Source organism: Genypterus blacodes, unplaced genomic scaffold (genome assembly GCF_046128005.1).
Source record: "Genypterus blacodes isolate CSIRO-AG114 ecotype Tasmania unplaced genomic scaffold, CSIRO-AGI_Gbla_v1 ptg000085l_1, whole genome shotgun sequence".
NCBI lineage: Eukaryota > Metazoa > Chordata > Actinopteri > Ophidiiformes > Ophidiidae > Genypterus > Genypterus blacodes.
Genome location: NW_027466890.1, coordinates 952446 through 1072500, shown reverse-complemented (window position 1 = coordinate 1072500; position 120055 = coordinate 952446). Strand labels below are relative to the sequence as shown.

At 42.9% G+C, this 120055-nt stretch overlaps 1 protein-coding gene across 3 annotated transcripts; it reads left to right on the top strand.

The window, feature by feature from the left end:
- Window positions 1-23570: 23570 nt before the first annotated feature.
- col5a1 (procollagen, type V, alpha 1) lies at window positions 23571-85824 on the top strand. Of its 3 annotated transcripts, none has more exons than XM_076158648.1 (66): window positions 23571-24001; window positions 36325-36489; window positions 42758-42971; window positions 43483-43645; window positions 52301-52432; window positions 53283-53369; window positions 53479-53880; window positions 54428-55012; window positions 55107-55163; window positions 56902-56943; window positions 57435-57497; window positions 57626-57700; window positions 59307-59399; window positions 59783-59839; window positions 59968-60021; window positions 60242-60295; window positions 60423-60476; window positions 60584-60637; window positions 60731-60784; window positions 61187-61231; window positions 61927-61980; window positions 62402-62446; window positions 63234-63287; window positions 63407-63451; window positions 64094-64147; window positions 65045-65089; window positions 65236-65289; window positions 65932-65976; window positions 66416-66469; window positions 67557-67664; window positions 68098-68151; window positions 68361-68414; window positions 69125-69169; window positions 69351-69404; window positions 69497-69541; window positions 69634-69687; window positions 69799-69852; window positions 69939-69992; window positions 70492-70599; window positions 70802-70891; window positions 71350-71403; window positions 71678-71785; window positions 71890-71997; window positions 73004-73057; window positions 73175-73228; window positions 73358-73465; window positions 73553-73606; window positions 73712-73819; window positions 76043-76096; window positions 76186-76293; window positions 76406-76459; window positions 76585-76638; window positions 76722-76775; window positions 76882-76935; window positions 77071-77178; window positions 77399-77452; window positions 77589-77642; window positions 77873-77980; window positions 78154-78207; window positions 78294-78329; window positions 78436-78489; window positions 78588-78858; window positions 79304-79416; window positions 80898-80966; window positions 82927-83160; window positions 83285-85824. In XM_076158648.1, the coding sequence occupies exons 1-66, from the start codon at window positions 23902-23904 to the stop codon at window positions 83429-83431; spliced, it is 6048 nt and encodes a 2015-aa protein (XP_076014763.1). In that variant the 5' UTR covers window positions 23571-23901; the 3' UTR covers window positions 83432-85824. The 3 variants fall into 3 exon arrangements, with proteins under 3 accessions (XP_076014763.1, XP_076014761.1, XP_076014760.1); XM_076158646.1 differs by lacking the exon at window positions 80898-80966 and adding an exon at window positions 81033-81101 and having other exon boundaries at window positions 36322-36489; XM_076158645.1 differs by having other exon boundaries at window positions 36322-36489.
- Window positions 85825-120055: the final 34231 nt, after the last annotated feature.

Sequence of the window (120055 nt, the reverse complement as noted above, 5' to 3'; positions counted from 1 at the left end):
TATGGAAACTGAATGAAATGTTTGATTCCTAATTATGTCAATTTTCATTTCATTCTATTTGTACAAATGTGGCTTTACTAATAAATGTTTTCCTTTTGTACACAAAAAGGAGTCAATAAAGTTATTTGAATTGGAGGCCTTCACATGGAAATGAGCTGCACTAACATGACCCACTTTTTTAACAACTTTGTGTACAATAAGTACATTCTGGCCCCATGCATTTCAGCAGAAAAGACACTAATGACATTGTTATATTGTTTGGCTTTGCAACTTGTTGTAAAAAGGCAGCTGAAGTCGGGGCTCATTAACTTGTGCTAAAGACCATGTCCTGCAGCACTGGGAGAGCGAGAGAGAGAGAGAGAGAGAGAGAGAGACAGAGAGAGAGAAGGAGAGAGAGAGAAAGAGGGGCAAACATGCCCACATCACACAAGCAGCACAACATGGAGGAACTTTACAACTTACATCAGTGGCTGTTAGTGCAGAAAATGGCCTACAAAATGGGTCTATATGGAATTTGTAATGTTTTAAAGGCATGAGGACATTTTTTCCTAGATGACGAAATGATAAGGGGCGGCGGTAGCTCAGTCCGCTGGGTGGACAGCTGGGAACTGGAGGGTCGCTGGTTCGAGTCCCGCATGTAAGTAGACTGGTAGCTGGTGAGTTGCCAGTTTGCCTCCAGAGCACTGCCGAGGTGCACGTGAGCAAGGCACCGAACCTAACCCTAACCCCAACTGGTCCATGGGCGAGAATGGCTCTCCTGCACCCCCTGTAATGCATGTGTTCGTCTGTGTGATAAACTTTCAATTGAATGCGATTCGCTGTGAATTGCATGCAACATGATGATAAATAAAGTATCTTATCTTATCTTAAAAAGCATCCGTCCACGATTTCCATATAATCTTATTAAAGAAGAAGAATGATGAAATGATGTATTTAAAGCTGGTAAGGACAAGCAAACATGAGCAGACACAGAACTCGTTTTCTTATAATTCCTATGAATTTCGAGAGGACTTTTTTTTGCTCTCATTTTCATTCATGGGACTATGATGAAACATGTTACATAGTGCAAGCAATACATTGACCCCAATACGTTGAAACAGACTGTTTGAGGCAGGTAAGTGTGCTGCCAAATTATTATTTTTGCGTTATTATGAGGTGGGAGATGAAGAAAGGTGAGGATGATGAGGAATCAGAAATAGTTAAGATCTGAATCAGCTTCAGGCATGTTTTTACTCCCATTTTCTCACAGATTTTCCATCCTGAAATTTTTCACACGGATTTTCGTCTGTGGTCACAAAACCGTCCGTGGCAGACCTAGGGGTTTCCATAAGTCAACTTTAATTTCACATCACCTGACACCTAAATTGAGCGTCGACTACCAATAAGGACTCAAAAATAAAACAGACGTCAGGCTGGCCACATCCACACACACTCTGGCCGCAGCATCACAACACTGTCAAAGATAAGCTGGTCTTGATTTATTGCTCTGTTTGATTCCAGAAGTTAAAAGTAGCTGGAGCGTTGAAGCCTCAACCACACGTGGTCGCCCTGTGCACCCGACGTCTGCTCAATCTAAAAGAAGTATACAACAGATTTCTGATCAAAGATGGAGGAGGGAGTTGATAATTCCACTCTCATTAGGTCCTCCAGATTTTCCCTCATAAAACAATTCAAAGCTTCCCAAAGGACGCCCAGTGAGTATCCGAGGGAGCAAACTGTTATTCTTTTATTTCAGGTGAATGATGTGACAATTTGTGCATGAGCTTTAGTATCTATTACATCACCTCATTTACTGTCAATTCATTAAGATAAGGCCCTGAGAAAATAATGGTAAGAGTTAGTTTTTGTAAAATGCGGCAGTTTAATCTCCACCCCCCCTTGGAACCAGCTGTCTGCTTCTCATCCCACAGACCAGAACCATCCTCCCTCCTCCCTCCTCCCTCCTCCCTCCTCCCCGACACAGCCTAAACACATAGGAAAGGAGCCACGTTGGACAAAACATTGACTCGAATATGTGATTTAAGATCATTCAGTTGCCTTTTTTTCCCTCCTTGTTAGCTTGTTGGCTCGTGCGAAAGCGTTGTTTTGGAATCGAACTGGAATCAAACATGCTTCATGGTTGATAGTCTTAGATTGTCTTGATTGTTCTAGATTGATTACACTCTCTAGAGCCTTTTTACCACCACATCATTACGTGTTTTGGCTACAGTTGTGGCATTTATGGCTCATTACCTTATTGCTTTCATTGTGACACTTTCCCAAACTGAGAATGAAGTTACCATCGTTTGTTAGCAATGGAATAAAGAGGGAGGATACATGGGGGCAGGGGAGCATTTGGGAATTTTGGCATGGAGTTCTGGGTGGACATTGAACTGGCCTGCACACTGTCGGATATCCTGATCCCCCCTGTGGCTCGTGAGAAAGAGAGAATAAGATGAAGAGGATGGAAAATGCTACGAAAAGGAGGTGAGGCGGAGGATACAGGTGGTAAGGTGGTAAGAGAGTGTCAGGTGGTCTCTCTTCCAAATTTGAGGCCAAAGTTACTGTTCTCCCAGCATGCTGCTATGCTGTGGGTTGTGCTCTGCTGTTTCCTGCAAGAGTACATCCGTTTTCTACCAAATTAAAAATCATGCACGCTTCATTTGATACCATCTTATGTACAGCATTTGTGATTCATCATGACGGAAGTATATTTAAAGCGCATGCATGCTGCACTGATATCACTACAGCTTGATAGGAGGAAAGAGGAAAGGATTACATTTAATACTGCCGCTGTAAATGGTATTTGTGGTGTCTACGAAAGAAACGGGTGTGAAACCAAGCAACCAGAGGTCCCAGGATGGGGGGTACAGTGTGATGGGAGGGAGTTTAAACAGAGGAGATTACAGAAAGGGGTGAAGGTAAAGAGGAATCAGGGAAAAAAACAAGCTCTTAAACTAGTTGACAGAAGCAAGAAAGTGGGAATAAACCAAGAGAGAGAGAGGGAGAAGAGGGAGGGAACAGAAGAGGGAGAAAATGTGAGAGAACGCGAGAACGTGGGAGCTGTGAGAACGTGAGCCAGGCAGAGCAGCGAGTGATGCAGAAGGGTGGGATGGAATTCGCTCAAAAGTAGGAGCCAAGGCAAATGTGCAGCTGTCAAGGACGTTTGTTCTCTTTGAAAACACCTCTCAGTCTTTGTACGACTTGTTTCAACACACAAAGCGACGGTCAGAAATGTTAGAATGACAGGGAAAGAGAGAGAGAGAGGAGAGAGAGAGACGAGCAGAAGACAGAAAGGGACAGCAGAGACAGAGGACATTGACCAAACAGAACAGCAGCCAAACGCAAACACAAAACAGAGAAGGGAATCCACGCTTTACACATTAGCTAACATGTTGCACAAGTTGGAATCGGTGAGCGGAATGTGGAGAGTTGTGTGCACAAAGTCAAGAGCGAGAAGAAAAACACAGCACTGAGGGAAGCGGAGGCAAAACAGGAAGAAAAGAGGAAAGGAGGAGAAGAATTAATAGTATTTTTTCAGCGCACCATGTATCCCCCACCCTCCCTGTGGACCCAGGGGCCTGCGCACATGTCGGAGCAACCAGTGCGCATATGTTTCTACTATTACATGATAGGCTGTGAGGGAAAATATAGGAAAACTGTATCTGTGTGTGCATTGGGAGGGAGCAGGGAGGGAAAGGGGGAGGAGAGATATCGACAACGCTGCTTTTCCAACAATGAGCTCCACCTTCGCCTCCCAGTGCATCTGTGCGGTTTCCAGCAAAAGGAGCCCCGCCTCCTCCCTCCCTCCCTCCCTCCCTCCGTCCCTCCCTCTCTCCTTTTCTCTCTTCTTCTCTCAAGATATAAGCTCAGATCATCTGAATACATCAGCAGCATTATCTCCTCTCTCTGCTTTGTGTCAATAACCGCTGTCAAAATCTCATTATGTGATTTTTTCCACTGGTTGGCATCTCTAGCTTCTCTGAGATTCCTATGAAATGCTCCTCTGTGTAATGCTTCAGTAAAGGCACAGAGGTGGTTGCTTTGAACATGTGGATGATGAGACGCAGTGGAACGCATTGTTACGCGTGTATGTGTGATGTCACGGCGTGAAATGCTGGTATGCCTCCGTCACACCGATGTTAAGCAGAGCCCCCCCCTCTGCTAGGGCCCCGTGTTTGCCAAGGTTTGTTGTGGTAACAGAAAGGAAAAGGGCCTCAACAAGGTGCTGCAATGATGTCACCCGATGTGGTCATTGCCAGAACCATGTTTAAAGGGTCATTTCACCCCCCCCACATCACAAAAAAACACATTTTTCCATTTACCCTTGAGTGGTATCTACACTGTTAGTGGTCTGCAGTCATCCTTGTCGTTTCTCTCCTCATCCACATATTTCACTTTGAACACTCATTTTTGAACACGCATTGTTGTAGGTTTTCAGCAAATGGAGCAGATCAGTCACCTGGATTTTATTTCCCACAGTTTACATTGAGGTCAACATCACTACACGCTCCAGGTAATGGAAACGAAGTGATTTGTACGCATTTTCAAGACAGGTACGTAGAATAGCACCAGGATTCATCCCGCAGCAATTCCTAAAGCTGCCAAATCCATGGAAATCAGTCACAAATCAGGCGTTTCGGAACGTTCCGTGTATGAGCTGCTTATGCCGGCTGTGAGGGGTGTTTCCCTGATGAGAGACAGACAGATGAAGAAAGGAACAGAGGTCAGCACAGATTTAGTTAGGATGGCCTCCCTACATAAACAAAGCACTGGCTAAATTTAAATGATATTGACACAGGATACACATCGCCCCGCTCTTCTTTTAATGTCACTACTGTCACGTCAACCAACCTCTCAAACACACACACACAGAGAGAGAGAGAGAGAGAGAGAGAGAGAGAAATGTCTGGTATGTTTACAGGCCATGAAGTTTTGGACGCACGGACGTGGAGACAAACGCTCATTGTGCTTATGCATTCATGTAAATATGTACATCTACACTCTGATACTTAAAGTTGAGACGCCATAAACTTGTGAGCGTCGGAATTTTCCCGTCTGGCTCTCCGCTCTGTCTGTCCTGTGTACATTCTGACCCACACACAGTTTGTTTGACAAGTCGATGGGCTACGATGGGATCCAGCTTAACATTGGCTCGTCTGTGCCTCTGGGGTGTTTCAACATCAAACAGCACACACGCGCAGGATTTTCCGTTAAATGAGTTGAGATAAGATAAGAAAGAGGGAACATTATGATATGATTAATGTTGGACTATTACACATTTAGTACCTCTATGGGGATCCATGTACTGTACTTGGATCCTACTGGAATCATCAAACATATCAGACATTTAACTGGTAGTTTTTTGAGGATTTTGGATTATTTAAACATAGCAGTCAAAATGCAAAAATACAATATCAGAAGTAGGATAACGTTTTACAACGTTTATGTCGTGATACATCCTCCCATTTACATTTCAGGGCGATCATGTCTGAGATTAACCAGGCAGAGGATGTTGCTTAGGATGTAAGTTAGAATAAATATGTCTCTATGGGAAAGAAGGTTCGCTCCAATCTGCAACAGTAAAGCATCTGATGACTATTGTGATTCTTCTCTAAAATATAGAGACAAAAGTTTATGTCAACAAGCTTTTTATTACATATAACCAGACCAGAACAGTGATTCATAAGCGGCTGGTACAGAAATCTGAGAGGCAAACATGTGGCCTTCCATCAAACATGATAATCCAGCAGAGAAGGCATCAGCCAGTTCTCTCTAATTCTGATCCTTTTATTGACACGTTTGTGAGTGTACATCTGCCTCAGCTAAAGCTGTTGGCCATGACTTGCTTTTTGCATGAGCAGATCCAGTGTGATGCCGAGCGTAGCATTTGTGCATCTCTATAAAACAGCCATGTTGAAGTGGCACTCCAGCTCCTCGCAGCTTGCGTTCCATCAAGAGAAAACACCAAATGTTGCCGCATCCTGTGAAGAAATTGGGTTGCATTCTTCTTCTGCAGATCCAGATGTTTGTAGAATGAATGCCAGAGCGAGCTGAAGGTTTCTGGCAGATGGTGATTCCACGGCCTTATGAACACACTTCACAGTATCAGAGTTCATGTTCGTTCTCAATCAATAGACTGTTTTCATCTACATAACACACACATTTATCAGTTGTTGCCATATTGTGTTCATTTTTACCCTTTGGTAAATGATTTGTACCACACATCTACAGCTCCTCTGCTATGCACTCAAACTGCCTCTTCCTCTAGATCACGTGAACTTCTTCTCTTATTTGCGATGCCATAACCATAAAAAAGGAGAAAGCAGGTTATTCAATTGATTGCGAGAAGGAGTATCGGTCCTATCCCCCGATCACACACTCCCTCTTCCTCATCTTACATTTTAGAGCCTCTGTTCTGAACTATTACAGTGATTTAGACTCTAGCATTAACCTACCACTGTAGCGATAGAACAAGATATCACAAGACCCATGATAGTTACATAGAAAAGGTCTAAAAACTGACAAAACATTCCTGAATAATGCCACTTAACATATTCGTTATTGGATTAGATTGAGCAATGAAGAACCGGCTTGTGGCTCTGCAAAGCCTAATGAATTCGGGATCGTTGCTGCCGAAGAAGGTTTGTCTTGTTGGAGATAGCAAAGCGCCGTAGGATCGGAGCGACTTCGAGCACTCATGCCAATGCCGCCGCCCTAGCGACACTCGCTCGCTTCCTTCCTTACCAGTTCATTCCACTGAATTGTGCCAGGCAGCACGTCAGGCAGGCCGACCTGGGCCAAACTCCCACTACCACCGACGCCACACGCCTCAATAAGCTGAGACGATGCCTGCCTGCCTGCCTGCCTGTCTGTCTGTCTGTCTGTCTGTCTGTCTGTCTGTCTGTCTGTCTGTCCGTCTGTCCGTCTGTCTGTCCATGTATGTATCTACCTAGCGACTGACTGACCGACTGATCCTCCTAATCAACCAAGGCATGGATGAAGATTTCATTTATGGCTACGTTGGACGCTTTGCTGTCATAATCATCTCACAAAGGTAGTTTTTGTCTATTAGTCAGACCTAAAAAGCCACATTTTCACATTTGTTTAAAAAATGTCTCATTAACTGGAAGATGTACTAAAGCAGAGTAAGATGCATGGTTTCAAGATCCAACAACTCCTGAAGCAGATTGTTTGAAGAAAATATGATTTTTAAGACACATAAAGGGATAAAAAGTGACCTCATCATAGGAGAGATGGAGTCGTCAACTGTGTGACTAAACGCAGAGCAGAGAGGCGCAGACATGGAATTGACCGCAGAAAATGTTGAGTCATTTTTGTTTAATTTGCGTCTTATTTCTTCCCTTCTGTTCTTTCTAGAGCTGCACGTGACGCACTCATCCTGCTCGCCACTGTTGGTTTTTTACAAGTTTCTGTGTGTACATGTACATTTCTCTCCCAGTGGGTTGTACAGTCTAATAATTGCAGGCAGAAGACAAACCTCTCGGCTCCCTTTTCTCCCTCCTCTCCTTCTTTCTTGGCCTCCCACCCCTTCTTGTAATTTTCTGGAAAGTGCTACCTCACCCTTTCTATAAATTCGGCCTTTAACACTGCAATACTTTTTGTGTGACTCGACGACCATTTCCGTCCCTGCAAAAGTCCGTTCGTCTGAGTGCCGTGCTGTGTCCTTGCAGTCACCTCGACACTGAAATGTATGACTTGTTTTACATTAACAATTTTAATTTTGCTCGTGTTTTACTTTTGGAAGACTCGTTACCGCCGTCATGTTTCACTTTTAGAGGAAGCTGCTGACTTGACGAGCATGACGAGTCTCAGGAGGGATCATAGAATAAGCCAAAGCATCCTGGTTCTACTTTTTGTCTAATGAAAAGTACAATCTCCCTTCCTCCTCTTCTAGTCTCTGTCTCACACACACACACTCACACACACACGTGCACGTTTTAACATCTGCTTGGAATGTGGTGGGGGCCAGCGCAGCACTGAAAGGGGACGGAAAAAAGAGAGTGGGAATAGAGGGGTGGGGGGGACACAAAAGGGGAAAGAGATCAGTAAGAGGAGTATGAATGGAATCGCAGGAAAAGAAGGCCTGACTGGATGGAGACTAGGGCGTTGGAGACTCAAAACCCTCGGGGACGCGCATATCTTGGACTAAGCCTCTGCAGAGCCGTTTGCACATGCGCCCGGAGAGCAGCACGCATCTCAAACACACACTTCAAAGAGCCGAGCACCAGGCAGGCCAGGAACAGTCTAGACACGCTCTCCCCATCACGCCATTCACTCCGGCCTACTTTCACTCCAGTCCCCACGTGTCCCCTGTTCTACATTTGGATTGTGTCCATACCTTCAGATAACCCTAATTAATCCTAAAGATAACTGCACGCTCACTAAGTCCTCACACACCTTTTTATTTCACAGAATTCCATCTGTTCTACCCATTGTGCAAGACAGAAAGCTATAAATAAATTTAAATAAAGGTCCTTGGATACACAAGTTTGTTTAATAAAGGGCCAAACCAATGAATTCAAGATATGTCTCCCGTCTGTCCCACACACGGTCACATTTGTCTCATGCACACAGAGAGAGCGGATGAGTAGCTTCAATCCCACTGAGCAAATGGGAAAGTCCCCTCCCCTCTGTCCAAGTCCCCCCCCGCCCCCCACCACCAGTGGTTCCAGTCCCCAGGCACCAGCTCTGAATGGGACCACTGGACTGAATCAGGGTTTGACACTGAGCAGACTACAGACACACACAGCTTTCTCCCTTTCAACATGTCCGCTTCGTTAGGACGTTAGGACATTAGCCGGCAACTATCCCGTCCGTCTGTGCAAAAATCCAGACAGACACAACTTATTTCTTTTATTCATTCAACATTTTGTCCATGTGGGCGTGTGAGTGTGTGTCACCGGCCACATGAAACACTGACATACTTCACCCCCATGGTACCATTCACGCACTCCGACGCTGCCATAACCTGTGGCCGTCTGCATATTTCAGACAGCTGTCGTCCTATCTGTGTTTTTGCAGTTTCGTCCCATATGGTTTCTCCCTGTGAACATCGTCTATCTTCCCAAATGTACCCCCTTTATAACGCCCCCTCTCTTTTACTCCCTCTCTCTCCTCCAGCCCCTCCCTCTTCTCTCTCTCCCTCTGTCGAGCACATTGCCCTTTCTCTTTTTCCAACTATGCATTCAGCCGTCGACATCTGGATTTCAACTGTAGGCCGTTACATGTTAACAAAGTCAGCTTTTATGATCTTATGGAGAGAAGCAGCAAGTAGCCTCAATAAAATAACTGAAATATCCAAGGAGTGGCATTAACAAGCATGTGCTCAATGGCAAACTGTGCCGTCACGCGTCTTTCATCGTCACGTTAAAAATATCGATCGAGTTTGTTAAAGTCACCGCTGTGCTATGAGTGTCCTCTGCATTGTGTTTCCAGACGTTGTGTTTATCGAGACCAATGAGCACTTTGGCACGGCTGACAGTGTTAAGATTTTCCACAGGAGCGCTGCCAAGCCTCAATGAGATGTTTGCGATGAATCGCGTTAGATGGAAAGTGTATTAAACAGGACGGAGGCGGGAGATTACAGCAAAACGATGAGGGATGGAATACTTGTGTGTGTGCATTGTCTGTGAGTGTGAGTGTGTGTACATGCACAGTAAGAGCAGTGATGATTGTCTCAAGTATAAACATGTGTTTTCCCCAGAAATCCAAAGGTGTATGTATAGCCTGGATGTGAAGGGAGGCAGTGGCTCAGTGGGTAGAGCTTCTGCTTGGGAACCGGAGGGTTGCTGGTTCGAGGCCCTCCCGAGGCGCCCCTGAGCAAGGCACCGAATCCTCAATTGCTCCCCTCTCTGCGAAGGGTGGTAATGTAATGTAAGTCGCTTTGGATAAAAGCGTCTGCCCAATGATCGTAATGTAATGTGATCAGGGAGGGGCTGATAGGGGATTTGAGCTTTAAATCAAGATGTTGTAGTTCAGGTACTGCCACCTGGATGTTAATGCTTTTCTTTTATGCGCTCATGCATGCGTACAATAAACATGGGAATTTGTTAGCCAGCAGAAAGGAAAGCTGAGGTGAAAAAGGGATTCAACCCCGGGGCCGTAAACACCACAGGGAAATAGTTTGAATGTTTGAGTGCTGCTGGAATCTAGAGGAGAAGGACCTATTAACTGCAGCAAGACATAACCTTATTATGTCGGGGGAACTGTGTGTGTGTGTGTGTGAGTGTGTGTGTGTGTGTATCACTGCTTGACCTTTGTACCTTTAGGACGCTTTGGATTCAACAGTTTGAACCTTTTGATAGGAAAACAGGAGAAAGCTGAGAGGGAGAGAATCTTCAGAGTGAGAATCCAAACTCTCCGTCTGGCTTTCTTAGTCAGAGATGTAATGGAGCCAATGGCATCATGACCAGTTAAGGGAAAAAGATGACCACAGGCTGCTTGAGTCAGCACACATCACTGGTTAAACGTTTCCTGATCTCGCAATACACCACACAAAGAAGGTCTGATGGCACTCAGACACTGGGGGAAGAGTTAGTCCAAGTAGAAGAAGAAGTTGCATGCAGGAAATTTTCACTTACAAGTAAAAATCCTGTATTCAAATATTTTCTGAGCTGAATGTTACAAGCATTAGCAGTAAAGGTGCTCAAGTATTAAAAGGAACTTCTAATTGTGAGGTTGAATCTGCTGGAGTAAGGAAGGATCAAGGAAAGGATAAAAACAAGCAAATGGAAATATGAGGAAGAATGAATGTATAATATGAATATTATCTAGTAATTGCAGAAAATACTAAAATAAAGTACCACCATCTCAGATGAGTAAAAGCTCTCACACAGGTTAACATTAACAGTTCTTTACTACTGCCAAGCTTCATCACTGTGCAATCTTTCATCAATATTTCACGCCAATTTTTCCGCGGACGTCTGTTTGTAACTAAACTGAGACAGGATGATTAAAATCCACTTTCTCCCCGATTTGATCCAGATTTGAGGACATGGCGTCCACCAACAGTGACATCACTGCTGCTAAGCCCACCGCTTCCAACATGTTAACGTATGTGGACCCTGAAGTGAACCTGAGCCACACCCACGCAAGCAGTGTGCTGCATTGAAACTGCCATAGAGTCTCCGATTAGCATAAGACACTAGCCCTTGATTAATACGGCTCGTAAGTGATGTTTAACTTATGATATCAGCCCTCCATGGATTAAATAATAACAGAAAATGGGACGGAGAACAACAGTAGTAAAGTAAGCCAAGAACAGGGGCTGCATGCCACATGTGAGACAAAAGTAATGTACTGTAGTTGACTTCAGAGGCTGCCAAGGGTACATGGAGCAATCCAAGGTGCTCCTCAGCTGTGGCAGTGAGCAGGTTCATGCGGTGACATGAAGAACTGGCCTCAGGTGCTGCTGGTGAAATACATGACATCATTCATGTTCCCTTGATTAAATTGATGTAATGGGAACGTTTCTTTGTTATACTGCTATTGCCCGAACCCTGCCGTTTATAGGATTCTTTCTTTCTTGTCTTTTTTCGATGAAATAGCAGAAAATTCAGTCCTTATTAGGACAAATGCTTGTTCACTCATGGAACTAATTTGTTGATCTAAGAACTTAAAGGGCCACAGCAGTGTTTTGTTTTGTATTTTTACATGTTATACCCAATTGACTACAAATTGATTCTTCACTGCCAAGCCTTTGATTCAGCTCGCCATAAGTTTGGAGTGATGCTATATCTTTAGCAACAACCATTGTATAACAATTGGGTAACAAAAGGTGTGGGGGTTTGCTGTTTTTTAAGCAGCTGAGATTTTGATCTTGAAGTTCACCCAAGTGTGTTAAAAACACACACAAGAAGCACCCAGGATAGAGGTCTTGACTGGTCCACTTGGGGTTCTAGGGCCCCACGTCTCTCTCTCTCTCTCTCTCTCTCTGTCTCTCTGTCATGTTCCTGTTTGGTGGAGGCCCAACACCACACAGAGCTTTCTCTTGGACTTTCTCTCTTTCAGTTGGCTCTTATATTGAAAATGTTTCAGTTCTTGCACATTTTATTACACATTTTATGTACACAGAGACAAAAACATAAAAAACATCATTACACTTGAGGCCAACATTCCTTATAAAAACAATCCCAAAGCCAAAGAAGAGAAATAAAATAAGAGAAATACGAATTTAGCTCCCAGTGTAAAATGGTTTCAGTCCATGTGTTCAGCAGAGGAGACATTAAAAAACTCACAAAACAATGACAATTCTAAACATGTTCACCCTTATCATTTGAGTGTTGCCATCAAAGCAATTCTTTAAAAAGTCTGACTAAAATCTCATCCACAGGCCCATATAAAGCCCAGATTACCAAACAAAAACAAGGCGATGTTGACAAAAAATAAACCAAAATGTTCACAGTGATGGATTGGCTACCTAAAGCAAGTTTCAAGCTTCTACAAGTTGGTTGTCAAAGTGTTCGAGAAATGAATTGAAACCAACAGCTGCCTGGAAGGTAGGAAAGGGATCTGAGCTCTGGAAGCTGGTCGGCAGAAAGCTAGCATGATTTATAGTTAATTGGTGTAAAATCACTTGTATGGCTTTTTTATGGCTGAAAACACAACCAAATGATGAGCTCACACAATGTTCTGGCTCAACAAAGGTCAGATTGAGGTAACGTCAGACAACTGATTCTGGCCTGTGTAGGTTCATAACCAGCTCGCTCCGTTTGGTTTACACAGAGGTGTCAAGCGTGAGGTATTCCTCCAGAGCGGAACCAGACAGGCCATAGGATCACTGCCAATTGGGGATTTGCACTCAATTGATAAGTGGCAGCTGGTGAGTTAATGACAACGTGTCAAGTGAGGATGTGTAGAAATGTGTGTGCGAGTGTTCGTTTCTGTGTGTGAAAAAGAGAGCCTTTGCACAGCAGTGCTTGCGAGCAGCTGTGGAACACTTTCACGTGTGCACAAGTATTGAGCACTCATGATAATATTTATATGAGCTCAGTTCCAGCGATTGGCCAGTGGAAAGAAAAACATCTATCCAAAATCTCTGTGTAACATGCGCCGCATCAACCCAGGTAAACAAACTGCTTATGACTTTAAAATGAGCATTTTTACCTTGGCAAACAACAAAAGGTTGTGTGTGTGTGTGTGTGTGTGTGTATAATCACACACACATAAAAAAGCTTTTGTAGATAAGCAATCAAACATGTGTATAATTGTGTTTTTCCTTGTATACAGTATTGGTCCAGTTTGACTGACAGTTTGGGATTTGGTTTGACAGGAGGCAGTACACAAAGACACGCACCATTGTTTTGATTTCAAATTCAATGCTTTGTAATAGACTGATGTTCTTCCAGAAATGGAAACTAGTTCCAAATTTGTATGTACACAGAATGACAAAGCATGGCAGAAGCTTGCTGCTTGGGTGTGTTTTGAAATCTCCACTGGTACTCTTTGGGATTCCATTAGTCAAAAATGACAAGGCACTTAAGTGGGATTTAAAAGTCATTTTGTGGGTCAAAAACGAGCTCGAAAGTGTGACCCATGGGGCCTTGAGCAACGTCCTCATCATCCCAATCCCAATTAAAAAAGGTATTCAAAAATGCTAAATATGAGAAAGAAACCTCAGTGTGTGACTGTAGCTCAGCTTGGATTGTGCTTCAATAAATAGCTCTTGTGTCTGTGGATGCTGAAACCCTGTGTGTGTGTGTGATCACTACACAATGGTTGGTTGCTCGATTGTGAGGGAGTGGGCCTCATAAAAGATGACCCTGACCTCAAACTGTTTCTTTTCTATGAAGAATTTCGGCATTCTGCAAGCAAAGACTGCGTAAGGCTCGTGAGGAGGAGTTAAACTAATGATGTACTGGGATGGTGTAATGGCTCACAGGTGACAGGCAACACTTTAATTAACACATGTGTTCATTCATAGGGAGTCAGTGGAAAGTGAACAAAGCAGAATTGGGGTGTTGTCTTTCATAATATGCATATAGGCTGAGAAACCTGACAAAAGCTTATGCAGCTTTAGTCTACGGTTGACATTTTGTTTATTTGCATGGCAGAGAAGAAAGGTTTGTTATATACTGTACATAATTTGATTTCTAAAATATAGGATTCACTCTCATTTGTCTGGCTTGTATTGGAAGGTTTCATAGCTATGTGAAGTTGTTTATCATCTGGGGAGGGAGGATGATGTATACACAAGAGGAACTGCTGTACGCTGGCCATAAAAATAGCATGGGAGAGCTGTCAGCAGCGTCTGATAGAAAGATTGTTTGAGCTTTATTGAACTTTCTTTGAGCTGTTTGAGTTCTGATTCAGGATTGGCGGTCTCACACCTCCAAATGGAGGTTTGTGTGAGTTGCCAGGTCATACATTTTTCAGAGGAAATTGTGAAGAAAGGCGTCTGAAAACTGAGAGGAATACCAACTTATTACAAACTCATATAAATGTTTTGTATTCGTCAAGTTGACATTGGCTTAATGTGATAATGTGCCTGTTTCCACTTTAAATGAGCCAAAACCAACCAACATAGAAAACCTAAAATTTCACAAGTTTCTTAGAGAATTCCTGTCATCTGATTGGAGTACATTTAAAAACCATTACATCTACTATGTTGTAATCATTGCATCATTACTTTTAGAGGTCACAATGCTCAAATTGAGAGATCTTGTGTTTGATGATGATAAACAGACTCAACTTATGATGTATAAGACAACAAACATGAGTCTACTGTCCAGTCTTGGTGACCTCAGCTTTTCATTGCTGCTTTTCTTTTACAGATGATGTAATGCTGTTGGCATATCTAGACATGACCTACAAAGTGAGCTGGGTTAACAGCCAGGTGTGCAGCAGCTGGGACGAGGGTAAAAAAAAAAAAAAAAGGTACATTGTCCGTCAAAATGGAGAGTGAGCTTCTGTCCCAGGTGAAGAAGCTCAGCCTGAGGGCACAACTACATAGTGATCTATCTTCCAACCCTAATAGTGTATTCCCCCCATCTGTTCATGACCCTCTGACTCTGTTCTGACCCTCTGACGCAGTTATTTAAAATCCTATTGACATAATTGGGATCCTTCTTAATTTACTACTAATGCACAGTAAAGTTACAATAACACATGATCAGGGAGCCGTCTAAATGTGGAGCCTGCACTGCGTAATTCTATACCAAATTAAGTAGTTTCTCTTGTATTCTAAAGTCCATTTAATTTGGTTTTGTATGGTTTTTGCTTTTACATGAATATGAAAATGTTGCACATATGGAATATTTCCCTTTTATGGTCTTTTCTGTCACTGGTCAGAGCTTTGTAATTGTGACCAGCTACCTTCAAGATTTAGGGACCTAACCAATGGGTCTCGTTAAAACACGTGGCTATGGGCTGCCTTCCGTAATTACAGTCACCACTACAAACAGCCGACAGGGCGGAGTTGCGCATGCAGGGGTGTGGAAGGAGACATGGTTAGTTAATGCTTTACACAACAATTTAGGCACTTATATTCACTTTGTTTAACTCCGTAGGCTGAAATAAGGGAGTGTTAGGGCTCATGACTCCCTCATAGAAGCGTTGAAACCAAACCTGAATAAATTAAAATGTGACGCAATAGTTAACAAAAAGAAATTGAGTGAATTATAGCGTGATACCTCATTTACAGTGGGAGGACCAGTGTGGTTGGCTGGTGGCTGAATTTTACTTTCAGCTTCGTCTGTTTTAGTTTTTTATGTTTACAATTAAAGGCCGTAAGGCTTCAATAACCTTTCGCATATTTATCAAAAGAGTCATTTGAGACTTTATATAAATACAAATGTATTAAATAAGTTTGTACTTACTTACTACAACTTATTTTGTAGTTGTGTCTACTATTACATTTTAGCCCATCTGCTCTATTTACCTTCTTATCATAAGTTATTATTTAATCTGACAGTGACTAAAGCAGTTGATAGCATTTCATTAATTTAGATGTTCCAAATGTAAGCATCCATCATACAGAATGAGTCATTTGTTCAAACTTTCCCCTCGCCCCTTTCAAAGGGTACATGTTGTAGCTCGCTTTCTTCCATAGCTTCTTTGAGTGTTTAGGCTAACTTCTCTTGTTCCTCACCCTTGGTGCACTCCTGTCTCCTGCTTCTTCTGGCTTCAGGCTTGATCCTTGCAGGAATCTACTTTTTACCTTAAGTGTCAGTTGAACATCAAGCAAACACTCTCGCTAGGATGACAACTGATATTCTAATATGTCCTTTGGGAAAACAGAAAAACACATTAAAACAGCCAGTGGGGCTTATTTGCTTGTAGAAATACTAATGTTACATATATATCTAAACATATACTAATGTTATATACAGGTACAGCTCAATCAATTAGAATATCTTGGGAAAAGTTCATTTATTTCAGTAATTCAATTCAAAAAGTGAAACCCTCATATTTTAGATTCATTACACACAAAGACAAACATTTCAAGCCTTTATTTGTTATAATTTTGATAAGTATGGCTTACAGCTCACGAAAAACCCAAATTCAATATCTCAGAAAATTAGAATATTACAAAAGACCAATACAAATTAATTATTTTTAATGCAGAAATGTCAGCATCCTGAAAAGTATGTTCACGTATGCACTCAATACTTTGTCGGGGCCCCTTTTGCACAAATTACTGCATCAATATTGGGTGGCATGGAGGTGATCTTCCTCTTGACAATACCCCATAAATTCTCTATAGGATTTATGTCAGGCTAGTTTGCTGGCCAATCAAGCGCAGTAAAACCATGGTCGTGAAACGTTTTTGGTACTTCTGGCCGTGTGGGCAGGTGCCAAGTCCTGCTGGAAAATGAAATCAGCATCTCCATAAAGCTTGTCAGCAGACGGAAGCATGAAGTGCCCTAAAATTTCCTGGTAGACGGCTGCGTTGACTTGACTTGAGGAAACACAGTGGACCAACACCATCAGATGACATGGCACCCCAAACCATCACTGACTGCGGAAACTTCACACTGAACTTAAAACAACTTGGAATATGAGCCTCTCCACTCTTTCTATAGACTCTGGGACCTTGATTTCCAAATGAAATGCAAAATTTACTCTCATCTGAAAAGAGGATTTTAGACCTCTGAGCAACCGTCCAGTTCTTTTTCTCCTTAGCCCAGGTAAGACGCTTCTGAAGTTGTCTCTGGTTCAGGAGTGGCTTGACACAAGAAATGCGACAGTTGTAGCCCATGTCCTAGATACGTCTGTGTGTGGCGGCTCCAACCTCAGTCCACTCCATGTGAGGCTCCCCCACATTCTTGAATGGGTTTTTCTTGACAATCCTTTCAAGGCTGCGGTTATCCCTGTTGCTTGTGCACCTTTTCCTACCACTCTTTTTCCTTTCTATGGATATGCTTGGATACAGCTCTCTGTGAACAGCCAGCTCCTTTAGCAATTGCCTTTTGTAGCTTACCCTCCTTGTGTGTCAATGACTTCTGTCATCGTCTTCTGGACAACTGTCAAGTCAGCAGTCTTCCCCATGATTGTGTGGCTGACTGAACCAGACTGAGAGACAATTTAAAGGCTCAGGAAAACCTCAGCAGGTGATTTGAGTTAATGAGCTGATTAGAGTGTGACACCGTCCACAATATTAAACTTTTTCACAATATTCTAATTTTCTGAGATACTGAATTTGGGGTTTTTGTGAGCTATAAGCCATACTTATCAGAATTAGAACAAATAAAGGCTTGAAATGTTTGTCTTTGTGTGTAATGAATCTAAAATATATGAGAGTTTCACTTTTTGAATTGAATTACTGAAATAAATGAACTTTTCCACGATATTCTACTTTATTGATCTGCACCTGTATATATAAACATATAAATGATCTTTCATTGTGTTACAAACTAATTACATCTGCACTAACTAAAATGGCCGTTTTGATGGGTGACATGTCACAATGTGGGAGCTCATATTGAACAACAGCACAGTCTGTGTTTGTGTGTTGTTCATCTATTGTCAAGCACCTTTTTATGAGTTTTAAGCAATCCAGTCCAGGCCTTCAACAAATCATCTTGAGACCTCTCAAACAGCAAGACAGGGACGCCAAAATTGCTCATGCGTCAGAAATCCATTTGATTCTCCAAACACTTATGGGCCTTTGCTCTGCTCAGGCTTCACTCTGAGAATTAGTGTTTTGTGGATTTTGTGGTTTTTGGTTCAGAGTAAATTGAATTACTGCCAATAAAGAATCTGCTACTTCTTATGCATTTGCTCTAGATGGCATTTCCTGTTTTAAATAACATTTTGTTAACCTTCATGGGTGAGGTGTTTAATCAGTGTTTACTCCTAACGGTATCATCCTGCCTCACTCACTCAGACATTACAGACAAAACTCAGTGAGCCAAATGCCGTCACAAATGGAATTTGAATGCTGCTTTCCAGCTCAGTTGACCGTAAAAAAAAATTCATCGTTGGAAAGGAATGATAGCTGTCTGTAAGATCTTTCCACTGAATAGATCTTGTGGAAATGATTGGCAGTGCACATCTCACAATACTCACATGTCAGATAAAAGCATAGAATGATAGAATATAGTCTAAACTTAGATAACATCATGAGATGTCAGTAAAATAAGCTAAACTGAATAAAAGAATAAAAAATGCAGTAGACGCTGCTGTAGCTTTGACATATGAATGATAATAACATCAGTGAATGAGACATTAATATAGTGGAAAAGTAAGCAGATGGTCTGCATTTTTTGATGCACACAAGCTGGATCAAGCAAATTAAAAAAAGATTATTTGCAGCACAGCCAAGCATCCTCAAGGCTGGCTTCAGTTTAGCAATTAACATATATATTAAAGTATTCCATGTCAAATTAGGATAAGGATGTTTACTGTCACATACTGTCACAAACAACAGGCAAGTTTGTAGTTTGTTTGTAGTGACCCGAGGCTACGTTACTATGGTGGGACCAAGGCCTCTGTCTTCATTCTCAACCAATTATAGCCTATGGAATTATAAATCATCAACAGTTTATATGTTTACCAGGAAAAAAGAACGATTTTGAAAGAACGACCATATCTTTGAAAATTATGTGACTTCACCAGGATTTCCATGACCGTGTGAACCCACAGGTTGCAAAAATTCAGTGTTTGTTAGACTTTGAGGTCGTCAATATTAATAAAGATGGAAACATGATGCAATCTGTGGAACTATTCGTGGATCAAAGCAGTTCACTGTAGAATATATGATACTACCCTCTGATCCCTGCGTTTATACTGAGGCAGATTTATGCGCTTTGTACAAGGCCACACATGCACGGTTGTCTTTTCTTGTTTAATTTACTTAAACCTCCTTGATTGATTCATACCTGGCTTTGCTTTTGTTTGGCGTGTCTTTTTGTTTGAGAGGAAATCTTTGCTTGCCCGTCTTTCTAATACAACATGTCCAGAGCTTGACAAGCTGCAGCTGGGAGCGTGAGCAGACAGGTGAGTCCTCAAACAGCAATGTGTTTCATTCTATGATGATGGACACTGTTTTCAGTTCATCCCAAGTGTATATGCACATAAACATGTTTCTGTCTCTCAAGACTCAACAGTTGTTCAATGCTCCTTCTTTCTCGCTGAAATCTGAAGGTGGTTTGCTGATCTGGTAAAGAATGGAGTCACACATAGTCGAACGTAAATATCCAGGATCTATAATGCCAAACAGGATCTATGATGCCAAACAGGCAGAGCGCATCTGACAGAAAAGGCACTGGGTTCATTCTCTCCCTCACAGGTTCAGCTACTTTCCTCAAAGTTAGAATCGGTATCCAGTGTACTAATGCGATTTGTTGTCATAAGCAACAGCACAATTTGGAAACGTATCCGCCTTCCGACTGCGAGTCAATGCACATTTGTCCCTCAGATGGCTGTCGGGATTCATTATTATCCACCGATGAGACTTTTCTGTGTTGAACCGAGATCTGAGTCATATTTTCTCTTTTTTGAAATGATTTCAGACTGTTCGGTTTCCCCCCTGCTATTCCACATGTGCCTCCTTTAAATCCAGCACACATCTGCCCCAAATGACATGCCAAAGAGAGGACACAACAAACGAAAACATGCGCCCACACACGCACACACACGAACACGCATACAACCATGGCAACACTGTGTTTCAAATTCACAAGCTTTGTGTGACTCCCACATTTTTGATCTGCAGTACAACATCCTACATTCCAGTAAACTCTCATGTGTATTTGGAACAGCCAGGAGTTCTTCAGTGTCAGCATCTACGATTTATCTGGTGTTTTGGTGCATCATATTGTCCCCAGATTCTGGATCCTAAGGAATCTTTAATTAAAGTGCAACTGCAGAATCAACTCCATTTTGTAATTCGTCTCCCATCACAAGGCGGGTGAGCAGTGTTTTGACATGGAGGCTGTGAAAATGATTGTGCGTCCTGTGACAACATGGTACAAAAACCTTTCCTATTTCCTTTATGTGTTTAGTAAGTTAAGACATATTTTTCAATCCATACTAAAACCTAAAGCACTACAAAGTCCGACTCTTCTGTTGTGTCTGTTCTGAGTTTACTGTCAAACAAAACAAGCACTTGGAATCTCTCTAATGGCTTATACAACAGTCCCATCATCACTAGGTGTTGCTTTAACAGTGCAGGAAGACTATTAAAATGATGGATTGAATTATATTCTCTTTGGCTTTCTTATCCGGTCTGACACCCAATGAAAGTTGATGTGGAAAAAAGGACAAGCAGAGTAGAGCTCTGACTAGAAACACTCAAGCACTAAATCAGAATTTCCCTCTGTGTTACAGATTTGATGTCTCATCTTTTTGACAGACGAAAGTTCTATCCTGCCTGCAAGTCCTCAAATGAAGCAGAAATCATGGCAGAGTGAAATCAGTAAAAGTTTGGTTGGGAGGTGTTTTAAGGCAACATGTAAAAGCCTTGAGAGTAGTTGGAGAACCCTGCGATTAGTGTTGTGTAGGCAAGAAGCCACACTAAATACAGGGTTGGTGCCATAATTTGCCTATGATGGTTAAATGGTCAGATAAATAGCTTAGAATGACCGAGTCTGCCTGTGTGTGAGCATACAGCACATACATGTGGTGGTTTCATGCATGGAGTTGGACGTGTGGCTTCAGTGTGTAGAGCTCAGTAGCATAGAGGGGATTCCATGTGTTCAGAGAGTCTAAGAGCTTTTGTCTGTCAGAGAGGGAAGCCCCTGTTTGAATGTTACATAAGAGCCTTTTTCCGTCACATGAAATCTACTCTTTTTGATTCAAATTGGACCCAAACACTACATTGAGATGGTTCTAGATAGCTTAGACCTGAAGTAAATGCAGAAACAATGCTTTCTGAGTAGTTTCAAGATGCAGGTAAGTGAATTGTATATGGATTTATTTCCATGCATAATTGTAGTCGAAAACTGTGAGTATCCAATTATGTCTGCATACTGAAAAAGCATATCTGAGATGTGATTACATCATTTCAGCAAATGTTTCAAAATTCTTGTTGAATGAGAAATATTCATTCTCTAAATCCAAACTGTGGCCAATTCTGTAACATCAACATCTGAACCAAGCTTTGTGTGCATATTTGACATATTTGTGATTGTCTGATTGTCTCAATATGTCTGACTTCTGAATCATCCACTTTCAAACTCTTCCTCCCTGCACTGCCATAATGTGCCACAGTGTCAGATCTGGCCACAGCCGTGTGTTCACCACTGTCCACTGTTTGTTTATTGTGTTTTAAAACCAGGTTTTACTGGGAAGTTAATGGAAGTCTGCCCCCCACTGGCCCAGCCACATGACCGCTTATAAAAGACAGCTGACAGGTTTTGGGCCATTCCCAGCCAGACAATAATGTCTGAAACACACTGTGGTGTAAACAAATGAACAGTGTACCACAGTTGCACAACAAAAGGTACACCTGTGAAACATTTAGATGTCGTCGGCTACATGATAAAGTGACTTAATGTGCACTGAGAAAGTTAGATTTTAATTAATAGCCACACACACACACTCTCACACACACTTCCACTTCCGCTTGGCAGCTATTGTGTGTATCTATCTTGATCAAGAGAACATGAATGACTTCTGACTTGGAAAGTGGGAAGTAACAGGGAGCACATTAAGGCACTATTATGCCCACTAGGCTATTCATGTGTCATGTTTTCATGTATAGGAGCTCCAATTAAGGTGATAAGGTGCAAGTGTAATGGTTTTAAAAATGAAATGTGGGAGGAGCTTTACAATAATTACATTACGATCATTTAGCAGACGCTTTTATCCAAAGACTTCCAATTATTGGAGGGCAGCCATTATCCGGCGCCCTGGAGCAGTTGGGGTTCGGTGCCTTGCTCAGGGGCACGTCGGAAGTGCCCTGGAGGCAAACTGGCAACTCACCAGCTACCAGTCCACTTACTTGGTCCGTACGGAAGTCGAACCGGCGACCCTCCGGTTCCCAAGCGGAATCCCATACCGACTGAGCTACTGCCGCCCAATAATGAGCCGACTAGTTTTGTCTCACATGGTCCCTCACATATTCATCTTCATTTTTTTTTTTTTGTCAACTTGGACTAGCGTTGAGATACCAGAACCACAGATCAGCTGACCTGTGGCGTTGGAAGAAACTCGTGCTCTGAACTCAGAAAGTTCCGATTTGATTCTCCCGAGTTCCATAAAAAGGTTGCAACGCTTCTGCTCACAAGCATATGGAAAACTCTTCATCTCCACCTGGAGCGTCGTATAAATGAAGATCACGACCCTCTTTGCTGAAACTGCATCACCTTTCGTCCATGACCACAAGATTAGGCAGAAACATTGACTAAAATCAATGGAATTACATCATAACTACAGTTTCAACATATCTAGTAAAATCAAGTTCAAGTGACAAAATGACAATGACAGATAATCAGATAATTTCGGGTTTCTAGCACAATGGACACCAGGACGAGTAAGGAGCGTTGCAAATAGAAATTTGATACCATGTAAAAGTAAAATACTAAATTCTAGACCAATCACACATGGAAATATACTGTAGCTACTGTTTGTTTTAGGGCTGCGAAACATAACCTTCATCCAGTGTTAGGAGGCTCATAGTGTGGTGGAGTGGACACAAAGGTGCGCTTGTTTTATTGCACAGCCTGGAACAAATGGCACCTACAGCCTGTTTGGCGCGGACGAGGCGCAGTTTTATGGGAATTATTTCCCGAGCACGTGTGTCAGACATGAATTTGAAAGTTCCATTCTAGCATAAATGGCGCATGTGAGAGCGTCTCAGTGAAGAAAACGAGCGCACAACGAGCGTAAAAGGACGGGCAGAGAGAGAGAGAGAGAGAGAGAGAGAGAGAGAGAGAGACTCTGTGTGACGTGTGGGCGTGAAAACTTTCCCCTCCACTTTTCCTCCCTCCTCAGCCAATCACAGGCCTGACCGTGATAAGAGTCCTGTCCTGATTGGCTCATCTCTCCTGTCCTCAGAGGGGATTGACAGCCGGGAGGGGCGCGTGTGTGCGTGTGTGTGAATGTGTGAGTGAGTTCCCCCCCCCCTTCCCTTCCTCTTTCCCTCCCCTTCTTACCCCAGTTGGACTTGGAGGGGTTCTACGTGACGCGCAAAGGCGAGGGGGCGACACTTTCTGCTCGGAGGCGCAGCCGTGCAGGGGAGCGCAAAAGAGCGGAGAGGAGCGGAGAGGAGAAGACGAGTCCGGGAGAGACAGAGGGTGTCCCATCCGTCAACCAGCTGGAGGATCCCACACTACAACACTTATGGCTGCTTGAGAAATAACCATACACCCCCCCTCTCCCCCTTTCTCTTTCTCTGGGACTTTTTTGGGGCTTTTTTTTAGTGCTGGCCTGACCACACGTTTTGTTGCAAAGTCTAATTAGTCGCTCCCGAGTTCAGAAAAGTGAATCCACTAACCGTGGACGTCTGTCGCGGTCATGGATACCCATATAAGATGGAAAGTTAAACGGCGGATAAGGGAAACCCAAATCACTTTAGCGGTGATTCTGCTTTTTGTCACGTCGCAAGCAAGTTCAGGTAAGATCACGTTTAGATTTGACTTTATGCAGCGGAAAAAGTCATTTCATTCACATAAACGCATCTTTCTCGCACTTTTTGTACGTTGTTAGAAACTGTGCAAACTTGCCAAAGCGCCATAAAATTCCTACAAATATCCTTTTTCTTTTTAAAAAATGTCTTTAGTGATGCTGATAAGGAGGCACTGACTTGGATTGTTGGATAATCATTCCCGCTGCAGTCCACTAAAAACTCTCAACTCTCAACTCACATTAGTTTTGTTAAGTTTGCACACAGATGTTTGCCTAAACATCATTTCTAAAAGCTTAGATGCCAGCCGATTGTCACATCAATCAACTCCTCGAAAAGTCTGCAACATGTATTTTTTTTACAATGATGTCATCTTTCAAATTAGAGTTTATAAAAATGTTAGTCTGCACATAACGCACTTTGCTATGAATCCGTTTAAGCAAGTTTTTTTTCTTTTTCTTCTGATGAGAAAGATGAGCATTGATTTTCATAGAGGGTGGGACTGGAGTTTGTCAGAAGTGGTAGGGTGGAGCCGCCTAAGGGACTCCCACATCAGGACATGGTTTCTGATGCGTTAGAGTATAAACCCAGACTCAAAAACCACACACACACAAAAATCACCACGAACATGCATAAAACACAAATTCTCAAAAATCTGATTTAAAATGATTTTCTGTGTCTTTGGCTTGATACGGTTATGATTACCATTCATACAAAATCATCATCAGGCATTTTTGTGTGGGTCTGATGTGTCCTGTGGGTGTTCAGAGGTCGTTGAAGAGCAATGCTGAGGCAGTGGGGCTGGGGTCCGGCCTACGTGTATTATTAGCACCTTGAGACCGCCTTGCATGGTTGGTGGTCTGTCTTCTGCTGTTATTCTCTGTCACAGGCCTTGGAGGTGAACAGGTGGCCTCTTAAGTCTGCTTGCGTTAAGTTAGATGGTGTTGTTGGTTTCTAGTCTCGAAACTTGAATCCATCTGATTTTTGAGAAGTGGAGAATCAGACACAACAATCCATAAAATGGATGTGAATTAAGTGTTTTACAGGCTCATAGGGGGCAGTGCAGTGTGAGCCGGTTACCCCTATAAGGGTTGGATCCAGCTCTGGGTCGTTTGTACAGTGGGACTGGAGTTTTTCTGGAAAGACTTCAGATAGCATGATGGGACTGAATCCATTTGGATGTTGCTGATTTAATCAGCGAGTAACCATAGTGATCGACAGAGGTGCTGCTACACTTCCTGAAACTTGACACTTGACACATGCTGCATGGGGATTGATGGCTGCCTATTAACATGCCTACTTCAAGCAAAAGCAGTGTAAAATTGGCAAAAATCGAATTATGTTTATATCTGTATGCAGCTTCACACTCACAGAATATATTTGCATCTGACGATAAACCAATCAGGCATAATTAGCCTGCTGCAGTAAAGGATTCACCCTGACCCAAACCAAACCTAAAGGCTCTGAGTATCTGCATTCATCGGAGGGCTTGCAGAGGCCTGCCCAGACCCAGCATCACTGCTAATCTGGGACCAATTCATGCTCTAACCAGTGGGCTCCAATAAAACGGGAGGTCATGACATAAGCACCTTTATAGGTGTGTTTAAGGAACATGTGCAAAAGTTGTTTTAGTTTGAAATACATTCATCTAATTAGTTATGCAAATATTCATATTATGGACCTCATTGTCGGTTTCATTTGACAGATTATTAATAAGTAAGATTATTTATTTATTTACTTAATTGATTCTATATTCATAATATATTCACATAAACATGACATAGAATTGAATGTGCACCAAGAAAGTAGATTTCTATATCCTGAAAGTTTGCATCTAGAATACTATATTTTCACTCTAGTTCGTAAAGTTGATGCTAAATCGTTCCATCATCCGTCAATATTAAGAACTGAAATGCTTTATCATCAAATAATAACTTCCATCCAACATTTTGATTGCATAAAGTCCATATGCTGTAGTGTGAGGTTTTATCATGGAATATCACGTATAGGGTTATACTGTGTCATGGAATCATATGTTCACAGTTCTAAGTGATTAAAGGGATAATACAGAGACAAATTTAAGCTTTTTTGGTCAGAGTTGGTGCACAGCAGTTATGAATGAGGGTTCAAATGTGAGCACATTACCAAAGGGGGTTTCAGGTTAATAGCAGCTTGAGGCCAGACCACAGTCCTGTTTGTCACGGAGGTAGCCCTGTGAGGACACCCTCCTTTCAACCATCTGAGAGGTGGTAATCACAGAAAGCCTGTAAGACCAGAGTGTCAAGAATGAGACAAGGGGTCAGGGTTCAAAGGTGAAGGTCACAACTTTCAGATTGCCCCTGCTGTCGGGTTTACAGTTTCATTGCCCAAAGACAGGAATTCGTACTGGACTCTTTGCTTAATGATATTCTCAGAATCTTAGAGGATAAAGAGGAAGATGAGCAGTGCAACATGCATCATATTTTAGATTGAAGTGTTTCTTTATGCATAAAATACTTGCAAGAACACTGCAGAAATAGGTTTGAAATCAACCCTTTTGCCTCTGCAGGGTCTCTTTTATTTGAAACCAACTCCTTCTTACTCCAGAAGTTTCATTTGTGTTTCTGCAGAGTTCATTTTTTTCCCTTCAACAATGAATAGGGCCTTTTCACAAGGCTTCGAAAATGTGTTTTGACTTTTTTTCCCCCTGTGGTTTGTTGTCATTAATTAAGCAAAAGCTTCTTTTTTTTTTTTCAACCGACAGTCTACATCCGTGCCAAACGCTCACACACGGCCGGCTACTTGTCAGACTACTTTATTCATCAAAAATACTGAAATAACATTCTTTGAATACTTGGTACAAATGAAAATAAGGATGGATTTGCACCAAAGTCACTGATGGTAAATGACGACAGCATGGAAGGGACCAAGCAGATGTGCTAACGAATCAGGATTATCACAATTATACAGTGTATTTGGAGCTGATATTTGTTTTACCCTTATGTGCTTTTTATAAGGATAAACAGAATAAGGCCTTGCAGTTTCACTGTGCTCATTCACATCTGGAGCCGATAAGTTCCATTGTGCTGTCTGCTTAGCCCTCCAAAAAAGCCCGAAAAAATGTCTTCCAGATGTTTTCATCCCATTCGTGGTGGAACAGGGGAGTATGAAAAAAAAAATACTGTTGCATTTTCAAGAGGAAAAATACACCATTCTGCTCAAGTGGTAGAGAAAGTTTCTAATCACATAACAACTGCTGGTCCCGTAGCTGAGTTTGTAAATATAATAGCTGTTCATTCTGCGTCCAGGGTCATTAAAAGATTTGTTTTGTTTAAGCAGGCTAAAGTTATGAGAGGGTTAAAGGTCGAATACAGCTGGTCCACAGCTGCTTTTCATTTACAGTCTCTTTATTTTGGAACAGCTCCTCTTCAAAGGGCATTTATGTAGATCGGTCAATTCTGCAAATGTTTTTTCTCTCATCAGGCCAAGAGTTCTTTATGAGGCCAGAAGACAGAAAAAAGTTCATGCTATGGCCACTTATGTGGCTGGATGAAAGATAGAGCTGTTATAGTTGACAGTCGCGTTTGTTCTTGGGGTGATCTAAACCTGTCGCACCAACACAGCCAGGAAATGTTGGGGTGAAGATGCAGCAATGTCATCGAGCGACATAGCAATTGTAAGTAGGAAATTGTCAAATCCAAGAGAGACAGGATGTCACTTTCTCCAGGGAGCCGTCATCGAAAATTCCAATGTTTGTATTTGAATTTGGAACTACTACACCTGGAACTTTTTGGATTAGGAACTGTTTGTGTCCTGCAGAGTGTTTATGGCCCACATTCCTACTGAGCTATGTCAAGTAACTACAGTGAAGATAGTGGAAAATTGCACTTATCCATTTGGAGTAGACAGCAGATGTACCCCATCAGGCTACAGTTTCATTCAGTTTTCGTCTTTCTCGAAAGTCTGGAAACTGTTGTTGGTCTGATCACAGAAAAGCTGGATCATGCATAATTAAAAGTGGTGGTTGTCAATGATGTCCAGCCAGAGCAGCAGAAAGTATTTACGCTAGACTACAGGCTAAGATCATTGATCAGGAACTGTACTTCCTTGTTGTGACATGAAAGAAAGTTCCTGGAAAGTTTCAGTAGTGTAAAATCTGCTTTTGTTAGTTTTGCCCTGTTAGCCAGACATGTAGCTTTTTTAGTGGGTTGTTTATTTATTACCTCAAAGTGCCTCTAATAATGTGTTCGGCGCAATCGGATAAGCGTTGTAAAAAAGCATCTGCATGTGTGCTGATCGCCATGGCGCTGAGGGAGGGATCTGAGGTTAGCCGGACTGTGGCGAGAAGCAGCGACCGTGGTGGTGCATGTTCCACTTCAGCCTATATATGCAGGCTTTGTGGAAAACGGCTGTGTAAATCAGCTCTAATGCCTGATAACAAGATGGGAGATAAAACAAAATATGCAGCACAAGGCTTCGACCCCATGTCAGTGTTGAGGAGATCCTTTATGTCACACAAAAAGTGCATTATTGGCCATATCCTGCCTAGCCATCACACACATTAAGGCATTTTGATGTGCACATTGGTGCTTTGTTCTTTGTACAGCGTGTTTGATTTAGATTTTCTCTTAAGGGGGCATTGACGTGTTACTTGTCAGGTTTTGAGCACAGATCAGAGAGATGACGTGTTCACTGAGCCAAATGGAATTGTTGATTTATTCTATGTGAACACTTCCAGGGTGTAAAACTCGAACATGGCCACTCGTGGCGCCACATGACGCAACCTCCACTCCGAGATTAGATTTTTTCTTTGTGAGTGTGTCATTTTACCAGCATGCTTTGTTGCAGCATGTAGCTCGCGGTCCAGACTCACAGACTCAGTCTTCTCTTCAACTGGGAAACAGTGCTTTTCTCTGTAATGGGTATTATAATCATTGAGCATGGAAAGCAATGCATGACTCATCCTTTCCAACCTCATTCCCCCTTCCCCAGTCCCAGCTCAGCCACAGCCTGGGCAGCAGAAATACTGACTGTAAGCATATTTTTTCCTAGTAGGGGAAATACAATGATTTTTGGTTTCTTCACAGGCCTCGCTGCTGTTAGAAGTATTCTGATGATATTAGATAGAGCTGAAATGGAAAGGCTGTAATAAAGGGAGCACAGATAACATTCACTTATCCCGCAGTGTTTTGTAATAAAGGAACAGGCTCAAATGAATGAGTCTGTGTTTCTGTGGAAATTAAGAACCAAGTGAAAATTTGACCTCAAAGGCGAATATGTGCTGAGCCAAAGACAAATATGAAACTGTCAGTCTCATATGGAATTCTTTTCTCCATTAAATGAGCCACCCACTCGTTCAGTGGTTGACCCCCCCCCCCCCCCCCACAACACCCGCGTGCATCTTCCTTGGCACGATATGAGATGAAATTTCCTCACCGTGGGCTGCGATCGCGATTAGGCACGTTGTTACTATGGCGAGAGCGGTGATTGATAGCCGAAATGTCTTTTGTTGTTTTCTTTCCCTTTTCCTGCTGCTTCACTCTTTCCACAGCTCTTTTGCAAACTATGTCATCACTTTCCTCTGGCCATCCTTCTCTGTTTCTGTTGGCATGGATTTGACGATGTTCTGCGTTTCTTCTACAACTATGACATCAACAGTATAGTCGTCAATAATCAGTACCAAATCACCTTGTACTCCAACTATTTCGACTGTTTTGATTCTGCACAGATTTGCAGTCATCCTGCCTACCAACAGGGGGCACCCCAAGTACCAATAGTGATATGCATACCACAATTTGAGAGCCCATGGTCATTTGGGACATGCAATTTCCACAAAAGTAGATGTGCATGTTATGGCAGCATTTTGTTGCCTTCACTGAGTTCCCTGACAACTTGCGCCTTTCCACACATGCCACATTCCCTGCAATGTTACTGCTTTCATACACACTCCTGGGACGGACACATGGTCTCGAGTTGGCAAATTAGAGGTACAGATTGCCCTGAATATTGATCCCTGCTGCTATTCCCACATAACCTCTATGCATGAAACGCCCCTGGACATTTCAGGGAAAGACTGCATGTGTGAACGAGACTTTAATGTGCTGGGGTAATGGTTTTCTATAATACTGCAAAAGACAAAAACAGTCCTGCGATGTCAATGCCGCGGGGCACCGTGTCATCATAAAAACGTCAACCCTTAAGACCATATCTGCTGGTGGAAAGAGAAGGAGCAGGCAGGAAAGGAGAAAATAGGCAGAGGGAAATAAAGTTGCCAATGGAGATAACACCGAAAAGAATGGCCGCTGATATAAGAGAAAAACTACACAGGAATTAGAGAGGAAGGAGAGATGAGAAGTGACAGAAGACATAGAGATATCAGGCATCAGTCGTGTGCCTCCACAGCGCCGCTCCTTTAACTTCCCTCGCCCGTAAACCGGAGCGTTTTTGAAGTGCGCCGTGGAATTTCGACTCAGTTTTTCCATCTTAGTCTGTGGTTGATGGCAGACAGTGATTTATCTGCAGCGCTCCGAGCTTCAGTGGGGAGACAGTGAAGTAAACCATCTGGTATTCCTTCTGTTAAAGCAATAAGGGTCCTCGGCTGGAGCTGCAGTGCACATAAGAGACGGCAGTTGTACATATTCGGACCATATTTGCACATTATGGGTCAATTTGACTTTTTCTCTGTGCATGGTTGCTGTTATCTTTCTTGCCGTTTCCTGTAATTTAGTGGGTAGTGGCTGGAGTTCTCAGGGAAATAAGCGCATTAGGATCACATCCTCCTCATCTTCACTGCAGGCTGCTCTCACGTGCAGCCCTCTAGTCTAGGTCACAGGGTCAGTGTGAGAAACTTGGTAAGAGCCTGACGATAAGCTGAGAAAAATAATAATAAAAAGTCATTGTTCTGATGTTATGTTCCGTACAAGTTTTCCCCAGCTGCTGCAGACAGAGTTGCGTACTTCCTGCATGGCTTTGTTCTTCATCTTTATTCAAAACAAAGCCGAGTGCAACATGAATCGTATGAATGAGGGCTTGATTAACTGTAAAAATGTACTAATGAGGAAATTATTACTTCCCAGTTTGGATTTAGCGGCAGTGTATCTAAATTAAACAAAGATCAGCATGTGAAATATGTGTGTGTGTTGATTGAGCCTCACAGAAGATGTAGAAATCACACTGACCGTGATGTACTTTAATTAAGCTGAGGTGTGTGTGTCTTAAATCTAACATCCTGGGCTCGTCTTGGACAGGTTGTGTCCTTAATTGAAGTCCTGAAAGACTCACAGGCCCCGCTGCTCACACCGATGCACCGCAGGAGGGGGAAATCTCTCATTGGCGTTTCTTGTTTTCGGCCGTGCTGCTTTCCCTAAAAGAGTCTCGGCCCCCTTTATTGCTGCTAATTACTCCCCGTGTCCTCAGCGCCAGGTCAAGCATGTGCTGGGAGAATCAGGCCTCCACTTCACGACGGGCTGCAGGCGGATGATGGGCGGCAGTGAAAGAGGGAAGAATGTTAATCCCATCCGTAAAAAAGTCCTAATTCGCCGGACCAGCAACCTCCACCCTCCTCCTCCCGTCAAAACCCGAACGGGTGCAGCCTGGTGTCGCTAAGTGGTGTTAAAGAGTGTGTTGTACATTTGAAATTGATTGTAGGTGGATAGGGGGCGGAGGTAGCCGTGTCCTGGCACCGAGCCAGGAGCAGGATTATGAATCTAGGCTCTGGAGCTTCTGTTCAGAGGAAGAGGAAGAGGAAGAAGAACAGTAAAGGAGACTGCGAAGAGGAGCAAGGCAGCAGGGGAGAGAGTCTAGCATTGGTTTTAAAATGACATCGTGTCCCTGTCAGTTGTAAAGTAATAAGTTTCACCCCTAGTTTTTTTTATATAATTCCCACTCAAATTGTGGGCTTTTATGAGTTCATTATCCTTTACAGTGCTGTTTCACCCATGTCTGACAAACAGACCCATAAAAAGGCTGAAAATAAAGCAAACCTCCTGCCTTTTAACGCAAATCACATCAAAGGCAGAAGGGATCTCTCACCAAATTGTATGCAAAACATGAAACAACAGATTCCCACCGTGCTTGTTGCTTTGGCTTAAGGTGTTTATTGAGGAATGCAGGTCCGATCTTGTACATTTTAAGGACGAGCAGATGGTTTTTGGACCTTGGACCTGGATTTATAGTTTTTGCCCAGTGCCATGGAAGCAGATGAGAGAGTGAAGGCATGCAAAGTGCTTTGCCCAAATATACACAAGAGTGTGTTATATAAACACCTGATTGTGTGTATGTGTGTGCTGAGAAACTCGGCTGCGGTCGGATAGTTTGAGCGTCTTGTGCCAGACGTGTTGGTCTCTAGAGGGAAGCGGCCGGACTAAGTAGGTAAACACCTCGGCTTAATAAGGCCGGACGTGAGAGCCAATACCTGCGGCTTAGGATGTGGTCGCGACGGCTTCCTCCGAAAAGGTCAACAGTTGGTGACAGAAATGGCATGAATGAAGGTGTGTGAGTGTGTACTTACCCGGGTGACGGTGGGAGGTTTGAGTTTGCATCCCTGTGAAGTCCCTCTGGCTGCTTTTTTGTTTCATCACCTTGTGATATTCATGCGTCAGATGAATATGTCGACTCTATCTGCCACCGGTTTTGATTGTTTTGTCCTCTTAGGTCTCAGGACGGAGATATGTTATGCTATCCTTTCACCCCCCCCTACCCTCCCTCCTCCTTTCCTCTGAGCTGCTAATTGGCCCTCTCCCCCCCCTGGCTCACCTCCAGGTGACCCAGCAGAGGTCCTGTGGTCAGTTTGAGGTCCCATCAGTGGGTGTGGGTTCAAATCTCCACAACCGCTTCCAACCCAAATACGAGTGAAGCAGTAGGTTAAGCGCCGGCGAGAAGGAAAGTGAGCATGTGAGGAAACGTAATTTGATGATTTCATAGATGTACTGATGAAGGGAAAATTTGGGTTAACAAGCGATGAATGAGGGGGCATCCTAATGGCAATTGTTTCCTTCCCGAGAGCTGCTGATCTTCATGGGATTAGCTTGTGTCAGTGTGAATTAGCAAAAGCTGCATGGTTCGGCAGGGGTCGGCACAGTTAGTGTCAACTGGATGCTCCTCGCAAAACTTTTTTTTCCCTCTTCCTCTGTTCTTCCGCTGAGCTGGCTGCTGCTCTGCCGTTGTTGTTGTTGTCACACAGCAACACGCCAAAGGACCTGCTCTTTGTCTTTGCTCTGTCCATCACCGTTTGCAGTTTTTTTTGTCATGAGTAAACCAATAAAAATGTGTATTTGGACACTGTTTGTCTTGCAGGTGTTAAACCTGTGAACTTTGGCGTAAAGACACAGGTTACAGATGAGTGTGAACGCACAAACAGCATTCCATCGCATTCTTCTAACTGACACTTGTCATATGCTCGCTAATGCCGCGTCATGTTGACAGGCTTTAGCTTGCCACAGTTGGTTTTGAAGTATTCTAACACATAAATAGTACTTTAGAGAGCAGGAGTATTTTGTCACATGCTATACTTCCCTAATGAAGTGAGTGTTTGTATGTGTTCACATCAGGAGTCTCCAGTAGTGTGGAATATGCCAGGCTGTGCCCATATTTGGGAAGATAAGTCCTGGGACAGCAACGGATGTGTGTGTGGTACATTGTCAACACCGCCTTAATAGGGTGATGGTGTAAGTGTATGCGTGTGTGTTTGTAGGGGGTTACTAATAGACCTTAATGCTGAGGTTTAATCTGATCACATTTCGGCCTCTGCTTCTGTGATTAGCCGTAGGGTAATTGGGTTATTTCCATGCCTTGTGGGGAGTGATTGTGTGTCGCCATCACAGGCTGATGCACTGAGATGTTGGCATGTCAGAGGTGTGTATTGCAGTGGTACAGCTGGCTGCTGTGCTGCGACTTATACCCACAGGAAACGATCCAAGGAAACTCCAGTCGGATTTGTGAATTGTAGGTTGATTGTTGTCTGATTGTTTGAATCTGGAGATTTGTCTGTTTTGTTCTGGGAGAAAATGAGAGCAGAATTTAAGTTATAGCAGTGTACTTGCATGAGTGAAATACAAATACATTAGAATGTTCATATGTTTATTCAATTAAACAGGCTTTTGCACATGAGATGCTGCAGTTTCAGCCCCATCGCCTAATAGATTTGACTCTCTTGCCCTGTTTGATGAAAAAGAATAGAATTGTTTTCACAATTAAAATCTGTACTGAAGCAATTGTGAATCCATTTTGTCAGATTAAAAGTATATCAGACTCCCCAGGAAAAAAAGGCTCTAAACTTTACTTTCCGAGGTGTGAAGAAACGTCCATCATGCCTCTCGTGTCATTGGATCAGTCCTCACAAAAATCCTATCTTAATGATCAGTTAATGATGAAGTAAGGGTAACATAGATGTTGATTAACATTCAGGCAATCAGGACATCCGTCACCAATTTACATTTCCTATCACTTTGACGGCAGCGTGGACACATTATGATCCCGCCGCTCATCTCTCTGACGAGCTCATTAAATGAGGCTCTGTCATCCTGCTGTGTGATGGACGTGTTCTGGCCGTCGGCTTAGTGTCTCCGTGTCTCTACATTATGAGCTGATGACAGACAAAGATGACTTTTTTGCGTGGACCCTTCTCGGCTCAGCGGCTCTGTCATGGTGTGGTATGCACTAGATGATCTCATACTTAACACCGTTTAAGGATTTGAAATGAACAAGGTGTGGTCTTTGGGTTCTTTGTGCCTGGAATAAGTTGTCTGCGTTTCTTCCTAATGACTCCCCCAAAGCAGTGATTCTGCTCCTGCAAGGGTCCAGATTCTGGTGTGTAGAAATACAATTATGTAGTTAAGGCTCTGATAATAGTTTTCCTCTGAGACAGGAAGAAAGAAGGAGAGAGAGATAGAGGGAAGGAGGGAGAGAGAGAGAGAATCACAACACACAATACATGTATTTGTGTGTAAATAAGTGATTAACTGTTGTAAATTGTGTTTTTACTCCATTTATTGAGCTACCTTGTGTTGCCCTCCAGTGCAAACACATTTTTTTTTAAATTTCCGCTCTGTAATTGTTGTTGGACAAAGGCTTGTAAGTAGAAGCAAACTTTTGATTGATTCCAGCTCTGAAATAACTTTTTTCCGGTGGACAATCGCACAATGTAGCAACGTGCAGTCCCGCCTCAACTAACTGGGAGGAAGTTTTTCCTAATCGCCATGCAGCTGCGGAGGAACATGTTCGGCAGAAAAGCTCTTAAATGGAGACCTCTGTTTAAGATTGCTGAGAGCAAAAAAAAAGAAAGAAAAGATCTCAGCTACACACACGCGTAATGACATCCAGCTGGTGCAAACACTCGTCGCTCTCACCTTCCCCAGCAGACCTTTTAGCTCTGAGATGGATGAGGTTATTCAAAGGCTCTTTGAACAGTGTGTGTGATCCCTTGTAGTCTGACACGACAATTGCCTTATGTGTGTGTGAGTGCATGTGTATTTTGCCTATGTCGAAGGATTGCCTTTTGTCGCCTCACATTCAAATAACAGAAAAATGCATGTGGTGGAATGCAACAGGATGCTTGGTTTTGTCTCGTGCCATAAACACCTTCTGTCGCCACCGTTTAGTTTGCATTCCTCCTCATTTTATTGTTTGTCCTCCAGTAAAACACCCCGACAGGCCTCATCTCCATGCCCGACTTGGGATGCTAACGTGTGTCACTCTATACAGTAGTTTGTTGTGTGCATCTGGCTCAGCAACAGCTGTTTGTTCTGGGTGGTTTTGGCTCACGAGGGGTGCGGTCCCGGGTCAGACCCCATGGTCACATTGTTCTGACCCAGTGTGCCTCTGCGGCGGCTCGGTCACCACCGTGGCGACCAGCCTGCAAGTGTGTTAATTGCACGGTTGTGGCCGAGAGTGGGCCGCTGCACATTTGGCTTTGCAGGGAAATGAATGGATGGAGAGGCTTTGCTTCAGCTCTAACCCGTCATCATGGTGATCTATAAATGGGCACATCTCAGCCCAGTCTGCTGAAATGAATGACAAAAGTCTGCCTCCAACCACAACAGTGAAATGGCGTGCTGAGTAACTAGTACTCCTGAGTCAGCAAAAGACAAAAAAAATGAAGGAATTGTGAAAAAATAGCCATAATGAGAGCTTATTTAATATGCAGACATTCTGGGGTTTCAGTTTTTTTATGCTGTTTCTTTGTGTGTCGCGTAAACAAGATGATTTAGGGGGAGTGTAAATTTAGCTGGACAAATTTGACACACAAGTTGGGGTCTTCGTAAAACCGTTTCAGATCATAAACAAAACTAACGTTGATCTCTTTCTCTCTGTCTTCTTGTTTTCTCTTTTTGTAGCAGAACCAGCAGACCTCTTGAAGATTTTAGATTTTCCCAGTTTACCCGACGGTGTTACAAAAGCAACAGGTTTGTGCTCAAATCGGAGGTCAACACAAGGACCAGATGTAGCCTACAGAGTATCCAAAGACGCCCAGCTCAGCGCCCCCACCAAACAGCTGTATCCAGGTGAGTGTGCGACGTATTCATTGTGCAGCCGTACACGATTTTGATCGTGTAGACCTGATGTAGACCTGATCAGCTTCCTCCGTTGAGGAGATACAAGTCAAACAGCACTTCAAAATTGGGAGATATGTATAATAAAACTTTTTACTTGATTACAGTATGTACATGTGTGGCCCAGCAAAATAAAAGTCCACACACACACACACACACACACACACACACACACACACACTTAAACATATACGGGATTCAGCCAAACTTTTGCTTTAAGTTTGCATGGTCACCGAGCTAGTCCTGCTTCTCTTGTGTCTCTGTGTTTTCTCAAAATGCCGAGACAGATTTGAGAGAAGTAAAGAATAGGAATTTGAATCTCCCATTTAAAGTAAGCGCTGCAATATTGAATGTTGGCAGAGGAGCTGGAAGATGGAAAAGTAGTGAAAACAGGGGAGGGAAGTCTGGGGTTCCACTTTTTCCTTGTTCTATTGTGCTGACGTGGCTTTGGGTTGCTGCTCCATGGTGCACAGCACAATTTTCTTCTCTCCTTCCACCCCAGCTATCTTTCCTCGCTTTTCTTCATCCCGCTCCCTTTATTTTCCCTCAAGCATCATAATTTTCCCTCTATCATTTCTCCTGCTGCAGCTGCTGCCGTGCAGTGTTTTTCTCTTGTGTTTCTGTCTGGTTTAAGAATGTTGTGGCAGCGACACGCCAATCTCCCTTTTCAGTTCGCTGCCTTATTTCTTTTCATTACAAAACAGGAAGAAGACGTTAAAGTGAGAGTACATGATGAGGATGATATGAAGAAGAAAAGGATAAGAAAGAGACATTTGCTTACACAAAGTTTAAATTGGGCAACAACTTAATCCTAAAATACAATATGCAGTATTCATACCTTTGGCCTTATAAGACCTTTGAATCACACCAGGACCTGTTTCTGGGCCTTTAAAGCAATGTGACAGCAGACCCAATATAAAGTACTGTTTAGATACACATGCTATAATTACACACGTACTCTGAATCATCCAAAATAACAGGCTGGATAATAAAAACCAACACAGAGGAGTTCAAACAGGCCTCACAGTTTCCTATTGTGCAAACTGAATCTGTGTGTGGCTTGAACATGCCCTACTTTAGATGCATCGTGTGTGACTGGCTGCCTTGTGATTACGAAAATATACTGTTAATATATTCCTCAAGGCACCGAATCTTGAGATTTGATACATTTTTCCCTCAAAGTTTGCGATTGAGTTAAATCTTTGACCCAAAGTCAGGTGGTACTATTTGCCTAAATTATCAGCACAACATCCTGCATCATAAATGTGTAACGTGCCTGTGAACATACCACATACACACTGTCGTGGTTATACCTTTGGAAATAAAGCACACTAGCCCTGATTGGAAACCTACTGGCCCATGACCAATAACCGCAGACATGCAATCATTGGGCAAATATGTGGAAGGGATGATTCATTTAAAACTTCTGAGGTTCTGGATACAGAAGAGGCCTTATGGCTGCTCCTTTCTTACTCTTTTTGTGTGAGAGAGGAAGGCAAAGGGCCAGTGAGGCTCTGTGGACCACACACAATTCCCATGTTCCAGTAGCTTGTACTCATCCAAGAACACTCTGACTCTATCTGTATCTAGATAAATGTCTTAGAAATCACATGCATGTGTACATTTGATGCCATCAGCTGCAACTCTTCTGGTTCTAATTCTGACAATTTTTGGAAGGTGAGGAGGGTAATGGTTTCACCCGCCTCTGGCAGCTTTGTAAGGGGTGGGTAAGGCCATGCCATAATGGACAAGGGCCAACATCAGCACAAATGGCAGGGAAATAATTACACAACTGCTCATACCTTTTCCCTCCAGCCCTGAATGGGTTAGCTTTGACTTGGCATAGGTACTTGTGGTCTGGACTGGTGCGGTGAGTTGGCACCGGGCATTCAGTTAGAGCCCACTACTGTACAAACTACTGAAAAAAAAGGATCACGAGCAAAACAGTGTGACCTCATTTAGTTACTTACTTTCTCCAGGATTTTGTCTGTACTGACTGTAACTTCCCAACATTGAGGTCGACTCAAGGCCCCTCAATACTACAAAACTTTCATGACAAAGAGATCTCTCGAGGAATTGTTCTCAGTTCAGGGACCGAAAGGTAGTAATGAAGCCTCATCAAGACTCTCCAACTTGTCCAATACCAACGCTTTGTTAGGTCACTTTGCACTTGATGTGAGGGGGGGTAACAAAGGGTTGATGTTGCTTTTGCACATCACTACCAAAAAGTGTTTGTCTGTTCTCCTTCTAATACCCCCACGTGGCTACAGAACAGCAATCATCCATTTAATATTGGGACCAATTGTGGCCATGCGGAGATAAGAACAGGGAGAAAAGACTTAAGATTTGCTTCCACTGAGATATTTTCTAAATGGTCTACAGTGTTTTCTCAGGAGCTGCTGACAATAGAACATAGCAAGGTTGTTCAAACCATTCACACGGTCAATTCATGCTGCTTTCATGCTTTCACCTCAACTAGTGCCATTCCATTTGTGTCAGTTACACTCATGGTCACTCGCATGCAAACGATACACATCAATCACACTCATTTCGTCAATGTGTATCTCTTTGTATGCGTTTCTCCCTCTTTTTGCACCAGCAGACAGGTACACTTGTTGTCTCTGCAGCACTGGGCAATCCCATCGGAATGCTGCTTGTCTCATACAGAAAGAGGGATTTGGACACAGCGATGACTGAATGACCAATTACATGACCAAAGTCTTTCTACCTCATTTACCTGGTTGTATACTTACTGACAGATGGCAGGGATGGCTATTCAGACTGCATCATCCTGACCCCCCACCTTCCTGCCACTGGAGATATTAGATTCTGTTTAATTTGGTGGATTAAGAAGCACCGTGAAAGTGGAGTTAAATCACTCCCTTTATGACTTTACCGAGTCGTTAAGGCCTTTAAGTCTAAAAGTTTTAGATTTCCTAATAGGAATGCCTGACCGTCTACCTGGAATCAGTGATATCGATCAAGACAACACTTAAACTCTAATTGGCTATTTGAGAGTAAGACAAAATCAGGGGTCGATTGGGCAGTTAAGATGTCTGCCGTTGTCTAGACTGGACATTTTTAGTCCAGTGTCGGTGATGGTGCTGTTATCATAAACACCAGGACTCCTGGCACCACATAGCCATTTCATTCCCACCATGTCCACACACACACATTTGCACGTTAAGAGGAATCAGGGTATCTCTCATCTGGTGGCCCAGAGCCGCGGTTGGAGAGACACATTCCAGAGAAACCAGAGCTCCTCTGGCGACCCCCCCTCCCACCTCGCGATTAAGTCTTAAGGAGAGGGTGAGGAGGAAGAGACGGCGACACCAGAGGTTGCTTATATATTCTCCTGTCCTTTTCTTTCCCATTATTTTTGTTTACCTCATCCTTTCACTCCCCCAGGCCAACTGGTCTAGTTATTATGATAGAGGTTCTTTCAGGACGTCTCAGTTCCCATAGCGATGGCAGGGTGAAGGGTCAGGCAAAGCTAGGACACAGCGCAGGACAGATTTCATTAACTGAAGATTGAGTAATTAATGGGAACTCCTGCTGTGTTAATGTAACTCAGAATTCAGAAATGGTTTACAGTTGATTAAAAAAGAGAACGCCCTGAATCTAAAAGTCCGGCTCCTGATTGTCCATGATTTTCGCCGGCAAGTACGCGATAGAAGCGGGGGTGAAGGAAGACAGAGAGAGACGTATGACGCTGTCCGTGATTTTCACCAGAAAGTGCGCCGGCACCTGCAAGTGCGAGATAGAAAAAAGCGAAGCCACCTACAAATTGTGACGCGCAAAAAATGTGAGGAGCCGAAAGAGCCGGCTCTTTTTAGTGAGCCGAGCCAAAAGAACCAGCTCTCTAAAAAGAGCCTAAATGCCCATCACTATTCCGGCATGACACCAAGTGGAAGGAAAATATATCCTGTCACCCAGTGCACGGTACAGAAGACTCAACAAGAGTTATCAGTGACCTAATAAAGACAGCAGAGTGCAATAGGAAAGGGAAAATAATTACATGGATAGCAAATAGCATGAGATGGGCGGCGATAACAAAAGCCAAATGGTGGTTAAAACCTGAATATTATAAGGAAGAAGTTATAGATTATGTTTACAAGAGAAATAAAGAGAAGGAAAAAGGAAAGATATATGCGATCACAAAAGAAAACAAATTTACCAAGAACAATTTAATCAAAAAGAGCAAGAAATTAAAAGATATAAAACATGAGACAATGCACTTGATGTTAAGAGTTAAGACAGGTGGAGTAACATGGACACCAGAGTTAGCTCAATGGCATCCAGAGAGATTTGGTAGAGCAGAAGGATGTGTAGGATGTAAAGAAAAAGAGGAAAATCTCGATCACTTTATTTATGAATGTGAAAGGTGATCAGGTAAACACCTGAGAGAGAACATGATTGATAAATTTAATAATGACAAGAAAAAGGAAGTGCTCAAAAAAGCTATGAACAATGATAAAGTTTTCAAATCCCTCTCAGAATATTTAGAAAGGGCATACTAAATAAGATTATAAAAACTCAGGTATTCTGTCCTCCAGAGGAATGGAGGACGGATCTCAGGCTCTAGTTTGGCAAACCAAACTGCCCCAATGGAGGACATCAATGGAGGCTTGTCCTTTCCACACCCTCTTCCTCATGTTGGGTCCCTCCTGCTCTCCCCAGTTTGGACATTGTCCTGTTGAAGCATCTGTCGGTGAAGTGCAATGCGTCTAATATGATGCCAAGTTGAATTCCTGAGGAAGCGCAGAGCCAAAGCATGTGCTGTCCGCATGATGTGATTATATGCCTGGCATTAATGGAAAGAAAAAGGGCAGGAAGACAAAACAGGAAGCTGAGCAGACGACGAAATGCTGACAGAGCAAAAGACAACGAAAATGAAAGGAACCAGGGAACAGCAGAGGATGTACCTCTTTAACTGGAACTAAGTGGTCCTTGTCACCTTCTTCTTCTCCTCTACTCTCAGTCCTCAGACCTCCATGTTATCCCACTGAGGCGTCTCTCCACTGCTTCTGATTGGCTATTCAAACCATAGACACCCTAATTTAGTTGTCCCGAGCATCGCCAGCCTGTCTCTCACGATTCAGGAATAGGTTGGTGAAGTAAAGGGGTTTGGCGGCTACATGAGGGGCTACAAAACCACTGCAGCCACAAACTCTGCTTCTCCTTTGCGCTCTTCTGGAAACCTCAGCTCTGCAATTACTAAACAGTTCAGAGTGGCTACTGGAATCCAAGTGGTTACTTTGCTTATGCTGAACATAATCCAGATATCTAGTTTGTGATAACAATGGTGATTCCCCTACAGACGGAGCTCCTCTCCTTTTTCCTTTTTCAAACGAAAACTTCAGAGGGCTTTGCTAGTCCCCACCCTCCTCCAGGTCCTGACAGCACCCCACTCAGGGAAACTGTGGTGCAGATGTGGCCCACTCAAACAAAATGGAGGCAGGCTGAGACTTAACAGTGGAGCCATACAGATGGAAACAACCACATCGTTTCCGGTTGCTTTTCTGTGCCTTTCAATTTCTTCTTTTCAAACTTCTCTCTTCTGTTTTGTAGGTAGTTTAATTTCTCCTGTTCCTCTGTTGTCAATTCTCTTTCCAGTAAGTTTCTCTCTCCCCTAATGCTGCTTGCTTGTCCCCATCCCTCGTGTCGCCACATCTGCTCAATGGATCGGCTGTGGGAGAGGTTAGAAGTGGAGAGGAGCGGAGAGGAAGTCTCCCAGCATCACATGTTCTTGTCGTTATGCTCCTCTTCCTGGAAATGCTCCACTTTCCATTTCTGTTTCTCTTCTGGTTCGCTTTTTTACTATCCCTTTTTGTTCTTTGACAGGCCTCTAGACTGTTCATCCTCCCTCCAGATAAATCACATCCTGTTATGTTTTGGGCAGAGGTACCACTCCGGAAAACACCTTTGTTTTCTTTTGTGGCTTCGGGTCCCTTTTCCATTTCATCCCACCCTAATTATGCCTATCAATTGTTGTGTTTTTTGTATTTTTGATACCTATAAGACAATCTGTCTCCCTAAAATAATAATAACACTGCAGCGTGCTGAATAAAAATGTCATATTTCTTTGTTCTTGTGTTGACAAGCATGCACTAGTTCCTTAAGTCTCCCTAAACCTTTTTTTCTCTCTCTCTCTCTCTCTCTCTCTCTCTCTCTCTCTCTCTCTCTCTCTCTCCCTCTTCCGCCATTCCTTTTGTGCCAGGTGATGAGTTCCCGGAGGACTTTTCCATCATGGCCACAGTGAAGCCTAAGAAGGGCAGCCAGTCCTTCCTGTTGTCCTTGTACAATGAACAAGGCATCCAGCAGCTCGGACTGGAAGTGGGACGCTCCCCAGTGTTCCTGTACGAGGATCAAACAGGCAAACCCAGCCCCGAGGACTACCCTCTCTTCAGAGGAGTCAACCTCGCCGACGGAAAGTAGGTGCATCCCGCCTCAGCGCCGATTGAATCATGCGGTTACTCGCTCTAGCGTCAGACTGATACAAACTCCGGCTCTGCTTGTTTACGCATCTTCCTCTTTAATCAGAGAGCAGGTGTGTGGGTTTGTCTTTGATGGACTGATTCTTGTTGCGTCTCGTGGTGGTTTAGTGTCTTGGTGCCTGAACCAGGTGTCCCTTTATGGGTTATCGTCACACCTATGTAAAGTTTTGTGACGTGCAATCATTCCATCTCTAGCCTGTAGCTGTTTTTCTTGATGCTGTGTTGCACATTAAATCCAACCCAGTGTTCCGTCCTCAAATGTGTAAGTTTTAATGGCGGCGGTAGCAATGTACAAGTAAAATGAGAATGTTTTACCTTGCTAGAGTGGCTTTTCTTTGAATTCCATGAAGAAACCAAACACAAAGGAGGCGTCTTGCCTGTCAGCAGCCTGTAAGTGGACAGTGTGTAACCTGGTCAGTGTGTGAATTAATGCCGTCTCCCCTTTCAGGTGGCATCGAGTGGCCATCAGTGTGCACAAGCAGACCATCACCCTCATTCTGGACTGTAAAAAGAAGACCACCCAGAAGCTGCTTAGAAGCCCCAACCCCATCGTCGATACCAAAGGAATTATCGTGTTTGGAACCAGAATACTTGATGAAGAAGTCTTTGAGGTAAGTCTTATCACCCAATGTCAGTTCATTATTGAAAATACCCCATGCCCTCATGTGAGAGCAGAGGTACAGCAGCGTTTGTGGGAATTTTGATCCATCAGCATCTTACATTTTTAGCCAGATATTTTAGCCAGATTTGTGCTTCGTCGGCCATTCTCTGCGTATTTCATAGCTTTGCGAACAATGCGTGACAAAAAGAGAGTTTATTCAAAAGCATACCAGCCCTACTTTGTGGATGATTCTTTGGACAGCTTCACTTTGATATAAATCCCCCAAACAGGAAATGATGCTATTCAACATTTTCCATTCCAACTACATACACATGTGGCTGTGGTATGAATCACGATTGTCCAACTCCAAACTCCAAGTACAGTATGTGCCAAGATGAACAGAATAGGAGTTGCGGCAGGAACCGCATCCTGTATAGTAGTGAGGGTTGACCCCAGAAGCGCTCTGATGTCCTCCCCCGTATTCACACGCAAATTAAGTTAACCTAAGGTGTCAGATATCTTCCACACAAATACTCAAACCTCCCTCTTTGTGTCTGCACCGTGCACTGGCTCATCTTTGATCCCCATTAAAATCTTTGTTTTCTGTTTGCCAACTTCGCTTTAATTGTTGTTATTTGGAAGTAATAGTCTGTTGTGGCTTGGTAAACCCGTACAATATGCTGCCAATCTCTGCTTTTGTTTACAGAAGGAAGCTTTTAACAAGCAGTGACAGGTTTTCACCAGAAGAATAAAGGCTTTATTTCTTCCTTTTTTGCTCGTTACATGTTTGAAAGCTTTGTGGCAGGAGATGAAGGATTAATATTAATCACCCCTCCCCCCCATGGGCGTATGATAGCTACAGATACCTGATATGCATCGTAACATGAATAACTTTTTTTGTTTATAAAAAAAGACACTTTTGTCGATCTTGGTTTGGATATTGCCAGAAAATGACCCAAAACAAGCTTTGTGAGGACATGAGTGGCCCTTAAGTATGACCCCTGTGAAGGACACACGCACACACATTCATACACACGCATGAATGTTCACATAGGCACAAGGAATAGTGTTGTCTTTGTCCTGTCTGAGTTCTGCTTGTTTAAAGGGGGATTAGCTGGTGAGGCTGAGGCCCTCAATAATAAGTAGTAACAGAGGCTGACTGATGTGACTGATTCCGAGCCAGCTGACCTTTAACCTTGCTGTTGCTCAACGTGAACATACATTAAAGCGAAAATGATGACATCACTCCCTCCTCGATCCCTTTTAGTGAAGCTGCCAAGCCATAGGAGAGATAGATATATGACAGGATATAAAACTATAAGCTTCATTTCACTTTATCCCCTCATCCAAAGCCAAGATAAAAAAAAAAAAAAAGTGATTCATGAGTCAAGTGAGGCAAAGGGGGTTTTTAATATGAGTTTGTGTGTTTCTGAACTAACATCCAGTAACAACAGGGATACATCCATCTGGCAAAGTTGGGAATTTTGCTCTGATTTTGTTGTTTAAGTTGGTTTGAGGAATTAGTTAATTAGTTAAATCATCAGTATGTCATAGCCGCACAATTAGGCATCTGGTTACCGTGGGAAAAGGTGAATATTTAGCGAGAGATGTTTAAAGCCCTCCTGCTGTGCGTCTGCCAGTTGGGAGACAGGACAGGCTCCAGTGTTTGCAGAAAATGGAAAATATTCCACATAGTTTCCAAATTATGCTCAGGCTGCACTCCTTTCTCCCCCTTAGTCCCTTCTCCCCTCCGCACTAAAGTCTGATCCCGTGTTGACTTTCGCCAGAGGTAGTTACCGCCACGAGGTGGTGAGCACCAAAATGCAAGAAAACATATTTGATTTCAGCGGCTGGCCCAGCTGTTTTAATCGAGTCGAGTTGAGTCAGGCAGCCTGCAATTACTTGTTAATCTCTCTAGAAAAAGAGCTTGTTGGAGGGAAAATAGGGAGTCGGTCCAAATAAAAAAGAAGCGGTTTGAAACTGTAAAATTGAGCGAGATCAGTGAAAAACACATTTGGGTGCAAGTGTGTTTCATCTGCCTGTTAAGTTCCTCAGACCGGAGACTGGAGACTTTACATACAGCAGTGGGGCGGCAGGGAGAAGTGGTTTGTGGTTTGGTTTCAGACATGGTTATTGTGGTCACAGACAGAGCACCAATCCACCATAAGTACCATAATGTTAAACTGTGTTTTCTTTCTTGTGAGCTCGCATGAGAGCAGCTCATGCCCTTATAGATTATGTAGGTAATTAAGGTGGTGATAACGTAAGCAGACAGTGTTTTACCTGGTAATCACACTTAACATGTCTTAAATGAAACTTAAATAACACTTGAAGAGGAGGATGAGTGATTGATGTAGAAATCTCTCTGTTTTAGCTTCATTATGTTTAAAATAATCAAACTAATGAGGTTGTAACAGCCTGAATTGCATGCATGTGATTTTGCGAGGAAGGTAAGACTGTGTCGACAGAGCGTCCCCCCTGATTTCCTGCACTTTTGTTTCCAAATGAGCGTGCCAAGAACAACTTGAGATAATTTAAAACTCGTCTCTCAGTTCTCAGTGATGTTTTGTGGAATAAGTGGCTGAGGCTGCTTTTGGGGAACACAAACAGGACCCTCAGCCCCTTTCGGCTGTGGAAGAAAGCATCCGTAACTGTCTACGAATTTTGGGTGACTTAAATTGGTAAATTCGGGGAGGAGGGGAGTTACTCAAGACAAGATTTGTGTGCCGAAGGACCAGGCCACTGTGCTGTGGTAAAAGAGGATAAATGTGCTGGGTCGTACGCTGGAAAAAATGAGTGTTCTCTTCCCACTGATATCAGCCTTTGAACAGCAGCCACGCCGCATGACATCATCCAGAGGTTTCTGCAGTATCTGCTGATAGGCCGTCCCCAGGCTGACAGGGCCAAGGGGGGTAATATAGGGAGGGAAAGTGAGATATGTTGAAATAGGAGGATTCAGAGATGGAATGAGTGGGAGAGGGGAAGGTGTCGAGTGAAGGTAGAGAGAGCGGCACAGAGCGCGGTGGAGCGAGTGGTGGGACTCCCGTGGTGCAGACCGAGCCAGGAAAAAGCAGTAAAAACACGTAACACACCAGCACGATGCTTGTTAAAGGGCTTTAATTTTCTGACGGCATGATGAGTCTTTACACATCCTGTTTCCTCGTCTTCTCCTCAGGCTTTTCCTTCAATTATCCTGCCCTTCAACCCCCCCCCCCCCCCCCACTCCCCCCTTCCCGCCTCACCACTTCATTTTCAGGCGCTCCAGTCGTTTAAGGTGAAAGGCGAATGAGAGATTTCTATTCTGAAGGAAACTCGAGACCATTTTGTAGATCCCGGTTTTCCACTTTGGGAGTTCTGCTTAATGCCGCCCTGGCTCCATTTTCTTTCTCAGTTGTAAAAAAAGAGGTTGGACTGATGTTTGTTATTAGCCACACTCACTTGCTTAGGGACAGCCGCTGAGGCACCGCTCCCACAGCTGTTAAAATATGACAATGGCGCGGGCACAGTAATAAGAAGAAGTGTAGTTCATTAAGTCCACAGATTTAATGGAATTCTTTGGTTTTTGTTGTAAAAGAACGTGTCTGAAATGGATGGTGAACACTCAGGTGATGGCCTTTATCTTGGAGCTTATGTTGCACATATGGGGCAAAAATGGGGTTGAGGCCTTGCTCACTTTCAGTGTTGGCATAATAAGGGATTTGATCACATGTGGACAGCTGGAAATAGAGGTTTGAATGGTCTTAGGTGATGTGTTTGGACTCATGCAGCTAACAACTCAAAGGCAATGATCTGAAGTACTTTACAATCAAAAAGGCAACACGGTTAACTTCTCTTGCTTCACTGCATGTCCTGATGCCAGGAGTGAACTCTGAGTCTCACAGGGTTAAGCACCAGCTTACTCGAGGTTACTGCAAACTTTCTTTGAAGCGTCGCCCTTCAGTGGTAATAGATTGTTTCAGGTTTAGTTTGAGAGCTGCGTCTTGAGGTCTTGTATTTAAGTTGTTTGTCTTCACAGTACTAGGAAAGAATACTGATTTTCCAATGTAGACACATTTGTCTATATTATTTTCCATGGAGCAAGACGTACTTCTCTCTAAGAGCACATTTGTTCCATACATTTTAGATTGTGGACGGAGACGTAGACTTCCAAAGCTCCAGGGAAGATGAAGTTTCTTCTATGGATAATTAAGAGACATTCCCCCCTCCCTAACTCATGTCAGATGTTTGTATTTCAGTCCCGTATTCCTTCTGTTATTTCTTAACTGTGTCAGCAAGCCCCCAAAGTGTGCCATCAGCACTTTTTTAAACGTAGATTTCAGCAAATGGCCAAGCCAAACACCCAAGAGAATCTTCATGTCTGAGGTGAGGTGAGCTGCTCTGGTTTCCACTCGCCCGAAGAACAGGAAATGGGAATACAGCCACCCATATTCCATAGAGACGGAGGATTAGATCTCACACAGAAAGGAGCGATAGGGGCCTGGGAGGTGAACGACAGAGAAGGAGCTTCAAAAACCAGGCAGGGGCAAAGAGGTCGAAAAAGGTGGCAGGATGGTTGAGGTGCTGTGGAGTGGATAAGTGGGTGGCAGACCTGCCTGTTGTTCTTGGCTCCTATTGACTGCTTGGATCCAGCTACAGTCTGGAGGGGAAAGTGTGTGTGGCTGTAAATGTTCCTGATGTCTGGAAAGGGTTTGATTCTTTAAAGTTGCCGGCCTGGAATAGTCTCGTTTCTCCACATGCATGTTTGTACATTAAGTATACAGTATATACAGAGCCTGTGTGTGTTTGTGTGTGAGAGTCGTCATTCGTGCACAATTGTGTATTTTGCATGTGCAGGCTTATGTATGGCCCCCGTGCCATTAGCTGACCTCTGCAGTGTGCTGTTTGGTTTTTGTGGTCAGTTTGGAGAATGCCCAGGCACTGGGGCTGTGTGTGCCAGTGTGGGCTGGCAGTGAGACCAAGGCCTGGCTCAGAGCTGAGGGCTGACTGTGTAAATAGGTTGTGAAAGCGGACCGTCTTAAAACATAATCGAAGTTTGGACCTCCCATCGACAAAATCGGTGAAAATCTCTGCTTGTTTTGGGAGCGTGGTGTGTGAAAGGTAGAGCAGGGCCATTATCAGGTGTCCCAGAGGATATGCCGCTATAATGAGTACAAGCCTCCTCTGTTTAATTCACATAAGCTACTCAAAGCAATACATGTGCAACTTTTCATGGGAGGCTGAGCTCACCAGCCCTGAGCTGATCATTAGGGGGTCTCCTGACGTCACCCCTGGACCCACTCTAATAAAAATAAGCCTTTCCTGGGGTCCCATTGATCTTTATTCCTGATTTGTGTGTGTGTGTGTGTGTAAGAGAGGGAGAAAAAGGACAGAGAGGGACACAAATAGAGAGTAAGCAACCGTGAGAGAATTCACATCAGTTTTCCTCTCCATCCAAAGCTCCATATCTTTTAATTTAGAACAGGGAACACAATGAACCCAGTCCACCCTGTATGATTGTGGGTCAGGTTCAGATGGAGACCGATGTTTGGCTTCAGGCTCCTGAGAGCACTCTTCTGCCCCCACCTGGACACAGACAGAACACTCAGCGAGGATTAATGCGCGTGGGCCAAACGGGGTGAGGCTGAGGGACAAGCACCCAGTACGCTGACGTGACATTTTATTAAAGCTTTGAGAAGAATTCAGGAACAGACGATGAATACGAAAAGCGTTCCACTGTTAAATCTGGAATCAATCCGCTTCTGGTACATGCACGCATTTCCCATAATCACTTGTGGGTGTGCATGTTTGTGTGAGCATACAGATACACAACTATCTGTATGTTTATGTGCCTGTGCCTGTGTGTGTGTGTTCTATGTGAGCGTATTCTATAGCATGCAAGTATGTGCAGTAAGGTTGGCCATAGCTCACAGCCACAGGCAATGGATTTTCCACTGGCGCTCCGCGGTGGGGAGAGCGTTGGCCAGGAGCAGGGTCATATTTCAGCTCAGTCGAGGGAGACGCTGACAGCAGCAGCCCTGTTATTGTCTTCAAATCCGGCCTTAAGCACCACTCTGATGGGCCACATGATGCTCCGGAGTGAAAAATGTCACTGTTGCTTCTCAAATAGAAAATCCTGATTACATGTCTTTTATCACTCGCACAGGGGTTTGGGTGTGATTCCATAATTCCAGGTTTCCCCCCCGTTTGGCTTTTCTCTTTGTGTGATTGTCGGCTCAGCGGTGTTTGCATGTGCGTCTGCGGCTGCACACGTGTCTCTGCATACAAGAGTTTTCCCATGTTTTTGTGATGTGCACGAGCTTCCAACGTTGTAGCTGAGGTGACGTGTAAGTTATAATTTGCTGAACTTTTAAAATCTGTGTAGTTTCCTGTGGTATAAAATACAGACAAGCTGACTGAAGGTCTTGGAGGAAAACTCAGTGAGAAATGTAGGAGTGATGTGGAGGTTATGGAGTGATGTGTGGTTTTCTGAATAAGAACGGAGCAAATATCAATAATTAAACAGTTAAGATGAAAAACTTTCTCTGCCTGGTCCATGTGCATTCTGTTTAGTGCCTGGCCTTCGTTTTATAGTCTGGCCATTTTAACAAAGAGTCAAATCTCAGACAGCTGGAACTTGCGGTGCCAAATGGCCGAACGTAGCTCTGCCCAGGTTCACATTCCCCCGATCCAGCTTCTTCTCACACCCCTCCCCCACCCTTCCCCACATGCATTTACTTATTGTTTTACTAGGATCAAACACAGCCATCAGCTTCTCAGTGCCTGTAAAACAGAGCACGTCTCTTCTGTCCTTATCCCCGTCTGTGCACACCATTAAACACCTTCTGCCATTGTTTTCTCTGTGCTCAATTTTACGTAGTTGTATGATTAACTCTCATCTGGATGTGCTCAGAGTCATGGAACTTATGGTCAGGGGGTCTACCCTGACACTCCTCCGGCTGTTCTGGGAGATGGAACGAGGGGATGAGTAGAGGAAGGGAGTAAATAAAGCAAGAGACTGGCATGAGAAATGGCAAAGCTGTCTCAATCCTTTGGATTTAGTCTCTTCGTGTGACTGCTGTCGTACAAAGGGCTTATTCCTCATTCAACGTGACCTCGTTGCAAACATTCAAATCCCAGCATCCCCTCTCGGTGCAGCTGCGACCCACACGTTCGCCAGGATAAGCGAGACTGACAAAGCCGTGCGTACGTCTCACCTCTTCAGAAAAAAAAGCCTTCAGATGGCTCATTCCTACGTATTCCTGGGACCTCTGAGCTCATTGCTGAAAGAGGTGTGCAATGCTTGACACCAGCCCTCAAATTTGGAGGAAGTATTGGGATTTGTTGTACTGCATCCGCCATAAACCCCCGTGATAACTTAAGCCAGGGACAGGGCAGGAAACATCATTTTCTGGAGCGTTGTGCCAGGACAAGAGGGATTATTGCAGGATCTTAGACAGGGAGCTCTGTGTAGCAGTGAGCGTCTTCAGTGCGCCACAAATGAAAGCAATTTATGCGTGTCAGAAAAGACAACCATCCATGTAGAATTGCAGTTAGAAAGACTCTTTGAGAGCTTTCAGACTTTTGCCAAATGCACATAATTAACACTACATCCTCTGTGGCAGCGCATTTGCATGCTGACAGTTTGTGTAGTCTCCAGATAGTCATACCACTGTATCACCTTAGTTGTCGTTACACTTGCTGCAACAGCTATGACATAATTGGATTTGGATGTGTTATCTGGATGTGTTTGGAATGATACAATATAGTGTTTGGGTTCTGCGAGCACTCTGCTGAGAAACATGTGGCAAACACACACACCCAGCCTCCAATGTAGCCTGGGGATCCTGCTGAGCCTTTCTCCTCCTTTCTCTTCCTTTCCTGTTCTCTCTTGCTTGCGTCCTATCACTCTCCTACGTTGTATATCTTTTGGGAGTTCTACGTGTTTAAATGTGAGCCTCTCCTTTACTTGTGCCGGTTACAACGCTGCGTTTGCCCCAACCCCACTTGACCCCTGCGATACGCGCTCGCTCTTGTCAAGTAAAGCGGCTGAGCTTAGAGATCTGCAACTGCAGGTCTGCTCACGTCCTCCATGTCTCTCTCGCTAAGTAGATCTATCCGTCTTACATGGCGAGTTGGAATGCAAAATCAGTCCCATTCAGATCTGGGGCAGGACTTAATGGTGCTCTCTTGTTGAATGATGTAGATGTGTGTGCATGGGTGTGGGTGTTTGATGTGTTGACGAGCCAGAGAGAGAGGGAGACAGAGAATCTGAACCTGTGGTTGTGTGTGTCTCTGTCCAGCTACATGAATGACATGAAATCTTTTGTTCCATGTTCTCTTGTAACCTCTCGCTGTTTGCTGTAAAGCTTTCTCGTCCCACACTTTGATGCTGAACGCTGATGCGGAACAACACCCTTGGACCTCAGACAAAGTTCTTCATCATTTAGTCACCCTCATGTTCCCCTGACTTGACCTACTTTCACGATTGCCTGCTCCGCATGTGACAATGTTGCGCACAGATGTTTTCCCTCATCTTCGTTTGTTTTCATGCTTTCCTTTTTCCCTTCAGGTCACGGAGTGCAATGCCGGCGTCCTATGTCACTGTCGGTTGTTTGGTTGTATGTTTACACATGTCACTTCCTGTGTTCTGTGATTCTCACAATGTCCTTTTTCTTGTGGTTTCCAGGGAGACATTCAGCAGCTAATGATTGTAGCAGACCATCGCGCTGCCTATGACTACTGTGAGCACTACAGCCCCGATTGTGAAGTGCCAGTGCCCGATCAACCTCAGGCCCAGGACCCCAACACGGATGATTATGTGAGTCACATCACCATGACTTTTACCACAGAAATCCATTTTCTTATAACTACTGGTGCAGATTTGTAAACAAATTCCAGAACAACTACAGGCAAATTTGGAAGTTTTGGTGGAATTTCACAAATAATTTAACTAAATTGAAATTGAAGATTGTAGAAGTACTCTCAAAACAGGTCAAGAGGCAGCAAACATTATTATAGCTGACTGAGCATTTAAACAAGTCAATTTTCCATAATCCATACCGTAATTGTCTCTCATGCTCAAATCAGATCTTGCTGGGTTCCCATGCTGAAAAGAGCTGCTGGGCTGATGCAAAAGAGTTGCAGCCTGCCAGAATAAATTGCTGACTTAGGAGAAAAGGGTTATCAGTCTATGCAGTTACTTAATGATATTCAGGAATGACGTGCTGCCTGCCTAAGCCTGCATCCTGAAAACCATACGTCTTTCCATGGTGGATGCCATCGCAGCGTGTTCAGTAGTTGACCCTGCACCAATTCACAACTGCTCCTTTGTCAACTTTTCCTTTTCCCCTTAGGGCCTATCAGCATGCAAGGAAAGTCTGTAGGCAGACCCATTAGGAGCTGGTGGAAGATTGATTTGTCTTTCACGAACAAGTTGCAACAAATACATGAAGGATGAGGTTGCAAAGAATTTAAAGGACAGAGAGAAAGCTTTTCTGCAAGCCTCTAATCAATGACCAATCCATAGCACACACAGACATCATCAACATAACTGATGGGGCAAGAACACCAGCAGCTGGTCTTTAGAAATCCTGTTTCTAATCACTGATCATTGCTTTCAATTGCTCTTTTTCTCCTACTCTGACAATTTTTGTGTCTCTTTCCTTTAGAAAACAGAGGAAGACGCCTACTACTATGAGTACCCTTACTATGACGATCCGGATGGCAAGCCTTATGATGGAACCTCTGATACTGGGGTAGTCTTTGCCTCTTTGGCTCCATTATACCTTATACACGTACCAATATATGATCTATACTAACTAAAATGCTTTATCTAAACACTTTGCTGATTCCTTTTTGGTTTAGAATGCAACGCATTACGCTGCCGTCGAGGTGCCAGGGGCAGACAGTGCAGTGACCACAGTGAAGGAAGTTGGGACCGGTTCTGGTGGCGCTGATAGCAAAGTGGTCACCTCCAGCTCATCATCCAGCTCATCCAGCAGCTCCTCGGGCACTGCCGGGGCCGGAGGTGACGCCTATGCAGAGGAGACCGCCCCTTATGACACCTACGACAGCTATGGCAACTACGAATACTATGAGTCATCGCCTTCACCTGATGGCTCTCGCATCACCATCAGCAGCACCGGCGGTGCGCTAGACCTGGGGCTGGAGTCAAAGGTTGACATGGGCGCAGGAGCTGAGGTCGAAAGCAAGGTCATCACCAGCGGAGGTGGATCTTCAATAACCATCACCAGAAATAAAACAGCGGTGAGTTTAAATCAGGCAAGAAATAGCATAATGACAATGCTAACACTAATGCTAGCCTTGCTTAGCTAACTTTATAGATAGATAGATAGATAGATAGATAGATAGATAGATAGATAGATAGATAGATAGATAGATAGATAGATTTAGGGTTTAGTTATTTTTCCAAAACAGACACATGCAACATTCCCTTTGTGGACATTTTTTGTATTTATGTATCTATTTATTTTTTTAATGACAATGATGAACAGGTATGTGTACAGGAACGGTGAATGCACTCACGTCCTGCAAAATTTCACGGCAAATTTTATAGATTTTACTAGACAGACAGAGACAGATGGGAGAAAGAGATAAAGGTGACGAGAGTCAGGGGAACGTGATTGACTATGCAAGACTGTGTCGGCCCAGTGTTAGGGTCAACACATTGTCTGAATCTGTTGTTTGTGTTTATGTCCTTAACACAGTTTATGTAAATGAGTATTTGCATATTTCGGCACATTCACATTCATGCAAATGTCCTTGACTTACAATTCCCTCCATGTTTTAATAGGTGGGAGGTTCCTTTGATGACAGCTACAACTACGGCGAGGGATATGACTATGGTACTGACGACCATTACACCACCGGTGGTGGTGGAGGAAGCAGCAGCAGCAGCACCATTCACCTAGGTGGTGGTGGAGGAGGCAGCAGTAGCAGTAGCACCATTAACCTTGGTGGAGGTGGTGGCAGCAGCAGCACCATTCACCTTGGCGGTGGAGGCAGCAGCAGTAGCAGCAGCACCATTCACCTCGGTGGTGGAGGAGGCAGCAGCAGCAGTTCCACCATCACCCTCGGAGGTGGTTCTACCGGAGGAGGTTCTGCATCTGTAGGAGGTGGTTCTGTCTCCGTGGGAGGCTCTTCCACCACTGGAGGTGGATTAGCCAGTGCTGGAACCGGAACCGGGGGCTCCATCGCAACAGGAATGGGTCTGGGTGTGGAAGGCGAGGGAGAATACACTGATCTGGATGGATTCAAGGAGGAGCACATCTCCTATGATGACTTAGACCAGGACGTGTATGGTAACTACGATGACCAGGATTATACAGACAACGATGGCAAAGTCCTGCCTGCTGAGACCAATGAGTATTATGGACAGGTGAAAACACTGTGGGACACGCTGCCAAAGACATGACTTACATGATGATGGGGATGGATCTGATTGTAAATCTCTGTGTGTGTTTTATGTGTAGGTTGATGGAGCTCGCGGGGAGAAGGGACAGAAGGGAGAGCCTGCTGTTATCGAGCCTGTGAGTATCATTGTTTGAACTACAAATTTGAGTAACAGATGTATGCCGTGTGTCCCTGTGTGTGCATGGGAATGTGTGGATGTTTAGATCTGAGAGTGTATACAGTACATATGAGCCACATCTAAACACAGTCCAGCCTTGCCTCACCTCCTTTGGCCAAACACACCCCTCAAGCCCTACAAGACCTTTTTTTTGCTGTATCCTTGGGCAAGGGCTCATTCTTGGCTGGTCATCAGGACTACAGCGTAAACATTTGGGGAATGGCCATGCAAAGATTGTCAATGATCTCTAAACAAAGTGTGGGCCAGGGTAAACAAAGTGAGATGGATGGATATGGGGAAGGGGATATTAGGAACCTGAGGGCTAAAGTCTTCTCTTTACATCCCTGCCAAATCATCTCAGCTCAAGCTCAGGTCCAGACAGGTGGAGAGCAGCCACACCTTGCACAAATGCCACGATGAAAATGAGGATTACTCAAGCAAATGCGCAAAAACAAAAAAAAATAGCTGACATAGTCGTTAATTCAATTCAGTGGAAGGACATTTTTTCTTGGAGAGAATTCTTGAAAAGTGTGGCTTAATCTCTCATACGGCTACAGCTGTTTCACTTCAAACAAATGTCCCAGAGCTCCATTGAGTATACATGACTCTGTGACTGAGTGTCTCTGTGTTTATGCATTAAAAAGACTCTGTGTACAAGGCTCCAGGACACTTCTCCCAGAGACGGTTCTCACCAGTATGTATGTGAGTGTGCTTTTAAGTCAGTCCATGTTTTAGGCAGCAGAGACATTACCACCCAATGTGGCAAGCAACAAGCTGAGACACTGCTCCAAATCTACAGACCGCCAGTACTATCACCAGATTTCATCATGTCTTTGCACTCACACACTTCTCTAGTGTCTGTGTGTGTTTTAGGGACATCAATCTAGGCACTTTTGCAATGGACGCACAGTAGGCAAAGGCCTTGGCATAACCTGTTAATGTGACAGATTAGTCAAGGTCATTTCTTTGCAAAACAACACATTTGAAATACCCTGGAGTTGCTCTGGATTTGAAGGAAAAAAGCTTTTCAAATAAGGTTTGGCTATTGTGTGGACTTCCTTCCTCAAAACAAGGCAAGGAACCAAAAAATTTCACCACAACAGCAAGCAAAGGGATAATTCTGTAGCCACGGAGCAACATGAAAGCATGTGCAGTGCGAGTCAGTGCCAGTGTCAGTGAGTCCACATCAGACCCAGATAAATGGCTGTTTTTACAGTAGAAATAATAAAAGATTATTTAATAATTCCAAACTGAAGATTCTGCAATAAGATGGTTTTGAACACAAAGGCTGAAACTGGTGTTATGTTTGACGCACGATCACAGTTTGGGTTTGCGAAGTTAACGTCCTCATTCTGTCCAATCAGCATTTCTCTTAGCTCGTCATGGTACTGGCACAATGCTGCCTGACCTCTTTGCCTTTGTGTCTCTGCAAACACACACCTTCCTTTCCCCGGGGATCAATTGCAAGCAAATCTGAAATGACACGCAGGAATGTACATTAAGAAAAAAAAAACTTCTTATGCCAACTTGACTTTCAGGTGTGTTGGGACATGTATGCATGCAGGGGCACAAAACCTCTGAAGACACGATGATGAATATGCTGATGACAAACAGCTATAGGGTGTGAAATGAGCATATGAGAGCTGTTGCGGTGACTAAACTAACATCTGATGAGGTTTTGTGCTTGTGTGTTGCAGGGAATGTTGGTGGAAGGTCCGTCTGGGCTTGAAGGGCCAGCAGTAAGTCAAGCTGACTCAGTCAATCTCTCCCTCTGAATCTCCCTTTTATATCTTCTCTCCCTCGGTATCTATTGCTCATCAGCAAATACAAAAAATATTGTTAATGGCTGTTTTCACCCTTTAGGTACCCTTATGTGCTTTGAGATGCAATGTTTAGTGGTTTCCTGTTAGAATCATTAGCTGTCTGAGTTTAAATGCAAAGAAAGACAAAACGTTTCCCTGCAGTAGATGTGTATTGGCCCAGATGTTTTAAGAGGTTCTTTTTTTTAATCTCAGAAGACCTTTTTCAGACAAACTTAAAGGAGATTGATACCTATAGAAACCCACTATTTAGACTATAGACAAATACCGAGCAAGAATTTACAGCTCAACATGCTGTCCCACATTGCCTCATACATTCCTTTCCTCCATGTTTGACCATAGATAATTAGTTTAGTAAATGAAGCGTTTTGTATGTCTGTGAGTCAAATGAGATCTTTTGCTTAATATAGGGTCTCCCTGGACCCCCAGGTCCTTCTGGTCCACCAGGCAGCCCTGGAGATACTGGAGAGAGTGTGAGTGGAGATGTCCTCAATCATGAGATGTCCTCAATCATGACAGCAGCCTTTAAAATCTATAGAACTAGAAAAAATAATGTGTCCGTGTCTCTCTGTGTGTGTGTGTTCTTCATTTCTATTAAAAGGGTCCTACGGGTCGCCCCGGTCTTCCTGGAGCTGATGGTCTGCCAGGACCACCAGGAACTGTCCTTATGCTGCCTGTAAGTAAATTAAGATTTTTGAAGCAGTAGTAAAGTATTAAACACTGTCTGTTTTCAGGTTTAATAACTGTTCAGCAACAACACCGTTTCCATGCTTTTTATAGCCTTGTTTAAAGTTGACTATATCATTTTCTGTTATCAATAGCTCGGACATGAGGTTTACACACTCCAGTGGAATGTAGGGAGTTTCCCTTCATTTGATAGGCTTCTCCATACTGTAATGAAACAATCTGTGCTTTAGCATCCCCTTGTGGTAACCAGTCTATCCTCCATCACCCGAGATTACTCTATAAACCTTGACCTGTACCTTGCAGTGCATTGTTCTTCAACATTCTGAAGCCAAAGTGAAAGTTATCATGTGTCCATCCAGGAAGTTGTTCAGCTTCAGACAGGAAGCAAAGCAGCGCCTTCGTGGGGGCTCCAGGTGCAACAGTTTCACTGCCATCCTAACTACTTCCCATGCCGTCTACCTTTTTAAGTGTTGTTTCGCTGAATTTGGCAGATATCTGACGCCACTGCTGTTGCCGCTGATTAGTTCTACAGATGTGCTGTTGTGGATTCAGGGGTCCACCGAGCGGTCTAGGAGCAGCATGTGGCAGGCTCTGTCTGGACAGAAACTCAGGCCTGCTGTATCCAATAGCAAAAGGCATTACTTGAAATCCGACCCATGAGCTCTAGTCCTAATGTGAAACATGCATTGTTGTTTCACCATTGTTGCAAAAACACCAGAGGAGATGGCCCACTTACGTTCATCCTCTGAAATCGCCCTGGATTTCTCTGTGGGCAGCTAGTCTGATCCATTTTGAGTTGGTGATGTGTGAAAGGAATGGTGAAGTTCTCAAAATGACAAATTTTATGTCTTCATTTGCCCCTGAGCTGGAGATAGCAGAACATTTTGTCCATGGTTGGGTGCAGAGGAATGTGAGTTGAGTGTGAGAGAGTGACAGAGAAAAGAAAGCCCCAAAAAGGACGACGAAAATCAAAAACAGTCGTTTGCTTGGCAGACAAAAAAGTAAAAAGAGCCATATATATCTGAAAGAAATGCACAGTCAATCAAGTAGTTGAACTGGAATAGTTGGTATTTTCTTCTGGTTTAAGGTCTAACTCAGCTCTGAAGCCGATGAATATGTTTGTATTTTTGCTTCTTGGTAACCGTGTTTCCTGTGATGGTGAAATCCTGCACTGTATTTTACTGTTATGGTGTTGTGCATCTGTAAGCCAATCGACAGTCATCCTCCTGAGGACTGTGCTATGTAACCCAACCCAAAACTCCTGGGCCAAGAAAAAAGGCCTGTGTGTGCGCCACATACCAGGTTATTCACCCTGTCTTGCAATTCCAGTTTAGCTCCACCAGATGCCAGTAGATTTCACAAAGCTTGGAAGCGTTGGCTGTGATGGCGCTGGCTTGGCAGCTCACATCTTAATGATTCACATCAACATCTGTTGCGTATATTCAAGATGGCGCATTGTTAAGGATATTATTGGCCATAGCTGCACATATTCAGGCTGAAAGGCGCATTCTACTTGGGAATCGATCCTTTTTAGTTCCTATGTGTTTATTTGTGTCCGTCTTTCCTTATTTTTCTTTCTGTGCTTGCCTCATTAGTTCAGAATGAGTTCTGGAGGCGAGTCTGGACAGAAGGGACCTGCTGTATCTGCACAGGAAGCCCAGATGCAAGCTATCATGCAGCAAGCAAGGGTAACTGTCAAACCACAAATACAAGGCCAGAGCTCCCACTGCTCTGTGTTTTTAAAACCTTTTCCTTTGTTTGCTTTCATTCCTTTTTGTCTTCCCTATAAAACCCCCCTTTTGCTTTTAAAATGTCCTGTTGTATTTTCCTTAAATGGCTTAAATCTGTATATTTGTTCCCATCTTTTCGTGTGAAATCAATACATATCATGAATGAAAAGTGTGACAATGTTATTCATCCTCTGTTATTGTAAATTGTTGTTCTTGCTCATTTGCTCATTACTGTATGCAATGGGTTTCTAATTTGTTAAACATGTTTAATCATCATTGATTAACAGTTCAGTTTGGCCTTTGAGAGTTATTAATCTATCCTTTTCCTTTGCGATGTTCAGCTGGCTATGCGCGGTTCCAGCGGTCCAATGGGCTTGACTGGCAGACCGGGTCCTCTGGTTAGTTTCACTAATCACAACATTGCAAATACACACTCCAGATCTATTTGATCAGTGGCTGTTGTAATACATGGTTATTTATTGTTTCATGTCTATTAAATTGTGACTGCCTGTGTGCCTGTATTCAGGGTCCTCCTGGTGTATCAGGTCTGAAGGGAGAGTCTGGTGAGGCAGGACCCCAGGTAAGAGGTTTCAATATAAAGTCTGAAAGAAAAATCTGAAAACTAACTAATAAAAAGCAAACTCCTTCTAAGATGGAATGCAAAGTATTTTGTAATATTGCATCATTCTTACAATTTCTTCTGACCATATGAAACTCTCTTTGCTATAATACTGCGTTACGAAGGCAGAATAATATAGAAGCGCCTGTCTGATGTTTAACGTTCGTGCTTTTTGTTTCAGGGACCTCGTGGACCTCTGGGTTCCCTTGGACCTTCTGGAAAGCCTGGCAGAAGGGTATGTGTGAAATATATTACAATGTCAACAGCCCAACACATAAAGAACAAATGTATTCACCCATTTTGTTCTGAATAGTCGGTCTCTCCATGGCCAGGTTGTTGCGTAACTGTTGCAATCTTAACAGGGTCGTGCTGGTTCTGATGGCGCTCGTGGAATGCCGGGACAGTCTGGACCAAAGGTGCTTTGTTTGACACCACAAATTTGTCAGTTCATAACTTGACCAGTCTACATGATCTGCGTCTCACTTGTCCGGAGGCTCAAATTGCTGTTTACTCTGATCTACAGGGTGACCGAGGCTTTGATGGTCTGGCTGGACTTCCTGGTGAAAAAGGACACCGGGTAAGGCTCTGTGCGGTATTGTGAATAGTGCCTGTTTGTGTTTTACTTCTGTTGACGTGCAACGATGTTCAATGTTTCTGTTTGTTGCGATAGGGTGAGTCTGGACCGTCTGGACCCCCCGGTTCATCTGGAGAAGATGGAGAGAGGGTAACTAAATAATATATATAATTATACATGAAGTCATAATTTCATGCCATTCGTTTTTCCATGAGAAATAGAATGGTGGCTGTGTTTGCATGTATGCAGTCTATAGTATCATTATATCCAGTATACATTATTGATACGAAAGAAGGCAGAAATTACATGAAATGGCCATTATTAAACATCTCTTTTCTCTCTCAGTTCTTTTCATTCAATTTTATCATCATATCTTTGATCCCTTCATCCTCTTATCTACCTCTAACTTTCTTCTCCGTCCTCATCCTCTCTAACTGATGCAACCTGATCGCCTGCGTCGTCCTTCTCCTCTGACTTTCCATCTCACCATCTCCTCTTCACTTTACCTACGTATTACATTGTGACCCGTTCTGTCCCCTCTCTCTTTCCCAGGGAGATGATGGAGAGATCGGACCCAGGGGACTTCCAGGCGAGCCAGTGAGTGATGGCGTTCATTACCATTTCGACATACTCTGAGTCACTATATGAAGCTGAGAGAGGGCTCAGGACTCTCTGTCATCACGCCGCTGTGTTTGCGCACAACCACGTGGCTTGATGGGCTTGTGTGTCATCTGCAGACCACAGGCGCTGCTTTAATTAGAATAGATGGAAATTGGGAAGCGTGATACTGTCAGAAAACTGAATGTCAGTCAGGTTTCATTGGTGCAAGAGGATCTTTGGAGGTGACAAATTCAGGCAGCTCACATCAAGCTTGTTAAAATAGCTTCCCACTCTACCAGGTTGAATATTCCCCACGGAGAGAGAAAGACAGGAACTGAAAAATGATCAGTGAGCACTTGATGAAAGGTGCCATGGTGTATTCTGTCCACCAGGGTGTGCTACATTGGTTTGAATTCACCTTGCCAGCACAGTAGCGCCTGTTCGGTAACTGTTAACCGGGAGGAAATGCGTTGAAATTTCAAAAGGCACAAATGTGTGAAAGCATCTGTGTTGTCAGCCTCCCATTACAATCTGTGAATGTGTGTAATATCCTCAAGGACATTTGAGAACTAGGATTGTTTCCAGAACTGTGTGTCGGAAGTTTGTTTTGCTCAATATACTGTATTTAATAATTCATACATTCTGCCACACGTTTTGAAATCATTCTAAATCTAATTTCCCTCCTTCCCTAGGGGCCCCGTGGTTTGCTCGGACCAAAAGGACCTCAGGGACCTCCTGGTCCTCCTGTGAGTCCCCCCCCCCCCCCCGCCCCCCCAACCACACACACACACACACACACCTTTTCACCAGCATAATGTCAGAATACTGTATGTACAGAACTTACTGTTGATAGAGCAAAATTCATTCTTTACCCGCTCACAAGACGACGGGAGCGGAATACACTGCAAACAACACCTACAGGGAAAGACAAAACTCATTGCATCCAGCACAGCACAGCACACACAGAGAAGCATATGTAATAAAGGTTTAACGTCACAGTTTAAAGCAAAGATCTGCTGCGGATTAAATCTGTCCCTGACTTTTATTTTATTTAATGTTTATAGTTCAACTGATTTGATTTGATTTGATGTCGACAACTGCTGTCCCTGCATGATGTAAAACTCCTAGACATTGCTTTGTCCTGATTGTTGTTCTTCTCTCCCATAGGGTGTCACCGGCATGGACGGGCACTCCGGACCCAAAGGAAACATTGTAAGTGAAGCCGAACTTGATCAAACTCTTAATCAACAATCACAATTTATCCGCTACACAAAGTGAAGAAACACAAGATGCTTCCATTTCCCTTCTGTTCAGCTGTTGAAGTGTTTTCCTTAAGCATACCCTCTCCAACCCTCACCCACACACACACATAGACTCACTCACACACACACAAACTTGCAATCAGAAGACACTTAGCAGGTAATGAAGAATAGTCTGCCTGTGTTTAGACCCATTTGAGAAATCCAGTATGGCCGCTTTTATTATCCCGGCTCTATTTCTGGGAGCGCGTGGCCATAATGAGACAACACCAGCGTGTCTGCTGGGAACGCTTCGGTTGAGGAAGAGATAGAGGATCAACATCTCTTCCCGACTCTTGTACTAGCAGAACATAATTGATTGCCAGTTATCCGAGAGGCAAGGTGTTATGACTTTAGGTCTTTGCTATTTCTTTCATTAGGAAAGTGAGTGTGAGAGTGTGTGTGTGTGTGTGTTTGTGTGTGTGTGTGTGTTTCTCCCTCCCTGTGTGTGTGAATTCTCCACTCTGAGCCAAAACAATGTGTTGCAATGTTTGTCCAGACTTATACGCCCTTTCAGAAGTAAGAAGGTAATTATGTAGTGATGCATTGTTGGACTACGTTCACAGTGACAACTTTTAATTTAGCGTGTGTGGGAAAACAAATCACTTCCTTTACGTTTCTATCCAGGTTGAACAGAAACATAAAGATATATTGCTGTATGTTTAACGAGATTTTCAGAGAACGCTTCATTCTCTCCTCAGGGTCCTCAAGGAGAGCCAGGCCCTCCAGGACAACAAGGAAACCCAGGTGCTCAGGTCAGAGAAATATACTTTGTCGTCATTTGGGTTCTTCTCATTTTCACCAAGATGCAGGAAGAAAGCTGTCATTGGTCACGTATTCATTTAAGTAAATCCTTTATTGTGTGTATCCACAGGGACTTGCTGGGCCCCAAGGAGCCATTGGACCACCAGGAGAAAAGGTAAAGCACCATAGCACGATCACTGAATATCCTCCTGCAACTCCACTCGAGAAACTACCAAATCACTCAAATATGAGAAATAATAATAACCAGAAGCCCTAAAATTCCATCAAATTGCAGGAAAAACCCCCCTTTTCATTAGCATGAGCCAAAAAGCCAGGTTGCTATCCGCTTCCTTTTCAAGTACTTGTCACACTTTTATGCAAACACGCCCCTATTCCCGACGGTTGTGCAGTCGACAGGTGAGACAGATTTTGGTCCTGATACATTTTAATCCAATTTGATTACGTGGAGGGTATTCAGGTTGTTACTCAAAGGTGTTTAACTTTAAGGATTTGCCGATGAAACGTTAGACGACTGAAGAATTTGTTGGAATGAAATTGTGGAAGAATAATATATGACGGATAAGAATGGAGGCATAAAGTCATGAGTGTTTTTCAAGTTAGTTTGTTCAAAGTTATTTCCTGATCTCTCATCTTTACATTTCTGAATGTGTGGTATTGATTGATTGGGGTTTTCTTTTAAAACTGATTATAGACAGGACACCGTTTCATATTATTTTGTATTTTGATCAACTGTTATGACTCTGATTATCTAAGTTTAATGAATTGTGTCTTATGTCTTGACTTCTCTTTTTATTAGGGTCCCTTTGGAAAACCGGGTCTGCCAGGAATGCCAGGAGCTGACGGTCCACCGGTGAGTGTGTGACACCATAACACACACACACACACACACACACATACCCTGCCTCTGTCTCTCTGTTACACATCTCAATAAGATCGCTGTACTTGCAAGTGAGAGAAAATCCTGCTTTGCTGTTCATATCATAATGAGATAGTTTCGTGGTTGAGGGTTTTCATACTATATCATACACACAGGCACATGTACAAGAAAAAATACTTTCTCCCCCCCATCCCTCACAGAGGCGACATCTGGGCTAAGGGCAGACGACTCTGAAGGCACCAGGTGGTGCTTGAGTGAGACAGAGACAAACATGATTGGCTTTAGGGCCCTAAGAGGCACATAGACGCTGCACAAAGTTGGGAATTTGATGAGAAAGGGGAAAGAAACACACTTCCCCTTGTTTTGTCCGTCCATTTCTCGCGTCTTCTATCAGCCTGGGTTCTCCCCTGCCCCTCATTTCTCTGCTCCCTTGCATCCTATTTTCTCCTCTATCCTCTCTCACCTCACCTATCAGAGGCGTCGCACAGCCGTTTTGTCTCCAGGGAATGCAATCAATTTCCTCCTACCCGTTTTTTTTCACCGGACATCAAAGTGCGCATTGGATGTGTGTGTGTGCACCGTAAGATATGTGTGGGTAGGTCACATGTGCTCATACATACTGTGAAACTGCCAGACAGTTTTGGCTTTAAGAGGCCTGGTAATAGCTTGTAGTGCCGCTATAATACTGTGCTTTAAGGAGAAATCTCAAATGAGATCCGACATAGAGGGCTCTTATACAAATGGCCCAGTTTGACACAGCCTGCAAATGTTTTACAACTTAATCCCTCAGTAATGGGGAGCGGTATAGTATTTATGGTGGTAATTATCCTGAAACGAGATGCAATTAATACTTCTGTTTATAATTCACAGGGTCACCCAGGAAAGGAGGGGCCTCACGGAGAGAAAGGACACTTGGTAACGTTTCATTTCCTCCATCGCTTTGTGTCATTTTGTAAGCTTGTCAATGGTTAGTTTCGTCTTCCTCTCATGGTTCATGAAATAATTTTGCACCATCATGTTTGTGCATCACACTTGTCCTCTGCGAACGTTTATCGTTTCAGGGTCCCGCCGGCCCTCAAGGACCGATCGGTTATCCAGGGCCTAGAGGCGTCAAGGTGAGTTTATTCTCAATCACACAGGAAATTCAGCTTTAATATCTTCAGCCGCCGAATTCAATTAACAAATATTATGGTGGTAATATTTAGCCGTGGCAGCAGAACAGTATTCCTTTAAAAGTACTATTTCAGAAATTACAATCCCTTTAAGGAATTGCCTGGGAGGGTTCATCGGCCTTTGGATTACGTGATCAGATTTAAAGGATAGCCATTTATGTCCGCGTGATAAAATTTTCAGTCATATCTTAGCTCACACACTGATCCTGAGGCTAGTCATGACCCGGTTGCTGAACGAGCACGGCCCGTCTCTTGATTTGGTGTCATTAGTAGCCGACAAAAGCGAGACTAGAAGAGAACCCATCAAGTAAAGCTCGCACAGAGGGAATGACTGGTCAAAGTCATTAACGTGTCCCCAGAAAGGAGAGATCACAAAACGGGTTGGACCTTCTCCTAACGATGTCCTGTAATGGGAAGGGGGGACTGTCTCTGGGAAGAACACTGGACAAAAGACGCAGCTCTGAAGTTTGAGGCGGAGAATTTCCCCAACTCTGCCTTTTGTTTTGTTGTGTAAAAACGGCCATCAGCACGTTTGATTGTGGTCGTCTGTCTGTTGATAACCGATTTCCATTTGCTGCTTTTCAGGGAGCTGACGGTGTGAGGGGGATGAAAGGAGGCAAGGGCGAAAAGGTAAGAAGTTGAAGACATTTGCCTGAGGAAGAGATTTTGAGCTTTTAGGATCCCGACTATGGATCCAAAGAAAGTGAACAGGCAGATGATGATGACAGCGATGAAGGTGGCAGCCATGCTAATGTTGCCGTGATAATCTTGATGATATGCTGCGAAACTCATATTTCTTGCCCGTTTCGTTGTGCTAGATAAGAAGTGATACAGGGTTTCTTTGGCAACAGGCAACGTTGAGAATCAGTGCAGAAATCACTGTGTGTGTGTGTGTGTGTGTGCGTGCGTGCGTGCGTGCGTGCGTGCGTGCGTGCGTGCGTGCGTGCGTGCGTGCGTGCGCGCGTGTGTGCGTGTGCGCCTGCCTTCGTGTGTGATGTTCGAATACCCTAAGTTGTTGTCAAAATATGTATGATTCAGTTCTTTCATAACATCCTTCTCTTCCTGTCAGGGTGAAGATGGCTTCCCCGGATTCAAGGGCGACATGGGTATCAAAGGAGACAGGGTGAGACTTGATTGTGTTTTACTCTTTGGTATGTGTCCACTGCATAATTATTACTGGACAACTCTTACATTGTTGTTGTTTTGGTGACCATTGATTTTAAAATTACTCAAAACAATTAGAGGACGAACTTCATTGACCTTCATCTCAACAGAAAAAACCATTGGATTGAATGCAGGCAGCTTCCACTTCCTTCCTTTCAGGGTTTGACAGGTGCCCCCTGGAATAGCTTCCCACTCTTTACCACGTCAGGGATTTATACTGTCAAGTCTTAGGTAATAAAACACCTTTTACAGTAAGAGACATTCCTCAAACATCACTATCTCTACCGATCCCTGACTGGTGCTGCCTACGTCAAGATGAGTGCAGAGTGGAAGCAGGAATCAAGAATCAAGGCCACTTTAAACCCCCCTCAAGCCCCAAGAGAGATCCGGGGGCTCCGGTCCCTGGAGATGTAGCACATCCAGATAAAAGCAAAGATTTTGAGGAGGCCCTCCTCTGTGAAGGAGACACAGCACGCACTAGAAGCTGAAAAAACTCAAATCTTAAAGGCATACTTAAGAAACTTGCCTGCCCTCGGTGTGTGTGTGTCTCTTTGATGAGCTTGCGATTGCGGGTCCAGTACAGTTTGTTTGATGACATCCTGAAGTGCATGTGTGTGTGTGTTGGCGCTCCCATGGCTGAAGCAGCCTTTAACTAAATACCTTTTACACACCGCTGGGTTTCAACAGCAGTAGCCGGGTTGTCAGAGCCAGTTTGTGCTCTGTTATTTACCGTGCCGGCTGCTAGAGCGGACCACGTTTAATAAGAGAAAGCAGTAACAGGACATACTAACAAGAATGAGGTGATCGAATCCTTAAGCAACTATGTATTTGTTTAAAGAGGTGTGTTTCATTAAGCCAGAAAAAAATCTATTAACTAGTTTCGTCAAGTGGACAATGCTTTAAAAGGAATATATAATATTTGGACCCAAGTGCCTGTGAGATGTACAGTAGATGACATAGTGGGTGAGCTCCCATGGAAAACTGATACAAGATCGAATGTGTTCCGATGTTGAGACTAACCAAGTTCTCCTCTATTTGCTTCGTAGGGCGAGCTTGGACCCGCAGGACCGAGAGGAGAAGATGGTCCCGAGGGGCCCAAAGGTCGTTCAGGTCTCCCAGGAGACTCTGGTCCCCTTGGTTCCACCGGTGAGAAGGTAAACTGAACACTTCATCCGTTTCATTTGTCAGTTTGGCTCCTGTGAGTGCATATATGCCGAAGTACAGCAGTGCCCAAATATTACGCTGCTGTTTAATCAGCTTGGACATCTTCATCACTGCTGAGAATTTATTACCGAATGAAATCATTTGTTTTCCTGAACCAAACAATTAAGATTCTATTTTAACAATTTTTAAAGTTAAATTGATGACAGCTGGAGAGGAAAGAGGATTTTAGCCAATGCATTGCCAAACTGCTTCCAATAAAGGCCTAACAAGGGCTCAGACAGTCTGACTACAGTAACCACAGTGCACATGCTGCCTATTCCCGAGCACTTTCCTTTGAATTGAATGCATATTTGCAGTAATATACACTGAATATGTATTGGTCAGTATCGGTCATACTGTAATTATGGGCTTTCTTTTTTTCAGGGTAAACTTGGTGTTCCTGGGTTGCCTGGATATCCAGGAAGACAAGGACCAAAGGTAATTGCACAAAGATCATATCGCTTTTTCAATTGTTGGATTAGTTTACTGACACATTTTTTTAAATCCTTTGAGAAGAGAACGGAATGGAAAGATTGCATGTGTGACAGTCAGACCTGCCTGAAGGATCCTGATCAAAAATGCAAAGTTAATCAAGGACGCAAGGTTTCTCTCTCACATGACTGACACAATCACTCTCTTCTTCACAGGGATCTCAGGGCTTCCCAGGCTTTGCCGGCGCCAATGGAGAGAAAGGAACTCGGGTATGTCAGCTGTCTTCTAATCCTTGCAAGGTTTATCAATGCAGATTTATCCACCATAAAGGAAGTGGCATAGTCCTAAAATAAAGATTTAGCAAGGATAAAATCACAGTCGCATTCCTTCTCCATTACATTCACACAACTCATTTTCAAAGAGCAGTGCAACCCACCAAAAAGGCTGTTTATCACTTTGCGGTAGTTGAGCAATGTTTCATTTAGTTTTTTTCTTAAGGGATGGACCATTAGCTTGCCTTCAAGAGTAATGGTTTGTCACCACGAGTGGAGCAAGGCACATAAAGCTTTTCATCTTCACAACACATTTGTAAAGTTTATGAGTCCAAGCTCACAGACAGAATGGGATAATAGCACCATTAACATAGTTTCACGGCAGTTGTTTGAGGCTAAAAGCCACACAAAGATATAATTGTTTTCCCTCATTAAAGATGCATGCAGCAACTCCAAGTGCACGCATTGCTGTGGAATCAGTAGATTGAGCGCTGTTGTTCAATAAAATGTTCTATTCAGAGGCTGTAATGAATTTAATGTAGCTGGATAAATGTTGATGTTAATTTAGAGATAAATGCCTGCGAGATTAATGAAGGAATATGAGCATATATAATGTGAGTACCTGGCTTATATTTGTGCTATTTGAGCTTGGATGCAGCTTCTGAATGTCACTGCTTTAATGCTTGGTTCTCTCCCTGTGTCCACAGGGAACAGCGGGAAAACCTGGACCAAGAGGACAGAGAGGACCAACGGTTAGTCTTACTCAGCACACACACACAGATGGCCAACTTGGCTCCCAAAGGGTCTTTTCTGAATGTGAAAACCTTGGACGTGTCCCTGGGATTGCGCAATAAAGCATTTTTAGAGTCACAGATAATCTCTCAGGAGCCTCCAATAATCTAATTTATGAAATATGTAATTTCTGTTCTCCAGGGGCCCCGTGGTGAGAGAGGACCAAGAGGACCAACAGGAAAAGCTGGACCAAAGGTGTGTTACTGTAAAATTGTGGCATTTGTTGTGATACACTTACAGTATTTTTTTTGATTTGACTAACTCTGACTCTTCTTTTTGTGTTTCAGGGTAACTCAGGAAACGATGGCCCACCAGGACCTCCCGGTGAGAGGGTATGTGCCATCAGCAACCTATCTGCAAGTATTTTCCTCCTGTAACTCATAACTTTGCATCAGAGACTTATCTTTGTTTTGATTTGCTTCAGGGCCTGCCAGGGCCTCAGGGACCAACAGGTTTCCCAGGACCAAAGGGCCCACCTGTAAGTCCCACCTCATACACACACACCACACATGTCTCTGTGGGACATCACCGTGCTTTTTGCTTCATCATTCTATACATTTGTATTCATGAGTCTGTCCGTATTATTCAGGGACCTGCAGGGAAAGATGGACTGCCCGGCCACCCTGGACAGAGAGGAGAGACTGTGAGTAAACGCTGATAACTCACCTTCGTCATCTGTATTCTGCTGAGCCAGTCTCATACCAGTTCCCCCTGTTCTGTAATCCCTAGGGCTTTCAAGGCAAGACTGGCCCCCCTGGACCCCCGGGTGTGGTCGGACCTCAGGTGCGTCACAGTTTCCAGCCATCACTGTTGCTGTCTTAGCCGTGTCGTCGCTTATTCTCTGTGGTTTTTTTTACTGATAAAAAGCGATTCACCCTTGTAGCTGTATCTCATGAGCCGTGACAGAGGCGTTGCTCCATTTTGATATTAGCGATGGGTTGTTCATCCATTATGCATGCACATTTAGCAGCCTTTCCCTCCCAGCCACACTGCTAATGCCAACTGAGAACATTGATGATACGGAGCTGTATGTGGCCTTAATGACTAGCAGGCCACCCACGCAGCAAATGCTCTGCCTTCCTCATGCTGTCTTTTGTACAACATGGACATTATAACACCTTTTTTCTGAATCTTAATTGCTGATTTTGCTCACAGTGCTCCTTGTACCTTTCCGTCCATCTCTTATGTCCTTGTCCCCTTACACCTTCTGAGTGATTGTGGAGTTTTATGTTGTGGTGTCCGTGACTTTTTATCGTTTGTTTTGATACTTTTTAAACTGTAGGGACCAACAGGTGAGACTGGACCAATGGGAGATCGCGGCCACCCTGGACCCCCAGGCCCACCCGGTGAGCAGGGTCTACCCGGCGCTGCAGGGAAAGAAGGAGCCAAGGTGAATTCTAAAGCTTCATTCATATCCAATTTTTCCTTCCAACATGTTATTCTAAATTCTAAACACCTGTAACACTGCCGACATCTTTTCGAGCATCGTCTAGCATTTTGTCATGTTGGGCAGGAAACAAACATACTCACAAAGACCTAACACTCAATAAATTGTCATCATAGGTTTGATTGGTTTGTGCTTTGCTTTACAGGGTGACCCAGGACCTGCTGGCCCCTCAGGCAAGGATGGACCCCCTGGACAAAGAGGTTTCCCTGGAGACAGAGGTCTGCCCGGCCCTGTGGTGAGTGTTCTGTTCTGATTGACCACAATAGCTTCTCACAAATTCAGCTTCACAGCTTGGTTATTACATAATCACTCCAGGCTATTAAATTAGTGTATGCTTGCGGTGAAGTGTAGAAGTTAGACCCGATATCAGATCGCTGAGTGGGCTTCTGTAGAACACTGTGCACACTTTTAATTCCACAAAGTCACGTCTCAGCAGTTATGTAATGCACACTTATTTTGCAGCTGCCGAATTTTAGTAAGCACTCAGTGGCAGAAACGGCTTATCATTTAGCAGAAATATGAGAATTCACTTCTCCCTGTCTGCTCTTAGCCTCAATGTTGGGGGGCTGCAGTGTGTTATCCAGCTCGTGATCAGCCTGTTTGATGGGAGTCCAGGGAGTCCAGTGTCAGGATGTGTGCTTCCCCAACAAATGTGTTTGTTCTCTAAAGCTTTCATTTTATTGTCTTCTGCAGGGGGCTCACGGCCTGAAAGGGAATGAAGGTCCTCATGGCCCACCTGGTCCTGCTGTGAGTACAAACCAGTACAGCCACAGCTGCAGCTTTCTTTATTCGCTCTTCCTCTCACATTCCATATTTTGTTTTATTAGGAACTGTTTTTCTTAACAATATTCCCAATCCAAGTCGTGTCAGGTTCTTACATAACATAATGAAATGCAAAGCTAGCACTTATATAAGCCTTATTATGGGTTTGTTGCCTTTATATTATAATTATATTATTTTTTATATACTATATTCTGCTAATTAAGATTACTGTTGCTGCTGTTTTTCCTGTGTCCTGTAGGGCTCTCCTGGTGAGCGTGGTGCTTCTGGCCCCGCTGGACCTACTGGTCTCCCAGGACGTCCTGGTCCCCAGGGACCTCCAGGCCCTAGTGGAGAGAAAGGTGGACCGGTAAGATAATTGCAATGTGAAGATGGTCGCAGCATATGAAGAAATGCACATTATTATACAACATTGTATCTATTCCGTGTCATTCTCTATAAACACTATTTCAGGGAGAGAAAGGACCTCAAGGCCCAGCTGGAAGAGATGGTATCCAGGGACCAGTGGGTTTGCCAGGGCCTGGAGGACCTCCCGGACCACCAGGAGAGGACGGAGACAAGGTAATAGCTGATCTAGAATCTCTTGTCTGTTTTGTCAAGCTGTATGAGTGAGTCTTTGAAGTTCTGCCACACACAGGCTAACCAAGATGCAAATGCACACACACTTCAGTTACAGAGAGATTAAACTGTACAGTTAAAATCTAAGTCGAATTTGTCGCAGTGTATAAGGGAATTTTGCCGGACAGAGTTTGCATCGATTCACAGATTTTAAAAGGTGAATGTGCCTTGTTACTGCTTTGTTCTGTGCAAATTGTTCTGTGCGGCTAAAGGGAGTAAAGGGAGGAAGCAGCAGCAAGATGTGTGAATGTGACCCTTAACTATTCAGAGGCAACGACAACTCTGCATGCTCTACAAAAACATTTTAGATCAGCTATGGAAACGCTCCAAGGATAATGTCTGATCTTTTGAAGAAGGCTTAACTTCTGTCAGTGGTTCCCTCTGGTGCAGATGGACAGAGAGGATACAGAGGTTATTTGCCATGCAGATAAAAAAGGATCTCACAAGTTCATATATACACTCATGCATGATATTCTCCTATTTAGTCCTACCAACAGGGAATGGACAACTCCAAAATCTTTTTTTGAGAAACTGTTGTGCTCACTGGAACAAAAGACAGCAGTCTGACAAAACAAAAAAATTGCAAATGGGGTTGAGCTGATATTTCCTCAACACTCCCAGCATGTGGAGGTCTAAAAGAATAGTGTCAGTTCTATATTTGAGAAATCCTGGTGCGAACATGTTGAGATAAGACTAATTTTCCCTAATTTTATTTTGACTGCTGCTACTAACACATGTGAATCACCTTAATAAGGAGAACACTCTTGTGTCAGGAGGAGAGATGAAAGTGAGGTATTCATAGAAACATCTCAAGCCTCTAAAAGGCAATGTTGCAATTTGACATGTAACCTTCTCTCTAAATTTGAAATAATTTATCATCTCTTAATTATTTGACTTTTATTTGACTGTTTCTTCTTTTCTTTAAATTTGTCATCATCTCCTTCCATAGGGTGAGCTTGGAGAGCCTGGACAGAAGGGAAGCAAGGGTGACAAAGGAGAACATGTGAGTTGTGTATATTTTTTATTCATTACTTGGATTTATTTTACCTCCATAGTACAAGCCTATTGATTATCTGTTAACTGAGAGTTTTTTCTGTATTCCTTTCGCTCGTCTCTGTAGGGTCCACCTGGTCCTACTGGTCCCCAAGGACCCGTTGGAGCACCTGGTCCTGCTGTAAGTGGTTTGCACTGCATTGGTGTTGTTCACTACCTCATGTATCCATTCAGCCAGTCATACCAAGCTTAAACTCACTCTCACACGCTCACTCTTGCTTCACCTTCCTCTAACCCGCTGTCTGTGCAGGGTGCAGATGGGGAGCCTGGACCTAGAGGTCAGCAGGGTCTATTTGGTCAGAAGGGAGATGAAGGATCAAGAGGATTCCCCGGACCCCCAGGCCCAGTTGGGCTGCAGGTATGAATTCAATGAGTAACAGGAATTGTTGTGATCATTAAGAAACACACAAACACATTTTGATTTAATTGTCTGTAAAATTCTCAGGGCTTGCCTGGTCCTCCTGGTGAGAAAGGTGAAACTGGTGACGTCGGTCAAATGGTAAGAATGATTCTGCGTCTGACTATTACTGTATTAATACACACTTCCAGCAGTATGTAAGTGTAATGTGGTTACCCACTATATTGCCTGTTCTCTGCTCTAAAGGGTCCCCCTGGCCCCCCTGGTCCTAGAGGCCCATCAGGACCCCCAGGAGCTGATGGTCCACAAGGACCCCCTGGTGGTATTGGAAACCCTGGTGCTGTTGGAGAAAAGGTAAGCCTCTCTTTGACTGGTTTGAGCTCCTGTGATCACGAGGGATATACTGCAGAAAGCTCCAGCTACTGAGTGTAGTTAGATTCCCGAGGGGAGTACTAAGCCATTTTTAGGGGTCACACAAGCTCTCATGGCTTCATTTCTTGGAGTAAAACATCTCTACCTCATCCCTCTCTATCCATCCATTCTCCATTGCTTATCTGTGTTAGGGGTGTGGGGGCAGCATTCTGGGGCAAAGTAGTCCAGACGTCTAACCCCCATTACTTGATAACCAAATCATATTAGTGTGTGTAGCCGTCAGTGCAAACATGGTAATGGCTTAACCACACTTTTGTTTTTCTGATATTAATTACAGCTGCTGGACTTTATGAGTGATAGCACAGTGTCTTTAACATATACTCAAAGTTTATTTTCACGAAGAAAGGTGTAATAGCCCATGATAAAATATTTGGAACATTTAATCATATTCTCTGTTGTGCTGTATTTTTTTTGGGGGGGAAGAGAACTGGAGGATAACATCACATTAGGAATTACCTCATTCGGAAAGTGTGTGCTGGGTTTAAGAAGATCAGATGAGCTGATGTGATTGGACAAACCTTCCTCCACTGAAATATTTCCTTTAACATCTTGCTACAGTATTTGTTCCCGGCTTGTGTTTGTGCTTTTGGTCACCAAAATTAGAACCAAAATTGAAGCTGTGCTCACATGTTTGGGGCTAGGCCAACTCGTCTTTAAAGTGACAGGTTGACTGAGGTGCTTTGTAAGATGCTGCTTTAGTATGTAAGCAGCTGCCTTGTTTGAGTGCTTAGTGTAGTAAACATTGTGAATGATACATCTCTGCTAGGCCTTTGCAGACATTAATATTTGATATGGCTGTGTATGATATCCTTTTAAATGAGACATGATCTTTTTTTTCCTGCTGGAGATTGACAGTTGCCCAGGCAATCTAATGGACATCTGCCATCCCCCAGCACTACAATGGCTGTGTAGTGAATGAATAAACACTCAAAGGCACGGCACTTTCCATGATGCTGAATGCATTATTAAAGAGAGCTGCCTTGAATTCATCTCACTCTTGCATTTGTTGTTGCTGTTTCATTATGGAAGGGCCCGCTTTGGCAGCCGCAACACTTTCTGTCTGCAGTGATGGTGTGAGTTGTTATACGTGCTTTGAGTCAATAGGCTCACCTTTGCTCCATGATAAAGTAACTGAAGCGAGCTCGTCCTTCCCCCTCGGAAAAAAACCAACACTCTGCTCTTTTGGCTAATGGGCCTTCAGCTAATCTGGCAACCTTCATTGGCGAGTTATTTGGCAGGAAACTGAGCTCAGGCCTTTTCTGTAAAGACCTTCCTTATATAGATAGAAAGACTGACAAACAGACCAATGATGGAAATTCTCATAGAAATAGCTGTGATGAGCAGCTGTCATCACAGCTATTTGGTTTCCCCCGTCAACACACTTGAACAAGCAGCACTTTGATCAGGCTGTCATAAGGATGGAGTGAAGCTCTTCTGAGGTGCAACATTGCATAAAGATCCGTGAACGCTCCCCCTAATACTGGACGATCAGTCATGCTTCTTCACAGGCGCACCGACTGCTTACGGTGTATTTCTTGACAGTGACAAGAGAGGTATTGGACGAGAGCCAGACATTAATTTAAAGAATGGCTTGATGCGAAGAACACAGAGCTGCCGTTCATGCTAGAGGGAGTCTGGATTTGCCTATCATAGCACAGTTTCTACTGCTTGTTGTTGTCCAGAGCTCTTGATATCGATCGTCTCTCACGCAGCATCTCAGACACGACTCGGGCACATTTTTTTTCCTATAAACGCGTGTGTTCGGACGCCGTCGGAAGAGCAGCCCAGTAAGGGACAACAGTGGGCTTATGTGACAGTGAGTAACAATGCCCAGTGTGTAGGTGAGTCAACAGGGATACTCTCCAGCACAGACAGGAGAAAGAAGAAGAGATATATGGGCAGGGTCCGGTCGAGAACACTGAGGTCAGCATGCTCCTCACTGCAGCCACCCAATCTGCCCCATGGATTGGAATGTCTTGTGTCATCTCTTTCTGTCCCCATTCGCTGACAAGGGCACCAGGACAGAGGGGGCTACTGTAAATGATGGGATTTTTAGAACTGTGTTGCATCAATAAATCACCTCTCTGATAGGGTTCATGTCTCTCTCACACTCTCATCCCCTCCCTCTCCATCTTTCTCCTCCAGGGAGACTCTGGTGAAACAGGAGAGCCCGGTCTTCAGGGAGATCTCGGCCCACCAGTGAGTGATCTGAATTTGGTCCCATCGGTAGTGTCCGACACAGGTAGTGTTTGTTACCTTTGAAGTGCTAAAGCTGAGTGTTATTCCAGGGTCCAAGAGGAGAGCGAGGAGAGAAAGGAGAGGGCGGTCCTGCTGGCACAGCTGGACCTCCTGGCCCTAAGGGTCCCCCTGGAGATGATGGTCCCAAAGGCAGCCCTGTATGTACAATTCAACCTAAGACATGAAGAATCCCTCTGTTCCACCATATTATAACAATATTACTGCATTTCCTTCTCTTAAAAAATCAATTGCACTCATATTGATTTTTAGGGTCCAAGTGGTTTCCCTGGGGATCCTGGTCCTCCTGGAGAGACCGGTCCTGCTGTAAGTATATGATGTCATCAGCTAATATCCAGATACTCCTAATGCAGCATGTAATGTGCATTTCAATATTTCATTGCATTTTCTGACTGATGACTACATGACTGTTCTGTTCAATCCTCATGTAGGGATTAGACGGTCCAGCTGGTGACAAGGGAGATGATGGAGAGGCTGGTCAAGCTGTGAGTTTTGCTACTTTCCAACATTGTGTCGTATATAATTGTAACTGGCAAAACAAAATATACTATGTAACATTTTTACCCAGGGTTCCCCTGGACCCACTGGAGAGTCTGGTCCCTCTGGACCACCAGGAAAGAGAGTAAGTACTGCGATAAGCTTCGTTTTCCTGTACTATTTCGAAATTTTAAAAACATGACCTGTCTATGTTGTTTACAATACACATCTCTTATCTGTCTGATGAATAGGGACCACCAGGAGCAGCAGGACCTGAAGGACGACAGGGAGAGAAGGGAACCAAGGTAAGATTTGTTCACAGCTCATCTAACAAGCACTGCAGTTTGTCTTTCTTTCACTGTTCCTCCAACAAACTGTTAATTACCCAGCCAAAAAAGAAATCACAAAATGTTTATGTATGCTCTGTGTCTGTGTGAAAGGGAGAGTCTGGCTTAGAAGGTTCCCAAGGAAAGACAGGTCCCGTTGGTCCTCAAGGATCACCCGGAAAGCCTGGCTCTGAAGGTCTCAGGGGTATCCCTGGCCCAGTTGTAAGTAGAGTATTCCTTAGTTTCACACCACTTTATCAAAGTTGTATGTTGGAACTGTCCAATGCTTTTAAAAAAGGCTTATGATGTAGCTCGGATGAGGCCAGACAAACTTCCAATAAGGCACAGAATATAACAGAGAGAGCTCTGCTACTTATAGGAACCTGCACTGCACTGCATGTTGTGAAGGTAAAAACCCTTTCTAATTGGTGCTTCTGTGCAGGGCGAGCAAGGTCTGCCTGGTCTCCCAGGCCCAGATGGACCTCCAGGACCCATGGTGAGTAGAAATGGCCTCTGGCCTTTGAACAGCAGTAACACCCATAATGTGGGTGAAGTGAACTGAGTCAACCTTCAATTATCCTCTCTCTTTTGCTTTTCAATGCGTCATCCCTCCCTGCTCTCCTCTCTCACAGGGTCCTCCAGGTTTACCCGGCTTGAAGGGAGATTCTGGTGTCAAAGGAGAGAAGGTGAGTGACTCAACAGATCTGAGTGTTTCAGAAGTTTTGATATAGTATATTGTGTAATTAACAAAACCTAATGGAGTTTATAAGTACCTGATCGCCTCCAGCCTCCAAATCAATATCTCAATGATTGGAGGGCGTGTTAGATTCATTTATTAATTAGGGTTTTTGATGGTGCGTTATTGAATGTTGTATTGATGATGTGTGTGGGTCTGTTTACTGTTCTCTGCCTTCAGGGACATCCGGGTCTCATTGGTCTCATTGGGCCCCCTGGTGAACAAGGAGAGAAGGGTGACAGAGGTCTACCAGGCCCTTCAGGATCTGGAGGACCCAAAGGAGACAATGTGAGTTATACCCTGTACCTTGTTGTGAAAATACCTTAAACATATTTTTAACATTGCACAACATATTTTATTATTATTATTTTGGATTGGACAGGAGTGCCCACATCAGTAATCTTTTATTCTGTCCTTCGTTGTTCACTAAAGGTAAAATTCTTTGTCTGTTTTTTCATCAGGGTATTGCTGGTCCTTCAGGTCCACTGGGTCCTCTTGGTCCTCCAGGATTACCTGTAAGACTGTGTTCAATATCATCAGGACCTATTGATGAGTCATGTTTAGGCAACTATTGATTATTTGTCTTCCTTTAAAACTACAGGGTCCCCCTGGTCCTAAGGGAGCTAAAGGTTCATCGGTAAGTTACGGAAAGCAACAAGAAATAACCTGAATTTACTGCAATATTCCATATGAGTCTCCTGTTCATTGCTGGTGAAAACCGTTCCTTTATCTGTCCTGTTCAGGGTCAAACCGGACCAAAGGGAGAGTCAGGATACCCTGGACCCCCTGGTCCTCCTGTAAGTAAATGCACCCAAATTTGGAAATGCTGTTCTGTGTTATCCCTATCCACTTCTCTCACTTTCCTATGTCACTCCTATTTGTATCTCCATAACAGGGTCCTCCTGGCGATGTCATCCACCCACTTCCCATCCTGGCCCCTCCCATGAAAGGCAGATCACGTAGAAACATTGATGCCAGCCAGGTAATGGACGACGCCCCCGCAGACGCCAACTATAAGGACTATGACGACGGCATGGAGGAGATTTTCGGCTCACTAAACTCCCTGAAGCTGGAGATCGAGCAGATGAAGCACCCGCTCGGCACGCAGGCCAACCCTGCCCGTACCTGCAAAGACCTGCAGCTCTGCCACGCTGACTTCCCTGATGGTTTGTGTCACATTCACTTTAAAATGTGCAACTTCTTACCCTGAGAAATGGGATGTGTTTTCCCCTAATCTGCCCCTGTGTAGCTTGAGCTTTGCACTTAAATGGCACTTTGCCTGAGGTTGAGGTTGCAATCTTGGATGCTAATGACCATAACAAACATCATATTTGCTATTCACTAGTTTGCTGTATAAGTAATAGTAGCTGTTAAACTCAATTTGACATCCATAAGCCACATAAACTTGCAAAGATTGATTTCCAGTTGCTGAATCCTGCATATCACATACACTTGTATAATAACATTGCACTTTGCCACACACGATTCTCTAGCACAGGCCACAAAATGTCAGGTATGTGTGAACTGTGTAGTCTTAAAATTGCATGTGCCATTCCATAATTGGCTCCCTCTGTCCCCTGTTTTTTTTCTCCCCAATCTCACTCTTGACAGGTGAGTACTGGATCGATCCCAACCAGGGCTGCTCCCGGGACTCCTTCAAGGTTTACTGCAACTTCACAGCGGGCGGAGAGAGCTGCATCTTCCCAGATAAAAAGTCTGAAGGGGTAAGTGTGTCCTCATTGACACACACACACATTTTACACAAAGTTTGGGGACTGATAATGCAACGGTTATTTAATATGGAGAGGAGGAAGAGGAGCAGAACTGTTGCCTCTCAGCGGCCAGTTCCCCTCTGATGGACAGTTAGATATTGTCAACAAAATCCTCTGGATAAATGTATTGGGATGAACTGTCATGCATATAAATTGCAAAAACAAAAAAACATTACTTTTTGCAACAGTAACTCTATTGTGCAGACTTGTGTAGCTATGTAATTACCCTCCTACATTGTGTGTGGGGTGCAAGTGATCCCTGCATGAGGTCGAAGGAAAAGTTATTTTCAAATCCCATTCAAACACAGGCAATTCACATTAACTGCTATGCATCTTGCTCTAAACAGATGTGTTCCTGTCCCACCTATAGGGAGAATGCTATTAAGGTGTTCCTCAGCTCTGTCACCCATTCTCAACCTTTGGCAGGTGACGAGCACATTGAGAAGCTTCTTGAGGTTAATTATGCACAAATGTGGAGAGGAGAGGTGCTGAGCTGAGTGGTGAAACATTGGGATCTCTGTCTTTGACAAGTCCGGGGATGTAAGCACAGAGCTACAGCCATTTTAATGATCCCACTCTCCCAGCCTCAGAGGAACAGGAGTTTGGGCAAGCTCAGAATAACGAAGCAGACTTTTTATAGTCCGCCTGGTGACGTGCCGACGGGGGAGGGGGGGGGGTTGAAATAGGAAAGACGGTGCTGTCAGTTTCTGCAAAGACCGAAACTCTCCCACACTGATATCGACCCTCGGACACAAACATTACACAAGCACACACACACACACACACACACACACACACACACACACACACGCACACTTTCTCTTGTTTCCAGGCCACTCCTGTGAATGCATCTGAACCTGCCTGTCACCTTCAAGGCAGCGTGGGTCTAATGTGTGCTGCCGCCTATCATTTATTAACACGTTGGGCTGCTGGTGACTGTTCCATATCAAATTCAGCTATTTAATTAAAGAGGAATTCATCATTGTCATGGCGGAAACCATTAGAGCCTTTGCCCTGTTGGCCAATTCGCAGCTTTTAATAGCATAACAAAGTCTGTGCATGGTGGCGGCGCAGCGCTCACGCCGAACAGCGGGGATAAAGACCTGAGTATAAGAGCTCCAGGGAGGCCATCATTTCTTAATTAATCAGTGTACTCATGAATTCTTTAGCAGCAATTAGTCGCCAGCCCCAGTTTGTACTGTACAAAAATGGTGTAATGTCTTTTTTAAGCTTGTCTAACCCCCACCCCCCCTTCCGATAACTGATAACTGTTTCAGGTCTGCAGGACTCAGCGGAGGATGAGCTAAAGGAGAGAGAGAGGGTGGGGGATCAGCGGCGTGGGGGGGGGTTGTTCTTTCAGAACTGTTTTCTTTCTTTAATACTGCTGTGTGTTTTTCCTCCTCCTCTGCCATCCGGTTGATCCGTACCCCCAGGCTAGACTCACATCCTGGGTAAAGGAGAATCCCGGTTCCTGGTTCAGTGAATTCAAACGTGGTAAACTGGTAAGCCAGACTTCCGCCTTCCCTCAGTCCCGTTCCCTTCCCTGAATGGACTGTTATATTTTACAGAGCAAAATGGCAAAATGGCCCAAAGACTCGCCAGGCACATGGTATAGTCGCTACAAGAGAGGTTCCCCGGTAAGTGGCCCTGCCGACGGTCCCAGAGGCCTGGCTCAGGCCGGGTTTCTGGGTCTCAGGCTCTGCATGGTTCTGGTTCTGTCCTCCGGAAGGATTTCACAGTGGCACCTGGCTTGTGTTTGCTCTTATCATCGCAATGCATGTCTCTGCACGAGTTCAAACAGGTGATGCTCTCAGGTGGAAAAGCTTTGTGGACCACATGCGAGCAGGTTTGTTTACAGTGAAGCGATTTGAAAAAAAGAAAAAGAGACTTTCAAAGTTAAATCACTGCTGAATTCTCACCTGTGAGTCTACTCTGCTGTGCATTAAGAGAGCATTGCGTAGAAGTGACTGCGTGTCTCGACTATCTCATGACTCATAATGTGCTGATAGATCCCAGAACGGGTTTGAAGTTGCATACAAACACATTCCAGAGTGAAGTATATTTAAAGAAATATGGGGAATAAATGTCAAAGACTCCCTTTTATTATTCTTTATATTAGGTGGAGTGGCTTTGAGTCAAAAGAGGTCAGGCGCTCAGTTGTCACCCAGGGGCTTTTGGGTACTCAATCTCTGTTGACTTGCGGCTGTGATGATGAAGAGGTAATGTTTCTCTGGTGATGATGGGGCTGGATTTACACGCTGTGCGGGAGGGAGATGGCCATGAAGAACGGTGGTGGGACTTCCTGACGCAAGCCACCACACCGGCGACACTCTCAGACGTGATGTGATGAGCAGAGGCCCTGTTGTTTACACGCAGTAATCTGTAATCAGTCGGCAAATTAAATCAATGCCAAATTGTTGCACAAATACACGCTGAGGACAATTGGGTCTCTGTTGCCGTCAAGTTTGAGTGTCATCTGAGTTTGTATGTGCATGCGTATGTTGTTGAGAAATGTGTGTGTGTGTGTGTGTGTGTGTTGAAAAGCACACATCCAAACTCAGTGCCGGCTCTCTGCTCCGGATGCATGGCATGGATCTTTGCATGCGCTCTGCTCTCAGTAAGAAACGTTTGTCTGCAAGACGACGCGACTGTGTGGATCTGATGGATTCCTGGTGGTTGGTATGAAGACCCTCTCACGTTCACACAGTCACTCACCGGCATTATACGGCACCGGGGGAGCTTCTGAATCGAGCTGTTATCTCTCCTGTCAAGAGCTAGACAAGTATGAGGTGTAATTAGCCAAATAGTTAAATGGGGAAGCCTCAGCTTGTGTAACATGAGCAAGTTAAGCATAAATACAGGTTGATAAAAAGGCACTTAACGGAACATATTTTCTATTACAGTAATTCGATTTGTCATGTTTTTACCAAAATAATTGATATATAACATGTCTAGATTACTTGTTTACTTAAGCTTATTTTTCATAATTAGTGCAAACCTCACACACAGACTCTCCCCTTCAATAAATCCTTGCCTGATAGATATGAAGACTGAGTGCCAATATGAAACCATCCCCCAGACGAAACTCATATATTGCTCTCAGCACGGCCCATTCTGGGACAAACACACACACACACACGTTACTGACACACAGTGAATAATGAGTCCAATGCGGCGTGCTGTGTCACAAAGGAATTGATGGTCGATATAGTTTTGTCAGGGCCATCACAAAGCGCCGTTGCTGAGGTGCGTGAGTGACAGCGCACCCTCGCATCTCACCATCCTCTTCTAATCCCGCTGTCAATAAGACACATAGGAAAAAAATTCCTACACAGCAGTAAAACAGGAATATAAATGAAGTCGAATGTCACAACTAGAGTCGAAATGACTCCCAAGAAGTAACATGACGTTGCTTAGCACCTAAGTGTAACGGCGCGCGTCTTTCCCTCTGCCTTCTTTCAGCTCTCCTACGTGGACGCGGAGGGCAACCCCATAGGTGTGGTGCAGATGACCTTCCTGCGGCTGCTGAGCGCTGCCGCCCGGCAGAACATTACGTACAACTGCTACCAGTCGGTGGCCTGGCACGACCAGCAGCAGGACAACTACGACAAGGCCATCCGCTTCCTGGGCTCCAATGACGAGGAGATGTCCTACGATAACAATCCATACATTCGCGCCGTGGTTGACGGATGTGCAGTAAGTCGGAGGGATGTGTGGGGTTCCTGTGATTGTAAAAATAGTTTATTTTATCTTATCTTATATGTTGCTTGTTCACATAGTAACTCTGCCTCCTGCTGTGTGTTTGTCTTCTGCTCCACAGTTGAAAAAGGGCTATGAAAAGACAGTACTTGAGATCAACACGCCAAAGGTGGAACAGGTGCCGTTTGTGGACATGATGTTCAACGATTTTGGTGCCGCCACACAGAAGTTCGGCTTCGAAGTGGGACCTGTCTGCTTCATGGGCTAAGACTGTGTTATTGAGCGAAAAGGAGAGAGAAAAGAATAGCATATGTTTGTTTTCTCAGAAACAAAACGGTCGAAAAGAATAGGACAATTTCTATTTGTAAAAAAAAAGTTTTTCCATAAAGGCAACAAGTGTGAGTAAAATGCAATCAAGTCAAGAATACAGCGAAATTCTATATGAACAGAGGAAAAGTAAATAAGAGCAACCTTGAAACCTCAGTGTGCCTTCTCATCACATGCAAGTTTTGAAACTGGATCTACCCTTCATGTACACACACACACACACACACACACACACACACACACACACACACACACGACCCCCTAGCCCCATCACCACACACTCAACATACACCCCGACACAGCGAAGGCCACCCTGAGAGCTGCACACCATCAGCAGTACCATTTGCCAATGGACTCCATCTTGATTTAGCCGTTCCATCAGGTTCCCCTCGCCGCCCTGCCTCTCTCCACTTGTCTTTTGATTGGTTCATTTTTTCGCTCATTCACTTTACGGGAGCTTCGTTTGTGCATAATTGTCTCCCCATTCTCTTGGAATGGATCTTATATATAAATATATATAAATAATTTCTATGTTTGTAAGTACATTCTGTATATTTTTTTTCTTCTCCTTCCTGGTTCATGTTGATTGGGTTTCTAGCTTCAAAACGTGCATGTGACCTTCACCGTCGTGAGGTGGGAGACGCCGCCGGGTTTATGGGTGGGTCGGTGGGTCAGTGGGTTGGGGGGGTTGATCCATCTAAATTGTAGACAAATTCGATTTGTAAAAATAAAATAAAAAATTGAGGAGAATTGGGATGTGCTGTCTTGACACACCTTGTTGTACTTAAGAACAGAATGGAAATTTAAAAAAAAGACGATGACAAACTCTGTGATATGATGAGTTGATTTGCATAAAGAACAAGAAAAAAAAGACAAAAAACATTCCTCCTCTTGTGCCCTTTTAACAGATTGCCTATTTTGGTGGCAGTTGGCGATTTTATTAACTTAATAAAAAATTTAAGCTTGTATTTTTTTTTGTCCCCCTCAAATACTCAAATCCTCTGTCCAACTATGCAAAGGGAGATGTCACATTTCAATGAACGTACAATGAAATCAAACTTAGGTGCTATTTTCTATCTTGTGTGGTGCTATGTATGTTTCTTGTTTGTGTTGTTTGAATGAAAGAGATGTTGATGATGATGATGATGATTCTTCAACGCCGTTGTGCCTGTCGACTCTCGTAACCACGGCCCATGTTATCCTCTGCTTTGGTGGACCTGCACACACAGTGACAAAATCCCGATACAAAATCTGGGAATAACGGGAAAAGCTGAAGGGTTTTCGTTGCAGTTATAGTTGCTCTAAGGTGGTTGGTTTGTGCCGTGGATCACCTGTACCACATCGTGTGTCTGTCATGGCGGAGCCGAAGGGTTTTTCTTCCCAAAGTGCAACTTTTGTCTTGTATACAAAACCCCTTAACTTTCCTACCAAAGGTTTTCCTACAGCTTTAAGTGCCGCGAAATGGCCTGGAATAATTTTTCATGTGTGCGTTTTGTCAATTTAGACATTTCTGCAACATAAAGTCAATAAAAAAGTTCTCTCTAAAGTAGAAGCAGATTTGAAGCAAATTAGCCAGATGAAAGACTTTAAAATGACTTGTTGGTCTATTTCTGCCCTTATTGTAATTATGCTCTTTGTTTAAACTATGCACTCTCTATGCTTATGACCACTAGTATCTACCACAGAATCTTTACAGCCCCTCCATACATGGATTGGTTTTATGTTATTTCCTTTTTTTCTTTCTTTTTTTTTTTTTTTTTTTTACATTTTCAGATATTTGACTTCAACCATTTCTGTTAACATAACTCAATATGCTTGTAGATCTTTGGCTTGATTTGTGATGCCGTAAAGCCCGAATCTTAACAAATTGCTCTCAATAAAACGACAAACCAATTTTGTAAATTTCCAAAACCAGCAGTGATGCTGCCTTTTTTGTTTTTCTGTAGATTTACGTTTGTCTGTCTGTTTGTTTTCCAGTCTTGTCAAACCTGTGTAAGGATAAGAGGATAGAAGATATATTGGTCTTTATGTCAATAAATTCAAGTTTACTGTGGCCTTCCACTCTTGTATGTCTTTTGAAGCATTAAAACTTATCTGTATGCATGAAATTGTAAAGTTCTTTCTCTTGTTGTTATATTGTAGAGTGGCATGATCTCCAGCCCACGTTTGATTCATCAGGATACATCATTTTTTTAATGCTACAGATGAATGAATGGTCATGTGCAGAATTGTGAAGTGGAGAGGAAATGATGACTATTGTAACTCTACCAAAGCCAATGTTCATTTGTAGTATATTTATTGTATTATTTAAAATAAAAATAAATGTTAAATGATGCCATAGTGTAAGTGTAAGAGGAGCACTCTTTACATGCACAGTTATTATTTTACACATTGATATCAGCATTTTTATGGGAATTACTCCTTTAAGCTTTTCAGGATGACAACGCTGGCTGTGTGTGTGTGTGTGTGTGTGTGTGTGTGTGTGTGTGTGTGTGTGTGTGTGTGTGTGTGTGTGTGTGTGTTTGTTTATGGTCAGAATGAGGTGATTTTGATGCTAAGTGAATGATGGAGTGTCTGTGTGAGCTTCACTGCCTGTCAGGAAAAGTGGCAGGCATTTTGACTGTGCACATTTTGAAGTGTTGATGGATCCTGTTGAACGCAGTCATCTGACAAAGACGCCATAGAATCTTCCTGTCTGGATACATCACTTTTTTTGAAGTTGGGATATGTATGAAAATGATGTCTGTGTATCTCGTCCATCTGTGCCTTTCCTCACACATCCTGCCACGCACCAATAACTTCACTAACCTGCAATGCCATATCTTTGATCAAATCAGTGAGGTTGAGAGTAAATTGCATAAAGAGAAGTCTATGCGGCCTGTGTAGAAAGAAGGTTGTAATACGTCTGATCAATATTTAATGCCATGTTTTGAGGATGATCAGAAAGCGTGGATTCTACTGAGGCAGCATCTCGGGTAAGTAAAGCAGTGAACTGCACTGATGCAATCTCAGACGGGTGGCTCCTCGCTGTGGAGTCGGTGGCTAAGTGGGGCATGAAAGTGGGCTTAAGAAAAAATAGTGAGTTTTAGGTTTAGCTGACGAAAGACTTTACAGTTCAACAAGCTTGTAAAATATTGACAAGTACTGTAGAGCACAGTGTGTGGATGTGCTGAGGTTCAGGGCGGATCAGAGGACAGCGAATCGTGTTCTATATATTTACATTTACTTTGAAAAAGAAAAACAGTGAAAATTACCACAGTCTGTAAATGGTCCAAAAATGCAGCAAATAACCTTCAATTTAGAAAACGCATCCTGGGTTAAATGTCTTGTCAACGAATATTCTCTTAAATGAAAAGCCTCGCTAATGTAGAAGCTCTGTTTTCTCACTGCTCCTCTGTGGAACGAATTCTGTCTATGAATATTGGACTTATATGTATTTCATGAAGTAATTAGTTACTGCAGATTCAGCATGAGGGAGGAGGGGAAGGAGGGATATCTCCTTCCTCTCTTCTTACTTTCTTTCTTTTCATTGTTCCCTTTATAGACATGAAAGTACACATTACTGCTAATGCTTATATGAATATGTGACAGTGGGGTGGGGGTGAGGGTGGGTATGTGGTTTGGAGTCTCTCTTTGGATAGTGGATAGTGTGACTGTTCAATTGACAACTGGCCGCAGCTACATTTAATTGTTACATTCAGAGGGAATACAATATATTTGTGTATTTTAGCAACACGGTTCAGTATTAATCAAATACTGGCAGGAATTATTCTCCGTCATGTGTGTGCGTGAGCGCGTTTGTGTGTGTGTGCAGCCCCGTGGATCCAACAACAACAAATTTGTTACAATATCCGATTTAGAATCTAATGTCTTTTTTCCCTGTGGTGCTGCTAATTTTACAAAAAGGATGTGTTTGAGTGCACCTCGGTTCTTTGAGGCACCTCCAGTGTCCTCATTTAAAAAAATATATACAGTATGTAGACAATCATAAATCGACTGGAGCAAAGAATAAAGAAGGATTGTTATTCAATAGCCATAAGATAAACAGGGAATCTAGACGCTGGAAAATGCATGAAAAACATTGATCGGCAAGTTCAGAGAAGTAAACAACACCAGCACAAGGTTGTGTAAGTAAATTCATGTTGTAGAGAGCTTGCTGCACTGCTGAAAGCTATGATGGAGGCAGACTACAACATGAAGCTCAGATAAACTAGAAGTGGTTTGAAAACGAGATCGCTGTTGAGCTGCTGAGATTGAAAAACACAGACTTCACTTGTTGGAAAGTGGTTTCCAAAGAATTCGTTGAATTTGTTGTTGTTACTGGCTCATTCGGGGACAAAGGGAATCACTGTCAAGTGCTGCTGCAGCAGGACTCCAAATATGATAATAATCCACCTCGAGTGATAGAACGTAGGGATTACAAAGTGCTTCAGGACACATTTCAGATTCCATCACTGGTTTGAGGACAGTTTTTTAAAAAAGCACTTACATTTGTAAGATTCCTCAGAGTCGCCCTTTTCTATTAGGATTGTTTTTAATCTTTATCATTTCTCTTTCTTTTGTAGTGCTGCATTTTTAACAGCAATAGAAATCTGTCTGGATGGCCTTCGTCATGGCTCTTAAACTTAACAATATTAGTATATGTGGGATGATTACAAAGTCCAAATTTGATTTTATTTGGCTAAAAATCAATTTGTACCATGTAAACTGGATTATTGCATCCAAGGCTCTCAATTACTCCTTATGCAGGCAGTGAATTCAAGAAAATACATGTTTCCCTTGAAAATACATTATATCTTTGGTGCTGCTATTTTTGTTTATATTATTCATCCTCACACTCATGCTGCTTTCATCATGGCAATGAGTGCAGAGCATTTAAAGAGAATGAGAGGAGGTGATTAGAGTTCCCATCATTAAAGCTCATCTCACCCTTCCCCTGACATCCCTCTAATGAAAAATATATTCACCCTCTGGCTCCACTTGTGTCTTGGGTCAAATTGCAAAAAAAAAGAAAAATAATGCCACGCCCACCTGCGTCTGCACACCGGGCTCAAGCTTGCATTTCCCCTCACTCCCACGCTCCCAAAATAGAGCCCTCAGTCTTGCTGCAGTGCGAGAGCGGCAAAGGTGTAATGAAGATGAGGGTTTCAGTATTGCAGCCATTAGTGTTGGGCTGCTTCTGAGATGAAGAGAGATTAATTTTAAGACCAAATAAAAAGATATCTGAAAGGACACAAGAGGTACTTTTACAACTGTATTTCTATCCTAACTTTATTTTGTGGCGGCTCGTCAATAAAGGGCGCACATAAGACAATTGTTCCCAAATGTGTCACCAAAATGTTGTCGTCCACTAGTGTATGCATGGCATAGATGGAGACCAGCTTCTACAGTCGGTGCTTGACAGATTTGCTTCTCTCCTCTTCTTTGAGTCTTGGTGTCACAGTTGAATTACAATAACAGAGTTCTGGAAGTTGTCCAAATTTGGAGTTCATATCCATAATGCATGATTTGTGTCCTGGTGGTTGGTGAGGTTCTAGTCCTGGATGAGTTGTTTTAACTGAGCAGCAGGATCCAGGTTGGTTCACAATAGCTGCTCGTCCAATTCAAATGTGGCAAACGTTAAAAATAGTTTGCTTTCACTAAAATGTATCACGTATTCCAACACATTTTGCTTTCAATTCATTATTTCTTTGTAGTCCTTTGTTTTCACATTTGTTTTGACAATAATATCAAAACGGTACAGAATGTAGTTGTAGTAACAATTCACCCCTTTCCTTGTTTCCCAAGCCAGTTTTATGAATACACTGTCTACTATAGATAGATAACACAGGGGATATTTTCACCATACAGTAGAGGTGCAGCATTTGTCTAATTAGGAAACAAGAATGTGTGTATTTAATCTGTGGTCTGGCCTTTTGTGGGGAAGATCTGTTGGGTCAAGTACCAGACGTTTGGGGGGAAATTTGAGACATAACCCTTGTGATAGTGTATAATTGCTCTGCGCCCGTGGATCTTTGGCTAACATTCAGCCCATTCATACACACGCCTCGCCACTACTGCCCTACTTCCATATGAATCAGATTGTGAGCAGAGAGATGATAGTGTTACAACCCAGAAACGGCTGCTAGAAGGTTAATAACAAGATTTTCTGCTCCAATAGAGTTAGAGATTGAGAAGCGGCTTTTAGGGTTTCTAATGTGATTAGAGCACACCACCCAAGCATCACACAGGGCTGGAACTCTGCAGTATCTGCCGAACAATATTACTTTTCTCTTTCCCTCGTAAGAACCATAATACATCTGTTGTTCCGGGATATAGAAATTTAAACTGATTCACATGGTGGTTGCGTGTGTCAGGAGTAGACATAAACCAAATTGAACAAACTATCAAATCAGGGCTACACACCTGTTGATGTTGAACTGATTGAATGTGAGTTTTTTTGCACTGTTGGGAGAACATTTATTTGGTATTATTTCAATTATTAAAACAACTGTAGAAGAGTTTTAAAGCAGAGAAGCCCACAGTGTTTGGATGCTCTAAATCAGCCACCTCATCTGCTATCACACTCGGGAGCACTGTATAAAAATTCCAGTATGCCCCTGGGTCGGCTGTTGTTTGTCCATCATCAGCGGCACTTCTTTGTTCAGGTTAATGTTGTTGAGATTGAAATCTCTTTTGGAAGAGAAACCTGACAAAGGTAGGGGAATTAAATGTTTTGTTGCAGGCAGAACACAAGGCCAACAAGTAAGACTGATGTACAGGAATAGCTAAATCATAATACAATCAAAATGTAAAGCAGTATACACATGCAATGATAGGACATACATTAATGAGTAAAATGGGGTTGAGGTTGTAAGAGATAAAGAGATAAAATTCAGATCACTGACTGAATGAATGAATTTCCATCTGTGATAAGTGAAACCTACAATCACTGAGGGGAATTGGATTTTCAAAGTGGAAATCTGTATGGAATACATTCGAGGCATGATAAGTGAAGTATTTATCAACCATCCTCCATATCCTCTTATAAAAGCTTTCTTACCAAATTACAGTACAAAACCGTGACTGACAGAAGATTTAAGATAAGATTTAAGATAAGATACTTTATTAATCGTCATTTTGCATGCAATTCACAGCAAATTGCATGCAATTAAAATTTATCTTGCACCCCCTCATATCACACACACACAAACACATGCATTACAGAGGGGGTGCAGAGCAGCCATTATACAGCGCCCATGGAGCAGTCACAGAACAATATAATCATCATACACTGTAGGTGCATTATTTTGTCATTATAAGGTGAAGGTTACTTGCCTACTTTGCCTGCATACTTTGTCCTCCAGGTGGCGTACTGCGTACCATTTAGCTTAAATGATAATAATATGAGCTGTAAGTCTTGGCTTCTGTTTGCTGCTGTAATGCTGTGGCAGGTTGATGGGCTCTGGTCTCAGGAGTGGCCAGTGCACTATGGTTCACTGTTTAGTATTCATTGTGGTTTGTGGTGGACACTCTTCATAGCTTTGATGATTTGTCGTCTACAGTAGCAACACCACAGGTCAAGGTTGAGTGGTCCTTCTGTGAATACTTTAATAAGACTCGGGGAAGGCAGAACATCGGTTACAACTGCAGTGTGTGTGGTGACTCAGTGGTTAAGACGCTGCACATACTAATCACCCCGACATACAACCAAGGACCTTTCATGACGTTCCCATCTTTCACCCTCATATCCCGTCTCTGTCTCTGTTACAATTTAACCTGGTTGAGAAGTATACCTTAAGTGTCTTCATTCATGGCGATGCGCCTTGTGAAATGGGAGCATTCTTGACGTCTAAAATGATTTAATTACAGCAACCAATCAATATTTAATGTGTGTTAATGATCTTGCATGTACTTAAAATAGAAGGGCACATTGAGTTTCATGCAATAGATATAAAGCAGTGTTTACTTTAATCTTAGGCAACAATGCCCTTTCTGCCAGAGAGAAGCAAAGAGTAGACAAGGAGAAAAACCTTGCTGGAGGATTTGAGGAGAAAAAAGAAAGATTGTAGGAGGAAAGAGGGAAGCAAAAGTAAACTAGAAGGGAGGGCAAAAAAGAAAAAGAGCGACAGGGAAGTGAGGGAGGTGTTTGATGTGCAAATATGCCATAGGCTGTCGGAGATGTTTTCCCTGAAGGAATGCAGGTAAATAACATATGTGCGCGGCTCAAAATTAGAATCACATTCAAATGTTGGCATATATCATTAGCATGCGAAGAATGCATTAATCTCATCTCTTTGTTTCCCGAATGACACGGCACATTCAAACATCTCAGATGTTATTAAAATGATTTCCTCCAAAGATTCAAGCCTCTTGGCGGTAAAACACTCAGAAATAGATTAGATTTTGGCTCAGACACACGAGGGGCACTTGTTATTTGCCAGTGCAGGTGGTGAAGAAAGTGAGGAAGTCATCCTTGGTATTAATTTTGGGACAACCTCCTGCTCCAAAAAGGCCTAAACAATCATATGACTTAGAAGCATCTCTCAGCAGGAGAAGCTTTGTCCAATTCATGTAAAACTTAGCACTTGATTTAATTAGATCATCTTGTTTCGCGGCCAGAAGGAAGAGCATATGGCCCTGTTTTTTTTACCTTCATCTCACACACACACAGCAGCTCTGTTCTATTTTCAGGATCCCTGAGTCTCAGCTTTGAAGCCCTTGGCCTCTCCTCCTCTATTTTGTGGTCCCCTGTAGTGAGATGAGGTTAAAGGAAACTGTGTGAAACAGGACCCAGACAGCATCCAAGGACAGGCCTGAATTAGCAGCGTTAATCACTCCACCTAAGCACAGGGAGAGGCCTATGTCTGCCTCCGTGTTGTCACTCAAGTGTGAGGAACAAGGACAGGGTGGTTGTCCCTCAGATTGCACAGTGGTGCTGCAGTTAAGCAAAGCAGAAATGCATCAATGTGTTTTTGTATATTTCAACACTGCAGAGGATTCAATATAGACAATATAAATTGTATTGTGACGATAACAACTTGATTACATGTGCAAGTCTCCATTTAACAGAAATAGTCTGAATCATGAAATGTTAAATAAAATGTTCAAAATATAAAACAAACATCTATCAGCGGGCTGTAACATTCAAATGCCTTCATCCCATAAAAGCAACAACCAAGAGAATAATTAAGATCCGATCACAGGAGAAAGTAAAGACAGGGTTCAGTAAACCTTTTTACACCAGCAGATATGTTTATTTATTTTGGCAGACGCCCAGATAATACACACATGCTGAAATGACTCAAGGGGAAGTAAACGTGGATATATGGCACAGTTATCATGCAACTACACGCCGCAGTGTACAGAGAAAGGAGGGGTGGCGGTGCAGTGGTGGTGGGGTTAAATCAGAGATTGGGGTCTTGCCTGCCTTTGCATTTGGAAACAACCTTCTGAAGGGGCCACAGAAAACATAATTTTCTCCTATCAGTTCCATCAGGATATTGTACTGTATGTGTCTGGGTAAGCTATCAGCAAATGATATTTCTCCCCTCCTCTCCTCTCTTCTAACCTCCTCTCCTCCTCTCCCGCAGCAGCAGATGGTGTATGTTCTCTAGATGCAGGCTGATGAAAGCGGTTAAGCGCAGGTGGGAAGGTAATGGCGACGAGCAGTGAAAAGCAGACCAGTGGAAAAAAACTGTCATTTGGCTGACGGCGTCAACATCCTCTGGCCATTCATCATGCAAGCGCACACTGGGCTTATTCATTTACGAATTTCCATTATTCAAATTCATATTTCGTCCAGAATGCTGTATAGAGTGTTCTCGCAATTCCATTGTTTTGGATTTGATATAAAAAGGTACACATGCGCAACAGTCAGTATCCATTATTTCAACATATTGACCATATGCAAATGTGCCAAGTCCTTGTTTTGTAAGATCTATACATCTATCAAGGAGGTATAGTGAAACCAAGTAACTATTATCCATGAGCAATTTGTTCCTCATTTGCAATTATGTGAAGAAGGATATTACTGTCAGTTTGATTCTGTCATCAATTCATCCCCATTTTCTGGAGGATCTCAGCTTCCCATCTGCATACAGTATGTCTAACAGGTTCTGGTAAATTGTAGTAAAATCAGTTCAATGTTTGTGCACTCAGCTGAATATTTCATGATTCTGGCACAGCATTCTGTTGCACGATTTCACATTACTCACCTTTGCTTTTATTTGAAATTAAATCATTATAAAAATTATAAAATAAAATCCATGCTGGGTTATATTCAGATGCAAATACTCAAACATATGCACACATTAGCATACAGAGACACGTTCGTTCTTACTCCCACATGCATAATCTGAATGCAATTACTGCTGATAGCCTCATATTTCACTGCACCGGAAATATATTCGATATAATACACACATCGAAATGCCAAAAGAAGTTCAAGGCCTATGCAGGGGGCGACACCGGCCTTGGGTTCACCTTGACCACGTGTGCTTATTGGCATATTTCAATGTCAACCAAACAACCATAGAAATGATTTGTAATTCTGTTCAGACAATGCAGGTATGAGAATTGGAGTTGATGTGTTTGTGTTTTTAGTGGCCCCCGTTTTTGTCTCATAGTGGCATCTTCCACAGTTTAAACATTTTTGATAAGTTGCCAGAATCGTATTGATCAGTCGCTCGGAGTCACATCCGATGCATCCAGCCAAAAAACAGGGGGAGATTGAATTAATAAAATATGAATGTAGTACCTGAGGTCAGAGCAAACTAAGGAAATACATCACTGTCGGCTCTACATCAACACCTTCACAACAGGTCAAAAGCTTCCTGTCATGCCACAGAGACTTAAAGTGGCGATGCTTCTCTGTCCTGCAGGATCTGTTGCATCGCCAACAATTCCTGTATATTTATTTATACTGACATTATTCTGTATCTTTTATGGAATTATTACTTTCCTTGTGTAAAGAAAGTAAAGTCAAGATATGAAAAAAGGGTTATGTAGTTATCTCCATTATAGGAGGTTCAGCTTACCCAAAAAGTTATAAACCAATTTTCATGAATGGCCCGGTTGGGAAGGGGCCAAAGAAGAATCAATTTTGGTCCTGATCTGGATCCAGGTTTTATTTGTTTCTGTTTATTTGACATGGCCAGATCAGGCACTTTTGTTTGAAACACCAGTGAGGAGATCTGGAAATAAAATAAAAATGAATTTGTGTTTTGTTGGTTCATCTACATTCATTGAATTCAATTCCTGTACCTCAACATTGTAGTAAGTACAGTGCAAGCAGTGCTAAAGTACTTCCAATCGTGTTCATTCTTCTGGATATACACACAAGGGTATGCAGTCAACAGGTGGGCCTTAGTAACACAGCAACACCTCACACACCCACCCTGAACTATAACAAAGCCAAAACAACACATCCACAAGGTAGTTTTAACAAATCTCGCTCATTAGAAGCCTCGCCTTGTTTGTTCTTGCACTGGTATTGCATTGGATTGCATTGTTGTACCCATCAGAAAAATCTCAGACCAACACACGTGTTTGCAAAAAAACCCAACAAAAATAAGGATTCTGGGTAGGAGACTGTCCCTGGTGTGAGCGGTGAAGCGGCACTGGCTGGACTCTCCGTCCACAGCCAGACTGATGGGGAGAATAATTCATCTAATGGTATTAGGTTGACACTACTCACTGCTGTCATCACTCCTCTCCCTTGGTACCAGCAGACTGCAGCCTCTCCACTGCCCACACACACACATGCACACGCACAGGCACACACACACACACACACACACACACACTGCAGAAAACACTTGTCATAGAAAATCCAGGAGGAAAAGCTGTATCCACTTCCTTCCCTCAGCCATCATCCATCTCCCCTAAGTGTCCCTATCACCCCCCCCCCCCTACACACACACACTCTTTCTGTCGCTTTCACCTTCATTCTGACCTACCTAACAATCTCAGTGTCTGCAAAAGAAGTGGATCTATTAAAAACACTTTGAATGATTACTTTAGCCCAGTGCTGCAATGTTGTTCCCGCTCATTTCATACTGCGTCAACACAAAGACGACTTTCCCTATGGTCCCATAGTGGAGTGTAGGAGACCTGCTAGAGCTCGATTACTCTTGATTTCAGTCGAGCAGATTCTTTTAAAGGCAGAGTTGATAGGACTTCGGCCTGGACAAGAGCGTCACTCACTGTTATCGTAAGTGGCAGGTGGATTAGAAGATTACAAGCATAAAGAGGATGTTTCATCATCAAAAACAAACCCGATCAAACACACTTGGGTGATATGACTTTCATAGATACCCGTTATATAATTTTGTTTTAAAACATTTATCAGCTTTCAGGAAGCATTAATTGTTGAAAAACAAGCCACCCTCAAGTACTCATACACTATCAGCTATCATCAGAATGCGGAAAGCTTTTAAATTAGTACATGAACATTTGGTATGTGTCTATGATTGCGTTCATGCCTGGTCTCTGAATCTTCATCACGCTGGCAAAAAGGACTTCAGGTTGAGAGAGGTCACACTTAAGCTGTTTATTAAGCAATTGAGGTTAAAGTTGTGATACAGAGTATTGACTCAGCTGCGATCTCATGGTCTCAGCTGAAGTCTCATGTGTTTCAATGGTCCACAGACTGCAAGCAGTTAGCTGTCTACACTTTCACACATGAGCCCTGAACTCTGGATTTTCATACAACATATACTCTTCAATGTGGATGTGTCTCCTCCTTTGAGTTAGTTGGTTTCTGGCTGGTGTACAGGCGAGTCCACGTCCCTCGGCACATGATTCCTCTTCTTGCATCCTGTGCATTGCAGATGATATCTAAGTGGCGTCTTCCCCATATTGATTATTCAATCACCACCTTTCCCAGTAAATCCGGTCCAATGATCACACCGTGCAACACCGTGTTTAACCGTGTTTAACATGTAATGCATTAAGTCATTTGATTCACTCATTGACCCTGACAACCTTCGTACTTAGTACAGCTATGCTTTGATAGGCTTTTTACTTTGTTAGGTTACATAGTGCTCTTTATTGCCTTGCACTGTCCACTCCACTGTTGCAACATGTGAACTTCCCTGCTGCGGGACGAACGAAGGACTATCTTCCCTTATCTTCTCAGTTATAGATTACCTAAATTGGACCTTGTTATTGAGCTTCTTGTTCTTAGAATTTCTCCCTCTGTGTGTCAGCAGGCTTCTCTATATCATAGTTTACACAGACAATTCTTAATGAGCAAGGACAGTTAAATGGAATGAATATGCTCATACTACTCTTCATGCCCTAATGCAGGTTCTGGGTGTGTTGTGGCCACTGAAGAAATGATAAATGTGCCACTCCTTTCATAGATTTCTATTCTTATGATTGCTGGAGTAAAAACAAGAGACAATTCACTCTACTAAGAGAAATACAAACCACATTGTTAACAGCTGTTTTAAAAGGAAAATATAGCCCAAAGTACAAATGCGTAAGTATTGAATTCATCAAAGTACCAGTGTGCCGCCACGAGCTGTCTTTAATGTGTTTTGTAGTACAACGACATCCAGCAGGTAATGTAAAGCGAACCTGTAATACATTCTACAGTGGGGAACGCACAAGATGTTCGACAACACATCTGTGATCTCCCTCAAGGTACTTGAATGTAGATAATTTCTTGGGACGAGATGGAGTTTGGATTTAATCTTCTGATTTTATGGAAGATAAGACTAAAGCAACTTGGCTCAGTCAGAGGCCAAGATCTTTAATGATCTCATTTGGACTAAATTGATTGGGCAAAAAATCTTTCATCCTACATTTCCCTCTCTGTTCAATCTCCGTTCCACTTAAATCCATATCAATCTGGCATCCTCTTACGCCCCTGTTTTAATTAAGGCAAGTCTACTTAACAAATAACTAACTTTCTCATTTTCTCTGTCTCATTTGATCATGCACATGCATATCCTCAGTTGCAGTGAAAATACATTTATTCCATGAATGATAAATCAAGATGATAGATTTCCTCTCCTTCACTTTGCTTGCTTTTTATTAAAGATATTTGCTCTATCAGAAACATACACGCCGACATGCACATTTTTACTTTGTCCTCAATTCCCCTTTTTGAAACTTTTTCATGAGAAAAACATCGACTTTTCCATCACTAACAACGGCTCTGAACAGTAAATTATGAATCCACTCATCTGTCACAAAGTGGACAAGTCTGTGGGGCTGACCATCGTTCTTCGCCATTTGTCGCCATCATCTCAAAACGATTTTTGGAGGAAGGTGCAGTCGTGCTTGTCTGACATAGAGATGCAACCAAGTGCCAAGCGCAGGTGTGCAGTTGGCAAGTCGAGCCTAACGTGGAAACAGTTCTGACAGCTGAAAACTCAACGTGACGTCTCACTAAGCACAGAAAAACAAACACAATCCTACTGAAATTTTGCACGGAAATGTCACATGGTATGTGTTGCATAGGTTACATTGTGTGAACTGGTCGCATACGCGGGAAGCAGTTTGCACCAAAAAACAATTATCCAGAGGAGGAATTAGAATTTCAAGAAGTACAATGAGATGCAAGTCACCTGAAACCGAGTAACAAAGCTGGCAATCCACTATGAATACTAATTAATCTATGGCCCAGTTAGGGAGAAAAAACTTCAGGACAGAATGTTAACCTGCGCCCAGACACCTGGAAGAAAATTACATCTCTCCGCTTCACTAAACAAACAGCAAATCCCAATTTGCAGGAATCACCTCGTCTGAGAGTTGTGGGTTGGTTTTTTTAACAGTCTGGATATGTAGTTTGGTCATTGTGTACATTTAAAGCTGTCAGCCCTTCTCCGCACTGTGTCCATCTTTGCCGGAGTGATTCTCTATTAGCTTTGATGAGAGAGCAACCCTGCAGCAGTCAGCGGATCATTATTGCAGCTACGTCTCCTGCGTAGCTCCAAATCCTGACAAGACGGAATGAAACCCGGTGTGAGCTGTGAGAGTGAAGGCCGTGACCATGAGTACATTTTACGGTACGTTGCTCGATACGGCGGCAGTCCATCACAAAGACGGCCTGTTCTATGCCCCAGCTGTGCAGCATCAACTGGAAAAGGAGTATTATAGAGCAACAAGAACGGCAGGACGTCTCACTCAAAAAATATGATCATGGTTGAGTTGAAGTCTGATTGTTAACAGCTGGCTTGGTGAGTCCACTTTTGGTAGGAAGGACCTATTTTTGAGACACTGGAACATTCAACCTTTTTTGTTTGTCGCTTTTCTGTCTCATTACTGACACCTAATGGTAGCACAGGTTAATAACATCCGGTTGCCGAAGAGAAACTCTCACAATTCCATGCAACTGTCACGGCAAAGTGAAACTTTTCTTCCCCTCTTTCGTCACTGGTGGTTGGATTTAATCTTCTGATTTTATGGAAGATAAGACTAAATCTTGATCCAGTCAGAGGAACAAAAAATTTACATGGCGACACCTACTGGGCCGGCATAGCCCTTGCAACACTCGCTCGTACGTTACTATTTTCGCGTAACATCAGGTATGCCACAATGTTCGTTTTTAAATATTGTGCGTGTTGGGAACTTCCAAGCATGCATTGGGGCGGTGTTTGGTGTGGTGTGTTTACCGTTTACTTTTACTGTGATTATTTTCTTTAATTGTTTAGTAGTATTTGTTAATGTTATTCACATGTACGTTCTCCTTAATTATTAGTAGTCATAGTTAATATTATTCACATTTACATGTAGTTACATTATAATAGTTGTTGGCACCATCAGTGATAGTGTGTGTTCTGCAATAGATTACATGCGTGCCGTTATATTGCTCGAAACAAGATGCAATGCAATAATTATGTTACACCCCTTATTTAGCCTTCTCTCCTGCCCTCGGTCTGGAGGGCTGTATTTGAAAATGATATTGACAACAAACAAGGATAGCTAACTAGCCCATCAAACAATGCCACAATGAGCTTTCCCTCTAGACATTTCAAACCATTCCCATTGAGGTTGGCAAAGTTGCAATCAAGCACACAACTGCTCCACCAATTGCAGAAACACAAGCTTACTGAAATTGTTAAAAAAGGTCACAACAGTTAATGGTCAACAATGAATGTGTCACAGTATTGGAGGAAAGGTACCTGCCTGAGAAGCAATCACAGCTTTCTCTTGTACAGTTAAATAAAAGTCATGCGAGTTTTATCTGACTCAGAAAGGAGGGTGACACAGTATGGTTACTCACGACTGAACCTGAAGTGCACACCAATAACTACAACACGGCTCTGATATGTACATCAGCATTCTATTGTTGTCGAGTCATTTCCCATATGATTCTACTCCATTCATTAACATGGCTCCTCCATTTCTGTCTAATACCCCCAAAACTGTGCACCAGCATCCAATCATTAACGCCAATTTCAATTGGAAGACAGAGAGTTGAAGTGATTTGTACTGAAATTTGGGAATTAGTCGCATGGCAGTCGGATAGACTGCAAGAGTTACGTGCAGAGGAAATTGGACGGGGGGGAATGAGAATAGGCAGTGTGATTTCATTTATTACCGTAGATCAGTGGAGAGGTGCGACATCACTCATTACAGGGAGCGCCGAGCACAGCTGGAGCTGCCAACGCGTGTAAGGAGTCATAAATTTTAACGTCTTTATATGTGTATATAGAGGCAGTAACTAATGGCAGTCAGGGTGATCGGCCAGCAGAACCACAAAGCCGCACTCAGGGTTGGAGGGAGATAAACTTTGATAAACACAAGGCAATCCTCAGTGTTGTCACTTGTTGCATTTACACTTTGAATCAACCAGAACATTAATCAGACGTAAATGCTGTAAACGCCTGCAATCTGATCGAGACCTCAAATGGTAGCTTCATCGGGCTAAACTAGCTAGTAGCAGGTCCAGGACTATGTTAGCTGGACAATTTGTGCTGTACATAAACGTGTTAATACATAAATCACCTTGTTAGATACCATTTGTTTGATTGTCTGGCATTAATGTTAATCTTTGTTCTACAACGCAGCTAAAATTCAATTCGACTTTATCTATATAGCGCCAAATCACAACAGATGTCCTCTCAAGGCACTTTACATACATACATACATACATACATACATACTGCAGTATAACTTCAGTTAGGTAGCTAGTAGGTGACCAAAGCGGTTGTAAGTCGTGGCTAACTTCAAGAAAACTTCAAGACACTTTTGGAGAGAGAGCTACAACATTTCAGCAGCTGACTAATAACGTCAACACACAATGTGTAATGAATCTGCTTCAAAAATGAACAGGACTATAAATGGACTTATTCTGAACATATTCGCTCCAGGCCGCTGACCTATATTACAGAATAGCCACTAGCATGTAGCTAATTTGTCAATGCGCAGAGCTAATTGATGAAGAAGAGAGGAAACGTTAGCTTATATACGATGCAGACAGAATCCAGATAATGAGAATGCATTAGATGGTGTCATCATCAAGATAACATATCGTATTTTAAAACCAGACGTGGGCTACGTGTGTGCTAACATTTATTCTCTCTTCATCTCTTTATTTGGTTAACCTCCTTTGTTTGAAAATGTTTATCATCTGGTGCGTCTGCGTAGGAGTTGCATCAGTGGGCACACAGAGCAGAGCGGCTTGTGTAGGACTGTACGGTCACCGTTTTTGCCTCGAACAAAAAAGGCAAAGCGCTTTGACAAGACACGGAAATAGATCAGAGAGCGCGGCCTGCGTGGCTTCTTCGCTTGATGCATCATTAATATAGCCGTTGAATAGAAATAGCCGTGGAGCATGAAAAGGCGAAAAAAGACCCTAATTTACCTCTGAGGTGGACGTCATCTATTTAATAATGCATCCAGTTTCTTTAATGGCTGCCTAGTACTAATATTATTATGTAGATTATACAACAGGCAAACAGCTGTCTCAGGCCCCACTGCACTTCTTATATTAATATCTCCGTTTCTCTTGTTTCAGGGAAAATATACATTATGTCTTCAGAGAGAAAACTCAAAGTAATGGTACACAGTCTCATCTTTGTCAGACTAGAGGTTTGGTGTTACCACGCCAACACATTCCTCAATACCAGGATGCAAATGACATTGGTGAAGCCCGTTGCCAGTGTCCTTGTCATTTGATTTGGGCTCTTTTAGGCATAAAGTGGCCTCAGACAGAGCTTCAGGCCGTCGAGGTAGTGGTGTTAGCCCAGAGCCAAGCCACAAAGCATCCAGCACCTGATTCCCAGCTAGGACAGATGGCACGATGGCACAAACATGCAGTAAGACAGAGAGAGATGGAGGCAGAACACCACACACACACACATACACACACATTCATATCTCAGCGTTCCCTTAGGCAACAGGCCAAGACTCTCAATGTTTCATAAGGATTAAAGTCTCTCTACGAAACCTGTGACTGAACACACACTCGTCTCCCTTCGGATCATGGGACACTGCCAAAACAGCTGTCAGGGGACCGTCACAGCAGCGGCAGTGAGTCACAGGTCCTGTCTCCGAGCCATTTATCTCCTGACATGTGGAAGTGACAAAAATGTTCCATTCAGTGACAAGCACACTTGCCCACTATGTTCCAGATCCTCCTCCACCCAAATGTCACCAACGTCTAATTTATTAGACATCCTGCGCTGGTGGTCCATACAGCTAACGTCCTCTTTCCTATCTTTAAACGTGTCCTCCATAGTCTGCTGTTAATCCATGGATGCTCAGATCTCCTTGACTAACTGGGAGGACGGGCAGGAAGGGAGTGACCACACACTCATAGGCTATCCTCAACATCTTATCCTGCTTCTTATTAAAGACACCGCCATTTACGCCAGGGATTAAATAACACAAAAACAACAGTGGTTGTTTGTTGTACGAACTAGAAAATAACATTATCACAATTGTGGTTTTGCATGTTTTGCCTGTCGAGTTGTTTTCCAAAAAGCACACAGGCTCCAAAAAGAGCCCTTGTTGGTTGCATTCAAGGACATTGATACTCACAATTTGATTTCAGATGCCAGCTGCCAAACAGAACTTCATTTCAAAAAACCTAACAGCCTCTTTTAACATTATATTCTTCAAAGGCTATTAGAATCACTATAAGTCTCTTCTTGACTGCTTGACAGTGCTGCAGTAAAACTTTCAAATCAATACAAGTTGATTTTTAGGGCGTGTTGGAATTTAACAATGGCTTTTATTGGATATTTTAAAATGTTCCTCAGATATGTGTGAATGTATACCTTTTTTTTTGAAGGAAGAAAAAAGGAAAGATGTCCTTTTTGACCCTGTCACTCTCCTGTCTCTCACCTCTCCTCCCCATTATCTTCCTCTCCGTCTCTCCCTCTCTCTCTCTCCTATTTTGTCTTACGGCAAGCGTCTGAATTGGTCAGCTGAATTTAAATCCGCCTCCCTTTTCATTGCATCTCCCCTCCCCCCCAACCCCACCCACCCATCCCCAACTCCCCTGTTTGCTCTCCCTATCAGTTGGATTCTCCTCTCGTTTATTGCCGCCAAACCTCAATTTCCTCCTGCTCCTCCTTTATATTCCATAACTCGCTGTGATTTTCTTTTTGTCCCATCTCCCTGTTTGGTTGGAAATCACTGTTGTCTTTCCCCCACCTCTCTCTCTCCCATTGCACGGGGGAGTGAGCTGAAATAGGTATGTATATGTCTTGGGGGTACAAGACAGACTTGTCACTGGATATTAATGGTTTAATAAAGTGTAAAGGGGCTGGAAGAGAAAGGCAAAGTGCACAGAAAACGGCAGGAAATAAAGGCGACTTTTAGCTCTTTCTGAATGTTTGAGATTGTAACCAAATTAGGATGAAAATTTTCATACAAAACCGAGTGGACAGTTTAGCTGAGTCATTATAAATCAATAATTTCGTGACCTAAAAAAAGAAAAGCATGACAGTTTTATTTTTAAAAAGGAGCAACTTTGTTAACTTGCTGATGTCGTGAAGCCGCTTTGCCGAGCCCAGAGAATAGACTAAGGGGGGATGGCGGTGTGTGTGTGTGTGTGTGTGTGTGTGTGTGTGTGTCTGTGTGTGTGTGTGTGTGTGTGTGTATGTGTGTGTGTGTGTGTGTGTATGTGTGTGTGTGTATGTGTGTGTGTGTGTGTGTGTGTGTGTGTGTGTGTGTGTGTGTGTGTGTGTGTGCATAATATCAAGAAAGCTGGTCTTATTTCTGCGTCTCTCTAAGCATGTGTCTTCTCCCTGCATGTGTAATTCTGGACGCAACACAAATACTTCTCAACCTCTGGACAACTCCCAGTGTCAAGAATTTCAGAGCGCTGCGAAAGTAAAGCCGTCTGTTATGTGAAAGCACAACTGCTGACTTTTATACTTTACGGACAGAAGAATAAAACACAAGCCACCCAGAAGCAGGAAGTATTCCAAGCATCTAGTAACACTGCAATGAATGAAAGTGAAACATACAAATGTTGCCTTAACACACTTCTACAGTCAGTGTGAAACGATTCAATCCCACAGATTTGAGGTCCATCATTTCTGGGATCTTATATTAAAACATTGAGATAAACTACTCAAATTCCGAAATGTGAAGCTGTTTTGGGCAGTGGTCTCCAACCTTTTTGCCTCTGAGCAGAGATTCCCCTTCAAATATTATATTAGGAGTTCGCCTCCTCTATTCTAAGCCAAACAGCCGCAATGGATGACTAATTTACATCACATCGGGCATAATTGGCAGCCTTCAAGAACCTTTAGACCAGTGGTCTCCAACCTTTTTGCCTCTGAGAGCTACTTTGACATGTAAAAGTGTCCGAGAGCTTCTCATGTTTAACATTATTAGTAACATTTATCCACATGACCGATTCTCCACCCAAACCAGCTGAATAAGCGTCTTTTGTGTGAACATTTACAAAATGTCGATATCCAACCCTCACATTTTGTATCAAAATGCACTTCAATTCAGCAACATAAGCGTGTTTTTTTCTGAATACCTTCTCAGTGTGTCAAGCTCACACCAATGAAGTCACGTCATATCAATCTCATAGAAAACAAAACAATGTTATTATTTTTTATATTATGAGTTACTTATTTTACTATACCTATTATATTTTACATTTGTCTGTCCACATATCACTGTCACAATTTCCCTTCACATTACCTTACATTAGTAATTCAGGGAATTCCCTGTAGTTCCCATATCATATGTATATCACATGCATTCAGTCTGTTCTGATGTTATTTTTCATAAGGAATTAAAATAGTTTTGGAATTTTCTTGCAGGGAAGCACGTTCTCTGTCGTACAGTGTTTTCCTGTTTGGAAGAACACACACTGGATTGAGAGGATGGGTGGAGCTTCTTTGTCTTCCAACTGAACTGTTGGATGCACAGTTACATTACGATCATTTGGCAGACGCTTTTATCCAAAGCGACTTACATTACATTACCACCCTTCGCAGAGGGGGGAGCAATTGAGGGTTCGGTGCCTTGCTCAGGGGCGCCTCGGCAGGGGCTCAAACCGGCAACCCTCCGGTCCCCAAGCGGAAGCTCTAACCACTGAGCCACTGCCTGCCAGTTCCAAAGTAGCTCTCAGAGGCAAAAAGGTTGGAGACCACTGGTCTAAAGGTTCTTGAAGGCTGCCAATTATGCCCGATGTGATGTAAATTAGTCATCCATTGCGGCTGTTTGGCTTAGAATAGAGGAGGCGAACTCCTAATATAATATTTGAAGGGGAATCTCTGCTCAGAGGCAAAAAGGTTGGAGACCACTGCCCAAAACAGCTTCACATTTCGGAATTTGAGTAGTTTATCTCAATGTTTTAATATAAGATCCCAGAAATGATGGACCTCAAATCTGTGGGATTGAATCGTTTCACACTGACTGTAGAAGTGTGTTAAGGCAACATTTGTATGTTTCACTTTCATTCATTGCAGTGTTACTAGATGCTTGGAATACTTCCTGCTTCTGGGTGGCTTGTGTTTTATTCTTCTGTCCGTAAAGTATAAAAGTCAGCAGTTGTGCTTTCACATAACAGACGGCTTTACTTTGAGAGTTGAGAAGTATTTGTGTTGCGTCCATCACACTGATCATTCACCTCTTCTGCCAGGGTCTGAATGAGATGAGAAGCTCAGTATGCAATGTCAGATTAATTGACGAAAGTGTTGGGAGGTATCGGAATGATAGGACGCCATTTTAGGCATCAAGCGAGGGGGCCGGGGTTGTAAATTCCAAATCAGTCCTGCAGCTCTTGAGAATTCTCATAAACATCAACATAGAAAGGTGCAGCCCGACCCGCGAGTGACGACTTCCTGTCGTGATGAAGTGCAACTGATTTTGTTCCGGTGACCAGATGGAGTGATAGATATTAAAACCATCGATCTGTGCGCTGCTGACTGCACACCAGCACCCACTTACATGATGTGAATCTGTCGACACAAATCTGGCATAGGCAGAGCGCTCTGTTCACAGACGCTGCTGATATATGGAGATAACAGGACGAGGCCCTCCTCTTCCTTCAGTAAAATGAAAAAAATTTGTCTTGTCGGTGGAGGGAAGCTATGGGGGGTTATGTTGATATACACTCTGCAGCTTTCTGAAATAATAGAGAGGCGGTGACTTTATGGAGTGATCGTAACTGACCCCCAAGCCAAGGGAGGATATACAGTATCTGCTAGCATGCTGGATTAATAATGAATCAAGACCCCCACCTCTAAATTTTCAACAAATCCTAGCTGGGGTATAAGTAGGAAGTATCGCGCAATCACAGTGTGCATAAATACTATATGATGATTTCACAAAATCAATGAATACTCAACACAGAACTGTTTGTTTCTCTTAACAAAAACAAACAAAATTGTAGGATTGAAGCCGGTGGGTCTCCCCTAGATTGCGTAGAAACAAAAAGATCATTCCGCTGTGGTCTCGAGAGGAATTGACAATGCATGGTGCGGCAGAAGAGCTACCATGCACATAAGTATGATAATTACTTTTGCTAGCTAGTGCGCTTCTTCTTTGCAGATGGCTGTCCGTCTGTGCCAAAGTCGAGCCTGGCAGTCCTGAGGGGGGTGGGGCGGATGGGACGGATGGTATATGACCTGCGCTCTGTCTCTCTTTCTAGGTCATAATGTCAGTGTGTTTGTGTGGGGGTTAATGGTCTAACTAGCAAGATGGATGCGTAGTGGCTCAAAGGTGAAATTGGATCACGGCACCTGCCTCTTGGTGTAGCCATTGATCTCTTTGCCTGCAGAGTTTGTGAGTAAATGACGGTAAGCTCAGAGCCACTATTGATTTTGCCCTTTTACCGATCACGAGTCTTTGGACACATGTGATCAACATTAATACTGCATGGTGGAACTCAGCCCGATTACTCTTAGCCTTAGAGTCTCAGGCTTTCAATCAGAACAAGTTAGCTACCATGAAAGTGCAGCTCATAAATGCAGTTGGGATTTTCAAGACTAATGAACTCCACTAGTGTGCACTGGGAGTTATGTGCGCATTATACAGGGGGATGAGCATTTGTGCTTTACCAATCTAATTTTAGCCTCAACACAGGATGCATTAAAAGTAGAACGAATTTGCATTTTTGAATCAGGGTGACCAACAGAAATCTGCCTTTTACAGTGACTCATTTTGCAAACCAGTCATTACCAAAAGCACTCGCAATGTCTCTGTCCCCGATGCGCCATTCTAGAGTCCCAAAGTGCTATTAAGCAGTTGTGAGTGTTTACAAGTGCAGATGGGGTTGTGGCCCAAACTTTCACCCATCCTCCTTTGTCGTTATATCATGCAAGGAGAACCAGCAAAGTTCCAAATGAGCATTCTTTTTAACCTACATAGTAATAGTTTAAAAAGCATCATTTGTTTACTCTGAGGCACTTACATATCGTGATTTTTCAGATCTGGCTGTGCAGACTAATCAATCAACTGTGTCTACATGAACGAACATGATCAAGTGTGTGAGTGCTTGTACACGGTTTGTATGCCTTTTTGAGAACAAGATGTGACTTTTTGAACCTTTGTGCAATGGAGAAAAATGGCAACCTGGTTCATTTCTATTTTTGTTCATGCAGACGTTCTGAAAGCCCGAAACAATTATTACAGTTTATGTATATCTGCACAAAAATGATAAGGCAGAATTATGATCGTCTTCATCTCCATGTTTACTTCAGTGTTTTATCTTGGGAGCATTCAAACTCACTGAACTTGTACACACCACTTATCCACGTGGTATTTACAACATTCTGACGAGTGCCAAAACTCAGCATTACTGCTTTGCCCTGATCTTTTGATTATGCCAGGGATGGCGAATTTTCATGGCAAATCTCATTAAAACTGCATTTTTGGAAATCTTTTTTTGTAGATTACATCTGCGCTTACAAACAATATGGATGAATGTTTGTGAATGTTTGAGCCACCACCTGGATCTGCTTCATTTACTGTTTTAAGTCATTTTGGAATAAAAAAGTATAGTTCATTAAAATTGAACAAACAAGCTGCATCGATTCAATAAACAGTATCATATATTAAATATCACTTTTATTCTCTATGCAGGAATAAAAGTTAGCAAGCTGCACCCTTCATCAACGTGTTAATGTGGTGATATACTGCAGTGAAAAACAAGGTTACTCTTTGTGGTTCAACCATTAGCGTCCTCGCACATGGGACGTCTGTTCTTTTGATTATATTTCCAATGCATTTACAAAGCAAAAATAAGCTATCAGGCAGCCACTTTGTATTGAGGGTGTTTTGTCCCTCTGGACGACATTTATTTGGCTTTAATGGCACCAAGAGGACCGCATTGCCCCAGGCTTTGACAAAGCAAACATTGAAACAGTGCCATTATCATCCACAGAGCCGCAGAAACTCATTTAATTTTTAATGTATGTAGGTGCAATTCTGTTTGTGTGGCACAAAGACTATAAACAAGTCAAAGGAAATAACATTCAGATAGGCGAGCTGATGGCTTTCTGTTGCATGGTGTGTGTGTGTGTGTGAGTGTGGGTCGGTTGTATGGACGATGTTTTTTGCAATTTGTGTACATACATGTGTCACGTACAGCGTATGTAGGGGAGTGAGCATGTATGTAAAAATGAATGATATGTTGCATTTCAGTTGGGTCCATATAGAGATGATAGTTTTGCGTGCATGTTTGCCAAAAGCATGACATAAGGTTCCCTGAAGAAATTATTTGTTTACAATGCGATTGTGTTAAATGACCACATGTACATGTGTACTCATGTGCATTCTGCTCCTCGTTTCTGGAGTGACTCTACCTCAGATTGATTTAGTTGTAGTATGCATACATGTTTAAAAAATAAGTCATTTCTTTTGTGTTATGTGCTGTGCGTGAGCTTCTAAAGCCATAAATGTATTTCGGAAGTGCTTTCCCTTTCATATCATGGAGTTCCAGCAGATTTGATGCTACACTTCATGCTTTTCAGTGACGCTCTTTGACCGGCTGTGAAAGACGCCTCAGGCAAGCCAAGCAGAAATATTACAATCATAATGAATATCTAAAAAACGCAGCATGGGATTTTTAACAAGTGCTTATCCATGGTGTATTGAGATGATGAATTTCTGTGGCTGAGCACCCTCCAGATACGGCACAAAAAGACGAAACTATGTCATAGAGAGGGAGACACAAACACAGAGACAAAGCGACGGAAAATACCAAAGATTTTCATAGTGTTTTGAACTCTGCAAAAGGAAAGCCACACTGTGTTGTCCTAGATTTATTAAATTGGCTTTTTACTGAGCAGAAAGTAGAGAGAACATCATGGACAAGCACAAGCTGCAATCCAGTACAGCAACCCAGCAACAAACCAATAAATCTTTAATTTCCAAAGTCGATTTTTGGTCAAGCCTGTGTCAGAAAAGTGTTTATTCAGGCATCAATTATTAAGGCTGCAGTGTGTGGTTGTGGTTTGGATTCCAATGCACCCCAGATACACTTTAAGGAAAGGCTTAACTACAAGGCAGAGACTCCTTGCTCTGATGTGATGTGATCGCTCTGTCGCAGACTAAAACATGAAAGGCAGACTAGCTCCCGCCTTGTTGTGTGCCCTTGGCTAAAGAATACAACACAATCCATCATAACAACCCTCAAAGTACTGCACCACAAATTAACATATTAATTCGAAAGCATAGGCCCAATTTAAATATTGTATTATAATATGATCTATGAGGAAGAAAACACAAGGGAATCCAAGGTGCACACAGGAATGGAACAGATCGTAGAGACCACATTATGCCAAGTTTACACTAAGAACCAGAAAAGCAGTAGCATAGTAGTCAAAGTGGGAAGTGTTATGACATCACGTGTAGCCATTTTGTGACCTTTGCAATGGTACAGCAACAAATTTGTGGAAATGCAGATCGGTTCTCTTGATAGTACCCGAGTTCCAGAGATGGCGTACTCGTGTGTAATGTAATGTTATGTAATGTAATGTAATGTGTGCCTTTGGTTTGTTTATTGTGTGCTCCAGACAGGTGAGAGAGTTCACAGTTCTGTCAAGATCACTGATAAACGTTCTGTTGTGTGTGGTGGAAATTGCAGCGAGACAATTGAGAAGACTCAGGGATAAAATGAAGAATCAGTTTATTCCTGTACACTGCAGTGGGTCACTTCTGGTTGTTAGACCGAAAGACCAAGATACAATACGTTACATGATTTCTTATATGGGCAAAAGTAAACAAGTAGGGATTGGATGATTCCAGGGCGTCAGAGAAGCCTCTGGGTGTCCACTCCCAGTCACAGCACAGAGATACACAGCTGCCTCTCCCGGCCAAAGAGTGCAGGCATAATGAAAGCCTAAACAATCTCCAGGTTTATGTGGAAAAGGTGAAGGCCCAAGTCACACATCATTTTGTACATCACACTGCAGGATTGATTTTGGTTTGAGTCCCATATGGGCCAAGTAAGTGAACTGGTAGCTGGTGAGTTGTCAGTTTGCCTCCAGGGCACTGCCGAGGTGCATGTGAGCAAGGCACCGAACCCTCAACTGCTCCATGGGCGCCGTACAATGGCTGCCCTGCACCCCCATGTAATGCATGTGTTTGTGTGTGTGATATGTAAGGGGGGGTGCAAGACAAATTTCAATTGCGTGTGATTTGATCGTGAATTGCATGTAATATGACAACAAAAGTATCTTATCTTATCTTATCTTATCTTATTAATTAAACACATTGATTGGTTTCGATTGGTTATTTAATGTTTGATCATTGGTGATTATATATGATTAATTTAAACACATTTGATTGGTTATTGATACATACACACAGATAGTTATTTTCCCACAACATTGTGCATCCTTCAAAACCTGATTTTAGTTTTGGCTCGCCTCTCAAATAAAGTTTGGCGGAATGTGTCCACTTGCATTTTGGGAGCAGCACACTCTCGGTGTCAGGGTATTCTGTATTCTGCTTATCACTCAATGGCCGCTGGGAGAGGGCTCCAGCAACCCACAATCGTGCACACAACAGATCCAATACATACATCCAAGATATCCCTCCCTTACATTAAGGGAGGGATGGGAAGAAGACACATAAAAGGCAGAGGAGCTCTTTCTGGATGCAAGACAAATTACCACTGTACAACACAGTGAGAATCTTCAATACTCTTGGTTACCAGCATTGTTATTTCTACAAAAAGGGCTTTTTTGTTTGATTCCCTTGCTTCCCCGGTGTTTCAGCCAATAGAAGATTAAGTCGCCACTTTGAAGTTGTAAAACTCACACTGGGATGTCTCACCGTAGCAAATACATCATCATAATCTGCAATTTGAAACGGCTGAATTCCACAATGCTGTTGCACTGTTGGTGTAGGAATACTAAGCAGCAGTCACAGCTCTTCTGAACAATGAATAAACAAGAATATCACGCATATTCAGTCGTAAATCATGGCAAACAACTTGGCAAAGTTTCCCAGGACCAATTTTAAGTAATAAGTCGCTTGTCTACTCATCTTGTTCTGTATTTCCTTATAGGATTTATAATGATGCATTGCTGAACAATTCAGTCAAGTAAATACCAGACATGAATAATATATATGAAGAAATTATAAAAATGGACTGCAGAACGAACAACCAAATCCGTGTACTGATGAATGCTCCCAGAAGGGAATATTCACCTTGCATGGCCAATATTGAGGAATTATTGCCTCCAGACCATGATCAATGAATAATCAGAAGCGATTATGCTAAAAGTGATGGACAGTAACCAAGCACATACAATGTGTTCTGTGCTTAATATTGAGGAACTTTCTATAAGCCAAAGCCTGTAGTAGCAGCATTAATGTAAACATACATGTCTTCTTTGGTCTTGTGTTTCAGACTATTGAGCTTACTTGACCTACTAATTGTTCACAAGATCATTATTTTACTCTTACATTGGATTGACAATACTGATCTCCTTTTATAAATCTTGATATTTGACCTTTCAGGCTTCATAGTGGAATTTGGTGGTTTAACAACCAAGATCTGCACAGATAAATTGAAATGCACTGGAATACATGGAAGAATACACTGCCTTGACCTTCAAGTAAACGCTTTCACAACATCTAAGGCCCATCAGCCTGATTTCTTTGAGGACATGTTAGAGTTGAGGCATCGCTCTGAGCTTCTTCAGCTTAATTAGGACGTGAATAAATCTGGCAACCCAGTAGGGTGGAAAGCCCACAGGTGAGATGCAGCGCAGTCCTCTAACTGCTACTGATCTGGCAACTAACAGCAGGGATGTGTAATTACTTCTGACACAAATGCAGGAACCACACAGAGATGCCGTGTGTGATGAGCAAACAAAGGATGGAACCACATAAAAATACCAACATTACAATTGAGTATCAACATGTTCTCCTCTCCCTTCCTCCTTCCCTCCATCCTCCACTCATCGCTCTTGCACTTGGTTGCTCTTTCATCAGTCCGTCTCCTCCCGCCTTTCTATTAACTGTTGTGTTTTCTGTTTGCCACGATATGTCTTTCAGTCTGCTACGCCTCTCCCAGTCTCTCCTTGTCCATCCGTGTTCCACTGTGTATGTCTGATGCATCATTCTGGCCTGACCTACATAACCTCTGGTCATCAATTTTGCATATAGCTGAGGAATTATGATGCATGGGTCTGCATGAATGTGATGTGCCCCTGGCCATGGATTGTGCCATCTCTCACTCGCTCACTCTCTCTTGCTCTTTCTCTCTCACACACACACACACACACACACACACACACACACACACACACACACACGCACGCGCACGCCCATAAGCCAGCATAGTTGTTTGCTGACATAAGCCCCCCAGCCACTACATACACAAACAGCACAGCAGCCATTTGGGGACAGAGACGCATAGATGAGGACTGCATTGTCTGAGAGGGGAAGATAATGTCTCTGAGCACTGAAATTGGAAAAAATAAAGAAATAAATTCAATGGATAATTAAGAGATGAAGGGAGGAATTCACAAACTTTGACTCTGTAGTAATAGATGAATGAAGCAGCCAACAGGATTCAGATATCTTACAAGCCTGAATGCTCACGCTGGAAAACAAACGGGCTATTACTGAGACATTCAGGCCATTGAATAGTTGCAGTACAGTCGCTCAGCTGTTAAGATGTACATTATTTGTCAATTTACATTTCTGGTGCTGTCGGTGTAAACGGCTGCATTAGTCAGATCACAGAGTTAAGTCAGGATTGAAAGCGGTGCCTGAGGGCCAGCCTGTAGGCTTCTCAAACCCGGGGGCCGACAAAGTCTTGTGTTTACTGTGGCAAATGGTGTGGGCTCACCCACACCACCAACACCCACAGCCGCCTGCACCAACCGTTGCGCCACCATGTCCCTAAATAACCACTTTGGATAAAATAGCAGTATTATGTAATAGTGTATAAATACAAAACCAGTAAGTAAAGAGTACAGAGCTTTAGTGTTCATACAGCGGGAGGAGATGTACTCAAATCCTGCATAATGTCACAGTAAATAAGTAAGCAGTAAAATGTCAAGGGTAAAGTATTAAAAGTAAAAGTCATTGTGAATAATATTTCATGCTAAGATGTTAATTAGTTGCATTATTTGGCACATTAACATTTGCATCAGCCATGAAAATCCCCAAAGTTGGAGTCATGAGGTTTTTCCAGATTCAGTGAAGAAAACGTCACATCTTTTTGGGGAATTGGGAATGAAATTGTTAAATTGTGCGATAAAGCCACACAAAAACAAAATGAAGGTGTATGTATGAATGAAGGATTGAATACATTATACCCACACAACCTCAGTTTAGCATGTTTGCCTCATTTGAATTACAGGAGCTGCTATGGTGAGCCAACCAGGATCCTGCTGCTCAGTAAAAGCAATTGATCCAGAAGCAGCACCTTAGTCATTACATAAGACTTGCCAAAACATTCACACACGACTAAGAAATCGTGACTCTGACGTGAGCCCGCAGATGTGTTTCTGTAATATTACGACGGCGCCAAGACCTCCACTCGCTATGTGCTTCTTTATATCCCACACACTCCCACGCTGTCACTGTGCCCAGACTTGCCCAATTTAATAAACCAAATCACACCCACTCTGTGTTGATGAAGCATGGGGACCAGCATTAACTAAATCTCCCTCCACCAACTCTCCCCCCTTTCATCATCAACCATTCCTTATCTGTATGGTTACCTGGTCCCCCAATTTGAAAATCCATGCATTTCCCATTCTAGTCGTGTGACAAAGAAGTCAAGAGAAGCAAATCCCTGCATCCCGGATTGTTCTCTCAAACTCAATGCCTGATGCCTGCTGATGCTGATGCCATGCCATGCCTGTGAGCTCACAGAATTCTCCCGTTCTGCCTTAACTGTAGTTCCAACTGTGCAGACATATAAATCCATGCTCATACTTGCCGTCGATGATTGATGCAGGCATGGATTACAGTGTAGGTTCGATTTGTCACAGTTATTGGTGCAAAAGCTCAAAATTGTGCCTGTGACAGTTCTATTGGAGCAGATTAAAGGGAGCAGATATGGAAGTTCCAAAGTGAATATGATTTCAATGGGCATGTTTATGTTAGCTGACATCGGCCTGGCCATCCTTTTAGAAGACAGTGGAGAGTCCATTGAACAGATTGATGGGGAACACAGTGAATAAATGGACTTAATTTACTTTTGATCAGCAACTACACATTGAATTACACTTCTGATCTTTTCTTAAATAAAAACATGCATTTAGTCATTTGGGAACAATTCCATCTTCCCCTCACAGAAGAGAGACACAGCACGGCACCAGCAAACACTGCTAATGACTACAGATATAGTTGAGTAAAAGGTACAATATTTTAGACAGAAATTGATATTGTTAATTTGTCTATTAAGTATCTTAAATGGTTTAATGTCACTATCTAGGATGATTGAGGTCACATTAGGGAGGTCAGGGATTCACAATCTAATTCACGCTCAGAACTTTCACAAGAGGCTTAATCATTTTTGGATCGGGAGATGTGAGAGGCTATATAATACATTTAACTTCATCCTGACATTTATGAAACTCTCAAATTGCTTGAGCCAAGTGGTATATTACTATCATGCAGTCTGAGAGCACCATGAGGGGAAGCAATCTGTGTCTCTGGGCACACCTGGTCCCGGAAACATTGTCCAATATCCCTCTGTTTGTCTACAGCCACGTACAGCCATCATCAGACCTAATGGTCCCCAATAGATGGCTTTCTGTATCATTGCAGATCCGCCGCAATGTGTATAGCATCTGTCAACTCCTTTGGTTTTCTCCACAAATAAATCTGTCTCAGTGGAGATAGATGCTTGAGAAATGGCTCTACAAACCACATTACTGTTTTCTGTAGCACAGGAGTTCAGGATTTGTGCTCCTCATATGCAATTATTCATGTTTGATAGATAGACCCATCCATTCACAGTCCCCTTCCTCTCCTCCTTCCCTCCTACATTCTGTGTACAGCACTCAGGTCTTTCCTCTTTCTCATGCTCTTGAGATCTGAAGGCTGAATGCTGATAGAGTGATTATCTAACACATTAATAGATCAACAGACAGGGTTCTTTGGGGGTGTGCAAGCCTGCTGTTCAATCAACCTTTTGTAAAAACCTTCTCTGTTGGTGCAGAATTGATCACAGCCCAAACGCATCCGGACTGAGGCTGCGGCACACTTAATGAATGGTCCATTTCCCCGACATACTGGAAGCGAGAAATATATCTTTAATAGCTATCCGTAGCATCAACCCTGTAGAGAGCGTGGGCAGAAAGTGATGAAAGGGGGAGGTAATGGCAGCATACGGAAGAGGAAAGACACAAATTCTATTAGGACCTAATTTTAAAGTGGAGCTCCTTTAACTCAGCTTCTCTCCTCTCTTGCTCTCATCTCACAACACACAGATATTCATACATGTCCATGGAATAGCTCAACAGATGAAGGACCTGCTCAAATGGATGTAAGTGGAGGTGACATCCTGCATTAATAAAAATAAAGCTTGGCCACAAGTTAGTAAGAGATAAATAAGCTTAATAAGGCCACAGTTAGCGATGTAGTTGTCGTACATCGATTGAAAAGGTAAAACCAATCTGCTCGATTTCCAGGTCACAAATCATTTACACAAAGTATTTAGCTTGATTTATTATGTATTTAGCTGACCAGACGTGTCGATAGATGAAATTCCAGCAATATGAGTGACTCCTTCACATTGCACAGTGCAATTTTGATTCCATTTAAATATAGAAATAAAATATCAGTTATGCATTTGCAGGTTTAATTTTGCAGTTGCAATAAGAGGAAGTCAGGTTGGGGTTTCAGAGGCATTAACAGCAAACACCAACTCCCCCTTCACTGAGCCTGCAGTAAAGTCATTTTAAAGTCATTTTAGATCCACAATAGGACCAAGAAGAAACTCAGCAATGTGCATTCCTGAAGAGCTCTGCCTTTTTTTCATTAAACTGCTGCTTTATGGAAAAGCGCTAAATAGCAGCGGTGCTTCATCATAGCATGCATTGACACTAAGTATCTTGGATTATTTACCCATTCATCACTTGTTCACCAATGTCCTCACTTTACCCTCCTCTACTATGCATTAGTGGGAAGTGAGGAAACACATTTCTCCTTACTTCAACACTTAGTTCACACTATCTGATGCAGGCATTATCAAACCTGTCAACATAATTAAATGTTTTTATGCTGTGTTAATGCATAGAAGAAATATGCCAAAAATGTTACCACCTTGTGTACAAAGGCGTTACTCACTCCCCTCACACAAACAGACACTCTCTCACACACACACACACACACACACACAAATACACTACATTCTGGCATTGCTATTCTCCTTTGCAACTTCTTTTGTTTCAGTAAACAGGAGTAAACGGTCTGCTAAGTGTTATCCAATGCATCTTCTCTGTTAATAATGCATTTGAGGCAAACTTTCATTTTGGCCAAACTGCCAGTGAGATGTGTCTCCTGCTGTCCTGTGTGTGGGCTGTGTACCACCACGCAGGGAGAGGATCAAGCTGACAAACAAATGTTCCTCTTGTTGTCTGGAGTATTCCTTTTCTATTACTCATTTCTATCATTCCCCTGCCCTATAATCAAACCCTCACAGGGAAGATTAAAGCTCAGAACTCAGCAGCAAAAACAATATTTGTGAAAGCACGTACACCCCTGATGCACAGATTCAACATAGTGTAAATCATCATGAGGTTTGCTTTGTGTGTAAAATGTGCTTGACTGGACACGGTATGCACAAGGAAGGATGTACTTTAACTTAATTATCTTGACAAATATATTATATTATACAACCCAACTGCACAGGTCACTGTCGCTGTGCTATGTCACTGTTGCTTTGCCTCCTTATGCATCTAATTCCCATGTGTATGACATATCCTTGTTCTCATTAATTTTTTTCTATTCTCCCCTGCTCCCCTTCTCTTTGTGTGTATAAACAAACTCCACAATGTTTCACAACTACATGCTCATTGGCATGTCAAATGCATTCTTTCAAAATTCCTTCTTTCTGTGCCATTGAGTTGAGCAAAAAAGAGCTCATGGTGTTCAGGGTGGCCTTTTACTGGCCACATCTGTGTCTTGATCATGGCTAATCAACATGTTTATATGCCATACCTGTGCAGGAGAGGGACAAAGGCGAAATGCTAAGAAACATCTGATTTAAAGAGATTTGTGGGCAGAACTTGACAGAAATAAGATATTTGAGCACAAATCAAACAAATTCAAGTCAAGTGAAGTTTTTGTTTGTATAGCCCAACATCACATACAATGTCTCAAAAGGCTTTACAAGCCCACAACAGCAGATGAACCCAGCCAAAAGCTCTTGAGGAAGAAAAACTCCCTAAAAGTGTTAGAAAGAAAAAAATACATTAGAATAATACAGCAGAAAATACAAAAATACAGCAAAAGATAACTAACATGTATCCTATGAGTCCTAAGAAAGAGAGTATGTTAAGTTCGAAGAGCTAGCAAAAAAGAATATGTTTTTAGTTTTTAAAGATTGCAAGAGAATATGCCTCCTCACCAAGGGCATGAACATATTTGAGTGAGTTAGAGTGTGATACATGAACGCTCTACTTACAAAGTCTTTGGTTTTGGGATTGTCAGCAGACCTGCCTGCAGACATCTAAGACCACGTCCAGGAACATAAGCATGTATAAGATTAGTAAGATATAATGGAGCGAGGCCATGCAATATTTTGTAAGAAAAAAGTAAGACCTTATGTTCAAATTTAAGGGGTTTTAGTTTGGAGTTGTGTTGCAGTGTTTTCAACAAGCTGCAGTTTTTTTAAGAGCAGTAGAGGGCAAGGTAGGGAAAAGAACATTAACAGTCTGGAAGTAATGAATGCGTTGAATAAGGTTTCAGCATCTGGGTCTATATTGCGGAGATGAAAATGAGCCACCTTAATAAAATTCTTAATAGAATTCTTAATGGTTGCTGAAGGTCAAGTCTTGGTCGACAGCTGCACCTAGTTTTTTTTTGTTGTCAGACAGGGAAATTATCAAAATTTACAAAGAGTTTCTGAAGGGTCATTGTCTGCTTCTCTGAACCTGACATTAACATTTCAATTGTAGCAACATTAAGGAGCAGAAAGGTTTTTGTTATCTAGGATCTAACAGCCAGATGGCAGGATTACCGGATCATGTGGGTTTATGGAGACATACAAATGAGTGTCATAGGCAAAAGTCTAGAAATCTATGCCAAAACTACAAATCAAATTTCCAAGTGGAAACTGTGGAAATTATTGGATCCCGTACAGAACCCTGTGGAGCACCAACCTTAAGCACTAGAGAGGCTAGTCAATATCCTTCAATGAGACAAAATGGAACTTATTGGTTAAGTAAAAACCAGGAAAAAGCCAGGATATGAATGCATATGTAGTTTTCTAAGCAGTTGAGTAAAATATTGTGCTCAAGAGTATCAAAAGTTGCGCTTAGATCGAGGAGGATAAGGAAAAAGGAGGCACCGGAGTCAACAGTGAGGAGTAGCTCTTTTCTTACATTAGTCAATGCGGGTTCAGTACTATGAAATGGCCTAAAAACAGATTAACAAGGCTGTAATAAATTATTAGAGGTAAGATGGTTTGTCAACTGGTCGGCTGGGAAACGCTCAAGGATTTTGGAAAGGAAAGGAAGGTTTGAAATAGGCTTATAGTTGATTAGGAGGGCTGGATCCAGAGTTGTAATTAAAGGTTTGATCACAGCAATTTTAATGCAAAAGGCACAACCCACATGGAGAGTGATCTATTTATAATATTAATAAGCAAGCACCAAGTGACCAGAAAAAATCTTTAGAAGTATTTGGTTTCGTGGAGGCAACTACCTCAATAAATGGTTCCAACATCTGAGGCTGCTGTTATCATCGTAGCAGAGTTTTAAAATTTTTGCTTTTGTGCTGTTAACCTTATTTATAAAAAAAAAAAACGTCCATGAACTCCTTTAGTAAAAACTAAAAGCTAATTGTGGCTGGAGGTTGGTATGAAAGCGTTCATTCGTATACCAGGGGGACGGTTTATCCCGCCTGCAAGATCTTTGTATTAGAGGATCAATGAACTCCAGCGTATCAAGTAATAAGGAATTTTCATTATCTGTCAACCTGTCCAGCGAGACCTCATTAAGGTTAAGCAAGTGCACACTGAAAAATATGTATATAGATCTGTATCGAATTATTACCACATGGAGGGAAGAATGAACTACTACGGGTAATGAGCAGCTCATACAGCCTCCAAACCGAAGCCCTAGCAGCAGAGAGCACATCTACATGCCTTTGAGCCATTAGTATATGATACCATGTTGACAGCCGCAGGCAAAACAGAAATGGAACAGCATCAGAACTACATGGCTGCCCAATTAAGAGTCCATTGTTGACTTTCTACAATAGTATAAGTACTGTACTGCCCACATGGAAACAAAGCGCCCACTGAGCCACTAAGCACGCAGACAAGCGCTGCTATATTTCTGATATAGCAGCAGATATCACAGATTGTTAAAATTGCACTTTTTAATTGCATATACTGATATACAGTATTACCCTAAAGATGACATAATATTAAGGAATTTTCATTTTCCAAAACTGATTCCACCCACACAGGTGTTTTCAATTGATGTATTGACCTCTCCCCATCTGT

Coding starts and splice junctions, on each gene's coding strand:
- col5a1 (XM_076158646.1), top strand. CDS start 23,902: ATGGATACCCATATAAGATGGAAAGTTAAACGGCGGATAAGGGAAACC. Junction 76,097..76,185: donor AGGGAGATCTCGGCCCACCA/GTGAGTGATCTG, acceptor GTGTTATTCCAG/GGTCCAAGAGGAGAGCGAGG. Junction 78,490..78,587: donor CTGGACCCCCTGGTCCTCCT/GTAAGTAAATGC, acceptor TCTCCATAACAG/GGTCCTCCTGGCGATGTCAT.